Source organism: Balaenoptera borealis (genome assembly GCF_965194805.1).
Source record: "Balaenoptera borealis genome assembly, chromosome: 3".
Taxonomy (NCBI): Eukaryota; Metazoa; Chordata; class Mammalia; order Artiodactyla; family Balaenopteridae; genus Balaenoptera; species Balaenoptera borealis.
In genome coordinates this window covers 124,529,323-124,673,501 of record NC_138866.1, presented here as the reverse complement: position 1 = coordinate 124,673,501, position 144,179 = coordinate 124,529,323, and the positions used below count along the sequence as shown (strand labels likewise).

At 39.5% G+C, this 144,179-nt stretch overlaps 2 protein-coding genes and 1 pseudogene across 6 annotated transcripts in view; 2 read left to right on the top strand and 1 right to left on the bottom strand.

Moving 5' to 3' along the window:
• The first annotated feature begins 42,539 nt into the window (after positions 1-42,539).
• Positions 42,540-110,816, top strand: UBE2Q2 (ubiquitin conjugating enzyme E2 Q2). Of its 3 annotated transcripts, XM_082387038.1 has the most exons (13): positions 42,542-43,031; positions 53,828-53,929; positions 58,267-58,371; positions 65,737-65,793; positions 68,679-68,819; positions 71,708-71,792; positions 73,142-73,202; positions 73,954-74,044; positions 93,849-93,907; positions 102,762-102,810; positions 103,264-103,359; positions 108,399-108,465; positions 110,369-110,816. In XM_082387038.1, the coding sequence occupies exons 1-13, from the start codon at positions 42,843-42,845 to the stop codon at positions 110,398-110,400; spliced, it is 1,134 nt and encodes a 377-aa protein (XP_082243164.1). In that variant the 5' UTR covers positions 42,542-42,842; the 3' UTR covers positions 110,401-110,816. The 3 variants fall into 3 exon arrangements, with proteins under 3 accessions (XP_082243165.1, XP_082243166.1, XP_082243164.1); XM_082387039.1 differs by lacking the exon at positions 58,267-58,371 and having other exon boundaries at positions 42,540-43,031; XM_082387040.1 differs by lacking the exons at positions 71,708-71,792; positions 73,142-73,202; positions 73,954-74,044 and having other exon boundaries at positions 42,540-43,031.
• On the bottom strand, positions 86,988-93,840 carry LOC309626394 (eukaryotic translation initiation factor 1 pseudogene; annotated as a pseudogene). Its single transcript has one exon. The product of its transcript is annotated as a eukaryotic translation initiation factor 1 pseudogene (transcript).
• A 3,239-nt stretch (positions 110,817-114,055) lies between the features above and the next one.
• Positions 114,056-144,179, top strand: part of FBXO22 (F-box protein 22) — a 33,135-nt gene continuing 3,011 nt past the window's right edge. Inside the window, exons 1-7 of one of the 2 annotated variants that reach the window (XM_082387036.1) lie at positions 114,056-114,321; positions 114,834-114,972; positions 124,625-124,712; positions 125,518-125,613; positions 129,406-129,570; positions 138,207-138,372; positions 143,456-144,179. The exon at positions 143,456-144,179 is cut by the window's right edge and continues 3,011 nt beyond it. In XM_082387036.1, coding sequence (XP_082243162.1) covers positions 114,071-114,321; positions 114,834-114,972; positions 124,625-124,712; positions 125,518-125,613; positions 129,406-129,570; positions 138,207-138,372; positions 143,456-143,873 — 1,323 coding nt within the window. In that variant the 5' untranslated portion in view covers positions 114,056-114,070 and the 3' untranslated portion in view covers positions 143,874-144,179. Of the gene's footprint in view, positions 114,478-114,833; positions 114,973-124,624; positions 124,713-125,517; positions 125,614-129,405; positions 129,571-138,206; positions 138,373-143,455 lie in introns of both variants that reach the window. The other variant, XM_082387037.1, reaches the window with a different exon arrangement.

Genomic DNA, 144,179 nt, shown 5'->3' with positions numbered 1-144,179 from the left:
TAGAAAGATACCATCTTATGTTCAGCATCCATACAAATGTTGTGTTCTAAGGTTTATAATTTCGTTTTTATTTGGAATTCCCCCTGCCGGGGAAAACTACCATATCTTCAGTGCTTAGACCAGTAAAGGTCAAGCTCCAGCCTGGAGATCCAGTCACAACCACAGAAGCACAGAAGGGCAGAGCTGGGAGGGCCTGCGGAAGTGACCCATCCACCCGACCCCCGCTCCCACCCCAGAACAGTACAGCTTGGGCCATCCAGGCCGATTCAGACACCGTCTTCTGATTCCGCGAGGGAAGTCTTGGAAAGCGAGCAGAGAGCCTGAGCTAGAGGAGGCTCTGCTCCTCCAGCCCCTGCCGTCCCTCCCCGTGCAGGGAACACACGCCGCCATGGTGCCTGCTCCCCTTCCTCACCCCCGAGAGCCAAGCAGCCACCGGGTCCTCCCACTGTCTCCAGACTCTCATCTCTTCCTTCCTCCTTCATCTTTGCTTTGTCCCCCAGTTCCATTCCACTGGCCACGGTGCAGCCAAATTAGAATCTGAGCCTGGCCTTTCCCTTCTCGGAGGCTCCCTGTGACCATGTGGCCCAAATCTTTGGTGGCATTCAGGGTCTTTCTTGGCCTTCCCAGCCTCCCCTCTCCCCGTGACGCATCCCCTCCCCTCCAGCCACAGAAGTCCATGTAGCCTCAGAACAGGGGGCCTCTCTCCGGCTGGAACGCCCTCTGCCTCCCTCCGTACCCAGGGCACTCTGTGCGGTCCTCTCTGTCCACCCCACGCTGTGTCCAGTTGCTCATTTGCCCGCCTGCCCCTCTCTCCATCCTGGGGTATCCCAAGGCCTGGCATCTTCATAAAGTCCTTCAACAACTGTTTGTTCAAGAGTGAAGGAAACGGAATTCCCTGGAGGTCCAGTGGTTAGAACTTGGCGCCTTCACTGCCGTGGCCCTGGATTCCATCCGGCAAGATGCACGGGTTGGGGGGAGGGGCAACAAAGAGTGAAGGAAAGTCTTGTTCATCTGAGGCCCCAGGGCCCAGCATGGTGCTCGGCTCACTGTAGGCTCAAATAAACGAGAGCTGAGGGAATAGATTCTGCCCTCTTCCCTTCCTTCTTCCCCCCCTCCTTCCTGCCATTCTCCTTCATCACTGAGAATTCCAGTTATGGGTCATGCCCCATGATCTGCTACCCAATGGCACTTCTGCCAACGTCCCAGCTGCTTCCTGCTTGGTCCTCTTATCTCCAGCCCAGCAGAGCAGGAACTGATCACTTGCAGGGGGTGGTTGAGGGAAACTATAAATGGAACAGTGACAAGTATTTATGTAGAGTTGAACCTTCATTTGATCCTCCTCCAAGCCCAGAGAGGATAGTGGCATTCTCCCCACTTTACAGATGAGGAAACTGAGGTTCAGAGAGGTTGAGTGATTTGCCCACAGTCACACAGCAGCTTGGTGTTACAGCCACTACGGGAACACAAACCTCCAATCCCAAATCTTTGCACTATCTCTTTCAGCCAGACACCAGGGCCTTCAAAGGCTGCAAAATGGATCTTGATCTTTGGGTGGTTTCATGCTGCATTCACTTTGCCAGCCTTTTCTTCCTAAACTGCTGCTTCCTGCTGCTGGTTGATCACTGGGAAAGGAACACAATTTTATCACTGTGTAAGGGCAGAGACAAGCTCAGAACTGGGAAAGGAAATCAAACTTTTCTTGGAGAAGACCAGATGGGAGGTGGCTACCTTTGGCCCACCTGGATGCACAAGGTGGGAGCCCCTCCCAATCTGCCACAGGTACTCCCTCACCAGCTGCTAGGGCCTCTCCAGTCCCCGCCCTTCCCCTTCTCCTCAAAGACCTTCCTCGGTCTGATAAAGGTCCAGCTTTCAGCAGGCATCCAAGGCCTTCTCTGATCCCACCATGACTGTGGGTCAGATGTATTCTAGATCTACAGAATGTGGCCCTTGGGGCTGAAACCCGCATAACACCTTGAGTGTCTGCCAGAAGGACTGTGGGGTTTGCTTGTCCCATCTTGTCTCGTCTCCTTGGGAATAGCTGAACCAAAAAAACCCCACAAATTGCTGCTGTTTCCCCTCCCCCCCACCCCCGCCCTGCCCCAGGGAGAAAGAGTCAGCAGGGAGGCATGGATAGAGCTTGCCTCTGGAGCTCTTAGGTCCAGTCCTGCCTCCATCACTGTCTGGCTGTCTTCCCTTCTCTTGGCCTCAGTTTCTCCTTCTGCCAATTATGAGGGTTTGACCAGATCATTTCTAAGAGCTCTTCCTCCTCCAGAATGTACAAGTGAGTACACATCCCGCTTTGAATGGAATGGAATCACTCCTTTCCAACATAAGGCTTCATCTTTTTTTTTTTTTTAATTTTTATTGGAGTATAGTTGATTTACAATGTTGTGTTAGCTTCAGGTGTACAGCAAAGTGAATCAGTTATACATACACATATATCCACTCTTTTTTAGATTCTTTTCCCACATAGCTAAAGCTTCATCTCTGAGGAGCCATCCCCAGAGGTTTCATTGTGAAAACTTGGCATTGACCATGAGTTTTGAATCATTACGTACAAAGGTCATCAAGTCCTTCCTCTTGCCTTTGGGACTGACGATAGCAAATCTTTCTCTCCAGTTTGCAAATATGGCCATTTCCTGCCTCTCTGGGGGAACCTCTGCTCTGGCCAGACACATTTTCATTGTCCCCAGCACACCTTTATGATCTCACCTCTGGGATCTTTCTAATCCTTTCCCCTGCCTGTCCAGATCCTCGCTGTCCTTCGAAGCCTTTTCTGACCATGGCCAACAGGAGTGAATTGTCTCCTCTGATGTCTCATAATGTTTATTTCTGTCTCACTTCATCCACTCATTTATTCATTCATGCATCCACTCAAGTTTTTGAATGCCTACAGTGTGCTGGGTATGGTAGCATATTCAGAGCTGAAAACACAAGGTCATTGACCTGATGGAGCTTTCCAGCCTAATTGGATTCGTGCAGCATGGACACAACTCCAACCCAAAGCTAACTGTAAAATTGCCCAAGGAAAGTATACATACAGGGCCAGTATTGAGAGAGAGAGAGAGAGAGAGAGGGTGTTCTTTTTTGGAGACCTAGTAGTTAAGTCAGGCCCTTGAAGGATGGATATAATTTGGACTTGGGGAGAGGGAGGAAGAACGCATTCAGGGGAAAGTCACCGTGAAAGCAAAGGCCTGGAGGTGGGAAAGCCCAGCCTGTATATTGGAAAAATCGATCCAATTTGGCAGGGGCCGAGGGGAGACACAGTGGAGTGGTAAAAGGTGAGGCCACATCAGGAAGAACCTTGAATGCCAGGCTGAGGTTGGAGACATTTCTCATAGGGTGGAAGGTGCCTTGGGTGGGAGGGAAGTTTGCACGATGGAAGGGGTATTTGGGGGATGGATCTGGTACCAGGGTGGGTAGAGGTAAGGAGCAAGTGAGCACAGCTGGAGGCTGAGAAACAAGCCAGAAAACTAGACATGTGGCCCAGAGTGCAGGCTTCAGGCTGTTCAAAGGGACTGAGTTCCAGTGTGGAGTATAGCATGGGGAGGGGATGAGTTAGAAAATAAAAATACCCCCTCCCAATTACCACGGCATTTCCCCATCAAGCTTATAACCAGAGTTCTAGAAGTGGAACAGTCAGCCTGCCCCCATCTCCTGTCTTTAGCAACAGAAGGAAACTTGAAGACAATTTCACCTGGAACCCTGATAATTTTTGTGAGAAAACTGTCAATCACCTATATTAATTGCCAAAGTTTACACGACCCTGTGCAACAGAATTGAGGGGGAAAATCATCTTTCTTGAACTCACGATGCTACAAGTGGCATTCAACTCTGTCTCAACCAGTTAAGACTCCACAAACCTGTCTCCAGGGACTTCCCTGGTGGTCCAGTGCTTCTCTCCAGTGGGAGACTCCGTGCTCCCAATGCAGGGGGCCTGGGTTTGATCCTTGGTCAGGGAACTAGATCCCACATGCCACAACTAAGAGCCCACATGCTGCAACTAAAAGATCCTGCATGCTGCAACGAAGATCCCAAGTGCCACAAATAAGACTGAGTGCAGCCAAATAATAAATAAATTTAAAAAATATTTTAAAAAAACAAAACACCCATCTCCAGCTTGCCAGATGATAAGACTGATGAGATTTTAAGATAAATCGTGCCTCTCACTGAAGAGAAGGGAAATGAGGCTCGGCACATCACAGCCCCATCTGGCAGAAGTCACAAGATAAGCAAATAATTATTATTTAAAACCAGAGAGTCTTATAATTTATTCATGAATGCCACACATTCTATATTAGATCTTCCATTCAATTTAGTTGTATTCTTTGAAGCAAATTTATAAGATTTGAATTATTCAGAAAGTGCTACCAAGCTAATAGAAGAAAACACTTCAGCTACAGAAAGTATCACGCAGCACAAGATGGTGGTGAGGTGTGAGGGCTCTGAAACTGAACCGTCCAGATTCAAATCCTGGCTCTACCACCTCAGGCAAGTTACTTGGCCTCTCTGTGCCTCAGTTTCCCCATCAGAAAAGTGAGGACGACAATAATAGTATCTACTTCATAGAGTTGTTTTCAGGATAAGTAATATATATAAAGCACTTTGAAAACTAGTAAGTGTTATGTGTTTGCTACAATTATTTCAGCATTTCGGATTGTAAATGTTCTACCCTGTTGTCCAGATGACAAGTTTCCCTAAGCTGATAACACAATGAAGAGCTTTAAGGTTCCTTAATTTTCTATCAATTTTGTGAGGAAAAGTAGCACGAGGAGAAGATTGACTGAAGGAGGGATTAGGAGGAAACTTGGTTTAAGACTGGATGGTTTTGGCTTTTGTCTTCTAAAAATTACTACGCTCCATTGATATGAAGATTTTTAATATCAATCTAGCCAAAGGGAACAACAGACCCCATAAGACATTGTGTTAGCCATAAATAAGAGAGTAATAAATAAAATATGGGAAACCACAGCAATGAAAAGTAAGTAACTACCAGTACACACTAGTGACATGGATAAATCATATACACATTATGCTGAGTGAAAGAAGCCAGCCACAAAAGGGCATGTACTGTATGATTCCATTTATATGAAGTTCAAGAACAGGCAAAACTAGTTTTTGATTGTGAAGGTCAGAACAGTTATCGTTGAGGTGGGTAGAGACTGGGAGCAGGCATGAGGGAACATTTTAGGGTGATGGAAACTTTCTATATCTTGAGCTGGGCATGGTTACACTGCATATGCAAAAAGTCATTAAGTTGTACACTTGAGATATGTGTACCTTACCATATGTAAAATGTACTTCACTAATAAAGAAAAAAAAATAAACATGGACAATCTTGCCTCTAAAAATAACAGATTTAAGATTTTATATATTTCGAACCTAATTTTCCTCTTGCTTACACACATATTTGTGACCATGAGGTTCTTAGCTGAGAAAATTTCCGTAAAAACTTTTTTATTTCTCATATTAACTACGTTATTCAGATAAAGTGAAAAGTCTAACTTAGATTTTAGGTTAAGACTGAAATCTTTATTCATTTGTGGCAAGTGTGAATGACAGAGAGATAGGCTATTAACTAGCAAAATCCAACTCTAAAAATATGTTTAAGGGCACGGTTCTCTACAATGACCACCCCCCCCAGACAAATCCATTACTTGGATATCAATGAATCAACCAAAACTGGAAGTGAGAAAAGTTTGAGCCCTTTTTGCAATGGATGGATGTTTGTGAGGCTATTAAGTGAAGAGGATTCAGAAACAAGGGGATAAATGACATGCTAATTTGGGATTGAATGGAGTAATGGGATGATCTTGGAAATATAAGAATCCTGCTTAATGGGACTTGTCTATTTGCAATTCAATAAACCAATATAGTTAAATTTAAAGAGGTAAAGGATGTGAGCACTCAGAACAAAATTACAGGAATAAATTTATTCCTGAATAAATTTATAAATAAATAAATCTCAACTGAAGTTGAGATAAGGGTCACTGTTCCACATCTGACATCTTTAACTCTTGAGCCGTGGGGTTGGCAAACCAGGGAACACAGAATCTTCTGACTAGAAGCTAAAACCAGCTATTGGAGTGGGTTCAGAGAGACTCTGTTCAGACTTAAGAAGCTAAAGCACGTGCTTCAAGGTCTAAAATATACCATTGTGGGATTTCCCTGGTGGTGCAGTGGTTAAGAATCCATCTGCCAGTGCAGGGGCATGGGTTCGATCCCCGGTCGGGGAAGATCCCACATGCCGCGGAGCAACTAAGCCTGTGCACCACAACTACTGAGTCTGCGCTCTAGAGCCCGTGAGCCACAACTACTGAGTCTGCATGCCACAACTACTGAAGTCCGCACGCCTAGAGCCCGTGCTCCACAAGAGAAGCCACCACAAGGAGAAGCACGCGCACTGCAATGAAGAGTAGCCCCCGCTCTCTGCAACTAGAGAAAGCCCGCGTGCAGCAATGAAGACCCAACGCAACCAAAAATAAATAAATTAAATAAAATAATTTATAATATATATATATGTATTAAAATATCCCATTGCAAGGACAATATCCTCAAAGACAATGGTGGGGACTTCCCTGTTGGTCCATTGGTGAAGACTCTGTGCTTCCACTGCAGGGGGTGCGGTTTGAATCCTGGTTGGGGAACTGAGATACCATATGCTGTGTGGCGGGGCCAAAAAACAAAAAAAAGACAGTGGTGATTGGGAAAAAAGAATAGTGAAAACAATGAAGGAAAAAGTGACCTGAGGGTAAGGTGACAGGAAGTTCTGCTTTGCCAGGGACAGGTGAGTTTAAGCCTGCTGTCCCGGAAGCAATTATTAATAGTGCGCCTTTCACTCTGAAGTATCTGGATTTGACGGATAAATCAGTGTCTGGATTTGAATGGTAAATCACATGATCATCCTACCAAAGAGAGGAAATTAGCCAGAGGGCCCTTGTGCCGATTTCAAATGGTGTGGACAGATGCCCCAGCCTGGCTTGCCGCCCATGTGTCGTTGCCCTGCTGAGCGGTCCTCACCACCTCTGCCTGTCCTATCCCACCTTGCTTGGTGGGCAGGATGGCTAGAGACTGATGTCAGCTCCTGCGCTGCTCTGGTGCCACCTTCAGGCTCTCTGGGGGAAATGCCTCTTCCTTCCCTCCTTCCACCCTTCTTTCCACAGCCTTGAACTTGGCCAAAAGACCTTCAGAGCATGGGAACCGGGGGCTATGGGGTGGGCAGGAACCAGGCAGAGAAGACCAGGTTATGGAATCAGAAGGGCCCTGCTGGAACCAACAACGCCAAGTTCCTCCTCTTCCTACCCACCCCTGTCCTGCCTAAGTTTATAAACGGAAAGCTGAGGCCTAATTCAGAGACTTGATTGGTAGGATTGTGAAGCATACAGCTGGAGCCTCCCTGGTACTGTTCTCCCCATCCCATTCCTCCATACCTCTCTTCCCCCATCTTTAACAAATACATTAGGATAGTGGGGAAGGAAGGGAACTTAAACTTACTAAGCTCCTACTATGTGCTGAGCACAAAGTGGGCACTTTACGTACATTATCTCCATCCTTGTAAATGGCGGGAAGTAGGTGGCTATACAACAGGGACACAGGATTGGAGTGGGCTAGTGACTTGCTCACAGGCCCTCAGCTGGAATTTGAATGCAAAGGTCTTTGCCTCCAAAGCTGGTATTCTTTTTAGGTCTCTGACTTGAGCAATATTTGCAAAATGCAAAGTGCCTCATGGAAATCTAATATTGATCCATAACAAGGCTGCACTGCAAACAAAAACAGGAAGTGTCTTTCCTTTGGGCTGGAATTTTCTCAACAAACATATCCCTCTTTTTAACTTGGGATATTTCCTAGGAAAATTAGTGAAGCATGACTGTGAATGCAGTTTGCTTGATAAACAAAATCTGTCCAAACATGAGGCCTTGTGGATCTTGGGTAGTGGAGACAAGAAGCCATTGTGCTGGACATTTTCTAAGATGTTCTTTATAAAATAACTGGGTTGCCCAGAGCCCCCAAATTCCTTCCTGTCTGACCACCAAATCCCCTTCTTTGGGTAAATAGTGCTTCTCTCCTATTATGGATTGAATGGTTGCTTCCCCCCTCCCCCCATTCATATGTTGAAGCCCTACTCCCAGTGTGGCTGTATCTGGAGATGAGGCTTCTAAGGAAGTAATTAGGGTTAAATGAAATCATAACGGTGGGGCACTGATCTTATAGGATTAATGTCCTTACAAAAATAGACACCAGAGAGCTAGTACTCCCTCTCCTTCTCCCTCCACACCACCCCCCCCTTCTGTTTTTGTCTCTCACACAGACTCTCCTTCTCCCTCACACACAAAGAAGAGGTCATGTGAACACACAGCAAAACGGCAGCTGCCTATCAGCCATTCTGAGAGGCCTCAGAATGAAACCTGCCTTGCTGGCACCTCGATCTCGGGCCTCTCAGCCTCCAGAACCGTGAGAAAGAAATTTGTGTTGTTTAGGCCACCCAGTCTGTGGCATTCTGTTGTGGCAGCCCCAGTAGGCTAATAAACACACCTCCCCACTCTACTCCAACCATATGATACAAGAACGTCCCGCAGCTGTAGTGTCCTGGCTTCCCAGCCATGGGCTGGACAGGCAACCCAGACTAGACCAACCAGAAAACTTCCCCTGGATTTTTCTGAATAGGAACTAAGATGGGGGGGGGAAACCATCCTTTCTGGGGGGTAAAGCCAGGAAGATGGGAGCCTAGTACCACCAATAGCCTGATTCCTACCTCATGGGAAAAGTTGCTCTGAGAGAACAAGCTGATGCGCAGACTGAAGCAGAGACAGAGGAAGGAGACTACAGGTCCTAACTGTGTTGATGACCCTGGGTCCAGGTATTCCCCAGGCCCAGCTGATCCTTTGCCCTTCTGTGGTTTACTTACTGAGCCAGTGAACTTCCCTTCTTGCCTGAGCTAACTCAAGTGAATTTTCTGTCACTCACAGCAAAAGAGTCCTGACCGAAATGGCAGGACGTGGCAGGCTGGTCTGGCTCTGGCAGAGGACTGGGATGGGTGGAATCAGCGGTGACGAGGACACAAGAGGTGCCGAAATAGCTTCCTCCAGCCCCGAATGTGAGCGAGGCTAGGCTTATTGTCTCAGTGGGTCAGAGTGAGGATTTGGTCAGAGGTGCCATCTCTCCTTGGGTGAGATTCTTTGTCCTCAAAGCCTGCCTGTCAAAGGGAGTTTTGGCCACATCTTGGGTTCACTTGATCAGTTGTTCTCCTAGTCCCAGTATCTTCAAACCGTGCTTCCCTGCTGGGGTGCTAGGAGAACGTGGGTATCCTGGTCAGAAGCTAAGACCCCAAGGAGCCTCTCCGTCAGCCTGCCCAGAGTTCCAGAGGGCAGGATCAAGGGATGGTTGTAAGAGCCCAACCTGGGCACCCCTGACATGCACACCACTCTTTTGTTTGTTTGTTTTGTTTTTAAATGGAAATATATTTTTATTTATTTTTAAAATTTATTTTGTTTTTATATACTTTTTTAAAGGTTAATTTCCATTTATAGTTATTATGAAATATTGGCTATATTCCCCTTGTTGTACGATATATCCTTGAGTCTGTCGTACACAGAATAGTTTGTACCTCCCACTCCTCCACATTCTATATTGCCCCCGCCTCCACTGGTAACCACTAGTTTGTTCTCTATATCTGTGAGTCTGCTTCTTTCTTGTTATATTCGTTAATTTGTTGTGTTTTTTAAATTCCACATGTAAGTGATATCATACAGTATTTGTCTTTCTCTATCTGACTTATTTCACTTGGCATAATGCCCTCCAAGTCCATCCATGTTGCTGCAAATGGCAAAATTTCATTCTTTTTTATGACTGAGTAGTATTCTATTGCATATATATATATATACACCACATCTTCTTTATCCTTTCATCTGTTGATGGAACTTAGGTTGTTTCCATATCTTAGCAATTGTAAATAATGCTGCTATGAACATTAGGATGCATGTATCTTTTCGAATTAGTGTTTTTGCTTTTTTTAGGCTATATACCCAGGAGTGGAACTGCTGGGTCATATGGTAGTTCTACTTTTAGTTTTTTGAGAAACCTCCATACTGCCTTCCATAGTGGCTGCACCAATTTACATTCCCACCAACAGTGTATGAGAGTTTCCTTTTCTCCACATCCTCACAGCATTTGTTGTTATTTGTAGACTTTCTGATGATGGCCATTCTGACAGGTGCACACCACTCTTTATCCATCTCCAGGAACTGTTCATCCCTCAGGTGTGGGCACCCAGTGGTGTCCAAGTGGAAAAGGCAGTGCCCATTCCCTGACTAATTCCCCCATCAGAAGTGGTCATTGCACCAAGAATTCTCCTCTGTTAAAACTGGACAGACCAAGGGTCACTTCCCTAATGGACAGGTCTTGTTGGCCTGTCTCATGCTCCTGATGGGGAACCCATTTGACTTGGCCTCCAGACAAAGCTGGTTCCCTTGCCAAGCAGTCTCTAGAGTTACACTTCATGCTGACAGGCCTCATCTGAAGATTTCTTGTTGAAAATCGTCAGTTTCCTGCATCAAGTACAGCCTGACAGTTTAATTCAAATTAAACCCAAAAGGAGACTGCTGCTTCCATCTCTACGGCTCAGAAATCGGACTGTGTGTAGTTTTCATTTGCTAGAAGTTGAGCAGTCAGAAACTATGCAGATTGACCCAGTACACAGAGCAATTACACATGTGGGGCGCCAGCCAAGGCAGAGTGCACACACGCATATGCACACACCCCCCCAGAAAATCTAGAAATAAGCTGGGTTTTTTTTTTTTGGCCACGCCACTTACAGGATCTTAGTTCCCTGACCAGAGATTGAACCCGGGGCCCCAGGGAATTCCCTAGAAATAAGCTATTTTAATTTCAGCTGCCATGAAAGTGTCATTTCCCCCCAAAAAATGAAATTTTATTTTATGATTGAGTCTGGTTTTTATTTTGAATTACTTAAGAGATGGAGGCCAGGTAATGTTTGCTGTGTCTTGGGCCTTTAAAGACCTTAATTAGACCCTAAACTCAGATTAGGCTGGGGTCCTGGGCAATATATCCCCAGGCACAGCTGTGGGAGGCCTTTCTAAGATTCTCCGGCCTGAGGGGCCAAGAGAGGATGGAGTTGAGAGCAGCTGCTATGCCAGTGGGTTTTAACCTGGCTGCACGTTGGAATCACCTGGGGGGAGTGACAGGTTGGAGGCAGCCTGGGCACCAGGACTTTTCAAAGCTCCTCTGATGACTGCAACGCATAGGCAGGGTTGAGAACCACTGCCCTTTGCTGTGTCCACTCTGTGGCTGCCTTGGTTCCCCGATACCACCCCAGGCTCCCAGGCTCCCAGGTGATCACTACAGGAAATGAGAATTAACCCTCCCACCAATCTGCTTTCCTCCCCTCCTGGAGAATCTGTGAGCTCTCCCTTTTAACTATTGGACCTTGTTAAATCATCAGCCCATGAATCAGGGGGCAAGAGGGAGCTCCTGGCAGAGGGGAAAGAGTGTAGTTAAACAGAGTTTAAATCCCAACTCTGCCTTGCACCAACTCTGCCTTCTAGGAAAAGTTCTGAACTGTACTTGCTTCCTGTGCAGAATGGGGGATGAGGCCCCTCCCTGGCAGGATCTCTGTGAGGCTAAAATGAGATAAAGCTGGGAAAGATGAGTGTTCCCTTTGCCCCACCTCTGACTGGGTATTATAGGATTTCCCTGGTCCTCTGAGCTCTCAACTGCAGCCCTCCTGCTCCTGTATCTTCTCTCTTGCTCCCTCCCTTCTCCAGCCCCCTTCGCCCTACCCAACCCCGCTAAGTTTCCTGCTTCTCTCCACACCCCTCTTCCCATAGGTGAAGTCTTCCCCTGCTGTGCCACCATCTCACTGATGCCTCTTTCAATCATGACCAAGCCAAATACAGTCTATTTCTCTCCCTCCCCATTTCTGCTACTAGGTCACTATCAGCCTTCACAGACACATTCCCAGTAGTCTCCACTTCGGCCCCTTCCAACCACCCATTCCTGTATTACAGCCATACTCATCTTTAAAAACCCAATATCATTAAATCACCATCTTGCTTAATCCTTCAATGGCCTTGACTCACCCTCGGCCTGCAGGATCTGGCTCCTTCCTGCCTCTGCAGTCTACTCTTGCTTCACTCTCTCTCTCACTCCCTCTCTCATCTCAGATCCTTGAGGGTACACCCTCCCACCTCAGGACCTTTGCACATACTGTTCTTTCTGTCAGAAAGACCTCTCCTAGAATAGATAGTGAACTCCTATTCAAATATCTTTTGTTTGAGGTATTGACTACCCATTCCATCGAATCAGATTTCCTACTAATGTGCCCTCATATCTCCTTATACTTTTTCAATTAAATAAGTTTGATTGTGTGCTTCATGGCCATCTCCTTCGCTAGACTGAAAGCTCCATGGCAGCAAGGGCCAGGATAGTTTTTGTACACTATTGTAACCCCAATGCTTAGCATTATGTTTGGCACAGATTCGGGACCATTAGGACCAAGTACGTAGGCTGTGTGGGCTTGTGTCACCTGTGTACACAGGAGAGGGTGTAGAGGAAAAAAGGAGAAACAGAATAACTGCTTCACCAGCTTGTTTGAGTATCTGCTGGGCATGTCCAGTCTGCCGTCACGTGCTGGGTGGTATCAGAGAAGAGCCCTATTTTCCCTTCACATGCAAAGGGAAGCTTAAAGTGCATGAATAGTCAGCTGCAGAATCATAGAACGTCTGCCCCACTCCACTAGGGTCCAGGTCCCTGGGGCTTTTCGGAGGACGGGCTGTGAGTTAGGGCCTCCCTGGCCTGCGAAGCTGCCTCTGCAGGTGTGGAAGGCTGCATTCCACACCCTCGCACTCAGACAGCTGGGCACTTCTAACTCGAGCCTGTGTCAGTTGCGACATTTGGTTTGTAAAAGATGAATTCCTTATTGGCCGGCGCAGAGTGCATAGCAAGGGCTGAGGCCAAATGCAAGGTCCAGGGAGAGTGAGCGTTCCAAAGGGGATGTCTGGGTGGGCCCTTGAAATGCAGGGTGGGAGGCACTGGAGAGCTCACCTAGCCTAATTTCTCCCTGGTATGTGTCTTATCATGTTGGTGGTGGGGAACTCAAATCAGAAACCCAACTTCTGCCTCCCAGACCTGTGCTTTTGCTACACAGCTGCCTTAGAGAACCTGGTGTGTCGTGGGTCCTTGATAAATAAATGTCTGTGGAATGAACCAAGTCCCTAATTTCACAATGACAGACTGAGGTCTAGAGAGGTTCCATGGCTTGTCCAAGGTCTCCTAGCCAGTCCTGGCAGAGGCCGAACTGAAGCCAGGTCTCTTGACATCCAGTCCAGGTAGGGTTGTGAGATAAAATATAGGACTCCCACTTAAAATAGAATTTCAGATAGGCGACGGATAATTTTTTAGGACAAGTATGTCCCAAATATTGCATATAAAAATTATTTATGGGGCTTCCCTGGTGGCGCAGTGGTTGAGAATCTGCCTGCTAATGCAGGGGACACGGGTTCAAGCCCTGGTCTGGGAAGATCCCACATGCCGCGGAGCAACTGGGCCTGTGAGCCACAACTACTGAGCCTGCGTGTCTGGAGCCTGTGCTCCGCAACAAGAGAGGCCGCGATAGTGAGAGGCCCGCGCACCGCGATGAAGAGTGGCCCCCGCTCGCCACAACTAGAGAAAGCCCTCGCACAAAATGAAGACCCAACACAGCCAAAAATAAACAAACAAACAAATAAATAAATAAATAAATAAAATTTATTTATTGTTGATCTGATATTCGAATCTAATTGGGCATCCTGTACTTTCATTTGCTGAATCTGGCAACACTCTGCCTAGGACTTGTCCCCCCTTCTCTGTGATGCTGCCGTGTCCTCCTTTCATTGGACCATCCTAGGCACTCTGGGTGCAAAGAGGAATAAGACAGATCCTCTGCCCTCAAGGAACTCACAGTCTAGAGTAAGAGACAAGAATATAAACAGAAACCTCCAAAGCAATGCAAAATCCATTTCTGAGAACTTGGGAGCCCTTGTTGGAATAGGTATAGCTTTAGAATTTAGAAGAGGCCAGCATTCACAGAACAGAATAGGAAGTCCAGAAACAAACCCAAATTTTCATGAGGATATACATTAGGATGTGATAAAATGGCATTTGAAATCCCCAAGGAAAGGAAGGATTATTCAATAAGTTATGTTAGAACAATTAATTACCTACCTGGAAAAAAATCAAGTTTGATCATTACTGCTTTAAACTTCATATCAGAAATTAATTCCAGTTCTTGTAAAGGCTTAGATGTTAATAATGAAAACTATAAACACACTAACAAATGAATAGAAAACAAAAATGGATTTTTCTATAACCTTGGGGACGATTAAGGACTTTCTAAGCATGAAACTAAAAAGAAAAAGTGTTACATCGTTGTAAATTTGTTTTTTCCATTTGTCCTTTGTCTTTTAATTTATGTTTCTGGTGTCTCATAACATACAGAAGTTTTGATTTCAACATAATGAAATATATCAAAGTGTGGAAATAGTATTTCCACTATATAAAAGTACTTGTCACCTAATGAGAAAAAGACAAGTACAGTAATAAGAAAAAATGAGGCAAGGAAATGAAGTGTAATTCAGAAAAGAAGAAATACAAATGTCCAATGAATATATAAAACAATATTCAGTTTCACTAGTAACAGAAAAAAAAGTAAACCCAGTGTTAATGATGATTTGAGAAAATAGACCTTTCATACACTGCTGAGAATGTAAATTGGAGCAACTTTTATGGAGGCCAATTTGGCAACATCTATCAAAAGTCTTAAATCTGACCCATAATTTCCAGTAATTAATTATAAAGAAATAATGTTGTATATCAGCTATGACTTAACTAGAGGATATTTGTTACAATGTAGTTGATCATATTTTAAAAACAAAACAATATACAGTGGTCCCTCATATGTGTGAGTGATTTGCTCCAGGACCCCTGCAGATACCAAAATCAGTGGATATTCAAGTTCCTTATATAAAATGGAGTAGTATTTACATATAACCTACACACATCCTCTCCTACGTATACTTATAATTATTTCTAGATTATGATACCTAATACAATGTAAATGCATGCGGCAAATTCAAGTTTTGCTTTTTGGAACTTTCTGGAATTTTTTTTCAAATATTTTTGATCCACAGGTGTGGAACCCATGGATACAGTGGGCCAGCTGTAAATGTCCAACCATAAGATTTTAGTTGCGTTATTAAACAACATTCCCATCATGAAACAGCACGTGCAGAAGAGCCCCAGCTTGAAGCTATGGGTCTTCCTGCCCTTACAGGGCTTATAGCAGACCCCAATTTCCTGCATTTCCCAAATTTTTAATAAGGTATAAATAGTATGCCTTATATAAATAAGTATTTATTTCATTTTAAACATTAAATGCAAAGTTTTCTTTTCTGGAAGATGTAGGCCAGTGAGCTAGAAGTAATACCTTATAATAGAATAGATCTATAAAAATAGCTACTGCCAAGTGGCTTGAGAACATTTTATTCTCCTAAGAGGATTATATATCCCCCGCACAAAAAATAAAATTCCCTCACACCTACCCATGATCTGGTTTGCTTACCCAGGGTTTCCTTGGAATCATCAAAATGAAATATACCTCTCCCTAACTCTGGGTTCTTAAAAACCCGCAAGGGACTGGCTTGACTCTGTGTGGCCCGAGGTGATCCTGAATGGGTATTGGAAAGGAAGACCCAGGCTCACAGGGCTGACCTGGGTTCAAATGGCACAGCCAACTTCTCCTGATGAGGCCACCTTAGACAAGTTGCTTACTGTCACTGAGCCCCCACGTCCTCATCCATGAAATGGGTCTAAATTGCCCAGATCTGCTGAGAGGATTAAAAGAGAAAAAATCCCCGCAGGCAATAGCACCATGCCAGGCTCCATGCTGGTCCCAGCCCCTGCCTGTGTCAACCTCACCCTCCAATTGAGAGATCCCTCAATTTCATTTACCCACCCATGGAGGCTAGTCTTCAGATGTGAGTTTCTTTGCTCTCTTTGATATGTCCCTTTCCCAGGGCACCAAGCAAGGCCCACTGGTTAGGAAACAGGAGCAGAGGAAGAGCCCTGGGCCAGAGGCAGAAGCTGTGGGCTCTGACTTTGGGCTTTGACTCCCTGGGTATGGCCTGAAGCTGACTCCTCTCTGATCTGCGCTCCACTTTCTCTGGTCTGAAATGAGACACTTGTACCAGTTACCTTCAAAGCATTTCCTGTGGTTTTAAGATGAAGTATTCACTTCTCAGTTGGAAGAGGGTCTGGCAAAACCACTTGAAGTTTAAATCAAATCCAGCAGCTTGGCCAAGGTTGTGAAATGTCCTTACATGATTGAAAGGAAGGTGATGATGCCTTACCTGCCCCGGTGCCACTTTCAATGGAATAAGGCCTTTGTGCTGCCATTTTGTGGCACTTCAGAGGGAAAGGTCCTTAGCTGCTGCCTGCCTTTCTCCAATTTACCTGTTCCTACAATTTCACCTCTATTTCATTTGCCCAAAAATTTGAAGTTTGTAGGTTTCCTTGGAGAAGTAATGCTCTGGTTATTCGTGGGGGTGAGGTGGGGTGGGGTAGGGAGTGACTGAGGGGGAATCATCTCATGCCATGGAGGGAAACTGCTCCATGTTGATAAGACAGCCTTGGAGGGAAGATGTCCCTGCTGAGTGACGTGACGGGTTACATCCGCCCCAGACCTGGCACTGTTGTTTGTAAAGACTTGGCTTGGGGAGATGCCAACAGAACATCATGAAAGATGAGAAGGATGCTTTCTCCTCCGTGGAAAGCCTTGCCAACAGCAGCAGTCACAGCTGAAAGGACAGGGAGCGAGAGAGAGGCCTGCAAGTCCCAGAAGGAAAATCGTCTGCGGTTGGGGCTATATAACGAGGGCTGGCTTCAGCTCACAAGAGCAGCAAAGGCTGGGATTCCTGCGATGACAGTGTCTGATTTCTGTCAGAGGCCCAAAGGAAAGGATGACTCAGGGTGGTGGAAAAGGCACTGGACTTGTTATGTGACCCTGGACAGTCACCTCCTTTGCTTATTTCTCCATCTGTACAAGCAGAGGGTTGGACTAGATCAGAGATGCCAAATAGGTTTCATCTCATGCGGAGAGCTGTGTTAGAAAAGATTCTACGGTAGACCAGGCTTAAGGGGAAAGTGTGCCACGACTGATTAGCAATGTCTGCCATGGGCATGAGTTTGGGAACTAGTGGCATATGTGCCAACTATTCTCCATCTCTGGCAAAGAGACAAGATGATCTCTACAGTTACTTTCAGTTCTAAAATCATGTTGTTATACCCTGTGATATAAACAGACCTGAACAAAGCCCTGTTAAATCAGCATCCTATAACAAATTTGGGTCCGAATTAGTCAGTTATCAAAATTTTTATGGATTAATCTTATAGAAAAATTAGAAGTACTGACTAGCCCACTTGCAACCAAATTCTCACTTGGGTTAATTAATAAATTAGCGTTCTGTTGAATTGTTTAAAAATATAGCTACCTATAAGAGCAAACTTCCTATCTTGTTTACCTCTGCTGGGTGCCAGAATTTTGACTGAAATTGCCAGATGAGGGTCTCTCTGGTTCAGGCTTCTATCTGCAGCAACACCTGGAAGAGTTCTTTAATTCAAGACTTTATAAAATTGACAAGAGGAAGATGTTAGTGGGGGAAGTTTAAACTCTTATTGTAAAATTAAAAACAGTTTATAATTTCCTATAGAGGACCTTGAGGATAAATGTTTTTGCACCTTGATTGTAGAGAACTGGATTGATCTAATCTCTGGTTGATGACACACTCTCGTCACTGGTGCATGCAGGAGCATTTTTGTGTGTTTGTTTATTTTTAAAATGTAGTTAGTGTTGTATGTTTTTTAAGGGAACTCACCACTTAAAATGAAAGTTAGGACCTTGTCAGCAACTTAGAGCTACGTATGTGGTACTTCTCCATGCCTGTCTTCTCATCAAGCCCACTCCCTACCTCACCCACCCACGGGTAGCCACTCTCCTGAATCTCATGTTCCTGGTTCCTTTGACTTCCTTTTTTTCTGTTTGTTTTTTTGTGTTAAAATACACATAATGTAAAAGTTACCATCCTAATCATTTCTAAGTGGACAGCTCGGTAGTGCTATGTATATTCAAACTGTTGTGCAACCAATCTTCAGAATGCCTTTCATCTTGAGAAACAGAAACTCTGTACTCATTAAACAACTCCCCCTTCCTTCCTCCCCACAGCCCCTGGCAACCACCCTTCTACTTTCTGTATGTGTGAATTTGACTGCCCTAAGTACCTCATCTAAGTGGAATCATACGGTGTATGTTTTTGTGATGGGCTTTCTTCACTTAGCATAGGGTCCTCAAGGTTCATCCATGTTATAGCATGTGTCAGAATTTCTTTCCTTTTAAAGGCTAAATTATATTCCATTGTATGAATATATCACATTTTGTTTATCATTCATCCGTGGATGGACACTTGGGTTTCTTCTATCTTTTGGTTGTTGCGAATAATGCTGCTATGAATATGGGTGTACAAATACCTCTTCCCCTTGAGTTGTTTTTGCTATAGCTTTATTTTATTTTACCCTTATATAATCTGAAATATATATACATATTCTCTTTTTAGCTGTTGTCCTAATTACATAAAGTATGCCATATGCATCCTTGTGGGATTTGGTTTTTTTCAGTTAATATTATATTGCTAAGATTCATATAAACAACAACGTTTGTAGCTGGTTCATCCTTTTTGACTGCCATGTGACAACACCAGAGGACGCAGCTACTGAAATCTCTTATGCATTCCTTGCTGGGAGTGTCGATTGGTAGAACCACTTTGGAAAACAGTTTTGCTCTATCTCATAAAGTTGAATATTCACATGCCTCACGACCCAGCATTTCTACTCCATGTCCAAGAGGAATTCTTGCCCGTGTGAGATAGGAGACTTGTACAAGAAAAATTCCTAACAGTTCTGTTCACAATAGCAAAAACCTACTGCCCACCAACAGAAGAGTAGATGAATAAATTGTGGTTAGGTGTTAACATTTTTCATTCTCTTTGAGTTCCTGTAGCCATATGATGCAAGCGGCTGACCTGTGGTTAGCCTGGGGAGAGGGAGGCTTCTTGCAGCAACAGAGGCTGTGGAGGCAGTCCTGCTCAGCCCTAGGGCAACCACTTCAGCCCAGAACAAGAGTGAAGAGGATGAAGGGCCCCACTGAGCAAATGCCGAGGGTCTCTGGGGGGTGTGGATGAGGGAGGTTCACATCTCTAAGAAATAGTCATCATCCAAGTCTGTCTTTTCAAATGCTTCTGCCATTAGGCTCCCCTAAAACATTATTAAGTTTATTGGGGTTACCATTTATCAAGCACCTATTATATGCCTGATAATGTACTAAGCAACTTCACGAAGGCCACATGGCTGGAGAGTGGCTGAGCCAGGATGAAAATCCAGGACTCCCAGTCTAGTGCTCTAGGAAGAGAGAAACATCTCTGAGGGCTCAGGCTAGCTGCCTTCTGACAAATCTTTCTCCAAATGTTCTAAGAGCTCAACCACAGATCCACTTTTCATAAAGCAAACAGAACTAGGAGCCCCTTCATTCTAGAGAAAAAAAAAAGTTAACTAAGCTCTAGGGCATCCCGTTTCAATCCCATCTATTTGTAAGGCAACTGCTGGGACAGCTCCCCAAACCAAAAGAAACCTTCACAGCTGTCTCTGTGGGCACGGTGTGTCTGCACATGGAAAGATTCTCCAAGGTGTGCTGAAGGGTCAGGCAGCATCCTCAGTCACAGGTCAAGGGCAGCAAGGTCTGGCCTGGTAGGCATCCCTGTGGGAATCTGCTTGGCTTTCTAGCAAGTTTATTTATTGTTTGTGGTCAAGGAAGCCCTGAAGAGAAGGGGGTGTGGGTGGGCAGAGTTCTGATGTGAGGTCTCTTGTTCTGGGCATAATCTCTTCTCCCAGTCTCAGGGGACTCAAGCCATGTCCCCCAGCCCTCTCTTCCAACCTGATGGCCACCCCTCTGCTCCTCTTACTTAGCCTAGAGCTGTTGGTGGTCCCTTAGGATCTGTGACCTCAGACCTGACTCAGTGTCCTCTCCAAAGAGCCATCTGTAGGACCAGAGGATGACTGGCTCTGTCCTAACATAATACTGCACCCCATTTCCTTTTCCTGACTTTCAATGATCCCTAGCCAGGCTGTTTATATTTCTTATTCTTCCCCTAATTGGATTGCTCACTCCAGCCAATTGAAGCACGCTGCTCTTCTTGACACAGACAGCTCTAGGCACATGGCTGGTGCTCAAAAAATGGGGCATTATGTCAGTTTCATTGATCAGCAGAAGTGATGGCTCAACTGTAAAGTAAACTTGTTGCTGCTGGGGCCTCTGAGTTCAAGAGCCCCACTAGACTAAGGGCTCTGAGCTAAAACACCAGAATGCACACACGTGTACCCCTCCTAGCTTGGCTGTGGAGCTTGAGTACTTTCCTGCCTTGTTGATGCAAGTGTAGTTGGCATGATAATAAACCATAGCTAGCAATGATTGAGGACTTACCCTGAGCCAGGCAGTTCGCTAAAAGTTTTCACACAGACTCCCTCATTTCATAATTTCTATTCTTCAGGTCAAGAAACTGAAGCTTAAAGCTGTTAAGTATTTTTTAGCTAGCCATTGCTGAGTCAGCATTCGAACCCAGCAGTCTAACTCCAGGATCCTGTGCCCTTAGCCATTACAATATCCAGTGTCAGCAACACGAAGTTAATGTGCACGTATTTTCAATTATATTTTAAGAGGGTGACTTTGTGTTTGGGGACATTCCACTTACAAAATCCATTGAGCTAGATATTAACCAAGGATGCATAAAAACTAATGAAGTCTGAAAAACATAAAACATGAGCAACATGACATCACTGCAGGAGACATAGAGCAAATTGCTTTCTTGTGAACATAGTTTGCTGACAGACCATGAGCTAATAATCAGCCTGAACTCAGCAGTGCCCTGTTCCCTTGGGACGGACAGACACACACACACACACACACACACACACACACACACACACACACACACACGCATGCACATCGAGTTGCTTGTTTGTGCCACTGATAGGAACCCAGGCCCTGCCCTGCATTAGTAGATGATGAAGCACTTCAGAAGCAACACAGATCAACTAAAAAAGCAAGTACCCATAGTCAGAGACCAATAATAACATAATGCAGCTATCAACCAACAAAATGTCCGGAATGGGAGGGAATGTGACAAAGACAGCAAATTTTTATCAGATTGCACAAAAAGACAAAAGGGGAGCTACTGGAAGAAGGAAAATCATTTTACACAGTCACCCCATGAGTTGGTGACTTGAGCAGGGCCATAGGATCAGGCTGGGACTTGAGTCTATGTCTCCCATCTCTTGTGTTCTTGCCAATATATCATAAGCCAAGATGCAAATGGAAATGAGAAAAGCTCATCCAGCACAGATGATAGGCTTGTGCATCTCAGAGGTGTGGGCAAGGACAAATAAGGTACTGAGGAACAGCCAGTTTGGAAGGGGGAGTAGCCACAGTTTTCATGCTCAACAGGCTCTCCATACAGGAAACAGTAGAAGGCAGATGTTAGCTTTAACGCCCCCTGCCCCTGGTCCCCAGTTGCCCTACTCTGGCCTGCTCCCCTGCCCCAGGGTGGTGGTTAAGAGCACAGATGCTGGAGCCAGACAGCCTGGGTTCAAATCCTAGCTCTTTTTACTTACTAAGTGTGAACTCGGGCTATTTCTCAAACTCTCTGTGCCTCAGTTTCTTCATCTACAAAGTAGGAGTAGTAATAGCATCTCTTTGGCAGTGTTGCTGGGAGTATTAAATGAATTAACACATATTAAGAGCTTAGAACAGTATGTGGCACCGAGTAAGCCCTCTCTAAAGCTTAGCTATTATTATTATCATCTCTGCTCCTTCCTGAATCCAGACTTTGAGGCTTCCTGCTTTTCCCTGTGGCTTTTCAAATTCAAGACCTTCTCAGTCATTCTTTCTGCAGCATAAACTTTACACCCGCTTTATGTCAGGATAAAGTCAAATTCCTTGCCCAAGAGTAAGCTGCCCCATGATCTGACTAGGCTCACCCATCCTGCCTTACCCCCTTTGTTCCTTGTTCCTGTCATTCAACATATATATATGCCTTTGTGTGGGCTGTTCCCTCTGGGGCACCCTTACCCTCACTCCCCTTGGCCCTGTCTCCTGGCTAACTACTGTTCTTTCTTCATTCCTCAGCTCACACATCACATGCCTTAGGAAGCCATTCCAGACCTGACTACCTCTGGCCCCAAATGAATGCCCAAATGCCCAGGCTTGTTAGATGTGCCCTGGATCAGATGTGTGCTCCCACAGGATTCCAGTTTTCCTTCCATCCTGGCACTGATTATACTGCCTTGTGATTGTCTATTTGCCTATTACCCCAAAAAGCCAATACACACCTTGGGACACAGACTGTGTCTCTGTCCACCCCCTCTGTCCCCCACCAAGATATACCTTCTCTGTCCTCCATCCTGCCCTCTGCCCTGGAGGCTGACCTCAAAGGTCTGCTTGTATTGGTTTCCTTGCCCTCTGGCTTCCGGTTGGTTTGGGCCAGTTGGGAGAGGCCCCAGCAGGAGACAGCAGGGCGGGAAGTGAGGTCCTGGTGTTTGTTCCTGGCTCCTTCCCTAGGAGATGGCCTCAGGCTGGCTGCGTCCCTCACTGAAGTTCACAGCCGCTCTTCTGGCCCTCTTCTTCCTCCTCAAACTATCTGGGGTGAAGAGTCAGCTTGTTTTATTTCCCACTGAGTACAGAATGATACTTTTAGGAAATACAATTAAAATGAATTATTTAAAAGTGAATTATTAGAAAGATTAAAAAGCAATGACATAAAATACAAGACCAGATTTTTATTACTAGATTGAAAGTCATAAAGCTATATTCAAAAGAAATATAATCAGAAGAAACATAACAGAGGAAAAAAAGAAAAGAATTGCAAACACTATACATGCTGCTCATTGAAAGTCTGCATATAGGTGGTTAGTATAAAGAATTGCTGCCCCACACATAAATTCTTGATGTTCTACAATGGTATCTAAACCCAAAATTAGGAAGGATATAGTAATTGCCCATGTTAAATGCCTACACATAATTTGAAAGAACAATGTATATGTCAATTTTAAGTTTTTAATGTGACAAATATCTTGCTTTTTGCTTGTTAATTTATCTATTCTAGATTGGATCAACAACATTGATACCAACAGGATATGATATATATATAAACAGTTTCAATGTTTTTAAAAAATTACACTTTAGAGTAATTAGTCTCAAAAAGGTATTTTGACAGGAATAGAAGAAGAGATTTTAAGCAATCTCAGCAGGCTCAGACTATTTGTTTTTTACTTCAGTACAAAATGAGGCAAGTGATGCTACGTTTCAGAAGTCATCTCCTTTCCTTTATCAATAGCCAACATGAACAATTTATCCCATAGAGTTATAGTTCTGGATCTATTAATTTCCTACACATGGAACTTCTTTTGATGAAAAATAAAACAGAAAATGTTCTATCAAATTTGTAAGGTGTTTGGTGTTAACTTTTCACAGATATGCAATATCAGCATTTTCACCAACTTTGTGGATAATTGTTAAGTTTTGGAATACGCTATTCCAATTTGTAGAAACACTGTTCTTCCAAGCTTCTATTCCTTCCTTGCATGAAAGTATTAGGATCATTAGAAATACTCAAGATATCAAACAAAAAAGCAGGTCTGGCTGTCCAACCTGGAAAAGTTGGGATCAAACTAGTATCTTATTTTGCAGAAACAGAGTTTCATTCTGTAGTTCAAACATTCTTGACAGAACTTTTCCCTTAGATAACCATCATACTTCAGGGTATAATTACAGTTGTTTATGATCAGCTTCCAGATTATCACAAAATAAAGAAAATGGTCTCAAATTGAACACATTCACTAGCCTTTAAGGAATGAACAATTTTTACTATGTCACCTAGCACAAGAAAATTTAGCTTACTTTGTATTAATTTATTTCTTGCAGGGAGGGGTGGTGGGGAGGAGAGTACGACTTTCTCAATGAAGGAAGTAGCATGTTGATTTACATTCTGACACATGCTTCCTAACCTGAATAAGTGCCCCAGAATGTTTTCCTGTCATTGCAGCTGCATCAGCAGAACATATTCCTCCACAAAACCTAAACTTCAGGCTACAATTCCTGGTACTGATCACATACTTTGATGTTATGGCAATGTCAAAATGCAATTGAATTTTCTAAAAGTCTACTTTCAATTGCCATACATGTCTCTCATAGACTGGTAACAGTGTACGGACCTGCACAGGTCCCCAGATCACACTTGGGGTAACACTGATTCTCTCTTATTCCAACTCCCAAGTAATCACTCCCTCCCCTCAAGCCTAGGAGTGGAAAGAGCTTGGTTGCGTTAGGTTACTGCCCTATTCCTCATGAGTCCTCCACAAATACACCTTTACACATTATTATTTCGTTAATAGACCTCCTCCTTAAATTATCTGAATCTAAGAGTGCCATCTGTTTTCTCTTGGGAAATGTTTTCTGATACAACCTCCTAATGTAGCAGTCTGCCCAACACAGAGAAGATACATGTTTCCTAAATAAATGCAAAATACTGCTTTGAAGAAATAAGATAGTATTTTGCAGGAGGTTCAGAAAAGGAGAGGGGCAAAGCCACACTATGAATGTGTGTCTCTTTCTGAGGTGGTCATTTTCCCCTGTAGATCTGGAGTCCTAGGCCAGAGCCACCACTAGCTCCTACACTGCTCTTGTGCGAAACAGGAAAAGCCACAGGCTCTGGAAGGAAGTGGGTCCCCAAACACAGGGTTTGAAGTGTTGCGTGTGGACTGGCTTTCAGCCCCCCAAACCAGGTCCCCTGTTCTTGAACAAAACATATAATCTTAACACAGCTTGTCACTCCATCTTAGAAATGTGACCAATTAAGTATGATTCTCTGAGGAAGCCTATTACAGCTCAGATTTTGTGGCAATGTGATATTTTTGTTTGCAGGGTGATCTTTTTCACACATTTCCTCCTTAGCTTCCTGAATGTGGGAGGAGAGCCCTGGATGGCAGAGCTCAAATAGGTGTATTATAATGCAATTGGGCCACAGAATCTCTGGGGGCAAATGCTTCTTGCAGTTCTGGATATAATTGCTTTGCTCCTGAGAGGCCTTTAAAACCCCAAACTGCATAGTTGGTGACTGAGAGTAGCGGGGGGGGGGGGGGGGGGGGCGGGGGAGGGAGGTCGGGGTGCTGTTCTGAACCTGCTCTTCCTGGCTAGAGCCTGGTACCACTCACACAGAGAGTGCACTGATCCCTGGTGTGTGCTGGGGGGCACGGAAGGAATAGTTCAAGGAGCAGGGTGGGGATAACCGGACAACGTGTCTGTGTCTTGTGATTCAGACCTTCCTGTTGTAGAGAAGTGATTTTGTTTGACATGAATTCCCAGAATGCCTGACACACCCACATGCAAGCAGGCCCAAACCCATCCTGGAGCCTGTTGTGAATGAACCCGGGGTTTGTGCTGCTTCTGCCCTCAGCACCGTTCCACACTCCCCGCTGAGCAGCCTTTCCCGCGTGGAAGTGTCGCTGAGAGCTATGGGTATGGGAAAGTTCAGGTACTTGTACTAAACTGACTCTCTAAATGCAAATCAAAACTACAATGAGGTATCATCTCACACCGGTCAGAATGGGCATCATCAGAAAATCTACAAACAACAAAGGCTGGAGAGGGTGTGGAGAAAAGGGGACCCTCTTGCATTGTTGGTGGGAATGTAAATTGATATAGCCACTATGGAGAACAGTATGGAGGTTCCTTAAAAAACTAAAAATAGAACTACCATACGACCCAGCAATCCCACTACTGGGCATATACCCAGAGAAAACCGTAATTCAAAAAGACACATGCACCCCAGTGTTCACTGCAGCACTATTTACAGTAGCCAGGTCATGGAAGCAACCTAAATGCCCATCGACAGACGAATGGATAAAGAAGATGTGGTACATATATACAATGGAATATTACTCAGCCATAAAAAGGAACGAAACTGGATCATTTGTAGAGACGTGGATACAGAGTGAAGTAAGTCAGAAAGAGAAAAACAAATATCGTATATTAACGCATATATGTGGAATCTAGAAAAATGGTACAGATGAACCGGTTTGCAAGGCAAGGCAGAAATAGAGACACAGATGCAGAGAACAAACATATGGACACCAAGGGGGGAAAGCGGTGGGAGGGGTATGAATTGGGAGGTTGGGATTGACATATATACACTAATATGTATAAAACAGATAACTAGTAAGAACCTGCTGTATTAAAGATAAAATAAAATAAAATTCAAACAAAAATAAATAAATTGACTCTCTAATTCTCAAGCTCAAGAGGGAAAGTTGTTTTCAGGGGAACCAGTTCCCAGTCTTTGCTAGAAGCTTGACACACCTTAACTTCTCTTATTTCTTAATCTGCCAAACAGATGGGTCAGCTGTTGGTTTGGTGGTGATGACAGGGATATTTACTCTGTAATCAAGCCAAGAGAGGTGAGATGGTGAGGACCTGGGAAAGGTGAATCTAGAAACCTGGGGAAAGATACTGCTCTTCTTTTCCAGAACTGCAGTCAACATAGTGACACCCTTTCATGTGGCCACTGGAGTCATCACTAGAAAGTAATACTGCATTTGGAAACTGAAGAAATCTCAGAGACCATTCATTATCTCTTTGTTTTAAAGAGTAGGACACTGAACTCAATGAAATTTATAATTGCTGAAAATTACCTGGGAAATGATGAAACCAAGGTTAGAACCCAGGTCTTGTGGCTATTAGTTCAGTGTGATTTCTACTACACTATGCCGCTTCTTAAAGTAGCTTTCTTATCACTCACTCATTTATTCATCAAATATTTACTGTGTGGTACTATGTGCCTGACACTGTGATATATATGCTGGGATAGATAAATGATATGTGCTTGGACTATAGCAATGAACAGAACAGACATTGTCCTCATGGACTGTAAGTGTAGTGAGAAGACATATTACATATTATATAATTATTTATAATTATATAAATAAACAATTACAAGGGTGATGAACGCCACAAAGAATTTGAGGGTACTATTAGAGCTCATAAAAGCAGGCCTTACCTAGCCCAGGCGACAGTGATGGAAGTTAGATCTGGGAAGGCTTCCCTGAGGAAGTGACAATTAAGCTGAGACTTGAAGGATTAGTAGAAGATAGTGAGGTAAAGGGTCTAGGAGATGGGAAGAGAACTCTGGACAGAGGGAAAGACATGTACAAAGGTCCTGAGGCAGGACAGAGATGGTACTTTGAAATAACTGAAAACAGATTCATGGCCTAGTATATAAATGGTCAGAAGGAGAGGGCTGTAAAATGGTTTGGGAAGGTAGGCAGACTGCAAGCCATGGTCAGGCTTCTAGACTTCATCCTAAGAGTAACGGGAAACCAGTGAAGGGTTTTAAACCTAGAAGAGTTATGATCAGATTTTTAAAAGATCACTGAGAAGACTGCACTTGGGGGGAGCAAACGTGGATGGAGGGAATTACTTAGGAGGCTATTGCAACAGCACAGGTGAGAGAAGATGGTGGCTTGGACCAGGGCAGGGGTAGTAGATATGGAGAGAAGTGAAGAAGACATTCAAAAATAATGAGGAGGTACGCCCACAGAACATGGTACTAAATGGATGTGAAAAATGAGGGAAGAGGGGAGGTATCAAGAGTAGCTCTCAGGTGTAAGCATGAAATGGGGAAATGGTGGGAATTCCCTTGCAATCCAGTGGTTAAGACTCCACACTCCCAGTGCAGGGGGCACAGGTTCAATCCCTGGTCAGGGAACTAAGACCCTGCATGCCACCCAGTGTGGCCAAAAAAAAAAAAAGAAGAAATGGGGAAATGGTGGTGTATTCATGGAACTAGGGAATGCTGCAGGAGGAGCAGCCTCCAGGGAAAGACCAAGAGTTTGGATGTGTTAAGTTTGAGGGGCCTGGGAGACAAAAGGAGAAGATACTGAGAAGGCAATCAAATATATAGGACTGCAGTGCAGACAAGAGGTCTGCCTTGGAAATAGAAATTTGGGGATAATGTCATAGAGACTGTAATTGAAGCCATGGAGGAGATCATTTAGGAAGAGGGAAGAGGACAAGAAGAAAAGAGACAAATAAAGGAAATAACCAAAGGGTCTATTCCATTGCAAGAAATAATGTACCTCTAAGAACATGTAACACCTTTGTTTTTAAGATCATTGCTGATTATTAAGCTATTGTTTCTCTGTTTCAAACCCAGCCTTCTATACTCTGCTTGGGGTATTGGGGCTACAGACTATATTCCTCTTTTGCCTACTGGGTGGTAGGAGTTGCTTGAAGGCATCTGAAAGGTTGGAGAAAGGAGAAGGGATCTGTGCTTTCCTTGTTTTTGCTTCCTGTTCTTGTCAGCATCCCCCCAGCAGCAGTCTTTCATCCTGGTGGTGGCAGTTGTCTTGAGGAGCAGCAAGCAATTCCATGTGCAGTATTTATATGCTCTCAGACCCAGTCTTACACAACCCCCCAGAGACATCAGCCTTGCTGCCAGCAAATCCCAATATCTTCACTACTGTGCTTACTTGAAGATCATTTTCCCTGAGTCTGGCCTCCTCGTCATGTTACTCATGTGTTACCATCCAAGAATATGTTAGAAACTTCATCAAGCACCTGCAGCCTAGCTGCAAGGGAGTCTGGAGCTGTGAGTTCTGACTCTTACATTGAGGTGGTGGGATTCATAATGTGGGAACTGAGAACTGCAAAAACATGGCTTCTAGCAGCCTAAGGCTGCATGCCTGGGACAACCCAGCCGCCTCCCAAGTGCCTGTCTGGAAAAGCTCAGGGCTGTCAAAGGAATTTACGGTCTGTTCTAGCCAACACCTGAGGAAAGGCATCTGATCTCCCTTTCTTAGAGCATTTATCAGAAAGGACTTGCAATTATGAATCCTTTTTCTGTCCCCTCAAGATGTTTATGTATCTCCTACAAGTCAGGAGTGTCTTTTTCAAGAACCTGAAAACAATTCCTCTAAAATGTTATCATCAAGAGGGACAGGGCCTCTGTCTCCCAGTCTGTGTGGGAGGAGAGAATCCTAACTTCCATAATTGCCAGCTATCAGACACAGCTGGGCTAATCACATGTACACCTGGCAACCCAGTGTAACTTTCTACTTGAGTTCCCTCTTTCTCCCCCTCCCTGCTCCTTTCTTCTCCTTTTACAAATGCCCTGTCACCTCTGTACAAACCAGAGCCCAGCATTTCCTGTGCTGTCAGTAGTTACTGAATAAAATCTGTTTAGATCACTTTTACTCATGTCCAGCTGTATTTATCTTTAACAGAACCTTCCCAAATATAAAATGATGATTTAAAGCATGATTGGCAGCCATGGATATGGCAAATATCACAGGAGTTTAGTTCTTTATTTTTTTAAATTACTTGCCTCTTGCCAGAAAGGAGGTAAGGAATCATACTAAAATACATTATCTAATAAGAGGGATAAGATAAGGCTAAAAAGGAAAAATTAAAAGTCCTGAGAGAAAGGAATTGTTTTGGTTAGGGTACAGGCTAAGCTGGTATAAATAAAGAGACCCCAAAATATAATGTTTAAACTAGAAAGAAGTTTGTCTCTTACATAACAATCAGGAGATACCTTCAAGAGCTGGAAGGGTGGCTCCTCCATCATTAACATGTGGTTTCTGTCACTGAGTCCAGGTTGGCTGTTCTGGTCTTAGCATCCCCTCCAGAGGGAAGTGGGGAGTGGGGGTGGGGGAGTAGTAGAGTGTCTGACCCATCCTTTTAAGGGCAAGACTTGGAAGTAGTGTACATCCTTCCAGCCACACTCCATGGTCCATAACTAGGCTATTTGGCCACAGTTATCTGCAAAGAAAGTTGGAAAAGTCATCTCTGGTTAGGTAGCCCTATGTCCAATTTAAATTCTTATTTTGAAAGAGGAGAATGGGGGGGGTTGGGGGGGCAGGCATGGACAACTATGGTCTGTCACAGAGAGAACACAAATATCCAAAGTTAAGAAATCTGTGACTGAGCTCTGCCCACCAGAGCAACAGTCAGCTCTACCCACTACCAGTCCCTCCCATCAAACCCCTTAGATAGACTCATCCACCAGAGGGCAGAGAGCAGAAGCAAGAAGAACTACAATCCTGCAGCCTGTGGAACAAAAACCATGTTCACAGAAAGATGGACAAGGTGAAAAGGCAGAAGGCTATGTACCAGATGAAGGAACAAGATAAAACCCCAGAAAAACAACTAAATGAAGTGGAGATAGGCAACCTCCCAGAAAAAGAATTCAGAATAATGACAGTGAAGATGATCCAGGACCTCGGAAAAACAATGGAGGCAAAGATCGAGAAGATGCAAGAAATGCTTAACAAAGACTTAGAAGAATTAAAGAACAAACAAACAGAGATGAACAATACAATAACTGAAATGAAAACTACACTGGAAGGAATCAATAGCAGAATAACTGAGGCAGAAGAACAGATCAGTGACCTGGAAGACAGAATGGTGGAATTCACTGCTGCGGAACAGAATAAAGAAAAAAGAATGAAAAGAAATGAAGACAGCCTAAGAGACCTCTGGGACAACATTAAATGCAACAACATTAGCATTATAGGGGTCCCAGAAGGAGAAGAAAGAGAGAAAGGACCCAAGAAAATATTTGAAGAGATTATAGTCGAAAACTTTCCTAACATGGGAAAGGAAATAGCCACCCAACTCCAGGAAGCACAGAGAGTCCCATACAGGATAAACCCAAGGAGAAACATGCCAAGACACATAGTAATCAAATTGGCAAAAATTAAAGACAAAGAAAAATTATTGAAAGCAGCAAGGGAAAAACAACAAATAACATACAAGGGAACTCCCATAAGGTTAACAGCTGATTTCTCAGCAGAAACTCTACAAGCCAGAAGGGAGTGGCATGATCTACTTAAAGTGATGAAAGGGAAGAACCTACAACCAAGATTACTCTACCTGGCAAGGATCTCATTCAGATTCGATGGAGAAATCAAAAGCTTTACAGACAAGCAAAAGCTAAGAGAATTCAGCACCACCAAACCAGCTCTACAACAAATGCTAAAGGAGCTTCTCTAAGTGGGAAACACAAGAGAAGAAAAGGATCTACAAAAACAAACCCAAAACAATCCAGAAATGGTCATAGGAACATACATATTGATAATTACCTTAAACGTGAGTGGACTAAATACCCCAACCAAAAGACACAGGCTTGCTGAATGGATACAAAAACAACACCCATGTATGTGCTGTCTACAAGAGACCCACTTCAGACCTAGGGACACGTACAGACTGAAAGTGAGGGGATGGAAAAAGATATTCCATGCAAATGGAAATCAAAAGAAAGCAGGAGTAGCTATACTCATATCAGAAAAAATAGACTTTAAAATAAAGAATGTTACAAGAGACAAGGAAGGACACTACATAATGATCAAGGGATCAATCCAAGAAGAAGATATAACAATTGTAAATATATATGCACCCAACATAGGAGCACCTCAATACATAAGGCAACTGCTAACAGCTCTAAAAGAGAAAATCGACAGTAACACACTAATAGTGGGGGACTTTAACACCTCACTTACACCAATGGACAGATCATCCAAAATGAAAATAAATAAGGAAACAGAAGCTTTAAATGACACAATAGACCAGATAGATTTAACTGATATTTATAGGACATTCCATCCCAAAACAGCAGATTACACTTTCTTCTCAAGTGTGCACGGAACATTCTCCAGGATAGATCACATCTTGGGTCACAAATCAAGCCTCAGTAAATTTAAGAAAATTGAAATCATATCAAGCATCTTTTCTGACCACAAAGCTATGAGATTAGAAATGAATTACAGGGAAAAAAATGTAAAAAAGACAAACACATGGAGGCTAAACAATACGTTACTACATAACCAAGAGATCACTGAAGAAATCAAAGAGGAAATCAAAAACTACCTAGAGACAAATGACAATGAAAACACGATGATCCAAAACCTATGGGATGCAGCAAAAGCAGTTCTAAGAGGGAAGTTTATAGCTATATGAGCCTACCTCAAGAAACAAGAGAAATCTCAAGTAAACAATCTAACCTTACACCTAAAGGAACTAGAGAAAGAAGAACAAACAGAACTCAAAGTTAGCAGAAGGAAAGAAATCATAAAGATCAGAGCAGAAACAAATGAAATAGAAACAAAGAAAACAATAGCAAAGATCAATAAAACTAAAATCTGGTTTTTTGAGAAGATAAACAAAATTGGTAAACCGTTAGCCAGACTCATCAAGAAAAAGAGGGAGAGGACTCAAATCAATAAAATTAGAAATGAAAAAGGAGAAGTTACAACAGACAATGCAGAAATACAAAGCATCCTAAGAGACTACTACAAGGAACTCTATGCCAATAAAATGGACAACCTGGAAGAAATGGACAAATCCTTAGAAAGGTATAACCTTCCAAGACTGAACCAGGAAGAAACAGAAAATATGAGCAGACCAATCACAAGTAATGACATTGAAACTGTGATTAAAAATTTTCCAACAAACAAAAGTCCAGGACCAGATAGCTTCACAGGTGAATTCTATCAAACATTTAGAGAAGAGCTAACACCCATCCTTCTCAAACTCTTCCAAAAAATTGCAGAAGAAGGAACACTCCCAAACTCATTCTATGAGGCCACCATCACCATGATACCAAAACCAGACAAAGATACTACAAAAAAAGAAAATTACAGGCCAATATCACTGATGAATACAGATGCAAAAATCCTCAACAAAATACTAGCAAACAGAATCCAACAACACATTAAAAGGATCATGTACCATGATCAAGTGGGATTTATCCCAGGGATGCAAGGATTCTTCAATATACGCAATTCAATCAATGTGATACACCACATTAAAAAACTGAAGAATAAAAACCACATGATCATCTCAATAGATGCAGAAAAAGCTTTTGACAAAATTCAACACTGATTTATGATAAAAACTCTCCAGAAAGTGGGCATAGAGGGAACCTACCTCAACATAATAAAGGCCATATACAGCAAAGCCAGAGCAAACATCATTCTCAATGGTTAAAAACTGAAAACATTTCCTCTAAGATCAGGAACAAGACAAGGATATCCACTCTCACCACTATTATTCAACATAGTTTTGGAAGTCCTAGCCACAGCAATCAGAGAAGAAAAAGAAATAAAAGGAATACAAATTGGAAAAGAAGAAGTAAAACTGTCACTGTGTGCAGATGACATGATACTATACATAGAGAATCCTAAAAATGCCACCAGAAAACTACTAGAGCTAATCAATGAATTTGGTAAAGTTGCAGGATACAAAATTAATGCACAGAAATCTCTTGCATTCCTATACACTAATAATGAAAAATCTGAAAGAGGAATTATGGAAACCCTCCCATTTACCACTGCAACAAAAAGAATAAAATACCTAGGAATAAACCTACCTAGGGAAACAAAAGACCTGTATGTAGAAAACTATAAGACACTGATGAAAGAAATTAAAGATGATACCAACAGATGGAGAGATATACCATGTTCTTGGATTGGAAGAATCAATATTGTGAAAATGACTATACTACCCAAAGCAATCTACAGATTCAATGCAATCCCTATCAAATCACCAATGGCATTTTTTATGGAACTAGAACAAATCATCTTAAAATTTGTATGGAGGCAGAAAAGAACCCCGAATAGCCAAAGCAGTCTTGAGGGAAAAAAACGGAGCTGGAGGAATCAGACTCCCTGACTTCAGACTATACTACAAAGCTACAGTAATCAAGACAATATGGTACTGGTGCAAAAACAGAAACATAGATCAATGGAACAAGATAGAAAGCCCAGAAATAAACCCACACACCTATGGTCAACTAATCTATGACAAAGGAGGCAAAGATATACAATGGAGAAAAGACAGTTTCTTCAATAAGTGGTGCTGGGAAAACTGGACAGCTACATGTAAAAGAATGAAATTAGAACACTCCCTAACACCATACACAAAAATAAACTCAAAATGGAATCAAGACCTAAATGTAAGACCGGACACTATAAAACTCTTAGAGGAAAACATAGGAAGAACACTCTTTGACATAAATCACAGCAAGATCTTTTTTGATCCACCTCCTAGAGTAATGGAAATAAAAACAAAAATAAACAAATGGGACCTAATGAAACTTCAAAGCTTTTGCACAGCAAAGGAAACCATAAAGAAGATGAAAAGACAACCCTCAGAATGGGAGAAAATATTTGCAAATGAATCAACGGACAAAGGATTAATCTCCAAAATATATAAACAGCTCATGCAGCTCCATATGAAAGAAATAAACAACCCAATCCAAAAATGGGCAGAAGACCTAAATAGACATTTCTCCAAAGAAGACATACAGATGGCCAAGAAGCACATGAAAAGCTGCTCAACATCACTTATTATTAGAGAAATGCAAATCAAAACTACAATGAGGTATCACCTCACACCAGTTAGAATGGGCACCATCAGAAAATCTACAAACAACAAATGCTGGAGAGGGTGTGGAGAAAAGGGAACCCTCTTTCACTGTTGGTGGGAATGTAAATTGATACAGCCAGTATGGACAACAGTATGGAGGTTCCTTAAAAAACGAAAAATAGAATTACCATATGATCCAGCAATCCCACTCCTGGGCATATACCCAGAGAAAACCATAATTCAAAAAGACACATGCACCCCAATGTTCACTGCAGCACTATTTACAATAGCCAGGTCATGGAAGCAACCTAAATGCCCATCGACAGACAAATGGCTAAAGAAGACATGGTACATATATACAATGGAATATTACTCAGCCATAAAAAGGAACGAAATTGAGTCATTTGTTGAGACGTGGATGGATCTAGAGGCTGTCATACAGAGTGAAGTAAGTCAGAAAGAGAAAAAGAAATATCGTATATTAACGCATGTATGTGGAACCTAGAAAAATGGTACAGATGAACCGGTTTGCAGGGCAGAAGTTGAGACTCAGATGTAGAGAACAAACGTATGGACACCAAGGGGGAAAACCACGTTGGTGTGCTGAATTGGGCGATTGGGATTGACATGTATACACTGATGTGTATAAAATTGATGACTAATAACCTGCAGTATAAACAAACAAACAAACAAACAACTAATACTAAACTTTTTTTGGGTTATTTGTATGGAAATATGTTAATATAAATGTTTCAGACATTACATGAAGTTTCTAAAAATCTTATATGTTCTGGTATAATGTCATAAGTCATAATTCTAGTTATTACTTTAAAATGTATATCTCAGAAATAACTAAAAAAAAAAAAGAAATCTGTGATCATATGCAACCTTCTATCGTGGGGGGCTTGTTCTGTCACGCACAGTGTACACAGCCCTTGACCAATAGCAAACAGGGAGTTGGTGAATGAATACACCAGCGTCGTCCCTCATGGTCGGGATAACTTTGAGGCATATTCTGTAATGTTCTCAGAGTTCCCTGGAGGGGAATGAGCTATAGTTGCCTACGTGCCACTTTTCAAGAGAATTGACCACTGTTAACATTTTGGTATATCCTTCCAGATATATACACACAACTTGATTTTAATGGCTGCACGTTATTCCATTGTGAGGACAGACAAAAACTTACATTGGTACATCCAATTCTAAGCACTGGGTCCTTCCTTATATTTTACTATTATAAAAAGAGCTGGAATAAATATTTTAACCAAATTTTTGTTCTTTATTTCATCAATAAGTAGCTCCAAAATATAACTCTCATTTGAAAACTAAAATAGTAATAACAATACTATTGCCACACCGAAAAAATTAAACAATAATTCCATAATATCAGCAAATATTTAATGTTCAGATTTCTCCAATTGGCTCATAAATGTTTGATGCGTTTAGTAACATCCCCTTTGGTAACTAAATCTTGACGTACATGCTCAAGTAGCTCTTTAGGATAAATGCTTAGATTTGAAAAATTACTGGGTCGAAGGTATGTTATGCCTAGCTCGAGAAAGATGTTCTCACTCATTAGTCTTAAACATTCCAAAAGAGCATTTCATAAGAGTGTGACAAAATTCCCAAGTGGATGGGATAAGGAGGGAATCTTTTTATTTGAATCTTTCATATGCTGATGACAGAGGGGAGATAATGCTCTGAAAGGTTTCTAGGGATTTACTATAATAAACCTCAGGCTGATTTCCCTCCTGTCTCCTTTAGTCAGCATCAGGGGTCGGGAGTTCCTCCCATTGTATTAAGTTGCCTCTCTGGAGGAGCATGTGCCCCTTCTCAATAGACCAGGTGGCCTTCCTGAAGGAGCTGGCAGCTCTCACTCAGCAATCAAGAATCTGTCTGTAGAACCTGTTATCTTCCTAACAGGAAGATCTATATCTCACTCCAGTGAAGTTTCTGTGCTGCCCTGCCCTCTCAATGCTAAGTTATTTGCTATTTTATATTTATCTAAATTTACATTTATATTTATAATTTATATAGAAGCAGGATTGTAGTGGAAATGGCTAGACTGACCTGGGTTCAAATTCTGACTTGGTCAGTTACTTGCTGCATGATCTTGGGCAAATTACTTCCCTTTTCTGAAATTCAGTTGTTTGGGAGTATAATGATAGTTTCCTCAGGTTGCTACCATGATGGAGTAACTTGGCTACTTCAATAGATACTTGTTGAGGGAGTGAATATTTGCTTACTAGAGTCTTAGGGTTTTTTGTTTTTGTTTTTTGAGCTAGAAGAAATCTTAGTGCACACTGTCTTTGTGTTAGAAATAAGAAAACTAAGTTCAGAGAAAATGTGAAATTTGGTCTTCATTTAACATTTATTAAACACTGAATCTGTCAGGCACTGAAGATATGGTAATTAGCAACAGATGGTTGCTGCTTTCAAGGAGTAAGGAAGGACAGACATGTTTTAAAAAGTGCTGGACTGAGCTAATATGCGGTATTATAGAATTACCTAGTGCTGTGCTGTCCAATATGGTAGCCACTAGCCACGTGTGGCTATTTAAATTTAAATTAATTACAATTAAATAAAAGTAACTTTCAGTTCTTCAGTTATGTTAATCACTTTTCAAGTGCCCAATGGCCACATATGGCTAGCGGACAGTGCAAATACAAAACACTTCCATCACTACAGAAAGTTCTACAGGATAGTGCTGCTTTCGACTTTCTCCCCAGAATAATATTCATATGCATATCTACTTCAAATTCATACAATTTCAGCGTGTTTGCACCTTGGTGAAAGCCCCTTACAATACAGGCAAGAGATGGGCATCGGTAACTAAAAGTAAAATCAAAGATAGGAGTTTTATTATAAGCCAGAGCCCAAACTTGTGAAAATTTCAGCTTAGAACAGTTTCTGGCTGAGTTGGTTGCAGTAGAATAATGAGTCACTTGTTCATTTCAACAGGGATGGGCCCCGTTTCCTGTGCCTCTTGGGGAGCCCTGTGGTCTGGGCATATGCGGCCACATGCTGATGTGTGCACTCTTCAGACAGGGAGAGAGGGAGAGAGGTCCTCACAGCTTCCCTGAGATTTCACTGAAACTAGATCACTTCTCTCACAATTTACTTGCAGTCTCTTTAATTGAAGACGTTACATGGCTTTCACTTCCAGTAGGCTATGTTCACTCTGTGATCACTTATTGGGTGCTTTCTATGTCCCAAGGATTGGGCTAAGTGCTACAGATATGAAGACAATTAAGACAAGAAGTTCATAATCTAGTAGAGGAGACAAACCTAAAACCAGCTAGTCATAGCCAAGGCAAAACCAATGAAATAAGTGCCGGAACAGGCAAGGTACTGGGAAATTGGAGAAAAGGAGAGATTAAATTCACTTTAGAGGACTAGGGAAGGCTTGAAAAAGGATAAAGGCATTTGAGAGTAGCCCTACAGGATATGTTGAAACAGAGTAGCATGGAATATGCTGTCACTGGGAATTATTCCACATTCAAGTTCTTAAAGTTTGCAATTCTGTACACGTTGTGGTTTCTCCCACTCGTTCTTTCATACTGAACTTGCGCTGTCTCCCTGGAGACTTCCAGACTCTCAAGCCCACCTTTTTCTCATGGTCCTTCATGTACATCCAGGTGGGACTCCATGGTCAGAGTTTTCAACCCATTTTTGTCAGCGCTCCGTTGTCCTCTGGCTTCTGTATTTATCTGTCTTGCCCGTCCCTGAACGTGCCTTGCTATATTCAAGGTCATTTATTCAGCATGAGGTCTCTCAACAACCCTCCACTCTAACTCAACATTTCTTTGTGTGTTCCGCAGTTCTCTCCCCAACCCCCATCCTCCTTGGAGGGGGAATTCCTCTCTATGAGTAGCTCCTTATCCCGTCCTTTCCCTCCTCTTCCAGAACCTAGTTCTACGCCTTATCTCCCCTCTTGTGTCTTCAGTTTTCATTGCCTGTAAATGGCTCTCTCCTTCGGGGCAGATCCAGGTTTTGTAGGGCCTGAAGTTTATTCAATCTTGAGAGCTCTCTTCAAGAAAAAGAATACAAAATTACAAATACCAACTTAAAACCAAAAGCTAATATTTATACAGAAGGGGGCCTGTGCCTGTGTAAGGGGCCCTAAATCTTAAGTGACACAGTAAATCCACCTCTGTCCATACTATAATAAAAACAATACAAAACCCCAAAGCTTCCCTTTGCTATGCTACTACATGACTGTTCATTTCTCTTTCTCATCACTCTGAAACCTTTCAAGGTAGTAGTCTACATACACTGTCTCCACTTCCACCCCATGCCCATCATTCTATTGTTTTCTCTAAAACACCATTGACCTCCTAATCCCTAAAGCCCATGGCTTTTTCTTGGTCCTGATCTTTCTTGCCCTTTCCACAAATAATTTGACACACGGGTCATCCTCTGACTTTCGACTTCAACTATCATCCCGTTTGGCTGATCCACAATTATATGTCCCTTGCTCTGACTTCCCTTATAAACTCCAGACCTATAATACAATTCTCTGTGTGAGGTCCCATCAGCACCTCAAATTCATCTTTGTCTGGCTGTGTCAGTAGTATCACTCCTTCCCAGCCACCTGCCCTAGAAATTTCAAATTGTTACTTTAAACAAAGCAACACTTCTCTCCCTTCCTCTATCCCTGAATCAGCTCTAAGATCTAGCAGTTCTACTTCAGAAATATCCCTAGAATCAGTGTAGTCTTTCCATGCCCACTGCCATTTCTATTTCGGTGTTTCTCACTATTGACTTGGACCAATCCAAAAGACTCTATTGTTTGGAGCTGGAGAATGTCTGAGTTGGATGTGACTTGCCCCATGGAATTAATGGCATGCCAGATCTAGAATCTGGGTTTCCTGCCTCTTCTTCGTGGGCTACTTGACAGTTTTAAACCCATTGTAATCTATTTTGTGCACTAATGCCAGATTAATCTTCTTAAAAGTGATGACTCTCACCAAATGAAACTGTAGTAGTCCCAGGTATTTCAGGGTTCCAAAATCCAGGCTCAAATAAAATCTGAACTATATCTTCTTTTTGGCACCTTGCTGTACTATATAATCAGCTGGGCTCTTGGATGTTCTCTGAACATGGCCATACTTTTATGCAAATAATTTCTGGAATTAATTTCTTCCTCCTCTGATATGTCTTAGTTCAGTAGTTTGAACCTCTTATCAAATGTGATCTGATGTTGTCTTTATTTATGAGTCTGTAGTAGACATTATGGTTGACTCCCCAGTATCCATTCCACCCCAGATGACTGGAAGTCCAATGAATGATCCCATCCATTTACCTGTGATTGGTTTAGGGGTAGGCTTGTGACACATTTCTGGCCAACGACACAGAAGAGAAGTCAGCTGGGTATATTCTTGGAAAATCCCCACGTCTTGGAAGGAGGCATGGAAGAAACAGTCCTTTCTGATTCTGGATATTGTTATGTCTGGATGTGACCTGCAAGAACAGCTCCAGCCACCTTGCTCTCAGCTTGACAAAGGAAATGGAGAGTCTGCACTCTTGATATTATCAAAGCTTTAATCAACCAATCCTAGTGCCTGCCCTGATTCTGGACTTCCTATTACGTGAAGTAATATATTTCCTTATTGTCCAAGCCACTTTAAGTCACATTTTTCTGTTATTTGCACCAGGAAACAATTTTGTTTCTGATGCTAGATTTTAAGCTTCTTGAATTCAGGGACTGTATCTATTTACATTTCTAGCTCTCTTAGGGCTTGGAACACAGCAGATACTCAAAAAATGGGATTGTGAAATTAATATATATATATATTTCTGAGATATAACTAGTAAAAGTGTTTGCAATTTATAAAGCTCTATTTTCTCATAGCAATTTAGAGATAAAATAAAGTTTAGATAGATTAAATAACTTATTCAGGGAATTTTATTTCTCAAAGTCATACCAAGTTCTGAACAATTTGTTCTCTTTGTCTCAAGTCCTTGTCTGTGACTGCCATGCCTGTTAGGGTCCCAAGAGTACTGGGGACTGAAGGAAAAAAAAGCAGCAAGCCATACTTGTGCTTAACCCAGCAATGCCAATGCCAATACAGTATCCTAGTTATTTCTGGCTCAGAGCTCAGGACTGGAACTCCTTCTTCTCCCAGTCCCAGTTCATAGTGGTACCTCTAGTGCCAGGACCAGGAATCCCCATAAATACAACACTTTACATGCAGAGGTATTTTCCTGGTAAGATGGATCATAGCTTTTATTAGATTCTCAGAGGGGTCTGTGACCCCTTGAAAGGCAATATAACATGATACGATATCTCAGAAGTAAATGAAAATAAAAACTTTTAAAATGTTCCCCATTCAGTGGACTTACTACCTCCCAGTGTTGTTCTGAATTTTGTTATCTAAAGGACCAGTAGACAAGGGACCATTTGTAGATCATGAAGTAGGATACATTTAGGCACCAGAGAAGGCTAGGTACCTCCAGTCAAGACCAGTGCAAAAGGAAAATGCAGAGCCCCTTATTGAAAAATTATTAGCAGAGCATTAAACCAAGCACAAGGCCCTTCTAAGCCAGGACCCCTATGCAACTACAGGTTGCACACCCATGAAACTGGTCCTGCCTCTAGTACATACCACTAAACACACTATTAATTACCTGCCCAATTATGTTATATTCCTTTGGACTGCCACGCAGTCCTCCATTCATTTTGGGAGCATCTAGAATATGCCAGGGATTGTGTTAAGTGCTGTGGATTCCAGATAGGAGCATACATTCATAACATTGGGTGTCTATTACATAAAAGGCCTTGTTCTAGGTTCTGGGACTATGGCTCTGCATAAGACATTCATGTTGGGCAGAAACAATAAATAAACAGGAAAAATATCAGATAGTGACAGGTGATGAGAAAGAAATTAACATAGGATGATGTGATACAGGGTGACTAGGTGGCTATTTTATTTATTTATTTTTTAAACATCTTTATTGGAGTATAATTGCTTTATAATGGTGTGTTAGTTTCTGCCTTATAACAAAGTGAATCAGCTATAGATATAAATATATCCCAATATCTCCTCCCTCTTGCGTCTCCCTCCCATCCTCCCTATACCCACCCCCCTAGGTGGTCACAAAGCACCAAGCTGATCTCCCTGTGCTATGTGGCTTCTTCCCACTAGCTATTTTACATTTGGTAGTGTATATATGTCCATGCCTAGGTGGCTATTTTAGATTAGGTGGTCAGGGAGGCCCTTTCTGAGATGACATTTGAACTAAGACTTTACTGAAAATAGGCCAGCCCTGCCTCCATGGGAGGTGGAGAGAGTTACCTTAAGCTTGGGCAATCACAAAACCTCAAGGCAGGAAAGAGGGAGAGAAAATGAATGCCAGAGTGAACAGAGGTAGTGGGTAAGGGGAAGGATGAAATTGCGAGAGTTGGGAGGCAGCAGCCGGCAGAGACCAAATTATCATTTTTTGGTAAAAGGATTGTTTGAGAGCAAAGGAGTGAGCAGAGTCCGGCGAGAAGGTCCTGGCAGGAACTCAGGCTAAAGTGGTGGCTAGGTGACTAGCATGAGAATAGCGGAGATGAAGCTAGGTGGGCCGATATGGGTCCCGAATGCTCCCCGAAGCCCGCAGTCTCTCACCAGGGAGGGCCCGGGGCTGGGTCAGGTGAGTGGGTGGCCCGCTCGTAGCCTCGCGGAGCACCGCCCCCAGGGGCCGGCGCGCGTCCGCTGCCCCGCCGACGTGGCCGGCGCAGTAGGCCGCGCACGTGTCTGGTTCAGGGCTGGGGAACGGGGGCGCGCGGGGTCTCAGGCTCCTGATGATCAGAGGCCGGGCGGCCAGCTGGCCCGAGCCTGGCGTCCGCGGGCGCGAGCAGAGCCGTTGGGCCGGGCGGAAGGGGGCTGGGTCACGGCGAGGAGGGGGCGGCCTGGGGGGCGCGCGCGCTAGCCGCGTGCACGCACCAGAACGGGGGCGCGCGAGAGCGCAGGGGCGGGGAGGGATGGGGGCGGGGTGGGGGCAGCCGTTTCCCAGGCGGTAGCGGGGGTGGTGTCGCTGTTGCCCTTTTAAGCCGCGGGGCAGCCGCCTCCTGCCGGTGGAGTCAGTTACAAAGGGAGCAGCCGCCCAAGCCGCCACACAGCCCCTCGCCATTTTCCAGCCCCGATCCGACGCGGGCCGCGGCGGCGGGGAGAGGCGGAGCCGCGAGAGCGCGGCCCGGGCCGGCCCCGCGGGGCGGTCGCGGCCGTGACGGCGGCTCCGGGCCCGGCTCCCCTTCCGCACCCCTCCCGCCGGAGATGAGGGGAAGATGTCCGTGTCAGGGCTCAAGGCCGAGCTGAAGTTCCTGGCGTCCATCTTCGACAAGAACCACGAGAGATTCCGCATCGTCAGCTGGAAGCTGGACGAGCTGCATTGCCAGTTCCTGGTGCCGCCACCGGCGCCGCCGGGCAGCCCTCACTCCCCGCCGCCGCCGCTCACACTCCACTGCAACATCACGGTGAGGCGCCCGGCCGCAGCCTCGCAGGGCCGGGCCGGGGAGGAAGGGGGCGCCCAGAGTCCCCGGACAAAGGGGAGTCTGCCCCGGAGAGGCCCCTCGGACCTCCGGGCGGGGCGGGTCCGCCCCTTTCCCCGGAGAAGGGCCCGGCCCAGCCCCGCCGGGACTGCGCGCGGCTCGGGTGGGAGGAGGCGGTCGGCTCGTTTCTCCGGCTCTTCCCGCCGGCTTGGGTTTGGGACTCCTGCCCCCTCTCGGCCCCCGTCGCCGCGCCCTGAGGTGGGAGACCGCTGCCGGCCGAGCCCTCGCTGGGTCGCCATGGCCGCCCACAGCCGGGGGCCTGCCCCCTGGGGCCGCGGTGCGGCGGGTCGGCTGTTGTTTGGGCCCCGGCGGGGCAGGCGAAGGGCCCTCAAGTTTGAGCGCGTCCTTCTCCAGTCAGATTTCTCTGGTTCCGCGTATTCTCCCAATTATATTTTAAGTTTGTGTTTAAGGAAAAACTAACATTGAAAACGGACGCATTTGAGGAAAAAAAGTTTAGAAGGCAGCCTCTGGCACTGTTTGAATTATCCCCTTCCTGCTGGCCTGGCTCCGCGCTAAAGCGTTTCCGAAGGCGCATTGGACCTTGGATGCGGCAGGTGTTCAGGGAGTATGTTTGTGCAGCCCCTCCTGTGGGTAAGCCGTTCAGATTAGGAGCTGGCGAAAGGAGATACGTGCCCAAGTCTGCTGCCTAGTAGGATTGTTTTATGTCACAAAGCCCAGAAGACCCTTTAAAGCTCACTCTTTAACTTCATATGAAAGCTCGTCAGAAACGCGTAAAAAAAAAAAAAAATTGAAACGTTAAATAAGTTTCTTCATAAAAGTGTATGATCAGGCTGTTCGTTGTGAAATTGACTTAGGGTATTGGTCCAAACTGCGGAATATGCCGCTTATAACAGGAGTTAATGTTTCACGTTCCTCTGTAAATATGGCTAAAACCGAGTCTGGCGTCTTTAAACTCCCTTTTGTTAAGTTAGTAGGTACTTAAGTGCCTACCCTGCAGCGTACCTGGTGCTCCGGAGTCTCTAAAAGCCTTGAAGTTATGATAATTAACATTAAAATAGTTTTCAGAATACTGGGGAGCAGGTGTATATTTCAGAAAAAAAAGTACAGTAAAGAGCTGTACTCAGGTGTTCTGTTCTAGGCGCTGGTTTTGCACAACTGGGTAGCGCAGTCCCTGCTTTCAGAACTCAGTCTTCTTGGGGGAAGAGTTTTACACAACGAAGTGTGACCAAGTTCTGTGGTATCATGAAAGCCAAAGAGAGCAATTAACGTTGACTTTGGTGGTGGTGGTGGTGGGGTCGCTTCAGAGAAGGCCTTGAGGAGAGGCTGATTGTGGAGTTGGGCTTTCACAGGTGAGTAGAATTTTGGAAGGGAGCGAAAGGGCATTTCAGGCAGAGGAAACTCCATCCAAAAAAGACAGCAGAGCTTGAGAAAATGTGGATTGATTAAGAGTAGAGAAGTTATAATGAGACTTGAGAAGCCCAGGATATAGGCTGGTGAAGGTGAAGATTTTCCAAGAATGGAAAACAGGAAGTAGTATAGTGAGCATGAAGTAGGTGATAATAAAGAGACTGGCTAGTCTGAATGGTGATTATTCTGGTACAGGTTCAGGTATGGCCAGGAAAAAGTAGGGCTGGTTTCAATGATAGAGTGAACTTGTAGGCTTGTGGGGGAGCTGCTGAGTTAGTCAGGTAAGTGGAAAGATGTCTTTGCCATCCAGGACTAGGAGTGGTTCTCTACAGTGGGTGGCATTAGGAAAAGTGTGTGGTTTTGGTAATCCCAGTGTGGGTGGGATGGTGGTGTTGCTGTGCTGTGCTGGCATTTAGTGGCAGGGGTACAGGGATGCCAGATGTCTTGTAATGTTCAGGCAGTCTGCCACGACAGAGAATTATCCCACTTCAAATGCCAGCAGTGCCCTATTGAGAACCATATTGGAGGCTGATGGAGTCAGCTGCACAGAAAGATACTGAGTGATGAGCTGGATTAGGAAGTGGAACAAGAAGTGAATTAGAGACACCTGGCAAAAGAAGGCTCTGGTGGGGACTAGTATAATGGTACCACTAATACAAACTATTCAAATTGAGATGTTAGTGAATTATGACACATTATCAGAACATATTTATCATGGTAGATGCTCAGTGTATACGAATGTGTGTTAACATTATTATGGAGAAACATCAAACATATAAAAAGTTGAATAGTGTGGAGAACCTCCACGTACCCAGCCTCAACAGTGATAAACTTTTGGCCAATCTTATTTCATCTATACCCCACCTCGGATTATTTTGAAGCAGATTTCAGACATATCACTTCATCTGTAAATATTTTGGTGTGTATCTCTAAAAGATAAAGACTCTTTAAACATGGCTGAGTGTTTAGATAAAATCACCATGGTTTGCTCTTGTTGATGCCATTTTCTTAGAGGGGAAGGAACAAGGAAAAAATGGGACTGGATTTCATATATCAGGACCTGTCTACTGTGTTTGATTTGCTATTCTCTAAAAAGTTTTAGCTCTTAAAAAATAATAATAATTTTGATCTATCTTTTAAAAAACTTTTCCTCTTATTTCCTCTTATTCCCGGATATTTATTGAGCTCTTCTACATGCCAGGCCCTGTCTTCTCCATGCTTATCAAGAAGCATCCTTAGGCAGTTTCTGTAATGTTTGAGTGAATGGTACCTCACTAGTTGTTTCCTTATACACCTGCATGTCAATTTCTGAGTATTCCTCTAAAGATATTGTGCCCCCTTTTTCTTTCAGGCTTCTGCATCAGCAGTTTTTCCCATGTGGAATGTGCCCCTTACCTTACCCCAATCTGTCTCGACATGTCTGACCATCCCCAAGGCTCTTCTAGTCATAAGCTGTTTATGCTGATATCTGTTTCCCTTCCTGTCTTCTATAGTCCTTAACTGTGTACTGCTTTGGCTATGTTTTCTTAATGTTCTAGTATAATAGTTGTGGATTTTTTAAAAGTCTTTTTTATGGTGGCAGGGGGGAATATTCTGTAGTTATATTTTTCATCTTCCACTCACTAAACGCTCAGTAAATATTTGTACTGTTGATGATATGGCCACCATTTTAGCTATATTCTGTTTGAACAAAAATCTTGACTACCATGTAAGTTAATTAACTGCCAAGAGTTGGTCAAAAGGGCAGAGAAAACATCAAGAAAGTGTCATGGGTAGTGCATAAATATTTAAAAGGCCACTTAGGGTTCAATAGGAAATCTGCAATTTGACTTCACATGAAAGCGTTTTAAGAAGTAAACAAAACAAAACAAAAAACAAACCAAAAAAAACAATGCATAGATGTGTTACTCTTTAGGCCAAGGGTGTGAAGCTAAATTTTTTTTCTGTTTTATAAATTTGTCCTAATCTTAAATATGGAAGGGAAAGAGTGCTATTTTCAACTTCAAGGAGTCTTTTTTTACTTGTTTTCTGTGAACTCATGATATGAAAGTTTGTCATGCAAACTTAGAAGTATTGTCTTTCCATTTTCAGCAAATAGATCGAATTGCCAGTCAGTGCTAACATCCAGTTGTTAACAATCACACCTAAAAGCAAAGCAGCTCATTTTAATAACCTGTGCAGCCTTATTGGGAGCTAGTGTAGGACTTTGTTTTAGTCCTTTTGAAATATTTAGCATAACTTGGCAACTCCATTACTCCTTTTATGGACTTCTTGGCATTTGGGAACTCTTGGTAGGGAATCGCTGTTTTAGAGTGAGAAATCCCCCCCAGGAAGTAAATTAGCTGGTAAACAAATAAAACCTCATAGTACTTTATTATTTGTGTAGCATAAGTCATTACTCTTTCTGCCTGAGTGGCTATATGCCAGGCTATTTGTGGTGGAACATTTTTTAAATTAAATTTCTATTCATCATTGCCAAAAAGGTTACCCCCTCCCCACCCTAATAGCAAGATACTAAATTAAAAATGTTAGAGCTGAGAGTTTAGGAGATGGAAAAAAATTTAGTCTTTAGTCATTGGGACCTTAAGCAAATTACTACTTTCACTGTATTTTTCTATAAAATAGATAATACTTTTTGCCCCACATGAGAGCATATATAGGGAAGCTCTTTAACAGTGACAATGATCTCTACAAATATAAAAGTGATGGTGTCATTAGCGGCTGAATAACACTTTTGAAAATGCTTTTTAATAGCTTTTCATGGGAAATAAATCAGTGCCGTTAATTTCTTAATTTTTCTCGTTTCTAGTCTTTACATTGATAAAAAATACCCCAGAGAAGGTTATACAAAGGAAATAACAAAACTTGACTAAAGAGCCCGAGACCTTTTCTTTGGTCTACTCTTCTGGGACAGATTACTTTTCCAAATGGAACTCCTGGAGAATCTTTTGGAAGTATCACAGCTGTCATGTTAAGCACCTCAGTGGTACTTTCAGTCCAGAGGAATCATTGCTTCCATTCATTTGGCCAATTTATAATATAGAGTCAAATTCCTAGTTGGTATCTCTCTTCCCTCATCCCCATTTTTATGCCCTTCCTTGAAAGGAACAGATACATGAAGAGAGGAGACTTAGATTTCCATTTTGTGAATGGTGTATCCTTTAGTAACTTGTTTTTTGTTGTTGTTGTTGTTAAGCTTCCTTAGGCCTGGAAAAGGATAGTATTAGATAAATGTCAGCTAGTTGAGGGGTGGGGAATTGAATTTTAATAGTCCCTGCCAAATAAAGCATTACTGGAGAGCCAGAGTGGTGAAGCAGAGGTCCCTTTTTCCAAGGCCATTGTAATAGTGTTCTGTGTTCTCTTCTGAAAGATCATTCTGAAAGACAAAGCAGACTCAGAACCAAGGAAACCAGTGGTTTCTGCAGATTAGGTGGTTTGAATTCTCTTCAGCACTTTTGTTTTCTCTGCCTCAGTGCCTTTAGAATGAGGTTTTGATTAGCTGTAATTTGCTATTCAAACAAACACTTCGGAATTTTTTTCAGATCACAGGGGTATATATGCATTTTTCTTTTACCAAATGTTAGTGTTTTTACTCTGCTTCTCTGGGCTCTGGTCATGTTAGATACTTAGTTGTATGTTGTTTACTTGTAAAATGATTATCAGGGAGCAACCTCTTTTTCTTCTTTTTTTTGGGTAGCTTTTTTATGTTGTCAGATCATTTAGAATTTTATTAAGCTACCATATGGTAATTCTGTCAGTTTATTTCATTCTCCATCCCACATTTATTGAACAGCAAAGTGTGAAAATAGAGTGTCCCATAGCTGTTCTCCAGAAGAATTAAAACTGTTATACCTTTGAACCTTCAACAAGAAGAAGTATGTGTATCAATTTTCAAAAAGAGTTAGGATACAGCCATCTCCAAGGATTTCATGTCATTTGGAAAAATGCCAGAAACTGAGCATTCTGGCAGGCAGTTTTGCTGGCTGGTGCTTGATATAGAGCCACACATTGGTCTCTTAGTGGATTTATGTGGAAAAATAGGTAAAGAAAGCTATTTCTGAACAAGACAAACTCCTTAGGCAATGACAAGCAAAGAAGTTGATTAACCTTGAGTTATGTTGCCTTAGATTAGGACAACACAACATTTTATGGTGGCAGTGGCCGTAGTGGTGAACTTCTTTGAAATTTGTCCATTTATGGTAACCTTTATGGTGGTGGTCACAGACAACTTCATCCTTCAAGCCTTAAAATCACTATAAAACTAATAGTAGAATTGAGGAAAAACAGGATCCCTGAGTAATTAGATGCTTAGATAATTGTCTAAAATTTTCATAACTGGCGAGAAAGAGAGGTGTTAGAAGCACTTAAACATTTAATGTAAGGAAAGCTGCTTGAACTTACACTGGGATTTTAGAGCACCATCTGTTGTTTAAAAATTGTATATCATCGGTCATTTTAAAGAGAAATAGTAAGGAAACTATCTTTTCAAGATAGATACAAAGCTTAGTTGTTAACCTTGTAAAAATTTAAAAGCTTGAGGTATATGAGAGGTTGAAAGCATTAATGCTTAGTTTTAAATATTGGTGATAATTTTAGATGCCTTTCAAAGTATGTAGATTGTCTTCTAAATATTACACTGAACAAGCCTTGACCATGATGTAAAATTTGTGCTGAAGATTCAGTTTCCAGAGGTGATGGTAGTGGATATTTTATAATGTGGAAAATAAGACATTTAAGAAGTCTAAAAACCAGATAAGCAAAACTAGAAAAAAAAAATCACCTGTAGTTCTGCCACTCAGAAGACACCACTGTCAAAATAATGGTACATATCTTGTCATCTGGTCATCTTTTTTCTCTTATGTTTATGTAGATTCCCTCTCCCTTTAAAAAAAAAATCAGGTTATTTTGTTATCTGATTTTTCACTCAGTAATATTGTAGACCTTTGTCATAAACTTATTCCTCCAATGTCTTCAATTATCATGTGCTGTTCTGTTATATGACTATAGCATTGAGTCAGTCGTGTCTCCTACTATCGGTGGTTTCTGTTTTCTTTTATTTTAAGTAATGCTTTGAACATTAACAGCTAAAGCTAAATCCTTGTGCATATAGGTAATATCCTTTGAAATTTTCCTAGAAGTGATAGCTTTCTATTTTTGTTGATGAATTGGTTTTTGGAGATGTTGTAACAAATTATATTGTATAGGAACTTTTTTTTTTTCTTCCAGGTAGCAGCTTTTATTTATCAGATTGGTAAAAATGTTAGCAGGTGTGAAGTGAAATGGGCATTCTCACAGTCATGGCACAAAGTATAGTATAAATATCTATGACCCTCTAGAAAACAGTTTGGTTTCTTTTAACCCTCTCTATTTTGGCAAGATAAATGCTGTCTACCCCGGTTGGCCAACATTGTCCTTGTTATGATAGATCTCCAAGAAAGACGGCTCTGGTCCCAGAGAAGACCCAGATTTGCCTGGTTTAGCTCATCTGACAGCTAACCACTGGGAGTAGGATAGGCTGGTAGAGACTTGTGATCAGGTTTTGGGTCAAGGGAGGGAGGTAGGAAGATGGGAAGGAGATAGGAAAACTAACCTCAGTAGAACCACAATATAGAATGATAAAAGGATGTTTCTTCCAAGGAAGAAATTCTGAGAGTGAGGGGGAAAAAGGTTGGGGGATGGGGGGCAGGCAGCAGTTACCAAGGTTTTTGGAGTCAAGACTCTTTTACACTATTAAAAATATATTGAGGTCCCAAGGAGCTTTTGTTTATGTAGGTTATCTATCAATATTTATCATTAGAAATTAAAACAAATATTTAAAATATTCATTAAGATAAACTCATTACATGTTAATATAAATGTTTTTGTGGAAAATGACCTTATGTTCTAAACCAAAAAGTTTTAACGAGAATAGTGGCACAATTTTACATTTTTTGAGGTGAATCTCTTTGATGTCTGGTCTGTCATTTGCTTCTGCATTCAATCTGTGGTGATATGTTATTCTGGTTGAAGTAATAGGAAGAAAATCCAGCCTCACACAGATACTTGGTTGGAAAAAGGAATATTGTAACAGCTATTTTAGATAGTTGTAGATATTCTTTTTGGATACTCTACCCAAACTTGTTTTTTTCTTGAACTTTGAATGGATCTTTTACCCATGATATTATGACATAATGCATTGGTCATTTGGAAAATACTGTTTCACTGAAATCTTCTAAATGTTGATACATTTCATTAGGTGACATGAAAACATTATATTCATTAATATCACCATCAACCTCATCAGAATACTGTTAGGAAGCTGTCAGGCTCACAGTGGTGGATACAGGTTTTGCAGAATTCTAATTTTTGCTTGAAAGCTTGAATTTTATCACTGGCAATAAATACTGTCCTGTGTTTTCCTTGAAATGACAGGCTCTCTTCATTCTTTTTGGAGAAAACATCTATCAAAAATACAAGTTGGAATGACCATTGTTTGTCAGTCATCCTTTCAAGTGAAAATTGTGTCCTGTGAAAGTGGTTAGTTCAGCTCACAACTCAGTCATACAAGTGCTTTTTCTCATGTGTTCTGTAGGAGTGCTCATGTGTGCTTCACATTTCATCACTTGCAATATTAAAAAGACATAAGGATTGAGATATAGTAAAATAACTGCCTCATCACAGACATTCATAAGTGAAATGCCTTTTTTTTCTTTTAAACACCTTGAATGAATGGTGGTGAATACCATGTCTTCAAGTATAGTTTGGTGTCACTGCCTTTATCTGTGCCAAGGTACCAGCAGTTAGTTTTACCCACCATTATGTCTGCACCATTGGTACAGATGTCAATGTGAAAAAAGCAATTAACATCTTAGTATTCTTGTAGAAATAGTTTGGACCTAGGAGTCCAAGGGCCCCACTTGAGAACTGTTAACATAGTTGCTTAGACCTAGTATATATCCTGTCTTCTTTTGTACAGGATTAGAAAAATATGGCATAGGTAGTAACTGATCTCAGTATTTCTTTTCTTTTTTTCTTTTTTTTGCAATTCTCATAATATGGTTTTGAGGGATTTTAGTCCAGAGCAACAATTCATATATTTTCTTTTGCTTATGCAGAAGTTTAATCTACACAATGAAGCTGGGAATTTAGTGCTTTTTTTTTTTTTAAGGCTAAAGAAAATACAAATCTAAAACAAAAAAAATGGTTTAGATGCTGTGTTCTCAAACTAGGCTGAAGAATTTAAAGAAAATGTAATAAGTAATTCTCTTTAAGAATAGGATTAATTTTGAAGACAGTCTATCTACCTTTTAGCCTGAAAGAGGTTTGGGACACAGTAAGAGTTCGAGGAATGAGAATACAAAAATAAACCATTACTGAATGGATATAATGATGTCCTACTTCAATACAGTTTTTCTTTCTTTAAAGAACATTTTGTAAAATGCTTTAAAAATCATCAGTTTCTGTGGCTCCAACTATATTATAATTGAGATTCTAGTTCTCAAAGCAATGCTTCTTTAAACTGTTTCTGCAGAATTGTTGTTTCTCTATGACTAGAACCTAACTGTAGCTAATACTAATAATAATGGCTTTTCCCTAATATATAATAGAAAACAGTACAAATGAACAGAGTAAATGTCTGTTAATAGGTGGAAACATGTCATGCTTAGTTCATTAACTTTTAAAAATCAACACATGTAATTGTGCTTTTAAAAATATATATGTAGTAATAGCATTTCTTGGTAATAGTTTGTGTGATGGAATAAAATATTGGAATTTTATGGTTGAATTAGTTATGTATTGCTCTGCAACAAGTTTAGCAGCTTAAAACAAAATTACCTCACAGTTTCTACGGGTCAAGCATCTGTGCATGACTGACTTGGGTTCCCTGGCTCAGGGTCTCTGACAGGGCAGTCAGGGTGTTGGCTGATGCTGCAGTCAGCTCAAGGCTGGACAGGGAGAGGCTCTGCCTCCAACTCATTCATGCAGTTGTTGGTAGGATTCATCTCCTCAGGCTGTTGGTCTGAGGACCTCAGATTCTAGCTGGCTCTTTGTCAGAGGCCTCTCTCAATCCCTTGCCAAGTGGATTTGGGCCTCTCCGTAGGGAGCTGCTTCCATCAGGGAGAGCAAGTGAAAGAGCAGGGGAGGGTGAGCAAGACAGAACTTCTCTTCTTTTTGTAACCTAATTTCAGAGGTGACATCCATTACTTTTATTGTATTCTGTTTGTTAGAAGTGAGTCTTAAGGTCTAGGGGAGGGAATTACATTGTACAAGGGTGTGACTACCAGGAGGTTAAGATTATTGGGGCCATTTTAGAGGCAGCCTATTACAGTGTTCAAGAACATCATTGACCTCGATGAGCTGGAGCACACAGACAGTAGCTGTACAAGGAGAATGCCTGTCTCAGAGCCCAACTCCCGTGGCTAGTGAGCACTGGAATGCAGCCCTAAGACAGCTATGTTGCTGTTTGTTCTGCCTTTCTAACACCTTGCTATATTTAAGAAGTAATCTTAACCTCATTAAAGAAATTTGTCCTTTAGAAGCTACAGTCTTCCTTGCAATCTAAGAAGGGATGGAAAATTATTAGGAAAAAGGCAAAATTAAATGGGATTGATTTTTAGGGGCCAATTTTCTATTGGAGAGAAATCTCAAAGTAACTTCTGTAATTATACTACTCAGAAGGCAAGTAGTATAGTGAGTAGAAGATTTAAAAAATCATTTTTAACATTTGTAAGGATTTAAAAACATGGGCCTAGATATGTATTCCTTTGCTTTATTTAAAAAATTCAGAGTTAGAGCTCATCTAGATAAATCTTAGAAATGTAGTTTTATTATATTAAAAGGCAAAAAGTAGTATGGTTTAACTCTGTAGACTGCTTCAAGGTTGGGGTTTTTTAGTTTTTGGTTTTAATTTGGTTTTGCTTTTTGAGGGATTTATTGTGATTCCAGATTTTAAAGCCCTTAAATGTTAAAGCTGGTGAATCCAGGCCATGATAGACCTTTCTTTGTAAAGAAAGGAAGCCTGTCTTCCTTGGTGCTTGCATACTTTTGATGAAGCATAACTTTTGCAGTGTATTCTCTTCTGTTTGTTTTAAATCATATTGCTTACTGGGTAAAGTCCTTTTTTTTTTTTTTTAAAGACTAATAAATTATGTAACATGGAACAAGAAAGATTAAACTGTAAAACTTAATTTTTGTTTAAAAAAAATCCATTAAAAATTTTGTTTCTCCACACATGGATTTTAATGTGTTACTTTTCTTTCCATGATATGTTTTACTTAAATTTGTGGTCATCTTGCCATTTAGTGGTGAGGTTTAATTGCATATCCAGGTTAGCCTGTCTGTAAATGTGTTTAACGTAGGTGTCTCTGTAACAGGAATCTTATCCATCTTCTTCACCAATATGGTTTGTGGACTCAGATGACCCAAATCTGACATCAGTTCTGGAACGTCTAGAAGACACTAAGAACAACAATTCGGTGAGAAAATAAGCCACACTACTTTTTTTTTTCTCATGAACATATAGAATTTAAGTGTTAAGAAGTAATGTGATATAGAAGCCTGATTAATGATTATTTGATAACCTGGGTTTTAGCTTCTCTAAGATTTTTTTTTTTGTCCTTCATATTCTACTGTTTAATACCTGGTTTTTCATTTTTATTCCACATAGGTATAGTCTTAATTTAGATCAGGAATTAGGTGGTCTCTTTTCCATGAATCCTAATCATTAAACTAAGCAGGCCTTTTTGGTTGGGACCACTAGCCAAGGTAGGAAGTAGAAAAAGGGAAAAGGACCAAGGTAGATGTGAGTGGGAAATAATGACAGAATGACACCAATTGCTGCTTATGTCAAGAGTCTATAACTCTGAGGTAAAAGTCAAAGGTATATAAATAAAAAGTTATTTTCTAATATATAAAACAATCTAACTTTCCATTTTAGAAACCTGGTTTCTTTGATTATAAAACTATAAGTGACCATTGTGAGAGAAATAATAAAGTTAAAAACAACAAAAAAATGAAAATAGAAATCTTATTTTCTCTACCTGATACAACCATTAGTTGACATGATGGCTATTTTTTATCAGTATTTTTTTCCCTTGCTAGTAAAATACACATACTCTTATACATATGTTTAAATAGTTGAGGCTGTATTTTGTATAATTTAAATGCTTCTTTAAAGTTAACATTATCATTACATTTTTCCACGATGTCACAAAGTCCTTATAGAAAAATACCAATTATTATTTGCAGGTGACATGATTGTTTACCTTAAAAAAAAAAATCCAAAGGAGTCAGCTGAAAAAGCAATTTTTAAGATGACTGGTTAAAAGTTCTATTATATAAAAATCAAGTTTTCCCAAATATCGCTATAATCAGAAAATATGGTGGACAAGTATTTTATTGACAACTCTAATTAAATTAAAAAAATTAAATACCTAGGAATAAGGTTAGGTGTGCAGGTTTTGTATCAAGAAAACTACAAAAATTTGCTGAGTAAAATGAAAGACTTGACTGCTGTGTTCCTAGTTGGGCAGACTCCATATTATAAATATGTCAGTTATCTGTATAGCTTCATGTTAGTTTATAAATTGAATGCAATGCCAGTAAAAATCCCAACAGATTTATTTTTGGGACTTGACAAGTGACTCTAAAGTTTTTGAAGAGTAAGTAATCAAAAACAATAATGGAGTTGAAAAAAAATAAGGAGAGACTTGTCTGACCAGATATTGAATAAAATAAAATATTGAGTACTGGCACTGCGCTGGACAAGTAAAGGCAGTTAGAAGTTTAGAAACAGAGTCATGCAATTGAGAATTTAGAATGAGTTAAATTGAACCAAAATACTCAATAAGGAAAGGATAGATTATTCTATTAATAGTAAATGGGAGAACTAACCATTTGGGGAATTTAGAGACTTACCTCAGATTTTTGTCACCATAAGTTAGAGGTGGTTTAAGCACATCTATTCTTAAAATTAAGAACAGAAGAACATTGGTTTATAGAGTATTATAAGAGTAATAAGAGAGCCATGAAAGTTAGAGGAAAAAATTAAAAGCTAGACAGACACATGTTCACATCTCCAGCAGGGGAGGGGCAACAGGACAGGTAAAGAGGGATAGACTTAGCTCCCTTACTGCTTAGGAGGTTGCCTCTAAAGATCTAAAGGTGTAAGTTTTGTAATAGTAGAAATGAGTGGGGTTATTTTTTGATGTCTAAAGTATCCATCAAAAAAATGCTCATAAAGTAAATTGACATAGGATATAAAATTGGATCCAATTTTATAAATAAATATTTACATAAAAGAAAAAAACCAAAACTCACACTTCACTCTTTCTTATACTCTCTGCCAGTTATTTTATAACCTAGTTTCTTGAATAAGAATAAGCTATATTTCCTCACCTTTAATTCATTTAATTCATTATAATCTGGATTCTGCCATCTTTGTTGTACTAAAATTTTTACTTCTAGTTGCCAAATCCAGGACTTCTTTTTTAGTCCTAAAGTTTCTGCAGCATTTTGATACTGTTGATTCTTTCCTTACTGAAACATTCCTCCATTCAACAAACACATATTCCTTATTGTCCACCAATAAAGAGCTGGTTAAATAAAAATTACTGTATAGTTTTATGATAGAATATCATGTTGAAGTTAAGAAGAATGCAGTCAGTCTTTCCACAAGAGCACATACAATGTTCCAAGATATACTAAAGTGAAAAAGCAGGGCATAGCATATTGTCTATAATCTGGCTCCTTTAGTATATGGTGTAAAAAAATAAATATATATACCTATGCTGGATTATACATACCTTTTTTTTTCACCTGGGGGGATACAGGAAACTATTAGTAGTAGAACGCAGAAAAGTATTTTTTTAAAAATTGGCCTCTATGCCAGGCTTTGTGGTAAGTGGTGGGTATAAAAGACAAGTCATATCCCTGTCCTCTGGGAACTGATAATCTGATGAGGATTTCCATCAGATCACTGTCTCCTGTTTTTATCTCTTATTATTGCCTTGCCTTGGTCTCCTCTGAGCTCTTATTCCTTGGTCTGCCTCTTTCTTCTCATTCTGTGCTTTCTCTGAGTAATCTCTTCTACCCCCAGTACTTAAATCATGGCCTATATTCCAGTGATTCCTAAATCTGTATCTCTAGATAAAATTTCTCTCCTGAGTTTGAAACCCATTATCTATCACAAGATCCAGGAAATCTTACTCAGATGTGCCGTGGCTGTTCAAAATGATTACATCTAAATTTAAACTCATCTACCTCTTAGTACTCCACCTCCCGCATCATGTTTCCCCTCAAAAATTCTCTCTGTGATTGTGAATGGGGCAAAATGAAATAATGAAACTTGTTACCCATGTCTGAAGCTGGGAACTATCTTAGAGTTCTTTTTTATACCAGTGTTTCCTGACTCCCACCCCCTCAACCCCAAACTATCTAGTAAATTTCTAAGACCTGACCATCTCCCTTCTATAAATATTGCTTAAATACTTCCTTAAATACTACCTTCGATCCCTCAAACACTTTTTTGGGGGGAGCGTGAAGTTGAAATTCCTGGAAGGTGTGCTGCTCTGTTTCTTACTGCTTGGTGCATCTCCACCACGCTGCCGTCTTTCCCACAGTGCTACCGTAGCTCTTCCTGTACCAGGGGTTGGAGTGTTGGGTCTGTGTCCAGCGCACCCTGCCTCGTCTTTGTTATGTACTGAGCACAAAACAGAGCTTATCTGACAGATAACAAATCCACGGTGGGGCTTTGCTGCTTTTTAAGCTTGAGGATATTTTTTGATACTAATTTACTGCTCAACTTTCCTCATTTTTACTTGCTCCATTGTCCACTTTGGAAAGGCTTATTCTTTGCTTTGTTTAACCCATTCTAATTCTGTGTCTGTTTTCCTTAGTCCTTCACAAACCTGCTCCTTTCTCTTAATCTCTTTTCTTGGTTAGAGACATCCAGGAAACTGTTCCTGACCAAGTGAAGTTAGTTGCTTTACTTGCTGCCAATCATGGCTACTGATAGTGACCATTCTTCTTAAATCGTAATTCTAAACTTATACATTGAAGACAATTTTTTAAACAATGAAAAACATGTTTGTGCACGTAATTTACCTTGCTTACTTGAAGTAAATACGCTTTAAAAAAATTTGGATTTAAAAATGGAAACGAGTTATTCTTTGCAGTTTTCCTAGTAAGGTCTTTTTTTGTTTGTTTGTTTGTTTAGACAAACACTTAAGAGCCTACTAAATGTCAAGTGTTTTCACAGAAGAGTTCATTTAATCTTTACCCTTATGAGAAGGTTTTAATTTCCTTGTTTTATAGATGGGGAGACTCAAAACTCAGGGCATTAGATATTGTATCCAAGGTCACCTGGATTCCAAGGCTCTGTCTGCTAGACCACATTTGCCTCTACTTTCAAATGAATGACTGTGAAATATATAATTTTATAACCCATGTGCAGCATCACTGCCTCTGTTTTTTGTAGCCTCATTAATGTATTAATGTACTCTTGTAAGTTACTAAGAAAAGAAGTTAACAACTGAAAATTAGACAATGTCTGGTGCCCCCCTTCCTCTGCCATTTTGTTGATGTCATTCTGCTAGGTATCAGTTGTCGGGATTGCACTAAAGCCATAGTAACTTTCTTACACTAGCAGCCCCTAAAATATTTTTTAAAGACTGTTATTTTATCTGTAGGCTGTTATTGAGCAGTAATAAACTTTTCTCATTTCCTACTGGATTAGTTACAGTAGTTATAGTGTTATTCATGTCTTCTAAGGGCTCTTTAACATATTGCTTATTTACTGAAATGTGTTTTGTAGCTTCGTCAGCAGTTGAAGTGGTTGATATGTGAACTCTGCAGATTATATAACCTTCCTAAGCACCTGGATGTTGAGATGCTAGATCAACCACTACCCACGGGTCAGGTAAAGTAAAAATTCTCTAGTGTTCAAGAGCTAAAATAAATTGTCTCAAGCACAAGTAAAACTAGGATGATTTCTCATTATTATACAACTTATTTAGAACTTAGTTTTTGTTTCCCTGTTGAATTGTTTTGTTTGTTTTAGATACTAAAAATAACCTTTTCATTCTTGGGAGCTGCTCCTATTTACTATGACAGGCAAACAGTTGCCCCCTCCCTGCCACCACCTTTTTGTTGTTAATGTTCCTGGTTTCCATAACTGTTTCTTGCTTCTGCAGTTGTTTGCTTTTGTTTATTCACTTACCTTCACCTGGAATGCCATCTCTCTATACCCATTTGTGCTTCTTAAGTCCTAACTCAAATGTTATCTCCTCCAAGCAGCAGAAGTAGCCACTAGCTCACCACCACTTCTAACCTCTCTGGATTTCTGGATTTACCTATTTAGGCATAATTTATTGATTTGTACTATAATAAAGATTTAGCTCTTATACCACCCACTTACCCACCCACCTCCCCTTCCTAAAACATCATTATATTTAGTCATATGAATAATCACCACTTATCATTAGAACTTTGTCATGTAGAGTTTTCTATTATACTTCCTCTGTACAGTTTTTTGTTTTTTTTAATTTTTTTTTATTTTTTATTTTATTTATTTATTTATGGCTGTGTTGGGTCTTCGTTTCTGTGCGAGGGCTTTCTCCAATTGCGGCAAGTGGGGGCCACTCTTCATCGCGCTGCGCGGGCCTCTCACTATCGCGGCCTCTCCCGCCGCGGAGCACAGGCTCCAGACGCACAGGCTCAGCAGCTGTGGCTCACGGGCCCAGTTGCTCCGCGGCATGTGGGATCCTCCCAGACCAGGGCTCGAACCCGTGCCCCCTGCATTGGCAGGCAGACTCCCAACCACTGCGCCACCAGGGAAGCCCCCCAGTTTTTTGTTTTGCAATGTCTTCCTTATAATAATAATTCTTAGTTTAAAAAAGTTATGTTCTGCCTCTTTTCTATGAGATCTCCCTCTCTTCTGGAGCCTTTGGTTCTTCTGCACCAGACTTGGCACGTTGTTTTCTGGGCTGGCTGTTAAGCTGTCATCTTGAAATTTTTCTTGTCTCCTCTGCTGGAGTAGTAGATCCACTGTTTCCAGATTTCATGTCTTCTTTCTTGGCTTACCTTTTCTCATTTTGCCTGAGTGAAATGATTTTACGCAAATAAAATCTTAAAAAAATGTCAAGGGGTAATACATTTTCTGAGTTCTAACTTCTTAAAAAAAAAAGAAATATATATATATATGTGTGTGTGTGTGTGTGTGTATATATATATATATATATATATATATATATATATATATATATATATATATATAGCCAGACCACCATGGGTTTGAATCTTGGTTTAATTACCTAATTAGCTTGGGCTAATTACCTAGCAATATGTACATCAGTTTCTCATTTGCAAAATGGGGAAATGGTAGTAATACCTATATTTGGGGGGAGCTACAAAGATTAAATGAGTTGGTACATGTAAATCATTTAGAGCAGTTCCTGATGCGTAGTAAATGCCCAATAAATGGTAACTGCTGTTGTATTCTGCCTTCACTTGACTGATAGTTTGGTTGAATATATAATTCTAGGTTGAGAATAATTTTCCCTGAGAATAAATGGTAACTGCTGTTGTCTTCTAGTCAATGGTGTTGTTGAAGCCTGATGCCATTCTGAGTCTTAGTCATCTCTGTGTGACTTTGGGAAGCTTTTAGGACTTTGTCCTTTCCCTGCTGTTCTGAAATATCACAGTGGTGTACTGAGTTGTGGTTTGTTTGTTTGTTTTTCCATTTTTGTTGGGCACTCAGTATGGATGGACCTTCTCAAATTTGGATTCTTGAATCTTTCTTCTTGGGTAAATGTTCTTGTATTTTTTTCTGTGGTAACTTTCTCCCTTCCATTCTTTATTTGTTCATTTTGGAATGCCTACTAATAGGATTTTAGACCTCCTCACTTGAGTCTTTCTATCTCTTATTATCACTATATTCTGTCTCTTTGTCTTAATTTCAAATTCTGGAACATTTTTCTTATCTTTCAACTTCTGGAAATTTTATTTGAACAGTCATAACTTTAAGTTTTATTTTGGTTATTTATTGCTGCTTAACCAGTTACCCTAGAACTTAATGGCTTAAAACAACAATTCTGTCTCGCACGACTGTGTGAGTTGGTTAGGCTTAGCTGGACAGTTTTTCTGCTGACTTCACTGTGCAGTCAGATAGTGGCTGGGACTGGTAGTTATTTGGACATGTGACCGCACTGAAATGTCCAGTATGGCTTCTTCATTCACATGTCTCGTGCCTTGCTGTTTCCTCACATGGCCCTTCTGTCCACATGACATCGCTTCATTCCAGGGTCTCTTCACATGGCTTCTCTTTCTTTAGGAAGGTAGTCAGAATTTTTATTTTTGGCTTCTAAGAGCACAAAAGTGGAAGCTGCCAGGCTTTCTTAAGGTTTAGATCTGGAACTGGCCCAGTGTCATTTCCACCATGTTTATTGGTTAAAGCAAGTCACAGGGCCAGCCCATATGGTGGGAGGGGTCCATATAAGGGATGAATGCTGGGAGGTGTCGTTCACTATGGGTCCTCTCCAAAGATGAACCATAAGTTCTTGTTCTCTGATTATTCCTTATTCATAGCATTCTATTTTTATTTTTATCAATGTAATATATTCACGAGTGTCTTTAAGGAGTTACTTTGATACTCTCCCTCAAGCATCTCTATTTTTCTTTAATAAGTCTTTAATAATTTTATTTTAGTTTATCTTGGTCTTTTTTTTCTTTTTGAAGACTTTCCTCATATATCTATTTATTCTCTATTGCTTATTCATGTTTTTTCCTTCTTTTTCTTCATTCATATTTGAGAGAGGTATACTGAAAGGCTGATTGGGAGTTCTTTGTTGCCAAGACTTGTCAACTGATCGCTTTTAGGAGGAATTTAAGCTGACTTCAACCCCCTATCCCCCACCCCCTATTTCCTGTTATAATCATAAATGATGGCTGGAACTATTTGGTTTCTCTGGACATGAAACCTTATAATCTCTTGCTTGAGGTAGATATGTATGCCTGAGTTTTGCTTAAGGAGAACAGTGTGTTTTGGTGGCTGGACAGTTTGTTCTGTATACAGGCTTTCAGTTAATCTACGTTTTCAATCCTATCCATCACTCCTGCTGTCGAATGTACCTGGTGTCTGAGTCTAGAGCCTCTCCAGGGTGCTGTGGGACAAATTAGCCTCCTGATTATCTCCTATCCTATGGCTTTACTTGTTTGCTCCATTAATTACCATTCTCCCATTCTCTGTCATCTTCTAGCATGAGTGAATTCTTTTTTCTGCTGGTAGCCCCCTTTTATTTTTTGTTACCATTGTGTGTTTGTACAGTGTTTATTCTTCGTCGTATGTCTTCGTTGTAATTCTAGTGGAGCCTCAGGAAAGAGATGGGAGAAGAATATATTTTATGTTTAATCTGCTTCTTTAGAATGTCTGCAACTTAGGTTTTTAACTTAATATATCGTGGACACAGTACATATAGATCTACCTTGTTTTTCACGACTGCATATAATTCCATTCACAAGATATAACTTGTGAATTACATGAAGAAATTTCCTAATTTTGAGTCATCCTTGCATTCCCATAATAAACGTTCAGCACCTACATAGGTTGGTAGTTGGGGGTGGAACACAATAGATATGATACTTTATTTTTGGATTTTTATACTTTAAGTGAGATTGTAGTATAGTCTGTTTCCTTTTAAGCTCTTCTTGTTTCATTTTGGTATCAGGGTATAAGCAGTCTCATGACTTGGGAGGCTTTGTGTTTTTTTCCTAAGATCTAGAACAGTTTTAATTTTCAACTGGGGGCAGTTTTGCCTCCCATGGGACATTTGGAAAGATCTGGCTATATTTTGGATTGTCACAGCTGGCCGGGTTGGAGAAGTGTGCTATTGGCTTTTTGTGGGTAGACAGGATGTTACTAAACATCCTGCAACGTCAGGACAGTTCCCCATAACAAAGAATTATTTGGCCCAAAATATCAATAGTTCCAAGGTTGAGAAAGCCTGATTTAAACAAAGATCTGAACCTGATCCATTTTTCTCTTCTGTGTATTAGTCTATTTAGATTTTCCATTTCTTCTGTCAGTTTTAGTAATTTTAGGTTCTAAAAAATTGGTAACTTTATCTATACATTTGAAGCTGTTGGAAAGATGTGCAGAGTATTCACTTTTTGCATCATCTTCATCTGTGGTTATAATCCTGAAGTTTTCTTCATTACTTGTCGGAGGCTTGTCTGTTTTATTATAATGGTCTATTGAAAGAACTGGCCCTTAGTTTTATTTGTTAAATCGAATGTTTTTCTTTTTCACTCCAGTCTTAATAATTTCTCCTTTTTCTTTTTTAGTTTACTGGATCAATATGATTTAAACTGCTTTTTTATCAAACATGTAAGGGTGTTCGTTTTCTTCCGAGTGCTGTTTGACTTTATTGCACAGGTTTTAAAATTTAGTATACTTATTTTCTAAATAGTTTGTATTTCCTAAGTAGTTTGATTCCATCTCTTGTTTGTATTACTCTTATATTTTGCAAGAAAAAGTTCAAAATAATAGTATTGAAAGCATATAGACATAGGTTTAGTATAAAAGTTATGGTGAATACCTGACAACTATACCACCTAGCCACCACCCAGGTAAAGAAATAGAAATTGCTAGCACTACAGAATCTTCTGCAGGCTCCTTCCAGATTATCATTCACTTGTATGCTAATCCTCTCCTTACTTTTCTCTAGTTTTATCACTCATATATGCAACCCTGAACAATATGGTTTAGTGTTGCCTGTTTTTTGAGCTTCATATTAAGAGTTATACTATGTATTCTTTCATGTTTGTCTTTTCTCACCATTGTGAGTATATTCATTTATATTGTGTGTAGCTGTAGTTCTTTTTCATTGCTGTATTTATTCCATTGTTTGAGTGTACCATAACATACTTATCCATTTGACTGTTTACTGACATTTGGGTTGATTCCAGTTTGCCATTAGGAACAGTGCTACCATGATCATTCTTGTCTGTAGTACATGGTACACCCGTGCAAGTATGTCTCTGGGCATGTATTTAAGAGTGGATTACTGGGGCATGAGGGTCCATTTCTTCTTAAATTCAAGAATTATTTAGAAAAAATTTTTTTTTAAAGATTCTCAGACGGCTTTGGGGTTTTTCGTTTTTCACTGTGGTCAGAGAATATGGCCTGTAACCTTTCAGCTGCATTAGCAGCAATTGCTTAGACTTAACCGTTGATGTTGCTGTTGTCTTTGCTTATTGCTGTTTCTTGCATTCCATGGTTGCCCCTTTCTGAAATACATCCCTGAATAATGTCTTTTTTTCTAGAAAGGATTTGTGGGGATGTGTATGAAGAGTGTTCCTTGAATACTGTGTCTGTTTTTATTATTCATTTAACAAGTATTTATTTGACTCTGTGTAAAGTACTCTGTGTAAGTACTGAGGATCCAGTGCTGAACAAACACAGGTATGGCTTCCATCCTGATGGAGCTAGATATCGAATTCTAAGTTCATGATTGAGTCTCTTCCAAGTTCTTTACACTTTTTTCTTCTGGTATTTGTTGTTACAGATGAAAAGTCTGATGCCTGTCTGATTCTTAGTTCTTTATATTTTTTCTTTCTGGAAGTCGGCATGGTTTTTTTCTTTAACTGTGAAGTATGGGGTTTTACTTTTCAACATTCCTTCGGGGCATTCAGAGCCACTTGCTATTATGAAGTCCTTCTTTAGGTTGGCAACATTTGTCTCTTTCTTTCCCTCATCTTCTGAATGAATGCTGGATGAATATTTGACCTCTGTATTCCTATCTCCATTTCCCTAACTCTTCTCTTATTTTAATCACCTTCTCCCCATCCCGCACCTCCTTTTTCTTCACATTTTAGGGGAATGTCACAGTTTGGTTGTCTTCTTTAGTCATAAATATTTTGTTCAGTTAGGTCCATTGTTCTCTCTGACCCCTCTGAGTTTTTTTTTTCTTTGAGGGGAGATCTTTTTGATTTCCCAGAACTTTCTTGTTCTTTACATAGTAATCTTGTTAGGTTTTGTGGATGCAGTATCTTCTCAATTACTGCTAAAGATTCCAATTATTAGATTTTTAAATTCTCTTTTATTGCCTTCATTAATAATGCTTCAGGTCACTTTTTCTGCTTGTTCAACTTGGTGCCTTTCTTTCAGATTGCTGGTTTTCTTCAAATATCTGGTGATGCTTGGTTATCTACTCATTTATAGATGAGGTATACCATCGATCAGTGTCAGTTGTTATGAGTGTCCTCAGCAATTGTCAGTCTTCTCTGCTATGGCCTCCCCTCTCTGGTTTTGCACACCTGTGCTCTGCCTGTGGTGCGTGAATGGGGAGGTGCTGGCAGGTAGACTTTTCCAACTCCTGAGTAAAAGGGAGAGATAAATCTGTTAAGAAATTTCTGCTGCATTGAGTTACATTAAAAAATTGTCTTTTCTCTCTGGTTCTGACACACTAAGAGGCCAGCAAGGTTGGCGTCCTATATGAGTATGATCCTTACCAGCTGTAGTTGGAACAAATACAGCAAGAATTTCTAGGGGAAAAAATCCTACTAAGTTTTTATATATTGTGTCCTGGAGAACTGTGCTCTGGTCCAGGAAGCTTGTCTTTATGAACTCTGACAAAACTAAGTATGAAGGCCCTTCTTAAAACCTCATCAGATTCGTTGTGAATGAGTGTTAAATTGTGTCTCATATAGAAGTATTGTGGTAAATGACATGTAAAAAAAAAAGAAAAAAGAAAAATAGCTCCTTAGTGAAACGGTTATCCCTTTATAACTTTTAGTTTTGTGCAGTGTCTATGGCTGTGCAACACATTTGACCTTTTAAAATGTAAGCCAGTAGCATTTATGGAAAGATTCAGGCTTTTCAAAACTAAAAAGGTAGATATTTTAAGAAACCCATCGTCTGGGGTATTTTAAGCAAAAGAAGCCATTAGCCTTATACACATAGCTATATGTGTAAAATGTTTTCTGACTTTAAATTAGAATATGTTTAAAATTTTTTTCTGTTTTGCTTTATATTTGACTAATTGCCTTTCTTAATTTCTAAGGCATCTATTAAGTTGAATTTTTCAAAATTGTTTCTTCTTAAAAAGCTGATAAATATTATTTGTCAAATCAAAGCTGAATTTAAAAGTAAATGTTTCAACTTTAATAAGCTCTTAGTGGAACTGCAGTGACAGATGATTGATAGTTTGTCCCTAAAATCTTCTGATGTACTCAGTGTGTGCTTACTTGTTCTGTGTAGTCCTGGCAAACTCTTTTTTCTTTGCAGAATGGGATAGCAGAAGAAGTGACTTCAGAAGAGGAGGAAGAGGAAGAGATGGCTGAAGTAGGTATTCTATATAAGAATAACATTTCATAACTATCTTCACTTTTGAACATTTTATTTTCTAATCTCCTATATAAACCATTGTTAATGTGGAATAATGAGAAGCACATTGAATTTGGAATTTAAAACAATTTCTAAAATCTGACTTTACCTCTAATTCATGGTATGCTTTTTAGCAAATTGCTTATTTGATGTCCTTGGATTTGATTTCATGGAAAATAAGAGCTCTTAACATTTAGCACTAAAATTACATTTACATTTAATAGTAATCAGTACTTAACCTGATTTGGTTTAACAGTAGGAACTACGAAGTTTCAGAAGTTTTGTGTTTGAATAAAAGGAGAATTTGACATTTCAGCGACTATTCACTAGAAGTAATGAAAACTATCTCATGTTGAAAAATCATCTAAGAATATCAAAGAGGAAATTCCAAAGACACTGAGCTTAAATCAGTTTAGTTGCCAGCCATTGATAAAATTTAGAGGTTTTCAGGCTCTGAATCTTTGTGTTTAAATTCAAACTTCATAATGAAAATCTGTGTCTCTACATTGACCTGATAAAAAGGATTTGAGTTCCACAGTCTTGGTTTTAAAACATTTTTCTGTTTGGATCTTAGAATTAATTTAGGTTATTACCTTAAATCTAAAATACACTTCTTAGAATGCCTTAGAACTAAAGTAGTTGTTGGTTTGTTTTGTGAGTCTGGAAGTAAAATAGTTCTTAACATTGTCCAGTTAGAATGATTTTTTGGGGGATAGATTTTTTTTTTTTAATGTTTTCATGCAGTTTAACTTAGGAATAAACTGCAAGAAAACATTAAACTGGGACTTCCCTGGTGGCGCAGTGGTTAGGAATCTGCCCTCCAATGCAGGGGGACATGGGTTTGAGCCCTGGTCTGGGAAGATCCCACATGCTGCAGAGCAACTAAGCCCGTGTGCCACACATACTGAACCTGCGCTCTAGAGCCCGTGAGCCACAACTATTGAGCCCACGTGCCACAACTACTGAAGTCCACACACCTAGAGCCCATGCTCCGCAACAAGAGAAACCACCACAATGAGAAGCCTGTGCACCTCAACGTAGAGTAGCCCCACTCGCCGCAACTAGAGAAAGCCCGTGCGCAGCAACAAAGACCCAACGCAGCCAAAAATAAATAAAAAATAAAATAAGATAAAAAAAAAAAAAAAGAAAAAAAAAAAACCTTTACCGTGGGTCCGATGTACAATAAAGTAGACATTGTACTCAATGAGTTTATGTACCTTTCTTTTTTCCCCTCACAAGATAATATAAAGAAAGGACAGCAACATTTAGAGAAATCTAGAAAGGTAGGATGGACTTGGGAGATATCAAATTAGGATAGGTGAAAAGATATTCTAGGCAACTAAAATAATGTGGTAAAAAGGCCCAGAACAACCCTGGGCATGGTGTGTTTGGGTGCATTGGAGGCTGTCCTTTTGGGAGAAGGAGATTGCTGTATTGGAGTCTTGGAAAGCAAGTTTGGCTAGAAAAGGCAGATGGCTAAGTCTTGAATTAGAGACAAACATGTTTATATTTGGTGTGATTGTTGATAAGGCCTTAAGCAGAGAATAGTGTACAGTGAATATTGTTTTGTAAAGACGATAATGATGAATTCTGTTCTGTGTTGATTAATACTCAAGTGGAGAAATTTTGTGCAGTAGAACATGACTGAGGTTGAAGTTGGAGGAGGAGGAGGAGGAGGAGGAGGAGGAGATACAGGCCAAGGGTATTTGTGAGAACTCTGAAGAAAACAAGTGTAGGACAGAAAATTGTAGCTGAAAGGTGCAAACCAGGGGAAGGGAGCTCCATGAAGCATGAAGTCATAGACAAGGTATGAATAGGAAAGGAATGTAATAGGAGTTGAAGAGATGGCAGTCCAAGAAAAAGACCATTGAGTCTGGACAAAAGTGGTCTAAATTAACCTGGTCTAGAAATCACAGTGAATTAGTCTGCTTGATAAAGTGGAGATAAAGTATAAACTACTTCTTTAGAGATTTTGATGATTGAGGTAAAGTTAGAAGTAAGATAATAGAAAAAGGTTAGGATTTATTATACAAATCTATGCAGAATTTTTAAATATGTAAGAGCTGATGTTAAGGGAAAGGAGGGAGAAGAATGATGTAGTGATTAAAGATGTTGGCTTAGCGATATTCAAATTCTTTTTCTAACTTTTTTCCTAGTTATAAAAATCAATAGGTGCTCACTACAGAAAACTTGGAAAAAGAAAAGCACTAAATGTCTCTATTGATAATTATTAGTATTTCAGTATGTGTCCTTCTATTCTCTTTTTTTCTGTGCTTATTTTGGCATAATTAAGATTCTATATATTCATTTTTATATTCTGTTTTTTTCACTTCATTATTGATACAGAAGAAACCATTATGCTCTGTTGGCATTTTAATGGTCTTCTGGTATTCCATTGAATTAAGTTAACTGTTCTGGTATTTTGCACATGAAGATTTTGTTTTTGTGGTTATAAAGTTGAAATAGGCATCTTTATGCCTAAATCTGTGTTCACATTTTAGACTAGGTTCTAAACTGAATCTAATAGATTTCTAGAAGTCGAGTTACGGTTCTTGGTACCTCATGCTAAACTGTTTCAAAAGTTCCCCTTAATAGGAGATTTAAAGCGATTTAAGATGGCTCTTTGGTAATAGTTATGGCTTTGTAAAACTATTAAATATGCTTTACTCAGATTCTAGCTTTAAAATATAGTATATAAAAGGAGAGAACCTTTTGAATGGAATGTGAAGGCTTTTTCCCCTACTCATAGGATACATGTATTCTCTCCTCTTTGTTCTCTGAGTCAGGAATAATTTAGCTTTTGGCATAAGCTTGAATAAGCTATTTTTTTTTATTTTTTGTAGGATATAGAAGACTTAGATCATTATGAGATGAAGGAAGAAGAGCCTATTAGTGGGAAAAAGTCAGAGGATGAAGGAATTGAAAAAGAAAATTTGGCAATATTAGAGAAAATTAGGAAGACTCAAAGGCAAGACCATCTAAATGTAAGTATGTGTAAATATATAGAACCTGGACTTTTGTGGTTAAGTAATTACAGTTGACCCTTGAACAGTGCTGGGGTTAGGGGTGCTGACCTTGCACCGAAATCCACGTATAGCTTTACAGCCAGCCTTCCATATCCACGGTTCCACATCCGAGGATTCAACTAACTACAGATTGTGTAGTACGTATTGAAAAAATCTACATATAAGTGGATCCATGCAGTTCAAACCTGTGTTGTTCAAGAGTCAACTATATAGGAATAATATAAATACAGGGCAATTCAATAAGATACCAATCAAAGCCACCCCCCTCCATCCCTGCCTTGGTTGTAGATTCAGCCATATGTTTTGTTGCCCTAGTTCCCCCCACCCCCAACATTTCTCATCTATTGATAGCCACTTTCTACCCTGTTCATCTGAAATCATTCACTTTCCAACTTGTTTATCCTGTTTTCTCTCCTTACCCTTCTCCTGTGGGATGTGTAAATTTAAATTCAGTCTCTCGTACAAAGTATAATTCAAATTCTTTCTTCTTCATGAAGTTGCCATCTGGTTTGTCCTGCCCTGACTGAACCAAAAGTAATTTTTTCTTTCGACTTAACATCTTTTATGTGAAGCAGCATGGTGACAAACACAGCTGTGTGGCTTCAGTTTCCTCAATTCTATAATGTGGACATAATGTACCATTTAGATGATTCCTGTAAATAATAAATGAGAACAATGTATATAAAATGCCCAGAGTAGGGAAATATCAAATGAAAGTCTAGCTATCCATCTCAACACTTACTATTTACTTACTGCCTTTGTGTTAGAGCTATTTATCAAACCCATGAAATCTGAGAACCAGTTCTTTTGTCCTGAGCATAGGTTCTCTAACACAGGGAATGAATTGTTATGCAAGGAGATGACAAGTGTTGTAAACAGGTAGATTACTGTCACTTCTTCAGTCCTATTTACTGTATTGATGTAATTGGCAGATCTTTCTTTAGAAAGCAAAGAAATTTAGCCAAGTCCTTATCTTGACTATTTTAAAAAAAAAAAAGCTTGTAGTGTCTAAGTTAAAGATATTTACTATACTTTCTGTATCTTGTGATTGCTTCCAGTTTGTGTGTTATAGTCAAAACAACTACAAATTATTGAACACTATCACATGACAAACTAAGCGAAGTCCTTTAACCTTTATATGCCTTCCCATTTGATTTTCATAACCACTGTATGAAATATTCTTCCTATTCTATAGATGTGAAACTGGGGTTTTAACCTATCAAGTAATGTAGCCAAAGTCACACAGCTAGGAAGTAATATCTTTTGTAAACCTGATTTTCTACCCCACCTCAAAGTGTAGTGCAACTTTTGAAGGTGCAACATTTAAAATTTTACAAGGTCAGGTTTTTTTTAATTCAGAAGACATTCTAAATGTTTTTGTCTTATGGTAAATAGTTCCATTCATATTCAGTCTTAGGATAAGATACTGGTGCATTTTCATCTTCAGAGAAGTTGGAACACTGAAAAGAACTGAAACCAGTTGCATGTATGTGGACATGCTGTTTCTCAATTTCTTAATATGTAAACTAGATGGTTAGAATAAGATTCTTATAGTCTGATTAAGGGAACTGCTTTAGTCAATGTATCACATTGAGGGTCTTCTAGTATTTTCAAAAATGCATGGAGCCACTGCACATCTATTAGAATGCCCAAAATCTGGAACACTGAAAACACCAAATGCTGGTGAGGATGTGGAGCAACAGGAAACTTTTCTAACTGCTGATGGGAACGCAAAATGGCACAGCCACTTTAGAAGACTGTCTGACAGATTCTTACAAAACTAAACATATTCTTACCATACAATCCAGCAATTGAGCTCCTTGGTATTTGCCCAAATGAATTGAAAAGTTATGTCCACACAAAAACCTGCATGTAGATGTTTATAGCAGCTTTGTTCATAATTGCCAAAACTTGAAAGCAGTAGGAAAATGGATAAATAAACTATAGTACATCCAGGCAATGGAATATTATTCCCTGCTTAAAAAAAAAAAAAAAAAAAGTAATGAGCTGTCAAGGACAGGACATAGACATGGAGGAACCTTAAATCCATATTACTAGGTGAAAGAAGCCAATCTGAAAAGGCTGCAGACTGTGTTTTCAACTATATGACATTCTGAAAAAGGCAAAACTATGGAGACAGTAAAAAGATCCGTGGTTGCCGGGGTTTCGGGGGTGGGGGGTGGGATGAATCGACGGAGCATGGAGGACTTTTAGGGCAATGAAAATACTTTGTATGTTACTATAATGGGCAGATACTTGTCATTATCCAGATCCATAGAATGTACAGCACCAAAAGGTAAAGGTACCTTAAGGTAAATTATGGACTTCAGGTGTAATGATGTGTCCAAATAGGTTCATCAGTTGTAAGAAATGTACCTCCGAAGGATGCTGATAATGAGGGAGACTATGCACTGTGAGGGGCAGCTATATGGGGAATCTCTGTACCTTCCTCTCAATTTTGCTGTGAACCTAAAACTGCCCACCCCAAATAAAATCGTAAAAAAGAAAAAAACAAATTTTTTTTTTTAATTGATGGAATTTGAAATAGACCCTTACTAGTTGTAGGCTATTGGAGTGGCCATAGTGATCTGAACATAGGTTAGCTGTTTTTTTTTTTTTTTCAGATGACAAATAGTAAATGAATCAGACCTGCCCCAAATTTATATTCCTACTGAAACTTCATGATCATTGATTTAATTGAACTTAACTTTTTTGACTTCTTAAAATGTTGAGTGGTGATCCATTTTTATGATATCATTGTAAACGTTTATTTCAGGTTCAGATACCTTAAATCTTTAGTTATTTAAATCAGTAGATCCTGGTAAACAGCAAATTTTATGTTTCAGGGTGCAGTGTCTGGGTCTGTACAAGCTTCAGATAGACTTATGAAAGAGCTCAGGGACATATACAGATCACAGAGTTATAAAACAGGTAAGGACCTCTGGATCTCTGCTGTTGTCCTTATGCCCTTTTAAATTTTCAGATAGTAACTTCATTTCTTATATTATAACTGGACAGAAACAGAAATGTTTATTAACTTTATTTTAGGAATGTGAAACACAAATTTAATCAAGTTACCAAAAGATGTGGGGGGTAAAATAGGATGAGTTCACTTGTTTGGATTTTTAAAATGTTTTTTATGGACACATAATTTGTTGTCTTCTTGCTGATGGGGATTAACTCATAATTTTTATCTTCTGGGAAAGGTACAAGAAATATATGCTTTGGAAAGTAAATAAGATGAGTATGTTTTATTGTGTGAACAGAGAACTGTTGCCAAGTTGATTTTTATGTTTTTTTTTCCTTTTTTTGAAAACAACATAATCAACTTTTATTGTATTTAAAGGTATTACTTCTAAAAATTTATAGTTTGACTTAAGAGTTCTTTCTTACCCAATAAGGCTTAAATATTGTGGAACCTCTCTAATTGAAATAAAATTCCCTCATATTATTGCAGAGAGTCTAACAGTATTGAATAAGAGAAAGAGCCAAACTTTAGTTTGTTTGAAAAGGTAGCATTATGATCCATTCAGAATTTTTCAGAGTGATCAAGTCTAAATCACTAGAGCTTACTTAAAAACAAACAAGCAAAAAAACCCCCCTACTTCATAGAGAGCAAGATAAGTCAGATTTGTTTCTGAGGTTATTAGAAGTTTTGGTGTCCTAACAGTTCCTCTTATAAGAAATCTAAAAGTTTGTGTGTAGAAACATAATAAAGTTAAATATTTGAATACTGGTTTACCTTAATATGTTCAGTCGTCACTTGTTAACTGCATTATTTGTAGTAGCAAAAAATTAAATTAATAACCAGCTATATGGTGGAATTAAGTTATGGCTTATCCATAAAATAAATTACTACAGTTATTAAAAAGATTGACAATAAATTTTTATATACTAATGGAAAGATGTCCCAAAAAGTTGAAGAAAGATTATAAAACTATATGTAGAGGGATTCCATTTTAATAGAACTGTTTGCATATATGCATAGGAGAAAAGTCTTAAGTACATATAATTTTGCATAAGTTTTTTTTTCCTCTTACAATTAATGGTAAAGTTTTTCAACCCCAAAAATCCTCTTCATTGATGGCTTTAGTTGTCCATCTGTTAAGGGCATAAGATACTCAGCTCCAGCACCAAAATATTTATAATACAGCTTAGTTGTTCCATGGTTTAATGGCAAAATTTGTAGCTTTTGTTGGCTATTTAGTGTATACATTTACACCAGAGCAATAGTTATAAGATCAAATGAAGAGTAACTAACATGCCCTATACCTTTACAGGGATTTATTCAGTGGAACTCATAAATGACAGTTTATATGACTGGCATGTTAAACTGCAGAAGTAAGTGCTTTTTTATGCTAACCCACTCTTTTTAATGGTAGACTATCACAGTGGAGATTTTTTCCCCCTTAATTTGATACCTATTTACTGTGGCTTTTACTTACTGTTTCTGTAGAAATAGTTCTTAGGTTGTTAAAATGAGCTGTTTCTTGGGCTTAGTAAGTAAAGTGAGAAAGAAGGAGGAGAAAAAGAAGGGCCAGCTGTGGGAAAAAGTGTTTCATGGAGTCAGTGAGACAATTAGGAACTATACAAACAAAAGTGTATAAATAACTTGATGAGATTGACTGTGACAACCAGTTTATATTTGAAATAAGAAATTTGAGTAGGGCCTGAATATATAGAACAGTTGTAGACAAATTTAGATTTTGTTAGTGATTTCACTTTTTCTGGTCTTGTCCATGGTAAATTTCTCTCCTGAACCCCTTGTCTAATAATACAGTTTGAGAGAAGCAGACTATCTTGAGAAGATTATGTACATATGACCCTTTCCTTTAGAATAACTGCTAACTTTGCATGCCCTTAGGAGAGTAGATGTAGAATACTGTGATCTCCTTTTGGACATTTAATCCCAAGGAGTTGGAGGCTATAGTTAATTTGTTTTTCCGGGAACCATAGAGCAGCTTTAGACCTTCTCTGTTTGGAATTTACCCTAGGGGCTTTGTTTTAGCTCTTGGAATGGTTCATTTTTGAGTTTAGTGAGAAAAAAAATCTGACTTTTTGTTTGAACTGTTTTTCGTTTTGTAATTCTTAGGGTTGATCCTGATAGTCCTTTGCACAGTGATCTTCAGATCTTAAAAGAAAAAGAAGGCATAGAATATATTTTGCTTAACTTCTCTTTTAAGGTAAGAAAATTGTAAGGGGACTCCACATGCTTCTAATGGCAACGTATATTTGTACAATTGCTTTGGAAAACCATTTGGTATAACTTGGTAAAGTAGAAGATACTCATATCCTGTGGTCCAGGAATTCTCCTCCTAGATATATAACCTGCAAGAAATGAGTACTTAGATGCACCAGGAGACAAACACAAGAATGTTCAAAGCAGCATTGTTTGTAATAGCCTCAAATAAAAATAACCCAAGTGTCTGTTCCAATAGAATGGAGCACTGTGGTATTCATAAAACAGAATAGAGCTATGTGCAATAAGATAGACGAATCTTAAACACAGTGTTGAGCAAAAGAAACCAGATTCCCAAAACATGTTTTGTACAATTTCATTTGTACAGCTCAAAAATAGGTAAAACTGAATTATATTATTTAAGCATGCATTCTCACGGAGGCAGTATTCCCCCAAATGGTGTGAAAATTGGTCCTTGGAGTGAAAAAGTCTTAGATATTACAATAGTCTGTAGCCCTTCAAAGGGCCACAATACATAAATAGATACACAGTATGTCTGTGGTGTGAAAAATTTTGTCGGGGAGCAGGACGGGGAGGAGTTAGGAAAAAATTATTCTAAGAAGGCTTCTTAGTGGAACAAAAATGAGAAATACTTATGGATTCATACTTGGGCAATAAAACTATCAAGAGAAACAAAGATGTGATTACCATACAGTTTAGCATAGCAAGTACATCTAGGTAAGCAGGGAGGGAGTTGTGAGCTGAAAGGGACACCTGGGGGCTTCTTGTTTATTGACTATAGTCTGTTTCTTGACCAGGGTGGTAGTTGCATGGATACTATTTCATGCTAGTGTGTAATGGTGTACCTTTATATTTTATGCACTTTTCTAAATTTATGTGTTATATTTAAGTGTTTTTAAAAGATGCTAAAAAATAAAGGTTAAAGCAATGGAATCTAGATTAAATGTAGTGGTTTTAAATCTTTGTTTAAAAAAACTAGGAAGTGTTTCTAAGGGGTTATATTTTAATTATTTGGAGCTTCTTTTTGACCTGTTCTTTGAAATTGAGAAAAAATTGTGTAACAGTTGTCTTGCAGATAAACTTTTTTTTTTTTTTTCCCATTTCAGTTAGGTGGACTTCAATGCATTAGGTGCTATAGAAGGCTTGAGGATGTGGGGCATCTAAACAATCCCTGTTCTTCAAGAGCCTGTAGTCTTTCTGGGGAGAAATCTGTGATGAAAACTATAGGGCTTTGGAGATCATGATGAAGAGTCTGGGGGCTTACCTTAATGCGGTAAAAAGCCAGCAGACGTTTTTAGGCAGGGGCATGATTGATCTGTTAGGCTTTTAATTTTATTTTTAAAAAAGAATTAGTATGCCTTCAGCATCAGAGTAGAGTTTAGATAGGATAGAGTAGATTTCTGGGAGACTAGTTGGGGACTTTGATTTTAATCTGGGCAAAGAGCAATGAAGGTTGGTAGTGGTAGGAATAGGTGAGAGTAGATGGATATGAGATGTTTTGAAGGAAGAAAACAAAAGGCATGAAAGGATACTTTTATACTTGCAAAAAGGAGTAATTTTCTGAAAGCTGCTTACTTAGCTTTTGTGTGTGTATATTCTTGTTTGGGCTTATATCCTCATTTATGATTGAACTTTCTTCAAATAGCCCAAATGTCAAATGTCATTGTTTTCCCACAGCTTTGTTATTGTAGAAATTATTGTGGCTATCAACTGGGTTGTCTTCCTAGAGAGTGAATCTGGTTTATATTTACTGAAATTGCTAGTGACTGTATTTTTACTGATTCATATGGTGAAACAAACCCCTGGGAACGTATCTTTTTTTTTTTTTTAATTTTTAATTAATTAATTAATTAATTTATTTATTTATGGCTGTGTTGGGTCTTCGTTTCTGTGCGAGGGCTTCCTCTAGTTGCGGCAAGTGGGGGCCACTCTTCATCGCGGTGCGCGGGCCTCTATCGCGGCCTTTCTTGTTGCAGAGTGCAGGCTCAGTAATTGTGGCTCACGGGCCTAGCCGCTCTGCGGCATGTGGGATCTTCCCAGACCAGGGCTCGAACCCGTGTCCCCTGCATTGGCAGGCAGATTCTCAACCACTGCGCCACTAGGGAAGCCCGGAACGTATCTTTTTAAAAAATACATGAAAAATATTTTTAACCTGAAATCTAAGCAGTCATATTAAATCGTATTCCCATAGGCCCAACACCAAGCTTAAGAAGTAGAACCTTATCAGTATCTTTGAAGACTGATGTGGGCCCCTCCCCTCTCACTTCCTCTTTCAGAGATATCTTTTTAGGGAATCTGAAATCTTGACCAGGAAACTGAAGGACTTGTGACTGCAGATAGTGTTTTCATTATATTTTCCTGCTCTAGATAGAACTTCAGGGAGGGGACGATCTGGGAGGTAAATGGCTGAAATTCTGTTGGATTTGTGTTTCTGAACCATGGTTCCTGATACCAGAAAGAAGGGCCTTTGCTAGGGTTGAAGTATTTCTTAAGAGGCCTGGGAAGAATGTGATTGCCTTGAGCTAACTGACCTTACTAAGAGGACCTTAAACTCAATTACCAAGTTATTAGTATCAGGATTCATAGACTTCGGAGGATTAGCAGGTATGACTCAGAAAGAAGGATTCACAGAAGGAGCATGAACAGTATTTAGGGCCTTGGATGGCCATGGTGACAACTTGAGGGTCATGAAGAATAAGAAAATGAAACTTGAGATGTAACATGACACAAGGATGGGGAAGGGGAAAGGGGTAGGAGGGAATGGGACCTATTAGATTTGTCAGCAACTTGGTAAGGAAGTGGTGGTCTGGCTTCTCAGGCCACATCTGAACTACTGAGTTGAATTTTGAGGTAGTACTTTAAGAAGGGTTTATTTAGACAAATCTGGGTTTATTTAGAGAATAGTAGCAAGGATTAGAAAGATTCTGTACCATGTCCTAAGATAGCAGGTGAAATTATAGATTTGGAGAGGAGAACATGGGGGTTCCTGATAGCTTGTCTTCAACTATTTGAAGGGCTATGTATGTATACATATTAGTTTGATTAGTTTTTGATGAACACAAGGCATGACAATAGAATTAGTAAGTCAAACTGTAAAGAGACAATTTTCAACTCAATATAAGGAGGTGATTTATAACTATTTAGAGCCATCCGATGATGGCTCTAGTCTTTTAAAAATAGAATGTTCCTCATGGCTGAGAATAGCTTGGAAGCCCAAGGTGTTGATTTGGAAATTGGATAGCTTTATGACATCCTTGTAAACCCTGAGGTTCTTAGTTTCTGAGTTAGTATACCACAATAGCTTGCGTATCTTTTTTTTTTTTCTTTTTTTGGCCACACCCACACGGCTTGTGGGATCTTAGTTCCTTGCAGGATCTTAGTTCCCTAACCAGGGACTGAACCCGGACCCTTGGCAGTGAAAGCGTGGAGTCCTAACCACTGGACCACCAGGGAATTCCCGCTTGCATATCTATTTAAACAGAAACCTTCCTCCACCCCGCCCACCAATGCCTGTAAACAACCCCCCTTCCCCGCCCCCCCGCCCCCACCAACCCCACACCTTTTTATTTCTGTAAAATCTTGATTACTGAGTTCCAAGGTACAGAGTTTATGGAATAGAATCCCTGTGTTTTGATGTAGAATAGTTAATCTGAAGGATTACTTAAAATGAAGGGAGTTCTCACTGTCACATAATCAATTAAAAGAGGTTTTGGGGCTTCCCTGGTGGCGCAGTGGTTAAGAATCTGCCTGCCAATGCAGGGGACACGGGTTCGAGCCCTGGTCTGGGAAGATCCCACATGCCGTGGAGCAACGAAGCCTGTGCGCCATAACTACTGAGCCTGTGCTCTAGAGCCCGCGAGCCACAACTACTGAAGCCCGTGTGCCTAGAGCCCATGCTCTGCAACAAGAGAAGCCAACGCAATGAGAAGCCCGCGCACCGCAACCAAGAGTAGCCCCCGCTCACCACAACTAGGGAAAGCCTGCATGCAGCAACGAAGACCCAATGTAGCCAAAAATAAATAAAATAAATAAATTTATATATATAAAAACAAGGTTTTGTAGTCACTCATTTGGGATCACATATTTAAAGATCTGAAATACAGGAAATTAAATGAAGTGGTACTTTACCAAGCTTTGCATCTATGCCTTTCTTTATCTGTTAAATTGTAGATAAAAGGTAAGCTACTTATTTGGAAATGGATTGTAATAACTGTCATTAAGCTGGTTTCTTGTGTGGGTAGATTTCTTCTTTTTCTGCCTTGCAGTAGATAGCTGAGATTATCTGTTTTAGCCGTCAGAAGTGTGCTTTTTATCCCCCTCTCCTATTAGGATTGAATTTACATAGTTTACATGTTCCTCAGAATCTTACTTGAGGATGGGTAGTAAGGTACTGGAATTATGGTGGTTATTTTTCCAGTTAAAACTGTAGTTTTGTGTTCCTTAGAAATAACTGGATGAAACAAATGTTTGTTTAGCTCTTTTACCTGCAGATTGATTTTTTAAGAGGCGTTAGTTTCCTAATTCTCATTTTTTTGAACCCAGAAATCAGAAGTAGTTTCTCTTAGACTTCCTGACATGTCTTCATGGAGGCAGTATGCTGTTGCTCTACTCCTCTGTGGTAGGAAAGTGAGGGGTAGCCTTCTTGGCCTCCTGGCCCCTAGAGACTGACCTCTAACACTCTTGGCCACTTCAGCTACCATCTTTACTTCAGTTCATTGAGAGAAAAAGTTTTATTCTTTTGGAAACCTCAGTTTCCAGGACTGAAAATTTGAAACAGAGAATTGCGCAGCCAGAGAGTTAGCTGAGGTTCTATTCTCTCATCTTGCCTTTATATATTTTTATCAGATCTGATGATCGTTGTCAGATTAATTGGAGCAGTTATCTATTTGCATTTAATGTTGGTATTGCTATTCGGGTTTAAATCTGTCTCATTTACTTGTCCTTGCTCCATGTTTTTTTTTCCCACTTTCTTTTGGATTTTTTTTTTTTTATTACTCCAGTTTCCCACTTCTGTTAGCTTGGTGCTTATCATCCTTTACTCTAATTTACTACCTTACAATTATAATACATATCCTTAGCTTGTCAAAGTATAATATAAATTTGTTAATTTGTGTTTTTCCTTTTCCTTGTCAAGGCAAAGACCATAGAACATGTACACCCTGCCAAATACGTGCTGTTGTTGTCATGCATTTTAGTTCTATATTTATCTAAAACCTTATACATTATTGTTACATAATTCATCAGTATTCATTTGGATCTTTGTACATATTAGCTCTTTTCATGGTCTTTATTCTCCAGGTTTCCGTCTAGGATCTTCTTTCTCTTGCCTGAAGAATATCCTTTTTTGTTTCCTTCAGTGTGGGTCTGCTTATAGGAAAATATCTTTATTTGGACCTCACTTTTGGAAAGTATTTTTATTGTGTATAGATTTTTAAGATGGAGATTCCTTTCTTTCAGCACCTCAAAGATATCATTCCCTTATTATAACTTCCATTGTTTCTCTTGAAGTATTTATAGTGTGTAAATCTCATGAAGCCTTTAATCAGTTCTGGAAAATTTTCAGACATTATCAGGCATTATCTCTTCAGATATGGCGTTTGTCCCATTCTAGGACTCTACGTATATGATTAGCCTTTTCAATACATTTCCCTATGTCTTGTTTATTATCTGCATTTTCCACATTTTTCTCTCTCTTAGCTTCATTTGGGATGTTTTCTGACCTATTTTTCTAGCATACTGAATTTCTCTTCCAAGTCTCCGTGGTGGTAAACTCATCCATTAAGTTATTAACTTCAGTATCTGTATTTCTAAGCTTCAGAATTCCTATATAGTTCATTTTTATAATTTTAATTTTCTGCCAGGGTTTTCAATCTTGCCTTTTCTTGCGCATACTCAGCATAGTTATTTTAAAATCTGTGTCTGATAACTCTCTTATTTTGACCCCTTGTAGTTTTGTCTGTACTTTGCTTCTTGTTTTCTGATCAGGTCATCTTTAAGTCTTTTTTTTTTAAAACATCTTTATTGAAGTATAGTTGCTTTACAATGTTGTGTTAGTTTCTGCTGTATAACAAAGTGAATCAATTATATGTATACATATATACCCATATCCCCTCCCTCTTGTGTCTCCCTCCCACCCTCCATATCCCACCCGTCTAGGTGGTCACAAAGCACCAAGCTGATCTCCCTGTGCTATGCAGCTGCTTCCCACTAGCTAGCTGTTTTACATTTGGTAGTGTATATATGTCAGTGCTACTCTCTCACTTCGTCCCAGCTTACCCTTCCCCCTCCCCGTGTCCTCAAGTCCATTCTCTACGTCTGCGTCTTTATTCCTATCCTGCCCCTAGGCTCTTCAGAACCTTTTTGTTTGTTTGTTTTAAGATTCCGTATGTATGTGTTAGCATATGGTATTTGTTTTTCTCTTTCTGACTGACTTCACTCTGTATGACAGACTCTAGGTCCATCCACCTCACTACAAATAACTCAATTTCGTTTCTCTTTATGGCTGAGTAATATTCCATTGTATATATGTGCTGCATCTTCTTTATCCATTCATCTATCGATGGACACTTAGGTTGCTTCCAAGTCCTGGCTATTGTAAATAGTGCTGCAGTGAACATTATGGTACACGACTCTTTTTTGTTTTGTTTTAGTTTTTTGTTTTTTTAATAAATAAATAAATAAATTTATTTATTTATGGCTGTGTTGGGTCTTTATTGCCGTGTGCGGGCTTTCTCTGATTGCTGCAAGCGGGGGCTACTCTTCATTGCGGTATGCGGGCTTCTCATTGTGGTGGCTTCTCTTGTTGCGGAGCATGGACTCTAGGCACGTGGGCTTCATTAGTTGTGGCGCGCAGGCTCAGTAGTTTTGGCTCATGGGCTCTAGAGCACAGGCTCAGTAGTTGGGGCACACAGGCTTAGTTGCTCCGTGGCATGTGGGATCTTCCCAGACCAGGGCTCGAACCCGTGTCCACTGCATTGGCAGGTGAATTCTTAACAATTGTGCTACCAGGGAAGCCCAACATGACTCTTTCTGAATTATGGTTTTCTCAAGGTGTATGCCCAGTAGTGGGATTGCTGGGTCGTATGGTAGTTCTAGTTTTAGTTTTTTAAGGAACCTCCATACTGTTCTCCATAGTGGCTGTTTCAATTTACATACCCACCAACAGTGGAAGAGGGTTCCCGTTTCTCCACACCCTCTCCAGCATTTACTGTTGTAGATTTTTTGATGATAGCCATTCTGACCGGTGTGAGATGATACCTCATTGTAGTTTTGATTTGCATTTCGCTAATGATTAGTGATGTTGAGCATCCTTTCATGTGTTTATTGGCAATCTGTATATGTTCTTTGGAGAAATGTCTATTTAGGTCTTCTGCCCATTTTTGGATTGGGTTGTTTGTTTTTTTGATACTGAGCTGCATGAGCTGCTTGTATATTTTGGAGATTAATCCTTTGTCCACTGCTTCGTTTACAAATATCTTCTCCCATTCTGAGGGTTGTCTTTTTGATGGTTTCCTTTGCTGTGTGAAAGCTTTTAAGTTTCATTAGGTCCCATTTGTTTATTTTTGCTTTTACTTCCATTTCTCTAGGAGGTGGGTCAAAAAGGATCTTGCTGTGATGTATATCATAGAGTGTTTTGCCTATGTTTTCCTCTAAGAGTTTTATAGTGTCTGGCCTTACATTTAGGTCTTTAATCCATTTTGAGTTTATTTTTGTGTATGGTGTTAGGGAGTGTTCTAATTTCATTCTTTTACATGTAGCTGTCCAGTTTTCCCAGCACCACTTATTGAAGAGGCTGTCTTTTCTCCACTGTATATTCTTGCCTCCTTTATCAAAAATAAGGTGACCATATGTGTGTGGGTTTATCTCTGGGCTTTCTATCCTGTTCCATTGATGTATATTTCTGTTTTTGTGCCAGTACCGTACTGTCTTGATTACTGTAGCTTTGTAGTATAGTCTGAAGTCAGGGAGCCTGATTCCTCCAGCTCCGTTTTTCTTTCTCAAGATTGCTTTGGCTATTCAGGGTCTTTTGTGTTTCCATACAAATTGTGAAATTTTTTGTTCTAGTTCTGTGAAAAATGCCAGTGGTAGTTTGATAGGGATTGCATTGAATCTGTAGATTGCTTTGGGTAGTATAGTCATTTTCACAATATTGATTCTTCCAATCCAAAAACATGGTATATCTCTCCATCTGTTTGTATCGTCTTTAATTTCTTTCATCAGTGTCTTTTAGTTCTCTGCATACAGGTCTTTTGTCTCCTTAGGTAGTTTTATCTCTAGGTATTTTATTCTTTTTGTTGCAATGGTAAATGGGAGTGTTTCCTTAATTTCTCTTTTAGATTTTTCATCGTCATTGTATAGGAATGCAAGAGATTTCTGTGCATTACTTTTGTATCCTGCTACTTTACCAAATTCATTGATTAGCTCTAGTAGTTTTCTGGTAGCATCTTTAGGATTCTCTATGTATAGTATCATGTCATCTGCAAACAGTGACAGTTTTACTTCTTCTTTTCCTATGTGGATTCCTTTTATTTCTTTTTCTTCTCTGACTGCTGTGGCTAAAACTTCCAAAACTATGTTGAATAACAGTGGTGAGAGTGGGTAACCTTGTCTTGTTCCTGATCTTAGAGGAAATGGTTTCAGTTTTTCGCCATTGAGAACGATGTTGGCTGTGGGTTTGTCATATATGGCCTATATTATGTTGAGGCAGGTTCCCTCTATGCCCGCTTTCTGGAGAGTTTTTATCATACATGGGTGTTGAATTTTTTCGAAAGCTTTTTCTACATCTATTGAGATGATCATATGGTTTTTATTCTTCAGTTTGTTAATATGGTGTATCACGTTGATTGATTTGGGTATACTGAAGAATCCTTGCATTCCTGGGATAAACCACACTTTATCCTGGCGTGTGATCCTTCTAATGTGCTGTTGGAGTCTGTTTGCTAGTATTTTGTTGAAGGTTTTTGCATCTGTGTTCATCAGGATATTGGCCTGTAGCTTTCTTTTTTGTGACATCTTTGTCTGGTTTTGGTGTCAGGGTGATGGTGGCCTAATAGAATGAGTTTGGAAGTGTTCATCCCTCTGCTGTATTTTTGAAGAGCTTGAGAAGGCTAGGTGTTAGCTCTTCTCTAAGTGTTTGATAGAATTCACCTGTGAAGCCATCGGGTCCTGGGCTGTTGTTTGTTGGAAGATTTTTAATCACAGTTTCAATTTCACTGCTCATGATTGGTCTGTTTATATTTTCTATTTCTTCCTGGTTCAGTCTCAGAAAGATTTGCTTTTCTAAGAATTTTTCCATTTCTTCCAGGTTGTCCATTTTATTGGCACACAGTTGCTTGTAGTAATCTCTCATGATCTTTTGTATTTCTGAAGTGTCAGTTGTTACTTCTCCTTTTTCATTTCTAATTCTGCTGATTTGAGTCTTCTCCCTTTTTTTCTTGATGAGTCTGGCTAATGGTTTATCAGTTTCGTTTATCTTCTCAAAGAACCAGCTTTTAGTTTTATTGATCTTTGCTATTGTTTCCTTTATTTATTTTTCATTTATTTCTGATCTGTATGATTTCTTTTTGCTAACTTTGTGTTTTTTTTGGTTCTTCTTTCTCTAATTGCTTTTTTTTTTAGTAAAAGGCGAAAGATTTATTCTATCTGAAGAGAAACCAGAGTATTCTAATTGCTTTAGTGTAAGGTTAGCTTGTTTATTTGAGTTGTTTCTTGAGGTAGGATTGTATTGCTATAAACTTCCCTCTTAGTTGCTTTTGCTGCATCCCATAGATTTTGGGTCATCGTGTTTTCATTGTCATTTGTCTCTAGGTATTTTTTGATTTCCTCTTTGATTTCTTCAGTGATCTCTTGGTTATTTAGTAACGTATTGTTTAGCCTCCATGTGTTTGTGTTTTTTACAGTTGTTTTTCCTCTAATTAATATCTCATTTCATAGTGTTGTGGTTGCAAAAGATACTTGATACGATTTCAGTTTTCTGAAATTTACCAAGGCTTGATTTGTGACCCAAGATATTACCTCTGGTGGAGAATGTTCCATGAGCGCTTGAGAAGAAAGTGTAGTCTGTTGTTTTTGGATGGAATGTCCTATAAATATCAATTAAGTCCAGCTTGTTTAATGTGTCATTTTAAGCTTGTGTTTCCTTATTTATTTTCATTTTGGATGATCTGTTCACTGGTGAAAGTGGGGTTTAAAGTTCCCTACTATTACTGTGTTACTCTCAATTTCCCCTTTTATGGCTCTTAGCATTTGCCTTATGTGTTGAGGTGTTCCTCTGTTGGGTGCATAAATATTTACAATTGTTATATCTTCTTCTTGGATTGATCCCTTGATCATTATGTAGTATCCTTCTTTGTCTCTTGTAATAGTCTTTATTTTAAAGTCTATTTTGTCTGATATGAGAATTGCTAGTTCAGCTTTCTTTTGATTTCTATTTGCATGGAATATATTTGTTCTTCCCCTCACTTTCAGTCTGTTTGTGTCCCTAGGTCTGAAGTGGGTCTCTTGTAGATAGCATATATATGGGTCTTATTTTTGTATCCATTCAGCCAGTCCATGTCTTTTGGTTGGAGCATTTAATCCACTGACATTTAAGGTAATTATTGATATGTATGTTCCTATTACCATTTTCTTAATTGTTTTGGGTTTGTTTATGTAGGTCTTTTCCTTCTCTTGTGTTTCCTGCCTAGAGAAGTTCCTTTAGCATTTGTTGTAAAGCTGGTTTGGTGGTGCTGAATTCTCTTAGCTTTTGCTTGTCTGTAAAGGTTTTAGTTTCTCCGTCGAATCTGAATGAGATCCTTGCTGGGTAGAGTAATCTTGTTTGTAGGTTTTTCCTTCATCGCTTTAAATATGTGCTGCCACTCCTTTCTGGCTTGCAGAGTTTCTGCTGAAAGATCAGCTGTTAACCTTATGGGGATTCCCTTGTATGTTATTTGTTGCTTTTCCCTTGCTGCTTTTAATATTTTTTCTTTGTATTTAATTTTTGATAGTTTGATTAATATGTGTCTTTGTGTATTTCTCCTTGGATTTATCCTGTATGGGACTCTGCGCTTCCTGGATTTGATTGACTATTTCCTTGTTGGGGAAGTTTTCAACTATAATCTCTTCACATATTTTCTCAGACCCTTTCTTCTTCTCTTCTTCTTCTGGGACCCCTATAATTCGAATGTTGTTGCGTTTAATGTTGTCCCAGAGGTCTCTGAAACTGTCCTCAATTCTTTTCATTCTTTTTTCTTTATTTTTCTCTGCAGTAGTTATTTCCACTGTTTTATCTTCCATGTCACGTATCCGTTCTTCTGCCTCAGTTATTCTGCTATTGATTCCTTCTAGAGAGTTTTTAATTTTATTTATTGTGTTGTCCATCATTGTTTGTTTGCTGTGTAGTTTTCTAGGTCCTTGTTAAACGTTTCTTGTATTTTCTCCATTCTATTTCCAAGATTTTGGATCATGTTTACTCTCATTACTCTGAATTCTTTTTCAGGTAGACTGCCAATTTCCTCTTCATTTGTTTGGTCTGGTGGTTTTTACCTTGCTCCTCCATCTGCTGTATATTTCTCTGTCCTCTCACTTTGTTTAACTTACTGTGTTTGGGGTCTCCTTTTCACAGGCTGCAGCTTCTTAGTTCCTGTTGTTTTTGGTGTCTGCCCCCAGTTGGTGAGGTTGGTTCAGTGGGTTGTGTTAGGCTTCCTGATGGAGGGACTAGTGCCTGTGTTCTGGTAGGTGGGGCTGGATCTTGTCTCTCTGGTGGGCAGGGCCGTGTGTGGTGGTGTGTTTTGGGGTGTATGTGAACTTAGTATGATTTTAGGCAGCCTCTCTGCTAATGGGTGAGGTTGTGTTCCTGTCTTACTCATTGTTTGGCATGGGGTGTCCAGCACTGGAGCTTTGCTGGCCATTGGGTGGAGCTGGGTCTTAACGTTGAGGAGGAGATCTCTGGGAGAGCTCTCGCCAATTGATATTATGGGGGGTCAGGAGGTCTCTGGTGGTCCAGTGTCCTGAACTTGGCTCTCCCACCTCAGAGGCTCAGGGCTGACCCCCTGGCCGGAGACCAAGACCCTGTCAGCCACATGGCTCTGAAGAAAAGGGAGAAAAAAAGAAAGAAAATAAAAATAAAAATTAAAAAAATAAAAAATAAAAAATTATTAACATAAAAAATAATAATAAAAAAGAAGAGAGCAACCAAACCAATAAACAAATCCACCTATGATAACAAGAGCTAAAAACTAAACTAAGATAAACATAAATATGAGAAACAAATCAGTCGCAGACAGAAAACCCTGAGTCTACAGTTGCTTCTAAAGTCCACTGCCTCAATTTTGGGATGATTTGTTGTCTATTCAGGTATTCCACAGATGCAGGGTACATCAACTTGATTGTGGGGATTTAATCCGCTGCTCCTGAGGCTGCATGGAGAAATTTCCCTTTCTCTTTGTTCCCACAACTCCTGCTGTTCAGCTTTGGTTTTGGCCCCCCTTGTGCGTGTAGGTCACCTTCAGGCATCTTTTGGGAAGTCTGAGGTCTTCTGCTAGTGTTCAGTACGTGTTCTGTAGAAGTTGTTCCACTTGTAGAAGTATTTTTGATGTATTTGTGGAGAGAAAGGTGATCTCCATGTCTTAGTCTCTGCCATGTTGAAGGTCCCCTATTCTGAACTGTGCCCTGAAGAGCAAGCATATCTTCTACACCTGGTTATCAGAGGCCTTGCCATTCCATTGTAGGCATTGAAAAAATGGCTTTCCCTGGAGACTTGACATAAGCTAGACAGACCCCTGGTTCGGGTGTACCACAGACACATGGGCACCCAGGTTACTGAGGCCACAAGCACTGCCCAGGGCACTGACAAGCTGCAGGGCCACATTTAGCACAGGGAAAGAACCTGGAGAAGCTGCCCTTTGTTTTTGTTTGTTTGTTTTGTTTTTTTTACACACACACACACACACACACACACACTGTATTTTATTTTTACAAGAGATAAATAGACTGACACCAAGTATTGTACATGGATGACCACAACAAAAGCAACAATGATTGCAATTACCAAACATGAAACACACTCATACTATGTCATAATATACATACAAAGCAATTTTCACTGCAAAGTAAAGGAGCTGTTACAGTGGAGGATTCCTGGACTGAATGTCAATATTATGAGAAGCTGCCCTTTGCATGCAAGCAACTCACGTGGAGCCTCAAGTGCAAGAAGACCAGGCCTCACATGGCCGTCTTTAAGTCTTTCATGACTGGTTATTTTTGGTGATAGATATTATATATGAAAAATTAGAGAGGTAATTTGAAGCCTTGGATGCTGTTCCTCTACAGAGAAGATGTACCTTTGCCCCTGTCAGGTGCTTGGGCAGTAGCAATCCAGGATCACTGAATTCAGAAAGGAATTGAGATGATGTAAAGGTTGGCTTCATTCCTTCAGGGCAGTTTGTGGTTTGTCCTTCAGGGTCCCAACCTAAAGTGTTGGAGACTAGTAAAGACTTCCCTTGGTGGACCCTGAAATCCAATTTTTATCTTTTTAGCCCTAGATTCTTTAACCTCTTATCTTCATCTCCTGTAATTGAAAGAAAACGCAAAGGGAAAAAAAAGGCCCCACTCTCTGGGGTTCCCTTTCTCTTCCTGATCTTAGCTCTGTAATTGTACATTTTTGTCTACCTTTTCTAATTCTTAGCCAGAGGATTGATCCAAATTACCTAGTCTATTGGGATGGTTCCTTTATATAGTTCTATTGGACATGGAACACCTTTGTGTATTTCTTTTTTATTTATTTGAATTTTATTTATTTTTTATACAGCAGGTTCTTATTAGTCATCCATTTTATACACATCAGTGTATACATGTCAATCCCAATCTCCCAATTCATCCCACCCCCCCCACCCCCCCCGCCACATTCCCCCCTTGATGTCCATATGTTTGTTCTCTACATCTGTGTCTCAATTTCTGCCCTGCAAACTGGTTCATCTGTACCATTTTTCTAGGTTCCACAGATATGCGTTAATATGCGATATTTGTTTTTCTCTTTCTGACTTACTTCACTCTGTATGACAGTCTCTAGATTCATCCACGTCCCTACAAATGACCCAGTTTTGTTCCTTTTTATGGCTGAGTAATATTCCATTGTATATGTGTACCACATCTTCTTTATCCATTCATCTGTCGATGGGCATTTAGGTTGCTTCCATGACCTGGCTATTGTGATTAGTGCTGCAGTGAACACTGGGGTGCATGTGTCTTTTTGAATTATGGTTTTCTCAGGGCATATGCCCAGTAGTGGGATTGCTGGGTCATATGGTAAGTCTATTTTTAGGTTTTTAAGGAACCTCCATACTGTTCTCCATAGTGGCTGTATCAATTTACATTCCCACCAACAGTGCAAGAAGATTCCCCTTTCTCCACACCCTCTCCAGCATTTGTTGGTTGTAGATTTTCTGATGATGTCCATTCGAACTGGTGTGAGATGATACCTCATTGTAGTTTTGATTTGCATTTCTCTAATAATTAGTGATGTTGAGCAGGTTTTCATGTGCCTCTTGGCCATCTGTATGTCTTCTTTTGAGAAACGTCTATTTATGTCTACTGCCCATTTTTGCATTGGGTTGTTTGTTTTTCTAATATTGAGCTGCATAAGCTGTTTATATATTTCGGAGATTAATCCTTGGTCTGTTGATTCGTTTGCAAATATTTTCTCCCATTCTGAGGGTTGTCTTTCCGTCTTGTTTCTGTTTCCCTTTGCTGTGCAAAAGCTTTTAAGTTTAATTAGGTCCCATTTGTTTATTTTTGTTTTTATTTCCATTACGCTAACAGGTGGATCAAAAAAGATCTTACTGTGATTTATGTCAAAGGGTGTTCTTCCTATGTTTTCCTCTTAAGAGTTTTATAGTGTCCAGTCTTACATTTAGGCCTTGAATCCATTTTGAGTTTATTTTTGTGTATGTTGTTAGGGAGTGTTCTAGTTTCATTCTTTGACATGTAGCTGTCCAGTTTTCCCAGCACCACTTATTGAAGAGACTGTGTTTTCTCCCTTGTATATCTTTGCCTCCTTTGTCATAGATTAGTTGACCATAGGTGCGTGAGTTTATCTCTGGGCTTTCTATCCTGTTCCATTGATCTATATTTCTGTTTTTGTGCCAGTACCATATTGTCTTGATTACTGTAGCTTTATAGTATAGTCTGAAGTCAGGGAGTCTGATTCCTCCAGCTCCGTTTTTTCCCCTCAAGACTGCTTTGGCTATTCGTGGTGTTTTGTGTCTCCCTACAGATTTTAAGATTTTTTGTTATAGTTCTGTAAAAAATGCCATTGGTAGTTTGGTAGGGATTGCATTGAATCTGTAGCTTGCTTTGGGTAGTATAGTCATATTCACAATATTGATTCTTCCAATCCAAGAACATGGTATATCTCTCCATCTGTTGGTATCATCTTTAATTTCTTTCATCAGTGTCTTATAGTTTTCTACATACAGGTCTTTTGTTTCCCTAGGTAGGTTTATTCCTAGGTATTTTATTCTTTTTGTTGCAGTGGTAAATGGAAATGTTTCCTTAATTTCTCTTTCAGATTTTTCATCATTAGTGTATAGGAATGCAAGACATTTCTGTGCATTATTTTGTATCCTGCAACTTTACCAAATTCATTCATTAGCTCTAGTAGTTTTCTGGTGGCATCTCTAGGATTCTCTATGTATAGTATCATGTCATCTGCACACAGTGACAGTTTTACTTCTTCTTATCCAATTTGTATTCCTTTTATTTCTTTTTCTTCTCTGATTGCTGTGGCTAGGACTTCCAAAACTATGTTGAATGATAGTGGTGAGAGTGGACATCCTTATCTTGTTCCTAATCTTAGAGGAAATGCTTTCAGTTTTCCAGCATTGAGAATCATGTTTGCTTTGGGTTTGTCATATATGGCCTTTATTATGTTGAGGTAGGTTCCCTCTATGCCCACTTTCTGGAGAGTTTTTATCATAAATGGGTGTTGAATTTTGTCAAAAGCTTTTTCTGCATGTATTGAGATGATCATATCGTTTTTCTTCTTCAATTTGTTAATATGGTGTATCACATTGATTGATTTGTGTATATTGAAGAATCCTTGCATTCCTGGGATAAATCCCACTTGATCATGGTATATGATCCTTTTAATGTGTTGTTGAATTCTGTTTGCTAGTATTTTGTTGAGGACTTTTGCATCTATATTCATCATCAGTGATATTGGTCTGTAATTATCTTTTTCTGTAGTATCTTTGTCTGGTTTTGGTGTCAGGGTGATGGTAGCCTCATAGAATGAGTTTGGGAGTGTTCCTTCCTCTGCAATTTTTTGGAAGAGTTTGAGAAGGATGGGTGTTAGCTCTTCTCTAAATGTTTGATAGAATTCACCTGTGAAGCCATCTGGTCCTGGACTTTTGTTTGTTGGAAGATTTTTAATCACAGTTTCAATTTCATTAGTTGTGATTGGTCTGTTCATATTTTCTGTTTCTTTCTGGTTCAGTCTTGGAAGGTTTTACCTTTCTAAGAATTTGTTCATTTCTTCCAGGTTGTCCATTTTATTGGCATAGAGTTCCTTGTAGTAGTCTCTTAGGATGCTTTGTATTTCTGCATTGTCTGTTGTAACTTCTCCTTTTTCATTTCTAATTTTATTGATTTGAGTCCTCTCCCTCTTTTTCTTGATGAGTCTGGCTAATGGTTTATCAATTTTTTTATCTTCTCAGAGAACCAGCTTTTAGTTTTATTGATCTTTGTTATTGTTTTCTTTGTTTCTATTTCATTTATTTCTGCTCTGATATTTATGATTTCTTTCCTTCTGCTAACTTTGGGTTTTGTTTGTTCTTCTTTCTCTAGTTCCTTTAGTTGTAAGGTTAGATTGTTTATTTGACATTTTCCCTGTTTCCTGAGGTAGGCTCATATAGCTATAAACTTCCCTCTTAGAACTGCTTTTGCTGCATCCCATAGATTTTGGATCATCGTGTTTTCATTGTCATTTGTCTCTAGGTAGTTTTTGATTTCCTCTTTGATTTCTTCAGTGATCTCTTGGTTATTTAGTAACGTATTGTTTAGCCTCCATATGTTTGTGTTTTTTATATGTTTTTCCCTGTAATTGATTTCTAATCTCATAGCATTGTGGTCAGAAAAGATACTTGATATGATTTCAATTTTCTGAAATTACTGAGGCTTGATTTGTGACCCAAGGTGTGATCTATCCTGGAGAATGTTCCATGCACACTTGAGAAGAAAGTGTAATCTGCTGTTTTTGGATAGAATGTCCTATAAATATCAATTAAATCTATCTGTTCTGTTGTGTCATTTAAAGCTCATGTTTCCTTATTTTCATTTTGGATGATCTGTCCATTGGTGTAAGTGTGGTGTTAAAGTCCCCCACTAATATTGCGTTACTGTCGATTTCCTCTTTCATAGCTGTTAGCAGTTGCCTTATGTATTGGAGGTGCGCCTATGTTGCGTGCATATATATTTATAATTGTTATATCTACTTCTTGGATTGATCCCTTGATCATTATGTAGTGTCCTTCCTTGTCTCTTGTAACGATTTTTATTTTAAAGTCTATTTTATCTGATATGAGTATTGCTACTCCAGCTTTCTTGTTATTTCCTTTTGCATGGAATATCTTTTTCCATCCCCTCACTTTCAGTCTGAATGTGTCCCTAGGTCTGAAGTGGATCTCTTGTAGACAGCATATATATGGGTCTTGTTTTTGTATCCATTCAGCAAGCCTGTGTCTTTCGGTTGGAGCATTTAATCCATTCACGTTTAAGGTAATTATTGATATGTATGTTCCTATTACCATTTTCTTAATTGTTTTGGGTGTGTTTTTGTAGGTCCTTTTCTTCTCTTGTGTTTCCCACTTAGAGAAGTTCCTTTAGCATTTGTTGTAGAGCTGGTTTGGTGGTGCTGAATTCTCTTAGCTTTTGCTTGTCTGTAAAGCTTTTGATTTCTCCATCAAATCTGAATGAGATCCTTGCCGGGTAGAGTAATCTTGGTTTTAGGTTCTTCCCTTTCATCACTTTAAGTATATCATGCCACTCCCTTCTGGCTTGTAGAGTTCCTGCTGAGAAATCAGCTGTTGATCTTATGGGAATTCCCTTGTATGTTATTTGTCATTTTTCCTTTGCTGATTTCAGTAATTTTTCTTTGTGTTTAATTTTTTCCAATTTGATTACTATGTGTCTCTGCGTGTTTCTGCTTGGGTTTATCCTGTACCGGACTCTGCACTTCCTGGACTTGGGTGGCTATTTCCTTTCCCATGTTAGGGAAGTTTTCAACTATAATCTCTTCACATATTTTCTCAGACCCTTTCTTCTTCTCTTCTCCTTCTGGCACCCCTATAATGCGAATGTTGTTGCATTTAATGTTGTCTCAGAGGTCTCTTAGCCTGTCTTCATTACTTTTCGTCCTTTTTTTTCTTTATTGTGTTGTGCAGCAGTGAATTCCACCATTCTGTCCTCCAGGTCACTTATCCGTTCTTCTGCCTCAGTTATTGTGCTATTGATTCCTTCTAGTGTATGTTTCATTTCAGTTATTGTGTTATTCATCTGTGTTTGTGTATTCTTTAGTTCTTCTAGATCTTTGTTAAACATTTCTTGCATCTTCTCGATCTTTGACTCCATTGTTTTTCCGAGGTCCTGGATCATCTTCACTGTCATTATTCTGAATTCTTTTTCTGGGAGGTTGCCTATCTCCGCTTCATTTAGTTGTTTTTCTGGGGTTTTATCTTGTTCCTTCATGTGGTACATAGCCCTCTGCCTTTTCATCTTGTCTATCTTTCTGTGAATGTGGTTTTTGTTCCACAGGCTGTAGGATTGTAGTTCTTCTTGCTTCTGCTCTCTGCCCTCTGGTTGATGAGGCTATCTCTGTGTATTTCTTAAGTTTACAATATACTGTCCTGTTTGGGCCTGATCTTAACTTCATTTTTACTAGCTTTCATTTTCATTTCATTTCATTTTGGAGGACTATTTTTATGTTTATGATCCTCATTCATCATTAGGTAATAAATGTATACGTTCTTTATAAACGATTTTTATTCTTTTTAATGTTTATGGTTTTTTTGGCTCTTTTCAGTTTACTGCATGAAGGAATACAGTAGTCCCAAGTTAAAAGCAGACCCCAAATGGTTACATTATACAAGCTGTGAGGTTTTTAAACTTGTGACAAGGGGCAGAAGGAAAATTCTACTCACTGCAAGGAAATCCTCTCTTAAGCTTCGGTGAGCCAGAAGCACTTAAAACCCATGAACCTTCAGCTGATCGTCCTTACCCAGTGTAGTCTCTACGAGGAACTGGCATATGTTCTTGATGTTCTTGCGCTGGTCACCCTGTAGCTGAATTACTTCTCCATATTCTGAATGCTCAATTACAGTACCATTGCAGGCAAATTTCTTCTTAAACGCCTTCGCTAGTTTCTTTTTATCGTAACTATGAGTGATCCCTTGTACAGTAGTAAGAGTCTTCCTGCCGTTTTTCTGCTGAATTCTTATATGGATATAATCCTCAGTGCCAGCAGGAAGCAGATCATCACCCTTACTTGCATCAGCAAAGGGGTAGAAAGAGTGGAGTTGCTGGATAGTGGACATACGATACGATCCCTTTTCCTTGGTGGAAACGGCCTGCGGAAGGCGGTGGCTGGAGAAGGCGGGTTGGGGGGACGGAGTGTCGGGAAGCCAGGGGGCTCAAGGGGGAGGCTGCTGAGTCCTCAGTGGCGGCTCAGTGACTGGGCTATAGAGTATTTTTAAATCTTCTAAATAATACAGTATTAAGGATATTCTTAAAATTAAACTTGCTTATTTGTCTTTTAGGATAATTTTCCATTTGATCCTCCATTTGTTCGAGTGGTGTTACCTGTTCTCTCAGGAGGGTAAGTTTAAGTGATTGTTTTCTTCGATAGTCTATATCAGAATCATTTGGAGGGCTAATTAAATGCTAGGAGGCCTAGAATGCTAGGCTTTACCTCAAGGTTTCTGATTCAGTAGGACTGGGGTAGGGCCTAAGAATTTGCATGTCTTAGATGGTCTCAGGTGAAGCTGATGTTCTAGGCTGGGAACCATAATTTGAGAATAACTGGCATAAACCATTATGTTTACAGGTAGAGTTTTTAATGACCCCTATTTGTGCATACTTCACCTTAAAAAATCGAAAGTTTTTCAAATGTAAGATGTGATTGAGGGTTTAGAGAAAGTTAAGATTAGAGTGAATCCCACATGCCTATGATCCTAGGAATAATCACAGGAAATCTCATGGGCCTATGGAGCTGGTCATTGATCTTCTAAAGCTGGTCATTTATCTTCTAACTGGTTGTCTCAGTTTGGTAGAATCAAATGGTAATTGTCATGCATTTTTTAATTGAAGCTTCTATTGCCTTTTGGTGATTAGAAGTCATATGAAGGATGGGGAAAAGATCAGAATTTGTACCTAGGTTAGTTGTGAAATGTTCTGTAGATCCTCAAAGTAAGAGCAGTTAAACTAATTTGAGAATTCTGATATGCTCAGCTAATCAATTCCACTTTGTGAGACATATTATGGTGATTAAAACCTAAAAATATCCAGTCCTCTGATCATCTCTATGGTTGATATAGTAATAGTTTCATTTAGATTAAAGCAATCTGGGTGGCTATAAATGATTGAGGAAAATATTTGGAAACTTTTTGTCAATTCAGGATAAATATATAAAAATATTTTTATCAGATCATTTTGAAATCTGATATAAACTTGACATAGATTTTTCACATTCTGTTGTGAAAAATCCCAAGAATTTTAAGAATTTATGATCTTAGTAGTTTACCACCTTGTTATAGAGACAAACACATGAAATTATGAATAATGCCATTTTCAGTTTAAAAATCTGTTATATATTGAATAGTTTCTCTTCATTGATGCCTTTTACCAAATGGGGTTAATTTCCCATTATTCAAGTGAATAACTGGAATAATAAGCTGGTGACTTATCCAGATAAATCTTCTAACGTCTAATAAAGTATTTTTCCATTATACTAAAAGGCAGCAATGTTAAAGATTAAAAGTATTGAGTACTCAATTGATTGTCAGATGTTAAATATGGACTTAAGTTCTCTGAGGTTGAAGGAGAAAGGGATTGCTTCTGGCAATAGTGATCTGGGAAGACTTGGACAAGTAGGTGGGATCTCAGCTAGGCCATGAAGTATTGGGTGGGGTTTGGTCAACTGACGGAGGTTGAAGGAAAATTTTCTATGTAGGCGAAAAGTGAACACAATCACACATTTGGGAAAGAGCATGCTGTATTCAGAGTGTGCCAGATCAGTTTGAGCTATAACACAAGAGGGATAGAATTCATATAGAAGAATTATAAGAAATTGTGTTGACAATATCTTATAATTATATAGGAGCATGGATTGGTGAGCAAACTATTTCCCATGGATATTGAATTTATCTTTCTGTAACTGGTTCAGGAACGGGAAATAACAGTAAAGAGAATGTTTTAGAAAGATAAATATGGTGACAGTAGAAGAGACTACAGGACAAATTTATATTCACAAAACCTGGAAGAATGCGAGCCTTGTTAGCTAGAGCTGAGGCCACTGTCTTAGGATGAAGTGATGACAACCTAAATCGGTACAGTAGTAATGGGAATGGAAAGATGAATGAAAGGTGAGTGCTAATTTGAGGCAGAATCAAAATGATGTTGAGGCAAAATCAAAATAACAGTCTACTATTAAGTAAAGAGGAAGAATTACTGGCTGACACGGGAAGAACTAAAGAAGAACTAAGATGTGTGAAGCCTGATAGAACAGAGCTTGCAATCTTAGAATAAGCCTAAAGCTTGAACAGTGTGACTCTGGATAGATTATTAAGTAATTTTTGTTCCAGATATTTTATATCCCACATCTCCTAGCTACTCCCTTATTTGTTTCTTGTCATAGTCAAAAAAATTTTTTAAACATAACAGCTTTATTGTGATACAATTTACATATGATAAAACTTACCTTTTAAAGTATATAATTTAGTGGTTTAGTATACTCAGAGTTGTGCAACGTTTACCACTTAATTTCCATCACCTTCCAAATGAAACTCTGTACCCATTAGCAGTCACTTCTCATTCCTCCCTCCTACACCCCACCCACCAGCAACCACAAATCTCCTTTCTGTCTCTCTGGATTTGCCTGTTCTGGACATTTCATTTAAATGGAACCAAACAAATTACAGCCTTTCGTGACTGGCTTCTTTCACTTAACAAAATTTGTGGGCTTCCCTGGTGGCGCAGTGGTTGAGAGTCTGCCTGCCAATGCAGGGGACATGAGTTCAAGCCCTGGTCCAGGAAGATCCCACATGCTGTGGAGCAACTAAGCCCGTGTGCCGTAACTACTGAGACTGCGTGCCACAACTACTGAAGCCCACGTGCCTAGAGCCCATGCTCCGCAACAAGAGAAGCCACCGCAGTGAGAAGCCCCGCGCACCGCACGAAGCGTAGCCCCTGCTCGCTGCGACTAGAGAAAACCTGCGTGCAGCAACGAAGACCCAGTGCAGCCAAAAATAAATAAATAAAATAAATTTATATTAAAAAAAATTTGTCAAGGTCCATCCACATTGCAGCATATATCAGTACTTCATTCCATTTTATTTATGCATGGACATTTGTTTTTTCCACCTTTGGGCTATCATGAATAATGCTGTGAATATTCATGTACACGTTCTGTGTGCACATGTTCATTTCTCTTTCGCATATACCTATGTGAGGAGGCACTAGGTCCTTTGGTAACTAACATTTTGATGAAGTACCAGACTGTTTTCCAAAGTGGCTGCACCGTTTACATTCCCACAAGCAATGTGTATATAACCACACTCTTCACTTCCTGTTCACTTTTCAGCCCCATGTAGTCTGGCATTGGCTGTTAGTGTTCCTCCCAAACTGGTATAGGCGATAGGGACTTTGGTATTGGTAAATACAGAAGTCCCTTTTCAGGCTCTGTCATATCTGATTATCAGATTTCTCAGCAACATTGAAACATTTTCCCCTTGGCTTCTGATTGCCTCTTCTCAGTCTCTTTTGCTGGAAACTCCTTGTTTACTTAACTTCTACCTATTGGAGTTCTTCAGAATTTAGTACTGGGTCCTTTTTTCTTTTCCCTTCATTCCTTTGCCTTTTCTTAAAAATTAAAATTTTAATTGAGTTAATTGTGTATTTGCACACAGTTGTAAGAAATAATAGAGATACCTTGTACCCTTTGCCTAGTTTCCCCAGTGGTAACATTTTTGCAAAGCTGTAGTATAATATTACGAGGAGGCAGTGATACAGTATGAGACATTGATACAGAGATAGTGATACGATAAGTAGAGATTATTCAGTTTTTCCCAGTTTTACTTATAACTCATGTGTGTGTATGTGTGTATTAAGTTCTATATTGAGTAGGTTTGTGTATCCACCACCACAGTCAAGGTACTGAACAGTTCCAACACCATGAGGAGCCTTCCTGAGGCCCCTTTAAACCACCATTTTCCTCTAATGCTCCCTCTTCCCTTAATTCCTGGCAACCACTAATCTGTCCTGCATTCTTAGTATTTTGTCATTTCAAAAAAAATTTACATAAATGGAAGCATACATTTTTGGATTGCAACCTTTAGGGATTAGCTTTTTTTTTTAACTCATAATTCCTTGGAGAGTCATCTAAGTGCCTGACTACTTTGTTCCTTTTTATTGCTGAGTAGTAGTCCATGGTGCACCATGTACCACAGTCTGGTTAACCAGTAACCTGCTTTAGGACTTCTAGACTGATTTCAGTGTTTGGGTATTACAAATAAAGCTGCTATGAATAGTTGTGTACAGGTGTTTTTTTGTGAATGTATTGTCCTTTCTCTGGGATACAAGTCCAGGAGTGCAATTGCTGGATCATATGGTCATTGCGTATAGAGTTTTTAAAGAAACTACGAAACTGTTTTCCAGAGTGGCTTTACCATTTTACATTCCTACCAAGAATGTGTGAGTGACACACTTTCTCCACATCCTTGCCAGCATTTGGTGATGTCACTTGTTTTTATTATAGGCATTCTGTTAGGTGTGTAGTGATGTCTCATTGTGGTTTTAAGTTGCTTTCCCTAATATTCCCCAGTGTTGAATATCTTCATGTACTTATCTGACAGCTTTATATACTCTTCCAAGAGATATTTGTTCATGTCTTTTGCCAATTTTCTAATTGGATTGTATTTCGTTGAATTTTGAAAGTTTTAAAAATATATTCTACATAATAGTCCTTTGCTGGATATGTGGTTTTTTAATTTCTTCTAGTATATAGCTTCATTTCATCTTCTTAACAGAATCTTTTGTAGAACAAAATATTTTAGCTTTGATGAAGTCAAATTTATAGATGTTTCTCCTTTTATAGATTATGCTTTTGGTGTCAAATCTAAGAACTCTTTGCCTAGTCCTAGATCCCAAAGATTTTCTCCTACCTTTTTTCCCTCAAGGTTTTACAGTTTATAGATAAGTCTGTGAATCATTCTGAATTAATTTTTGCATAAGGTATGAGGTGTAGGTCATAGATTTTTGCCTAATGTCCAGTTGCTCTAGCATGATTTGTCGAAAAATCTCCCATGGCTTTTGAAATATTTCTATGTGCCAGTGACTCCCAGGTACGTATCTCACATCCCTATGTCTTTTCTGCTTCCAATGTTCTTCTGCCTTCTTGACACCTCTACTTGAATGTCTCTTATACAGGCACCTCAGACTATTCAGGACAAAAACTTGAACCCATCTTCTTTTCAGTTTCCCTTCCCCAGTCTTGCTTATCTTAATTAATGAACCTAGGAGTCATTCTTTACATCACCTTTTCCTCATTTTCCTTTGATTCTCCCTTTTAAAGAGTTCTCAGATCCAATTACTTGTCTCCATTTTTGTTGCTACCACCATCAGTTCCCACTTGCATCACTTCAGAGGATTCCTGATCGACTCCTGCTTCTGTTCCCTCATTCATAAAGCTTCTCTAGAGTGAGCTTTTACAAATTTGTTCTGATTATGTTGCTCCCCTGCTTAAGCTCTTCCCATGTCTTCCCACTGCTCCTACAGGTTGATGTCCTTACCATATTCTACACGCCCTCTGTGATCTTGCCCTTGCTTCCCTCTTCAGTCATCTTGTTACCACACTTTCCCTCTCTGAACTAATGCCCCACTAGTTGTCTTTCAGCCCCTAGTACCGAGCAGACTCTTTCCTCATGACTTCCATATACATTTCCTCTGCCTGGAATGTTATTCCCACCCACACTTCAATTCCTGCAGGTCTCAGCCTGTGTGTCACTCTTAGATATGCTGTTCCTGACCACCAAATTTAAAATAAGCCTCCTGGTTTTTCCTTCTCACAGAACTCTGGGTCTCCATCCCCCACTTTATTGTTTATTTGTTTAACATCTGTAATCTTTACTGGATTGTAAACATCATGAAGGCAGGGTCATGTCAGTTTTCTTCATTGTATGCTCTGTGTCTGGTTCAGTGCTTTAGCATACATACTATATATGCAGTAGATATTTTTGAATGAATGAATGAGATAGGAAAATATAGTAAGTTAGCAAGATGTAGGCAGTTTAGGGTAATATACAATTCCCAGTCCACTGATATTTTTATGAGCTATTTTATTGAGCCATCGAAACTTGACCATCTTTCTTGCTTAGTCCAGGGTGTAGTGTAGTGAGAATCCGAAGGATTATTTGATGATAATACAATACATTGTGAGAGAGCTGTTTGTAGGCAACTGAAGATGCTTTATTGGTTGATATAATAAGAAGTATTCTTTGTGTCCCAGTCATCCACAAAGAAAATACTTCTACTTCTAGATGACCATGGGTTGTTTCTGTCTGTATTGAGAGAACATTATCTTAAGAATCTGGTTTTAAATGTCAGCATTTTCTTTATCCCTCTCTTAGGGCTCTATTCTTAGAATCCATGGCCCCTTTCCTTACCTCGAAAGGGGAGGATTATGATTGTTTTATGTGGGCTGATAAGCCTGCCTTTTTTTTTTTAATGTCATTATCAAGAATTTGACTATAATATAAAAATTTTATTTCTCATCTCAGTTTTTTGGATCATGTTGTATGATTTAAGAATCATGTTGTATGATTAATGTTACTTGTTGTCCCTTTAAGTACTGATTAATGGTATCTGTTGTCCCCTCAAAGCAATTAAGTGATCATCATAGACTGTGGGTGGGGAGGTTAGCTGGCAAACATTCTTGCAGGAACCTCCTAGTAAAACAAAAATTCTATAAATTGAATGCCTGAAGAGGCTGAGCTTAGGATAGTGTTTGCTATACAACTTTGGCAACTGAAAATTTTTTTAAGTTGAAAATATTAACTATGCCCATGTGTATGGCTTTTATCTTTAGATGACTCTTAGATTATTTTTTTTTTCTAATGTTCTTGCATTGTCTCAATATTCAGCAGGAACTCTTTGTTTGGAGGCAAAGCGCAATAAGCGTTTGGAACACATATTGATAAAATGATACAGTACAGAAGTAGAGTTGATGAAATGATACAGTACAAAAGTAGAATTGGCTACTTCTTTTAGGTGTAAATGCTGCTGACAGTATATATTAAGGAAAAGTTTAGTAAGTGTATATTAAGGAAAAGTTTAATATGCATTAATATATACTTAGCTCACTTTTTGTATAGGTACTAGAACTACTTCTGTCTTGTGTTAGACATCCAACAAACATTTTTGTAGCTATTATGTGCTTGTAGAAAATGTACTTTCTTTTGATCTACAAGTATGAAAACTTCCCTTCTTCCCTCCTGACAAGACTCTCCACCCCAAAATGAAGAGTGGGGTGCTAAAAGGGAAGGTGGTGGTTAGATAATTGGTAACTCAGTGTTGTCTACACATCTCCTTTTGCTAAAATGTTTCTCTTTAGCATTTCTGAAGTGTAAGGACCAATGAGTGTAATGAGTGTTAACTCATTAACAGATTACTAGACTTTGAGCAGTTTTGGAGGGGCCAAAATCCCAATGAGAACTTGGATCTTGTAATTCTGTTAAATCAGCAAGTGCTTATTTAAAGCTGACTATGTACAAGATGCACTTTGAGCCCAGTGGGAGATTCAAAGAATTGGAGACAGATTTCTGAGTTTCAGGAACATAAGAGAATATACAAAGTTTAAAATCCCATGATTCTCCTCCCTAATTTAATTTTTTGGAGTGTTTTTCTTTCCTTCGTATTAGACTTTTACTTTGAAAGTTCCCAGAAGTTGGGACAAGCAAGTAAGAGAGACAGTTGCCTAAATTCTTCAGGATGGGGGTAGTTACTGACTACTTTATGTTAGTGAATAACTTCACTGTAACTGTTTTTACTAATGGTCTACAGTAGACGTTTTTAGATTGCTTACTTCTCTGTAATTTGGTTTAGTCAACACAAGGATGCATTTGGTTAGCCAGAATGCAAAATTTGCTGGCTAGAATAGTCTTGGAAAGTTTTATGGGGCAGGGGGGAATATGGCATTTGGAAGAGTAGGCAGCAGTGGGAATCTCAGGCAAGGAAGGGAAAGGCATGGGCAAAGTCCCAGAGGACAAAAAAAATTTGTGGTAGACTCACTTTTCACCTAGACCTGATCAGTGGTCTTACCTTATGTATTTTCAATATTACCACAGTTTTTCTTCTGTAATTACCATACCTTTGATTTTAAGCATGATATTTAATGTTTTTTTTTAAAGATTCGAGCTCTTTTTTTAAAAATAAATTTAGTTTTTAATTTTTATTTATTTATTTTTGGCTGCATTGGGTCTTCTTTGCTGCGCGCGGGCTTTCTCTAGTTGTGGCGAGCGGGGGCTACTCTTTGTTGCGGTGCGCAGGCTTCTCATTGCAGTAGCTTCTCTTGTTGCGGAGCACGGGGTTTAAGCACACGGGCTTCAGTAGTTGTGGCACATGGGCTCAGTAGTTGTGGCTCGCAGGCTCCAGAGCACAGACTCAGTAGTTGTGGCGCATGGGCTTAGTTACTCCGTGGCATGTGGGATCTTCCCAGACCTAGGGCTCGAACCCGTGTCCCCTGCATTGGCAGGCGGATTCTTAACCACAGCGCCACCAGGGAAATCCTAATGTGTTTTAAAGTTTAACATTAAAGGACGAATTACTTTGTTTGAGAAAGTATTACAAGGCTGAAGAATCTTGATCTAAATAATGATTTCCTAAGGGAGATCTGGGAAATCCCCAGTAATTGTTGGTTCAGAGAACAGTCCTCAGGACTGGGAAGAGAAATAAGGGAGTCCCAGAGAGGGGCTCCATGGTCAGAACCATTTGATCTTCAAAACAGAATGAAAAAAAATTTTAACTATAAATATAAATGCAGATGTTCATTATTATAGATAGGGTAAAGTCACTCCTGTCAGAGGAAGAACTCTTGGCTGTGTAACATGATGGTGGAGAAATCTTTGGATGAGTAGAACAGTTGAAGGCCATATAAGGAAATTTTTCTCCTGCCCCCATTCTCTGGAATATTTAGGGCCAAGTTCTTAGTTTCTGATACCTTAAAAGTCTTCTGTTATTAAGAACCATTATTTAAAAAAAAAAAGAAGACATTTAGATGATGACATCAGAATTTTAGAATTACCCGTAGTCCTGTAACTCTAACAACTATTTTCATTTTTGCATGTTATCTTCTAATCTTTACTTGTATGCATACTTTCTTAGTAATGGTACTTTAAAAATTGATGAAGAAGGAATACCAAGATCTAGAGAATTTTGTATGATTCCTTTTTCTTTTTAAGGTACGTGTTGGGTGGTGGAGCATTATGCATGGAACTACTCACAAAACAGGTGACTCTTTTCTTATGGTGCTCGTGTTTTTCAACCATAGAGTGTTTTAACTATGTAAATTAGATTCTAAGTGGACAAAGCTCCTTGTAATAGTACCTACTTTAACATAATTTTTGTTTTTTGCTAATAGCACCTACTTTTAATAATGAAAGCTTTTTAAACTAGTAAAATGACGTTGTACTTGCTGCTTAATCTATGCTAGGATGGGCAATAAGAGGGATGTATATTTAAAGTTGTAATTTGCTCATTTTTAGCACTTCGAATGTTGGTTTGCTTTGCTTCTTTTTTTGTAAGATTTTGGAAATGGTCCAACTTTACTTTTACTCCTTGACCACAAACTTCTTAACATTAATTTGCTATTATTGAGTCATTATATGCCATTTTCTTAAGCTTTCCTAACTGGGAATCAGGAATATCATTGTGTTTTAAAAAAGTGTTTTCTTCTTTCTGTAGGGCTGGAGCAGTGCCTATTCAATAGAATCGGTCATCATGCAAATCAATGCCACCTTAGTCAAAGGCAAAGCCAGAGTGCAATTTGGCGCAAATAAGGTACTTTTATTAAGAATGTCACATAAACTATAAGATATATTTCCTGTTATCTTCTGAGGCTTCTTTCTGTTCTCTTAGTCTTTGTTATTTCTACTATAGTTAAATATGTCTATAATTTAAAATTTATTATTGGTTTATATATACTAATAAGTAAAAAATTATATGTAGTTGTAAGTTTCCAAAAATTGAGATTATGTTGTAATAGTTAATTCCCAGTGAGCATATGCGTGCTAGGCTGTAATCTAAACTTTTTATTTGTATTAACTTTCAGTCCTCTTAATAACCTAAAAGTAGGTACTGTTATTGTCCTCATTTTATAGATGAGGAAACTGAAGTACACAGAAGTTAGGTACCTCGTCTAAGGTCACAGGTGACAGAGTGAGGATTGGAACCAGACTTTCTGGCCGTTAGTCTCTGCTCTTAACCACTGAGTTCTTTTCTTTATTCACTTACTGTATCAGAAATATCTTTTCATGTCTAATTGTAGTTATCTATAAACACTTAAGTGGACACTTAAGGATGTACTCTGAAGTTAGTATGTTTTGGAAAAATATGTGATGGAAATCATCCTGACCTGACATTTAAAAAAATCTGGATGTTCCTAAATTTCCTTGTAAATTTTGTATTAAATGCTTATCCAAATAGTACTAAATCTAAATAGGTATTTATAACTGTATTGCACATCAAATCATGAGCCCACTAGAATCTTAACTCACAGGGGAAGCAAAAAATTGAAAAGGCTGTTTTACAGAATTATATACTTGGGATAATATTATAAAATAACTTACTTTTAGCTTTTTAAACAGCTATTTCTTTGCATTAGAACAAAGTGCCATTTTGTATAAAATCTAGAAGTTAATTGAAAAGTAGTGAATTGCTTATAACTACGTTTAACTAGTGTTTCTTAACAGTGTATATATTTTAGGTATTTTAAATGTGGCAATAGAATGATGTATTAGAACATCAAAACTTTGTTTTTCTAAATGACAATTTATGCTCACTATACAATTTCTAAAGTAGAAACAAATACAAACTAAAAAAGTCATCTGTAATTTGAGTGTCTAGAAATACTATTAGCATTTTGGTGTACTTCCAGTCTTTTAAATTTTCTTCCTGGCATTTATTTGTATGTAGAACTTGATGTTAAATTTCATCATTTTTTTTTTTTTAATTAGCGTGTTTTTCTCATTAAGAGAAAATATAAAAGGCTTAGAATAGTGATTTTTTTGAGTAATTGAAAGAACATTTTTACCAATAACTCATGCTGTAAACTTACCTCTCTGGGCGTCTGTATCTTTACCTGAAATACAATTGATCTGGATATTTTAAGTTTCTTCCAGTTTTAACATTCTGTAATAACAATATGCTATCTTTGTTCAGTGCTGTAATTCCCTTGGAATCAATCAATTTCAATATAATTGGCTTCAACCTTTACATTTTCATAATTGTAGTTTTGTTAGCAAGTAAATATAACCATTTTATATAGAGTGCCAAGTTAGGCAGCTAAATATGTTTGCATATTAGAGTATGTCTTAGAAGGTGAATTTTTTTAATTGTTAAGGTGAAACCTCACCCTTCTATTTTTTTTTTCTTATTAAGAAATATATGTCAGTTAAGAATGTAGAAACTTGGCATGATGTAATATGGGTTTTACCTTCCAGCCTTCTATACTCAGCAGGGAATACTCTGAGTGTTAACTTTAAAAAGACAACTATCAAAAAAGTAAGGTGCTAAATGGAGTTAAAAATACGCTACCATTTGTGTAAGAGGGATAGACAAGGACATATTATAGATGTGCTTTTATAAGCAGAGAATATCTCTGGAAGGATATTCAAGAAAATGCTGATAATGATTATTTCTGACAAGGGAGTGTTGAAATATTGAGGGGGCAGGTTAGAATTGGGAGGAAGACTTTACTGTAGATCATTTGTGCTATTTGAATTTCTTTTTGCCATACAACTATTCAGAAATATTTAAAATATAAAAAAATACTATCAGCTATTGGTTCAAAATAAATGAGTTTGTACCCTAAAAAAATCTTACTAAAATGAGATAAATATACGTAAGTACTGAAAAACAGAAAAAGTTGCCCATCCACACACATGAAATTTGGAGATAGGGTCAGATTGATAGAGCTGAGGATCTGCAGCTATGCCTGGGACAGAAGGATCTTGGCAAAGCTGGTTTTCTTATTCATTTAACATGGAATAGAATATAGGCTGTAACATTAACTCTAGGCTATAGTAGTGAGAAAGCCTTCTAAAGTAGAGGTCTGATCATATGACTTTTAGCAGGAATTGGGGGTTTAGATAGGCAAGACAGTGCCTTCTAAGAAGCTTCTGTTCACTGTTTGGAGGGTAATGGTAGTTGAGCTAAATAGTGAAGTCCTAGAGCACACAGCCCTAACTAGCTATTTCTATAATCAGGAGAGGCATCTGTCTTCTCTACAACCCATAGACCTCCAGTTATTTACCTATAGGATCCCCTAGTCAGTGATCACATTCAGATGAGAGAACTGATTTTTTTTTTTTTTTCCTGGGGGAAGTTGTTACCTATACTAAGCACTCCAGTCTTCTATTATAAATGAGCGAGATGGGGGAGCCGAATCTGGGAACCTTGAATAATCCCGAGATTCTCCAAGGAGACTAAAGTGGTCTCATGTTAGTTGTATCCACAGTTCTCATCAGCAGCAGGCACAATCTTTAGAGGAAAGCATTTCTAATTTAAGCCTGTAAGATTCTCAAAGATTAAGATCAAGCAAATATGAATTCAGTGAAAGATGACAAGCACATAAGTAGACAACCTAACATACATGAGAACTGGCAGAAACAATGAATAAGAGTTACATATTCCCAAAGACTTGAGGTTTTGGAATTAGCAGATACTAGAATTGTGAGAAAATGAATAATTATATGTAAAATCTAGTGTAAAGAAAAAAGAATCATAAAATTGAGCAAACGATAAGACCAGGAATGATGAGACAGATCTGAAAAAGAATGAAATAGAATTTATAGAAATTGAAAATGTTGAAATGAGAAACAATAGATTAGACATCAGAAGAGAGAATTAATTGATTAGAAGAAATAACTCAGAATGTTGCACAGAGAGACCGGGGGATAGACATTACAGCAGAAGTTAAGAGGTAGAGATCAGAATGAGGTCTAAAACATGTCTTATTCGAATCCCAGGAGGAGATAATAAAATTACATTAAAGAGAGAAATAGAAACCAGAAAGTGAAGTTGTAGAAGCAGGTCCAAATAAATAAGTCATAACAAATATAAATGGACTAAAGTTACCAGTTAGACAGTTCAAATTAAGAAGTCGTCTTTATTTATTTATTTTTATTAAAAAAATTTTTTTTGAAGTATAGTTGATTTACAATGTTGTGTTAATTTCTTTTGTGTTAATTTTTTTCTGTACAGCAAAATGATTCATTTATGCATATGTAAATATATTCTTTTTCATATTCTTTTCCATTATGGTTTGTCACAAGAAGTATATTTAAAATGTGAGGATACAAAGAGATTGAAAAAAAAATTTTTTTTAAAGAAGAATGATAAAGATAGGCCAGTATAGGCATACCTTGGAGCTATTATGGGTTCAGTGCCAGACTACTACTTCAATAAAGCCAGTATCACAATAAAGCAAGTCACATGAACTTTTTGGTTTCCCAGTGCATACAAAATTTACACTATACTGCACTCTATTAAGTGTGCAATAGCCTTATGTCTAAAAAACAATGTGCATGCCATAATTAAAAAAAACTTTACTGCTAAAAAATGCTAACCATCATCTGAGTCTTCAGTGAGTTGTAGTAGTAACACCAAAGATCACTGATCCCAGATCACTGTAACAGATACAGCAATGAAAAAGTTTGTGTCACATTTTGGTAATTCACAATATTTCAGACACACAAAATGAGCCAGTGCTGCTGGGAAAAATGGAGCCTATAGACCTGCTCAACGCAGGGTTGCCAGAAACTTCAAATTGTAAAAAAGGCAATATCTGCTAGGTGCAGTAAAGTGAAGTGCAATAAAATGAGGTTTGCCTGTATACACTAACAAAAAGGTGATGTAGCTGCAGTATCAAACAATGTGATTTTGGAACAGAAAGCATTAGCGACTGCTTAATGATGAAAGTCTCATTTAACCAGGAGGATATAATTTTTTACTTTGTCATGCTACCTATCGTTTGTTGAGAGGAAAAAGCAGGGGACAGTGACTGACAGCAATAGGCTGTACATTAATTTTCTTGTATAACCTTAAGGATATACAAGGATACTAGCAGTAGTTAATTTGGGTAGAAGAAGGAAGGTGGATAAGGGGAGGAACTGGGTGGTTTCAGGACAGGTAGGAAGGAGAGTTGTTACTTAGAATATGTTTATACATTTATTCTTATGCTGTGTGAATTTATTAAAAAATTCTATGACATAATATAATAGGTGTGTACCACTATGGAGAATGCTTATGATGTATTAATTGGAAGTTAAGATGTAGGCCAGTTGTACTCATGGGGATAAAATTAATGCTAAACTTGGCCCCTTAAAAGAGGTTCTAATCTAGAGGTTAACAAAAGAAGACTCCTTTAGTAATGACTTGATGTCACTTGGACATTCTTTAGATTTTTAACTCAAAATGTCATTCATATGTGTAGTCCTTAAAGCCTAATGTTTCCTTACCTGAAGGTAATATTTTATAGTTCTTTTTTTTTTTTGATGGAAGTTATGAGGAAGAGTTTTTCTACTTACATCCAAATAGCATCCTTTAACTTTATTCATAAAACCTTGTACTTGTGCAATGGTAGGAGGACTTATAAAAATGAAGTGTGAATTTTGTAGATCTTTCCTAGAGAACAGTTTCGGTTTTGTTGTCCCTCTAAAATGGTAGAGAATAATGAAATGGAGAAATTTATTTTTGAAATGGAAATATAACTTAGTTTCCTGTGTTCTTTTAAGTACAGTGGTGATGCATCCATAAATTATTTGTAATGATTTTCATCTACTTATAGTTTTGATATAACATGTATAATTCTCTTTCAGAATCAATATAATCTAGCAAGAGCCCAACAATCCTATAATTCCATTGTACAGATACATGAGAAAAATGGTATGTTTAGTTAAATAAGTATTTATTGCCATTTATGAAATTTTACATAATGTACTGTTGATATTTATCATGTTTTATTCTTCTGTTTTTGCTTTAATTTCTTACAAAGTACAGTTACTACAGTGAAAAACTTTAACCTGAGGATACACACACTGTGTTTCATTCAAAATCTTTGTATCCTAAATACTTGGCCTGGGAACCTCTGAGTCACAGTCAAGATTTTTGAGTAGATTAAGGGATGGATCACTTTACTCACTTGAAATGTATGGTATTGGGATAGGAATTGAGTTAAAGGCAACTCTAAAGGTGGAGTTCTTGCTGTTAATACTGAGTAAATGCAGTCAGCATCATGAACCAGTTTCTGAAACATCTTCAGACTACTTAATGCTTTTTGACAATTGTACACATTTATTTATTCAAGTAAGAAAGTACTAATTTCAGTTTATACTTAAGAGTATTTGAGTTGTAAATTTAAAAAAAATATTAAAATATCTTTCAAAACTTTATTGGCCTTTTAAAATTTTGCTTATTTTCACAATGCATGTTTGGAGTTTTTGTCTCTTAATAGTGAGGCAATAAACAAGTAGACTTGGAATCAGAAGACCTATTATCAAGTGGCATTTGTGTCACTCATTAGCTCTGTGGCCCTGAGCAAGTCCCATTACCGCTCAGCCTCCGTTTCCTCATCTCTAAAATTGGCATGATGTCTGTCTTGCCGAACATGAGGAAAAAGCAAGTAGTGTGTACGCACAGCATTTTATAACCAAGTGCTGATATTCATGGTAGCTGGGGTAGTGAAACTGATGCTTTTTTGTGCAGAGTAAGTAAATTGATAGGAAGTAGTTTTCTTCAAGAGTATTTACAGTAAAGTGTTCTTTACTTTGCTAGAATGTGGTAGTTTATGACTTAAGATTTGTGTTTTGTGTGTGCTCACTTTTAATGACAGAGCAAACTTGCCACTTTTGCAGTGACTGCTTACTTCTCAAAGAGTAGTATTCAAAACAATTTTCAAGGTTCTGAAGAGGGAAATGATAAAAAACTTGAGGACAAAGCTGAGTTTTCATAATAATAATCATATCTAGCACCATAAATTAACAGACCCGGAGACTCCTGTATGCTACTTCATTAACCATGTGGATGCTTCACTAATCTTGGTATATTCATACTGTTCCAATGGCAATTTCATACCAAGCAATACTTAATCTCATTTGCCTTTTTAGAGAGAGCTTATATTTTTGTTGAGCTTAGAAACATATTTTTTTCTTATGTCTTACTTTTTGTTAAATTAGATGTTGTAGTCAGCATTCAAAAATGTTTATGGAAACTGTATTTGAGAAAGTGTGGGTGTGTGTATAATTAGCTATGGTGAAAGAGCAATAGATTCAGATTCAGGAGATGGCTTCTAGTACCTTCTGCTGCTAAATCTGATCTTGGGCTTAACTCACTTAATCAGTGCACCTGCTGGGATGGCACCCTCACTGGTAAAATGACATCACTGCCTGATGACAGTCCAAGTTCCTCTTATTCTAAAATACCAGAATTTTGTTTGGGGGATAGCTGTTTTCAGTGTGGTTTCCTTTCAAATACTGAACTGAAATGAAATATGAAACCTAGCTTGTTGCCTAATATTTCCACACTGTTCTCTTTTGGTAGAAATGCCATTAATATAGAGATCTCATGTTGAAAACTCAAGTACAGTTTATTCATAGAAAATAACTTTATATTGTGAACATAAATATCAAAATGCTATGTTACCAACCCAAGTGTAAGTTTAATTTTTACAGTAGGTTTACAGAGAAAAATTATGGGTAGAGAAAGTATCTAACCTTAGTAAAATGCCATTTCTCCTAGTTGGTTTAAGAATTAAAATATTTTAACTGTTTTTTTCCCCATTCTTTTTCAGGCTGGTACACCCCTCCAAAGGAAGATGGCTAAATGTGTTGACTTTTATATGTTTGGACCAATGTTGCTTTAAAGAAAATCTTTCCAACATGCAGACACAAGCTTTGAGTGCCCCTATAACAGCAGTACCGAAGATGTTAGCTAATAGATATTTTAGTGGATAATCTGTCAACTGATCCAATATAAGTTACAGCCTTTCCATTTTTCTCATTTTAGGTATCTTGGACTGAGCAGTGGGGCCTTTACTATATTTTTCCTGATAAATACACATACTGGCCACTCCTTATCATCTCTTTCTTTGAAAGGTGAAATGTGTTAAGCAGACAAGTCAGCATCAGGTTACTGAAGTTGCAACTTGAGGGCAACTTTCCCATTTTGAGCTCATGTGTTATGAGGATTTGCAATATATTGTTACATTTAAAGCCAATAAAAGTTTAATTGATGTTTAATGTTGGTTTAGAAAATTTTAAGGTGTTCTAAATCACAGTAGCTTTTTCAGGTTAAAACCATTTTATGATATTGCCAAAATAATGACAGGAAACATACTTATTAAACTGTTGAAGTTTTTTTTTTATGGCTATGAAGATCTGAGTTGTTTTCCCAAGATTTGCTCTTTAGTAAGTTGTACTTTTCAGGCAAAGCAAAGCAGGGCTGTGCCAATTCAGGCTCGTAAGTAGTCATTTCCACTGGGGCATCAGAGTCTTGCTGGGCTGAATCTGCTTCTTGTTGGTTCAATATTTACTATGAAGAAGAGCTTGAAGTATAGAGCTTGAAGTTATTTTAAATACTAAGTCATTTTACGTTTCCATTTTATTAACGGGATGTTGCAATCAGTTGTAAACTAATAAACTTATAAAGTGATTGGCACAAAGACTCTTTGAACAAAAACTGCACAGTTAAGTACAAAAAGTAATTTGGAGACCTAAAGTTTTTGCTATAGTCATAACAATGGCTTTTACATTGAAAGACTAATAGGAACTCTACATATATTAATTCTTTTATAAAACCTGACTTAGATCAGTGTACTCTCCATTTTATTGCCTTACCAGAATCAGTCCTGTTGGGTTGGTAGTAGATTTTTTTATATACCCAGATTTGATTTAAAAGTAAACTCTAGTTATTAAGCACTTTTAAAAAGAAATCCAGAAGCACATTTTTTCTGCACAAACCAATTACAAAGTTCAAAAGTGTTTCTTATGCTTTGAGACTCAGTTTTTAACTTTGTAAACCACATCTGAGAGACTTGGCACTTCTGCATTATTGTGTTTAATTTCCTTTTTTTTTTTTTTCTATTTTGGTTAAGAAGACAGTAGAAAAAGATTTTCTGGCATTCTTGTTCACTTGGTTACATTTGTATAAAGTTCTGATTGCCAGTTGCTCAGATAAGTGACAAGGCAGAATTCTTTAAAGCATTAAAGTTCCTTAAACCTAAGGCTAAATCTTGAATACATTATTGAATTCTTTAATATCCTGATGGCTAGCAGATTGACAGCTGCACATTCGGCATGCTTTGTTTTTTTTTTTTTTTTTGGTTTTTGGTTTTTTTGGGACTTTATTTTTCATTGCAGATTTATTTGGCAATGTACAGTAAATTTTGTAAACTTGCATCAAGTTTATGAATAAAGAACCATTTAAAAAATAACTTTGTCACTTTCCCTCATAAAAGATAGTCTTTGCTTCAAGTTTCTACAGGCTATTGGGTTTCTGGAATAGGATTATATATGGTGGGATGGGGTGAGGAGAGGCTTGAGGGGAAGAGAGGCAGATTGATTTCACAAGAGAAAGCTAGAGAATCCAGAATTGGTGTGTATAGACTTGGCATACTCAGGGTTTCCTCAACCTATTCCCTCTCCCACACTCATTTTTTAATATAAATTCAAGTGCTACTTTCTTCATGGCTGTCCCTAGTTCCCCAAGTTACAGTAATCTGCTCCCTCTTTAGTATACCCATAGCCTCTTACACAATTGTCAGTTTATCTCACATACAAGAAGTCCAGAGGTAGGAAAATTCTAGGCATGGTACCTCTGCTTCTTTGAGATTTTTCCATGTTGGTTTCATCTTTGGATAGACTGTTGTCTTGGATGTGCAGCCACCTTAATCCATCCAGAGGTAGATAATGGTCCTGTTGTCTAGTGTCTCCTTAGGAAGTGAGGAGCTCTTTAGAAGTCCTCCCCACCCCCAAAGCATTATTGCCTCTCACTTTTCCTTGGCTAGAACTGGGGCCTGTGTCTACTCCTAAACTAATGGCTGGTGAAAAGAATGAGACCTTCATGATTAATATGGACCAGTGATTCTCAAGTTATGATTTGGAGAATGCTGGAGACTCCTGAGGCCCTTCTAGGAGGTTTTTAAGATCAAAACAGTTCTCCTAACACTAAAGTATTATTTGCTATTTTCACTCTCATTCTCTCACAAGTGTACAGTGGAGTTTTCCAGAGGCTACGTGATGTGATAGACGTGATATTGCAACAGATTGAATTCAGAAGCAGATCAAGCTGTCTTCTATTAAGCCAGAAATTAGAGGTTTGCAAGATGTAAAGATGCTACACTTATTCAATATTGGAGGGGGAGAGTGGTGGAGATTTGGTAAAGTTATTTTTTCATAAGTTATTTTGTTTATGTGTCATGAATTATTTTAAGTGAATATTACAATGTTTTAATTTTTAAAAAAATAAAATTTATTTATTTTTGGCTGCGTTGGGTCCTCGTTGCTGCACGCGGGCTTTCTTTTAGTTGCGGCGAGCGGGGGCTACTCTTCGTTGCAGTCCGCGGACTTCTTGTTGCGGTGGCTTCTCTTGTTGAGGAGCACCGGCTCTAGGTGCGCGGGCTTCAGTAGTTGTGGCTGGCAGGCTCTAGAACACAGGCTCAGTAGTTGTGGCACACGGGCTTAGTTGCTCCGAGGCGTGTGGGATCTTCCTGGACCAGGGCTCGAACCCGTGCCCCCTGCATTGGCAGGCGGGTTCTTAACCACTGCGCCACCAGGGAAGCCCCCAATGTTTTAATTTTTAATATGGTAAATATAAATAGTCATAACCCATGTAAAGAAGCTCTTTGGTGTTGCCAATATTTAAGATTGTGAAGCAGTCCTGAGGCCAAAATGTTTGAGATCAGCTTGTTTAGACCAACCAAATTTACCAGTCAAGAGCTGGGCAGCAGATCAGGGCCTTGTTAGCAAGGAAGCGGCAAGAGGAATAGATGTTAGCTGGGGATACAGCAGTATCTGCTGTGCTTACATTCCTTCTATCTGTGGTTCTCAAGCTGGGCTTGCATCACGGGAAAGCTTAAATCACAGTAAAGCTAAAGCTACGACTGCTGGGCCCCACCCCCAAGTGTTTAAGTAGGCTTGGGGTGAGGACCGAGAATGCGCCAAACTGAGAATTTCTCAGGTGAATCTTGATGCTACTAGCAGGGAACCAGTGTTTGGGGTGTGCTTTCACAGCAATGGTAGGGGCTCTTTAAGCCGTTGAACACATTCAGAACTTGAGGGCTGCACGGTGTTGAATAAAGGTGGTGATTTTCAGTTTAAAGCAGATACTGCCAGTTCAGAAATTGGACTCATGCTGATAACAGGCAGTGGGGCTGTGAAGACCCATACAACATTATTTAGTCTGTGCCTTCCAGAACTCATGAATTAGAGAAACACCTGCACCGACAAAGAAAATACCGCTGCGAGTGCAGTGAGAGGCACAGAAGGAGGTGGATATGGTTCGACTGCGGGAAGCCTCCTGGAAAGTTCCGGGAGGATTACAGGACGCGTGGCCACCACCTCCAAGCACCTGCTGGCGCTCCCAGGCCAGCGCCGGAAATGTTTTGGCTTGGAGTCACGTGGGCGCCTCCTCAGCGGCCCCACCTCCCCTGACCGGCCGGAAGTGGCGCGCGCGCCTGCTCAGTGCGCGCATGGCTCGGCCTACGCCGCTCCCTCGGAGCCGCCGTACTGCTTCCCCGTCGTGTTGGTGAGGCATGGAGCCGGTGGGCGGTGGCGGTGGCGGTGATCGCCGCGGCTCCTCCCCCGCAGACCCGAGAAGCACCTTCGTGTTGAGTAACCTAGCGGAGGTGGTGGAGCGTGTCCTCACCTTCCTGCCCGCCAAGGCGTTGCTGCGGGTGGCCGGGTGAGGGGAGAGGAGGCGGGAAGCTTACTTCGGGACTTGGCGGGGTGGGCGAATACCGTCGGGACCCAGGGCTGACCCGGGCTCCCTATCCCTACCCCTGCCCCAGGTGGTGGCCCCATACGCTAGGTACCCCGGCCGTAGTGCTCCCGGGGACCTTTCCCAGAGGAGCCAGGTTTTCTCCGCCCCCGGGTCTCCCTCCGAACCGGCGCCCGACGCCTCCCCCTCCCGGGGACTTTGGATCCCGCAGGAATCTCCTGCAGTTGCGCTAATGGGTGGTGGGGGCCGGAGGTTTGTGAGCCGCGGGAGAGAGGGAAGTGAACGTCCGTTCACAGCCCTTTGTGCGTTTGCGTCCCCAGCGTGTGTCGCTTATGGAGGGAGTGCGTGCGCAGAGTGTTGCGGACCCATCGGAGTGTGACCTGGATCTCCGCGGGCCCGGCGGATGCCGGCCACCTGGAGGAGCATTGCTTGGTCCGCGTGGTAGCTGAAAAGCTTGAGGCAAGTAAGAAGGGGTGTTGTGTACAGTCCTTTGCAGGGTTGGTGGGTCAGTCGTTGAGAACTAAATGCAACAATTTTGTATATGGCGTTACTTTTTGTAATTTAGGCAAGTTTTTCTCGTGACATGAAAAGATTTTGTAAACATCAGTTTTAATGACTGTGTATTGTTAATGATGTGCCATGGCTGCTTTGACCGTTCTTCACATATTGGGCATTTTATGTATCCAGATTGCCACTATTATGAAAATGCTGTTTAGAACCATCCTTTTACCTGCTTTCCTTGTCACTGTTTTGCAAGGATGGTAACTGAAGGATCTCTATTGCATAGTGTCACATAAAAATGCCAAGAACCAATACTTAAACCCCAAAATTTCAATCCCTGGTCCTGTTTAAAATTATATGTTTAGTATAATCTAAATTATTAAAAGCGAAAAAGGAAGAACAGAAAAGAAATAAGCCAAAATCCTAGTAACAGTTTCTTTTGGGGGTAGAAGTGTGTGTGTGTGTGTGTGTGTACACTGTGTTTTTAAAAACTTTTGTTTCTTTTCCTTCAAATTTTTACCACTGCAAGTATTATTTTTATTTAGCTTTAAAAGTTTATATATTGCAATGGCTGTTAAAGTCAGGCAGACTTAGGTGTGAACCCAGCTGTGGCACATACTAGCTGTGTGACTTTGAAAATGTTACCTAAACTCTCTGAGCCTGTAAAATGAAAAGAAAATAATACTGTTTACACTCTTACAGAGTTGTAAGGATTAAATAATGAAAGGGTAACCCATGTAACATTACCTACAGTGCTAGGAATATAATGTTTTCAATAATTGAAAGTATTATTCTCTGTTAATAGCGTTACTAAAATTCATATACTAATACCCTTAAAGAGATTTATACATTGTAGAAAACTCTAGTGTGGAGACAAAAACATGAAAACCTTGTCCAAATCATTCATGCTCTTTTCTTTGTGTTTGCCAAATTATCTAGTAGACATGATACTTTATAGCCATAAAGAAAGTTGATTTAGCATTTTTACTAGAAATATTTTAAAATCCACTAAAAATTTTATAAGACATCTGGTCATTTGGAACGTCTTTAAATGAGGTTCTAGTTGTCTTCTATTTTGCTTTGAGAACATTTCATGTTGAGGATTGCCTCTGTCACTTCTAGTGAGACTTGGGAAGGAAAATTCAGCAGTTGCTTCTCAGTGCGTACCAGAAAAGAGAATCATAAAACCTCAGGGTTAGACTTCCAAACTTTAAGAATAGGAAACCCAGGGCCTAAGCACTTCCAGGGGTTATTCTGCTGGTTTATGGCAGAGTCAGCACTAACACCTAAATCTCTTAAATTCTCTCTCCTTTACTCACTACACCAGGCATCACAAACTCAAATGACTCCAGAGTTAGGTAACTCACAGTGGGTGGATGACTCGGTGTGACATCATAAAAAGTGATAGGGCTATGGCAGACCAGATAGTGCTTGCTTCTCCTTGGCCCCGGTCAAGGGGAATGCAGTCTAATAAGTGTTGCCAGAATGTGTACTTTTTCAAAATAAATCCACATTTTATATAAATATTTTGTGGGAATTTTAAATGTTGGCAACCAAAATACGTGTGTGTCTGTCTGCTTTGTTTTCTTCAGGAAAATTAATTATTTTAAAATTTAAGTATACTTGAATTACATCACTAAGTTAGTTCCAGATGCACAATATAGTGATTTAATATTTCTATACATTACAAAATGATCACCATAAGTCTAGTTCTCCTCTGTCACCATACAAAGTTATTATAATATTGATTATATTCCCCATGCTGTACGTTTCATCCCTGGGACTCATTTATTTTGTAACAGGGAGGTTGTACCTCTTAATCTCCCTTACCTGTTTTACTCATCCCCCAACTTCCCTCCCCCATGACAACCACCTGTTTATTCTCTATCTATGATTGTTTCTGATTTGTTATGTTTGTTCATTTGTTTTGTTTTTTAGATTCCACATATAAGTGAAATCATATGATATTTGCCTTTCTCTGACTTATTTTAGTTAACCTAATACCCTCTAGGTCCATCCGTGTTGTCACAGATGGCAAGATTTCATTCTTTTTTTATGGCTGAGTAATATCACATTGTATAGGTATACCACATCTTTATCCATTTATCTATTTGTGGGCACTTAGGTTGCTTCCATATCTTGGCTATTGTAAATAATTCTGCAGTGCATATATCTATTCAAATTAGTGTTTTTTTGTGTTTTTTTTTTTCCTCCCAGAAAAATACCCAGAGGTGGTATTGCTGGTTATATGGTAGTTCTGTTTTTAGTTTTTTGAAGAACTTTCCTACTGTTTTCTACAGTGGCAATATCATTTCACATTCCCATCAGTGATGCATGAAGTTACCTTTTGTCTGCATCCTTGCCAACACTTACTGTTTCTTGTCTTTGATAGAACCTATTCTGACTAGTGTGAGGTGGTATCTTGTTATGGTTTTGATTTGCACGTCTCTGATGATTAGTGATGTTGAACATCTTTTCATGTGTCTGTTGCTTGTCTGTAAGTCTTCTTTGGAGTCTATGCAGGTTCTCTGCCTTTTTTTATATATAAATAATTTTTATTGGAGTATGGTTGCTTTACTCTGCCTATTCTTTAATTGGGTTGTTTGGTTTTTTGGATAAGTTATATGAGATCTTTGTAGATTTCGGATATTAACCCCCATAAGAGATATATATTGTTTGCAAATATCTTCTCCCATTCAGTAGGCTGCCTTTTGGTTTTGTTGATAGTTTCTTTCACTGTGCAAAAGCTTTTTAGTTTGATGTAGTCCCATTTGTTTATTTTTGCTTTTGTTTCCCTTGCCTGAGAAGACATATCCAAAAAATACTGTGAAGACTCATGTCAAAGAGTGTACTGCCTGTGTTTTCTTCTAGGAATTTTATGGTTTTAGGTCTTACATTTAAGTCTTTAATGCCTTTTGAGTTTATTTTTGTGTACAGTGTGAGAAAGTAGTCTAGTTTGATTCTTCTGCATGTAGCTCTTCAGTTTTCCCAGTACCATTTATTGAAGAGGCTGTCTTTTCCCCATTGTATATTCTTGCCTCCTTCATCATAGGTGAATTGACTGTGTAAGTGTGGGTTTATTTCTGGACTCTATTCTGTTAAATTAATCTATGTGTCTGTTTTTGTGCCAGTACCACGGTGTTTTGATTACTGTAGTATAGTTTGAAATCATGGAACGTGATACCTCCAGCCTTGCTCTTTTTTCTCAAGGTTGTTTTGGCTATTCCGGGTCTTTTCTGGTTCCATACAAATTTTAGAATTATTTGTTGGAGTTTTATGAAAATGCCTTTTGGTATTTTCATAGGGATTGCATTGAACCTGTAGTACATTGGGGCGTATGGTCATTTTCACAATATTAATTCTTCCAGTTGATGACCACAGCATATCTTTCCATTTGTGTCATTTTCAGTTTCTTTCATCAATGTCTTATGATTTTCTGAGTACAGGTCTTTTACCTCCTTGGTTATTTTATTCCTAGGGTTTATTTTTTTTTAAATTTATTTATTTTCTTTATTTTTTTGGCTGCGTTGGGTCTTAGTTGCAGCACATGGGATCTTCGTTGAGGCAAGCAGGATCTTTCATTGTGGCACGCGGTCTCTTCGTTACAGCGCTTGGGCTTCTCTCTAGTTGTAGTGCGTGGGCTCTGTAGTTTGCAGCACGTGGGCTCACTCATTGAGGTGCGTGAGCGCAACAGTTGTGGTGTGCGGGCTTAGTTGCCCTGCGGCATGTGGGATCTTAGTTCCCCAAACAGGGATCGAACCCACGTCCCCTGTGTTGGAAGGCGGATTCTTTACCACTGGACCACCAGGGAAGTCCCTTTTATTATTTTTTTAATATCTGTTATTTAAGCTGCGGCATGTGGGATCTTTGTTGCTGTGTGTGGGATCATTTTAATTGCGGCATGTGGGATCTTTAGTTGCAGCATGCAGGATCCTTAGTTGTGGCATGTGGGCTCTTTTAGTTGGGGCATGCGGGATCTAGCTCCCTGACCACGGATTGAACCCGGGCCCCCTGCATTGGGAGCATGGAGTCTTAACCACTGGACCACCAGGGAAGTCCCAGTTCTTTCTGATGTAAATGGGATTGTTTTCTTAATTTCTCTTTCTGATAGTTCTTTGTTAGTGTATAGCAACACAACAGATTTCTGTATGTTAATTTTGTATCCTGAAACTTTACTGAATTCAGTTAATAGCTTTAATAGTTTTTTGGTAGTGTCTTTAGGGTATTCTATATATAGTATTATGTTATCTGCAAACAGTGAGAGTTTTACTTCTTCCTTTCCAATTTGGATTCCATTTATTTCTTTTTCTTGTCTGATTGCCATGGCTAGAACTTGCAATACTATGTTGAATGAAAGTGGCGAGAGTGGGCATCCTTGTCTTGTTCCTAATCTTAGAAGAAGTGTTTTCTTTCAGCTTTTCACTATTTAGTATGGTGTCTATTTAGTATGATGTTAGCTGTGAGTTTGTCATATATGGCCTTTATTATGTAGAGGTATGTTCCCTCTATATCCACTTTCTGGAGTTATTATCATAAATGGATATTGAATTTTGTCAACAACTTTTTCTGCATTTATTGAGATGATCATATTTTTATTCTTAAGTTTGTTCATGTGGTGTATTACATGGATTGACTTGCAGATATTGAACCATCCTTGCATCCCTGGGATAAATTCCACTTGATCATGGTGTATGATTCTTTTAATGTATTACTGAATTTGGTATGCTTATACTTTGTTGAGGAGTTTTGCATCTATGTTCATCAGGGGTATTGGCTTGTAATTTTCCTTTTTTGTGGTGTCTTTATCTGGTTTTGGTACAGGGTGATGCCTCATAAGAATGAGTTTGGAAGCATTTCTTCCTCTTCTTTTTTTTGGAATAATTTGAGAAGGATAGGTGTTAACTCTAAATGTTCAGTAGAATTCACCCGTGAAGTTCCATGGTCCTGAACTTTTGTTCGGGAGTTTTTAAACTACTGATTCAGTTTCAGTGTTGCTAATTGGTCTGTTCATATTTTCTGTTTCTTTCTGATTCAGTCTTAGGAGACTATATGTTGCTAGAAATTTATCCTGTTCTTCTAGGTTGTCCATTTCATTGGCATGTAATTGTTGATAGTAATCTCTTCAGATCTTTTGTATTTTTGTGGTGTCAGTTGCAACATCTCCTTGATCATTTTATTTTATTGACTTCAGCTCTCTTTTTCTTGATGAGTCTGGCTAAAGGTTTCTCTAAATTTTGTTTATCTTTTCACAGAACCAGCTCTTAGTTTCTTTGCTCTTTCCTGTTGTTTTACTGTCTCTGTTTCATTTATTTCTGCTCTGAGCTTTATGATTTCTTCTAACTGGGTTTGTGTGTTCTTCTTTTTCTAGTTCCTTTAGGTATAAGGTTAGGTTTTGTAACTGAGATTTTTCTTGTATTCTGAGGTAGGCTTGCATTGCTATAAGCTTACCTCTTAGAACTGCTTTTGCTGTGTCCCACAGATTTTGGATCGTGTTTCCATATTCATTTGTCACTAGGTATTTTTTTCTTGTCACCAGGTATTTGATTTCTTCAGTTACCCATTGGTTACTTAGTCACATATTGTTTGGCCTACCAATGTTTTTTTGCCATTTTTTTTTTTCTTGTGGTTAATTTCTAGTCTCATAGTATTGTGGTCAGAAAAGATGCTGGATGTGATTTCAGTCTTCTTAAATTTATCGAGACTTGTTCTGTGGCCTAGCATATTATCTACCCTAGAGAGTGTTTGATGTGCACTTGAAAATAATATGTATTCTGCTGCTTTTGGATGGAATGTTCTATATGTTATATCTATTAAGTCCGTCTATCTTAATGTATTGTTTAAGGCCAGTGTTTCCTTGTTGATCTTCTCTCTGAATGATCTGTCCATTGATGTAAGTGGGGTGTTAAAGTCCCCTACTATTACTGTGTTACTGGGACTTTCTCCCTTTGTTTCTATTTGGTTTATGTATTTAGGTGCTCCCTTTTTGGGTGCATATATATTTATAATTGTTATATCTTGTTGGATTAATCCATTTATCAAAGTAATGCTACGCAGCTTGCTTTTCCTTTCCATTTCCATGGAATACCTTTTTCCATCCCCTTACTTTCAGTGTGTGTGTCTTTAGATCTGAAGTGAGTTTCTTCTAGGCACTATGTATATGGGTCTTATTTTTCCACCCATTCAGCCAGTCTGTGTCTTTTGATTGGAGCATTTAGTCCGTTTACATTTAAAGTAATAATTGATAAGTATGTACTTATTGCTGTTTTGTTCATTGTTTCCAGGTTGCTTTTGTAGTTCTTTTTTCCTTCTTTTGCTCGCCTCCCTTGTGATTTGATGACTATCCTTAGTGTTAGGTTTGGATTCCTTTATCTTGTGTGTGTGTGTGTGTGTGTGTGTGTGTGTGTGTGTGTGTGTGTGTATTACAGATTTTTGGTTTGTAATTACCTTGAGGTTCGTATATAACAGCCCATGTATATATTTGTGATTATTTTAAGTTGATGATTCTTAAGTTCAAACACATTCTAACAAACCTGCATCCACCCACACCTTTTATTGTTTTTTACATTATATTTTCCTTTTTTGTTTGTTTGTGTCCTTTAACTACTTTTTGTGGATATAGATGATTTTATTACTTTTGTCTTCTAACCTTCCTACTAGATTTTTATATTTCCTAGTGTGGTGTTTTTCTTTTCTGTTTAGAGAAGTCCCTTAAACATTTCTTATAAAGGCTGTTTACAGGTGCTGAACTCTTAGGTTTTGCTTGTCTGTAAAACTCTATATCGCTCCTTCAAATCTGAATAATAGCTTTGCCGGATAGACTGTTCTTGGTTGTGGGTTTTTTCCTTTCATCACATTGAATATATCATGCTGTTCCCTTCTGGCCTGCAAAGTGTCTACTGAAAAATTTGCTGACAGTGTTATTGGAATTCCCTTGTACCTAACCAGTTGCTTTTCCCTTGCTCCTTTTAAGATTCTCTCTTAATCTTTAATTTTTGCCCTTTTAATTACAATGTGTCTTGGTGTGGACATCTTTGAGTTCATCTTGTTTGGGACTGTGCTTCCTGGACCTGGATGTCTGTTTCCTTTCCCAGATTAGGGAAGTTTTTAGCTACTATTCTTCAAATAAGTTCTCTGCCTCTTTCTCTCTCCTCAACTTCTGGGACCCCTATATTGTGAATGTTAGTACTCTTGATGTTGTCCCAGAGGTTTCTTAAACTGTTGTCATTTAAAAAATTTTTTTTGTTCTGTTCAGCTTGAGTAGTTTGTACTATATCTTTTAGTACACTCATCCATTCCTTTGTATCATCTAAGCTACTGTTGATTCCTTCTAGTGTGGTTTTTATTTCAGCTATTGTGTTTTTCAGATCTGTTTGATTCTTCTTTATCACTTACTGTTAAACTTCTCACTGTGTTTGTCCATTCTTTTCCTGATTTCATTGAGCATCTTTGTGATCATCATCTTGAACTCTTTATCAGGTAGATTGCTTATTTCTCTTCACTTACTTTTTCCTCTGGGATTTTGTCTTGTTCCTTTGTTTGGGACATATTCCTCTGTCACCTCATTTTGCCTGATTTTTCTGTTTTTATTTCTTTGTATTAGGCAGGTCATTTATGCTTCCTGATGTTGGAGAAGTAGGAGATGTCCTATGGGGCTCAGGAGCACAGTTCCCTCTGGTCACCAGAGCTATATCCTCTAGGGATGCCCCTTATGTGGGCTGCAAGGGCCCCTCTGTTGTGGCAGGGCTGATTACTGTGGGTGTGCTGGTAGGCAAGGCTGGCCCCCCAGCCTTATTGGCTGCCAGGTGCTCCTCATGTGGAGGCTGCCAGCTGCTGGTGGGTGGGGCTGGGTCCTGGTGAAGTTGGCTGTGTGGCCTGGAGAAGGGGCTGGAGCTGGTGGGTAGGTAAGCCCTTGGCACTACTTGACTAGAGGGAGGACTCCAAAATGGTGCTAGGCAGCGTCAGTGTCTTCCTGCTAGAACAAGTTCCTGTAAATGGCTGCTGCTAGTGTCTCTGTCCCTAGGGAGAGTCCCAGTTGCCTCCTGCCTCTCCAGGAATCTCTCCAAGATCAGGAAGGATGTCTGACCCAGGCTCCTTTCAAATTACTGCCTCTTAGCTGGGACTCAGGGCATATGAGATTTTGCATGCACCCTCTATGAATAGAGTTTCTGTTTCCTCCAGCCCTCTGGCTCTTCTGTACACAAGCCCCGCTGGCCTTCATAGCCAGATGTTCTGGGGCCTCATCTTCCTGGTGCAGGACCCCTGGGCTGGGGAGTCCAATGTGGGGCTCGGATCCCTCACTCCTTGTGGAGAACCTCTGCAATTGTGATTATCCTCCCATTTGTAGGTCACCTATTCAGGGGTGTGGGTCTTGACTATACTGTATCTCCAGTTTCCCCCTTCTGCCCTTCTCATGGTGGTTCCTCCTTTATGTCTTTAGTTGTGGAAATTTTTTTTTGCTAGTCTTGAAGTTGTTCTCATCAACAGTTCCTCTGTAAATAGTTGTAACTTTAGAGTGCCTGTGGTAGGATGTGAGTCAAGGTCTTACCACTCAGTTATCTTAGCCACTCCTCCCCAAATTATATTCTTTGAAAATGCCTTGTGGACAAAGGAAACTATATCCATAGGTCTTATCCAGCCCTTAAGCGACCTCAGGGTCATCATTCTTATCTCAGTATGTTTTATGAGTTTGTCTATATGGAATCTATTCTGAAACATCTTAACTTTCCAAAATCAACATTTCTTTTTCATTTAGTCAGTGTTGAGGCTTTGCTATATGCTCACTTCTTCATTCCATTTTGATAGTAAAAATCTTTGAAAATAACCAGCTTAGGAGGAAAAATATGTTCACCTTTTCAGTTAGTTGAGCCACTTTGCCACTTGTCTGTTATGGATTTTGGTGGAAAACAAATAAGCCCAGGTTGTAAGGGCTTACAGCCCTCCCTTGTAAGTGGAGACAAGACACAAACAAGAATGACTGGGATGTCAGGGATGTCGCATATGAGGTCAGAGGTCCTAAGGAAGTCTAGGAAAAGGTTTTATAGAGGGTCTGGCACTTAACGCTGTTTCTTAAGGGAAACAGTCTTAAATCAAGTACAAAAGGGAGAGAGCTGCAGAATATATACAGAAGTGGGCTTGTCTGGACAATAGTGAACAATAGAGTCCTGTAGGAAACTAGTTGGCAAGCTGGAAGTGAAGGCCTGGATTATTTAATTCGGTAGGCAATGAAAAGAGGAATGATACGGTCTGTATACCTTCCCTCTGTTGCTGAGATGTTTCTGTTGCTGTGATACCTGTTCACATAAAGCAAGTGGAATCTTCTGCTGGTACTTATTGTTTAAGAGCTTAAATTATTGTGAAAATGAACTTCTTGAGTCAGGCTGGAATGAGTTTGACTTGAAGAAATAATAGATGCTCAACAAATGAATGAACTGAAAATGAAAGCTCATGAGTGAAAAATGAGTGAGAAATGGATAGACTCAGAATGCCAATACTGACCTGAAGGGAGGGTAGGGCAATAGTAGTTTGGACCAGGGCAAAACTTTAAGCGACCACAAAAGCATTCATAGATTTGTGTGATCAAATTCTGATTTTTTTTTTTTTTCCTTTGCAGAATGTCCATGTCTTACCACGGACAGTTCTTTACATGGCTGATTCAGAAACTTTCATTAGTCTGGAGGAGTGTCGTGGCCATAAGAGAGGTGAATATCAAAGGAAAAAGTTTTTTGGATTTTTTTTTTGTTCCCTATGTACCTCTTTTTGGAGATAAATACTGTTCTCATTCTGAGAGTTACTGACTTTCTGAGGCTATGGGCCTACTCCCTGCAGAATGCATGAATATGCTGTCTTTGAACTTTGAGAAGCCCTTTTGCTTTGAAGATTGATTTCTAAACCTTGTGGTACAATTGAAACAAATTCTTTAGTAAGGTGTTTTTCTCTTTTTGAAATACTTAATCCTCCAGGCACTTCTTTTTACTATTAAAACAGGATGTCTTTGGCTATTCAAGCCTTTTATTGTATTGGATGACCATTTACCAAGGTTATCTGTAGATACTGTGCATTCTTCTTGGCTTGCTCAACGAAGAAGCAGACTGTATCCCATGTTAGGCACACTGAGGCCCAGAGTTAGACTTGGATGGTGGATTATCATTGTCTGATTTGAATCCAGGTGACTGTGTGGTAGAAAAGTCATTATGCTTTAATATCAGCTGAACAGAAAGGTATAATAGTAAATCTGAAAATCAGCTGCTACTGCTGATGTCATTGAGGCAAAAGCATATGTGAACAAGTAGAAAAAGGCAAACTGGCAATGTTTAAGGTCAGATTTAGAATTTAACATATAAAACAAGGGCTCAAAACAGAAAATTTTGTTTTTAATCAAAGCTTTTAGATTTCCTTGTAAAGTGTTCTGGTGTAAAATAATTTAATATTTGCTTTTTTACCCCTTTCCTCATCAAATTTGACCTTAAATGGATGACACTGAATAATTTTCCTGTGTTATTACAGCTAGGAAAAGAACTACTATGGAAGCAGCATTTGCCCTTGAGACGCTATTCCCAAAACAATGCCAAGTCCTTGGGATTGTGACCCCAGGGATTGTAGGTGAGAGAATACCAACTTGATTTCCTTGCTTTGCGTTAATGTGGGGTCCTATAGATTGGTGGGTTATTTGTAGCTTAACAGCATGTTTATATTTTTGGCCATCCAAAGTACAATAAAGTTGGTCATATATACCATCGTATTATATTTCCCTTAGGTTATTGTGGTTAATATTTCAAGTCTCAGGGCTGTCCATGTAAACCAAATCTAATTCATATCTTTCCAGGAGCCATTCATAAGAGGACAAAGACCTCATTCTTCCTTTCTACAAACTGGAAAGTATTAGCAAGCATTCTTACTTTTGTCAGTTCAGCCAGAACTGTTTCTGGTGGATAGGGGTGAGGTAGGGCTGGGATCAGGAGCTGCAGTACGCCTTACTAGGAAACTTCTCTTTCTCTGCTTGGCTGCCACTGTTTGAAGTTTATAGCAGGAACTTTCCTTTTCCAAGTTTGCTACTGGTGAATTTTTGCTGGTTTTAATTATTTTGACTTCTGTTCTGTAGCTAATGGGGGGAGTGAGACCCTGTTAAAGCTGTCATGGTGCAGTGGTTCAGATCCCTAGATTGGGATCCCAGCTGTACCACTTTAGTATCGGTATGACTTTGGGCGAGTTAGCTGACCTCATGGGGCTTCAGTTTCCCCATCTATCACATGGGGGTGATTGATAGTACTACCTTCTTGAGAGGGTTTGAGGATTAAATGAGTTAGCACATGTACAGCATTTAGAATAGAGATATGCAATAAGCGGTGACTAAATGTTAGCTATTATTATTTCTTGTTGTACTCCATAAATGGCATTTTTAATCTTCACTGAGAGACTTTTGATTGGAATTTAGGAGTCTTGTACAATGAACTACAAAGGATTTCAAGTGTTTACAGATGAATAAGGGTAAATGTATGGTTGATGGGGGACTGTTTCATCCCTCCTGCTATCGGCTCCCACCCCTATACTATTATATCAGCCCCATCACCACAAATTTCGTTTCTCATTGGATTAAAAAAAATGATGGCAGTGACTGATTTTCTTTTAACTTTCGAATTTTCCTTAAATGAGTGATCTAGTTTTTACCATTAATAGTTACTAACAAATGCTTCTATAGAAACATAGCTTTCATTTCTTACATCATTTGGTTAGGCCTCCCCACCCTACACGCTGTGGCGTCCTCAAAGCATGACTAAGGTTCTCCTCTTTAAAATTTCAGCTGGGGGTTAGGGACAGGAGAGGGTGGGCCAACCTGGGCAACACTCTTGCCTCCATGACCCCATAGTGAGGGGTGGCCAGTCTACCTGAAGCCTTCCTCTCATGTTTGCCAAGTTTCAGAGCAGTTGGGCATCTTTCTTCCTAAGTTCTCTTACGATCTTCATGTCGGGAGTGAGTATCTATCATTCCAACTCCCTTTCGTCGGGACCTGTCCTCTTGTGTTTTCTTGGACCTACTCTTTACCCTTCTTATTGATTCTTGTTCCCACAGCTGAGCACTTTCTTTGTTCCACATATGTCACAGAAAAACTTCCACCAAGACAGTTGATTGGATTCCTTTTTCTTAGGCCACAGTTAGTGATTATTTCTAAAATAGCCATTGGCTACTAACCCATCTTCCTTCTTTAGGTTGGGAAAATTTCAAGTTTCAGAATTTGTTCATTTTTATATATACAGAGATCATTTTCTTTCTTAATTGAGGTAAACTTTACTTACAGTGAAATGCACAATCCTAAGTGTACAGTTTAATGAGTTTTGACAAATTCATATCCTGGTGAAACTGACATGGTAGTCAATATTTAGTATGTTTCCATCACCCCAGGAAGTTCCCTCATGCCCTCTTCCTGCCATTCCCTACTTGCCATAGGAAACCCCAGTTCCAATTTCAGTGACCATAGATTAGTTTGGCCTGTTGTTGAATGTAATATAAATGGAATCATGTTATATACTCTCTTTATCTTGGCTCTTTCACTCAACATAAATATTTTTAACAACATGATATTTTTGAGACTCATGTTATTTTGCATATGAGTAATTCATTAAAAAAAATTCTAGAGTAGTATTCTGTGACCTAACTTGAATTAATTTTTGTGTATGGTATAAGGTAGGTTCAGGGTTAATTTTTTTTCATATGTTTATCTAGGTATTCCAGCACCATTTGTTGAAGACTTCTCTTCCTCATTAAATTGTCTCAGCACCTTTGTCAAAAATAATTGGCTGTATGTTTGTGGGTCTGTTTCTGGATTTAATTCTGTTCCATTGATTTATTTGTGTATCCTTAAGCCAGAGTCATATTACTGTAGGTCTTGATTTCTTTTTAAAGATTGATTTCCATAGATCTTGATGTCCTTCTTTTTAAAAATTGCTCTGGCTATCTAGGTCCTTTGCATTTCCACATATATTTTAGAAGCATCCTGGCAATTTCTATAAAAAAGCCTATTGGCTTTTAATTCAGATTGTCTTGAGGCCTGCTATAGACAAAAAAGTTGCTTTTATGTTTTGATATTTTTTGTAGAAGAGGGCCTCATAATAAACTCTTAAATTTTATTTTCATGTTTTTAAATTCAGAATATGTTATGTGGGGTTTGATTAGATTCTGAAATTTTCTCTTTGAAAATTTTTTTTTCCATTTTGCTCTATCTTTGGTTTCTAAAAGGCTTATTAACACTTTTTTTAAAGAGTTTCTTTTTTATACTAGTAATAGCCATTTACTGTTTTAAAAAAAAAGTAAAGAAAAATTAGAAAAGAAAAAAAGAAAAAAATTAAGCTGCTTTAAGCTTTAAGTAGAGTTAACCACTCTGTTAATGTTATGATGCATAACCTTCCAGACTTTCGGTATGTAGTACAGAGTATAGATACAGATAGATTTGTAGTGTAGATATATGTATAATATGTGTGTATATGTATGTGTGTGCATAAAATATATATATATATATATTTATATAAAATACAGTTTTCAGTGAACTTGTAATCTGCAGTATTTGTATCGGTCTGCCAGGGCTGCCATAAGAAAATACTATAGACTGGATGGCTTAAAGAACAGAAATTGATTTTCTCACATTTCTGGAGTCTGGAAGTCCAAGGTGTTGGCATTTTTCCTTTCTCCTGAGGCTTCATTCTTTGGCTTACATACAGCCACCTGCCTTCTCACTGGGTCCTCACATAGCTTTTTCTCTTTTCTCTGTATGCCTTCATCTCTGATGTTTCTTCCTCTTCTTGAAAGGACACCAATCTTACTGGATTAGGGCCTGACCCTTGTGACCTCGTTTAACCTTAATTGCCTCTTTATTTAAAGGCCTTATCTCCAAATACAGTTTTATATATATATGTGCGTGTATATTTCAATTCTACACACACACAATATATATAGTGTATATAATTGTCAAATGTTCTATGATAAATTTTACAAGTAGAATAGCTGTGAAGATGTAGTTACTACCCTCCCCCCAACTTTTTATTTAGAAAAGCTTCAAACCTATAGAAAAGTTGAAAGAATAATAGAATAGTACAATAAACACCCATATATCCTTCATCTAGATTCACTTTTGTAAAAAATTTTGCAACATTTGCTTTTTCTGTCTTTCTTTATGAAAACATTTCTTTCTGAACAATTTGAAAGTAAATTGGAGGCATCATGACCTTATACCTCTAAAAATTTCAAAGCTGAGAAACTCTTACTCAGGTAGTGGCCTGTTACCTTATTGATTATGTTAGTGACCTAAACTGAAGTTACCTACGTGTGGCTGGGTAATTTACACCAGATGAAACTTCTGTTTTTATTGAATCTGTTCACAAAACTGTTTAACTTTTTTCCTAGTGACGCCAATGGGATCAAGTAGCAATCGACCTCAGGAAATAGAAATTGGAGAATCTGGTTTTGCTCTATTATTTCCTCAAATTGAAGGAATAAAAATAAAACCCTTTCATTTTATTAAGGATCCAAAGAAATTAACACTAGAAAGGCATCAACTCACTGAAGTAGGTAAGTTGTTATTATTTACCATTAATTGCCCATATTGTTGATTGATTTTGTTTGTTACTTTGACAGAGTCTGAGTTAAGTACACGTTACTGCACATGTGGATAATTCAAATTAGTGATTAACAGAGGCTAGTGCAATATTTTTTTTGGTAGAATGGATTTACTTTTTAAATTATTTTACGTACATTAAAGCCTGAGAGAACCAGAGATGAATTTTCCATAAATACTCTGTTGATAATAAACTTACTTGTATTTAATTCTGAATTTTGAAGGATTTCTTCCTCTTTGAACATTTTCTTTTTTTTTTTTAAATAATTTTTGCCCGCGTTGGGTCTTTGTTGTTGCGCGTGGGCTTTCTCTAGTTGCGGCAAGCAGGGCTTCTCATTGCGGTGGCCTCTCTCGTTGCGGAGCACCGGCTCCAGGTGTGCAGGTTTCAGTAGTTGTGGCTCGCGGACTCCAGAGCACAGGCTCAACAGTTGTGGCTCACGGGCCTAGTTGCTTTGCAGCATGTGGGATCTTCCCAGACCAGGGCTCGAACCCGTGTCCCCTGCATTGGCAGGCGGATTCCCAACCACCGTGCCACCAGGGAAGCCCTTGAACATTTTCTTATCATTTTGCCCTATTTTGTTTTTTGAAGCTGAAAAGTTTAAGGTTTTATTTCTCTTTTATGCTAGCAATAAGCATTTGTTTTTTCAAAAATTAGAAGATACAGGTTAGTTCAATATTGACTAATTAGAAAGATGGGAATAAGTGTAATGAACTTGATAAGTTTTAGAAATAGTGTAAGTTAAGGCAGAGTCTATCAAACAGCGGTTTAGTAGGATATGTCAGGCAGGAAGCTTGGCTGGAGTAGATAGGTCATGCATGAGGTGATTTTGAAGAGGTAAAGGGTTAGCTCAGTTTCTAAGCTCTGATAAGAAAGCTTAATTTAATATAGTAAGCGACAAACTAATTATTCAAGCAAAGCAGTGTTAAGGCCTTGCATCTACCTCTGCAGATGAACTGATTGGGGTTAACTTGTTAGAGAAGCTTGTTTGGCCTTTGACTCAGTGCCTTTGCTGAAGGTCATATCGCCAAGCCTCCTCTGTACTGTCTTTTTGGGTCCAGGAGTAAGCGTGGTGCCTCCTGGGCATGCTCCCCTCTGCCCTATAGCAACCCGGGGAATCCATGATTGAGGTCCTCATGGTAGCACTGCTTGAAGCTAGAAGCCTACTTTTGTCCATTTACAAGAAAGACCCAAAATCTTGAGTGGAAGGAACCATCTATTTTATGATAAAATAGTTATTAGATTTGTTTTAGACCTTGTTTGCATTACAGTGCTAAATAAGTATAGGAATCAGAAAACTGAAATGAAAAAGAGCCCCACGTTTTTCTGCTGTGTGAAGTGTTTTTATTGGTGTCCTTTCCCTAAGCTGTTTGCTGTCAACAATTTTGGCTTATTCCAAGGCATCATTTTCATCCTGTTCATGGCCTTCTAGAAATTGAGGCGTTGCCTAGATTGAAATGATAATCTCTATTCTTTCCCATCTATTTTCTTCACTTCTAAAATTGGACCATTGTCTTTTATGTGGACAAGAAGATGGAGGCCTCTGAGGTGGGAAGGAGTGAGTGGTTGGAGGCTGTGGGACGTGCCTTCTCCACAGCGTCCCAGCCTGCACTCCTGAACCAGACACCCGGAGCAGCTCTTACCTATGTTCTGTGACAGTGGAAGGCACCCCGTTCCTGGTAGTGTCCCTCAGGCTCAGCACACTTTCTCTGTAAAGGCCAGATAGTGAATATTACAGGTTTTGCCAATGATACAGCCTCAGTTGCATCTATTCAACTCTGCCGTTGTAGTGCAGAAGCAGCTACAGACAGTACGTAAAAAATCAGCTTTGTTCCAATAAAACTTTATACAAAAGCAGGGTCGCCGGATTTGGCCCCTGGGCTGTGGTCTGTCTTCCCCTGCGTTGTAGACTTGGCTGCTCTGACTAGAAGGTGGTGTGTGAGCAAACAAAGCAGCTCGGCCTCCTGTGAAATAGGCAGTGCCTCTGTGCACAGGGACCTCATGTGTGATATTGTAGTTTTTCCAGACCCTGTGTATAGGGGGTGTTGTAATCGGACCCACCGTCACGGTACATATAAATTTATATATATACATACAAATGCACACTTTCTGTTATATTCTTTTTGAAGAACTTACCAAAATGGTGCATTTTTTTAAACAAGGCATAGGTTGTTTTAAAGTCTGTATGGTATCCTGTGTTAAAAATAGTCTCTGGAATGAAAAATATATATACATGTGTGTGTGTGTGTGTGTGTGTGTGTGTGTGTGTGTGTGTTTATGTGGGCTAGCACTTAATTCTTAAGGAGTGAAGGCAAAAATACCTCTGTTCCTTAAGTTCCATAAAAACCAATGTCCATTCATTCAAAAATTGTTCACGTGCATGTCATATGCCAGTCCCTGTACGTGCGGGGCTCTGGAGATGCTCGTTGGAGACACACTGTCCTGCCTCTTGGAGCTTCCAGTCTAGCAGGCCAGGCCGACTTTGAATACAGTACCACAGATGTGTAAGTGTTACCAAGTAGAAGAGGTGCTAGGAAGCATAATCATGGACTTAATCCACTCTGGGGTGTTGGGAAAGTGACATTTGGGCAGAGCGCTGAGTAGAAGTGAACTAGAGTGGGGAGAGGTCCCTCAGATGTGGAGTCAGGAAGAGTATCGTCGGAGTATTGTACCTTCTTTCCAGCTTACTGACAAAAATAGATGAAAGGACAGGAAATAGAAAGGGCCTGGCAAGTCACCTTCAGGATTTAGGTGCTGTGGATTCACCGGCTCATATGAAATGTAAGGAGTTCCAGCGTATCTGGAGAGTGGTGGGTGTGAGGAGGGGTGTGGTGTGAGGTGGAGCTGGGATGCAGGGTGGGGCCGGCTCGGCACTGAGGATCTTGACGTGCCCAAGGGCATTGGAAGCAGGGATTCTGAACTAAGGAGTGGCACAACCAGATGGGTGTTTGGAAAATGCCCCTCTGGCTGTGGTGTGATGGCTTTGGAGGAACACAAGAGAGGAGGCAGGGAGAACGGGGGCTGTTGTGGCTATGGCAGTGGTGTTGTAGAGACGTGGGCGGATTCAAGATGAAGTTCCCATGTGAGTCCACAGGGTGAGGCGATGGGTTAAAACATTGCGGGGTGAGAATGAGGACCATGGCAGTGTTGTCACCGAGGTTTCTGCCAGGGCAGGTGCGCAGTACCTTCTCCTGAGGTAAGGAATAGACGGGGGCGCAGGCTGGAGGAGTCAGATGATCAGTTCTGGGTTGGACACGTTGAATCTGAGATGGGGACATTGATTAGACAGTTGAGTGTGTGGGTCTGGAGCTCAGGAGAATGGTCTCGACCACAGATACAGATTTAGGAATATCAGGTAATTGTGATTGAAGAAAAAGGAACTAGCGCAGTAATTGGAGGAGGCTCGGCGGCTGATGTTGCTTGTCCGGGGTTGACACTGACGTGATGCCATCACCTCCCTCCCTTAGGCTTACGCTGGAGACTTAATAGAGACTCCTCAGTAAGGAGGTTCTTCAATAGTTTCCTAACTTTTCTTTTAAACAGCTCATTTCTAAGTAAAATCTCACATGGAAACCAGCATAAAAATAAAGCAGATAGAGCAGAGCTGCCTCCCATGGGCACTGGTGGAACCCTGTGCCCAGCAGAGCATAACAGTCTGTAATGGAGGGGAGGCGCCTCCCGCCCTGAGGTGGTCTACACTTGTTCCTTAAAGGCTTCGAGTTACCCAGTTAAGTGGCTCCAGCATCAAAGCAGTGTGTGCTGACCCATGTTCTGTCTACAGACAGAACAGCTGGAGACGGCAGCCTCAGGACTGCTGATTGCTTGTAAGATGAGCTTGAGCTTAAGAGCCAGGGCTTTTTTCCTCCTTGGAGAATGCTGGAGGGTGGGTACCTAGCACATCAGTATATCAGGTGTCCCACACCTGTGATTCTCTGCCTTTCTCTTTTACAAATATAATACATCCTCTGACACTCTCCTAAGTAAAGCTCAAATCTGTAACAGTGCCCCTTGGGGCACAGTGTTTTTCTAGGCTTCAGTTTTATTTGTAGAGATTGACATTAGAAAAGATCTTCCACTGAATTTTACATTTTCGGTCACCAGAGGAAGTCGTGAAGAATGCTCAAGACTTGCTCTTGGAAGGAGAGGAATGGACGTTGTCTGTTTCCCAGAGCCCAGTGGGTACCAGTTCCTTTTGGGCAGCCACTTCTAGAGTGTGTATTTATTACTACTTCTTTGGTCTGAATTAGGTCCTGTAATAGGGGATACAGTTTGCATGTTTTAATGTGAATTTTGAAGACGTTGAATCCTCATAGACTTTTATAGGAGCTAAACAGTACGTAACAGGTTGTTATGGGCATTAAGTAAGTTAATTTCTATAAAGCGCTAGGAATGCCTGGCACAAGTGCTGTGTTTCTTGTTACATTGTTGATCTCAGGATCTTGTGGGATGTTCAGGTCCTTTCTGCTTACTTCTTTTTGGTCTTCTGATGACTACTCTGCCAGCAACTGAGAGGGGTAAAAACTAAATTTTAATTATTTTTTAAGTCAGAGTGCAAAAAAAATTTGAGGGATTAAGTTTTTAAATTACCTGGAGATTTCGTAGAGAATCTTGAGGGGGCCATAGTCAGTGATCAGGTGCAAAGCAGAGAAAAATGGTGCTAAAAGTTGTGACGGAACTTCTTCTGCTTTAGAAGCTGCCTAGCCCTTGAAAAAGCTGGGCAGCTTCTAAAGCAGGAAGGTGACTTAGAAGGAGGGTGGTGCCAGTGTTTTGTTAGGCTTTCCTGCCCTTTGTGGTGGATTTCGCTCAGCTCCAGGAACAAAGAGCTAGGAGAGAGCAGAGAGCTAGCAGAGATCTGTAAGGGGCCTGGTGGAGGCCAGCTCCCAGGTTACGGTGCTGGCAGGATACAGCCCCTGAGCTTCTCTTTTTTTTAATCCCCTACCATGTACGTAAAGTGACACGGCTTCTCGTTGAACGACATCAGAGAGATTTTTGGATAAGGTGCGTCTCAAAAAAGCATGACAACTACGTGAAAGCCAGAGCAGCACAGGTGACCCCTAGCTGGTTTGGAGGATAGGATGCATGACTTCTTTATTCTCCCTCTAAATATGATGTTTACTTCAGATTCATTTGATTCAAGGTGAAATAGCGTCTTGAGTGTCATTTCATTATTTGATAACTTGTGTAACTCGTGGTCGGGGCCCTCAGTTTAGCCAGAACATGTTTTGATAGCTCTCCTCTATTGAACCTTTACTGGGGGCCAGGCACTGGGCAGGGTTGGATGCTTCCTTATGACATGATCGTATTTAATCATCACAACCACTCTTGAGACTTGCTCCTGCCCCAGTTTTAGAGGAGGCAGCTGCACTTGGAGAAGTCGAGTAAATTGCTCAGTCAGATGGCTGCAAGGGGTTGAGCCTGAGTTCTGACCCAGGTCTGACTCCAAAAGTCATGTCCTAGTGTGCTGACTTCATATTTATACATGTTAAGTGTAAAAAAGATGGGTATAAAGATACAGGGAAGGAAGTGATGCTAAAACTAAGGTTGTGAGGAAGAGAGAACACAGCTTCTGTCTATGAATTGTTCATGGTATTAGCCTCTCATTTCAAGTAGACATTTTCTTTCACGTAGGTTTTCTACATGCATTTAGATTACATCACTTTCAAACAGGCCATAAAACAGCTGTCTTCAGAGAGGCTTCCCTGAAAAGAGTAGAAATCTGAACACGCAGACCTAAAGCCTTTTCAAGCAGTCCTGGCCAATCTTTGGAATAGTTCTTCATAGTTGGCTTTCCTGAATCTGATGCTGGTCTTGGTGTCTAGATTTGATTTTTTTCCTTTTAACCTTCCAGCTTGAGCATAGCTATAATGAATTTATATTCTGCCTTATTTGAAAATGCATTTAAGGCAGCATACAAAGATACATAGACTATCAGTGGAGGAATTCTGAGTTGAGGGACATGTGTAGGAGGAATATAGTGCAACCAGGATGGAGGGTAGTACATGAGATACAGACCATCATCATTTGCTAGATGTGGGCCACAGGTTTGGCTGAGCTAGGGCAGAAGAAGCATTAACTCTTCCCAGTTTTCTGAGAACTGAGATAAATTCTAGTGGATCCATAAGCCCTTATAATAAATAGCTTGTTTTTCAAGCTGTTTCTTACCCCATGTCACTCTATGAACACCAATGGCATCACCCCAACTATGACTCCTTAAAATAAAAGCAGTTGTAGGATCCAAACCAATGAGGTCTGGTTACTGAACTCTCTGCGAAATCTAAGAATGTTTAGAGCTGCCAAAGGAATGGATGGCCCACGTGCTCTTCAGCCACTCAGTCTGCTGTGACTTAGATCTCATGCTGGATTTCAGGGAACAATGAACTGGAGCTTGCACCTTTTATAGTTGGGCTGGTTGACTACGTCATCTGCCCAACAAACATCGGAGCTGAGAATACGGCTAGCGTGCTTTCTTGAAGTTGAAAGTCCTCAGATACTTGTACTGAGCAGAGGGCCCTCCTGTTTCCCCACAGAGGCAGGACTGAAGGCAGTGCCAGGATTTACCTCAGAATGAGCTGGGTAGTCGTCTTTTCAGGCTCGTGTATCTTAGGCCTCAATTTTTAGCGGCAAGGAGTTTGAATCGTACCTTCCTTCTGGTACATGATACAGACCTGTCTGCTGTGTCAGGCAGCCAGCCTGGGCTAAGGCAGGTTTGTTCTCTACGTTGGGTGGGGGGAAGTGAGTCTAGTTTCTAGATTTGTGTGTGTGTGGTCCTGCTGTAGAACAAGACCACTGGAGGAGGATGTTGAAAGCACTCGGTGTGCGTTGGATGAATAAGGGCGGTGCCTATAGAACATTCAGATGAAAATTTTAGTAGGCAATTGTGAAAAAGGGCCTAGAGCTTAGAAATCAGGAAACAGAGAGATTTAGAAGTTTTTAGGTTTCTAAAACTTAAAACAGAGTCAGGAGATGTGGGGCTAGAGTCTGCTAAGATGCTGTCCTGGGCCAGTCACTTTTCTAGGATTAGCAGCCCTTCTTTGTAAAATAAGCGTAAACTGTTGATCCCACAGGCCTCTTCCGACTCTGAAAATTCATTCTAAAAAAAAAAAAAACATTCTCTGAAAATTTGCTGGGCTGGTCTGTGTGGAGAAAAAGACCTTTTAGTAATGGTTTGGGGTATATGGTATCTTGAAAGTACTGGTTTGTACTAATAATCCTTCTTACTCTCCAAATCAGTGATGTCCTGTATAGAGAATTAGAAATGGACCAGAGGCAGTCTCCCTAGATAAATCATTATTTGGTGTTAGGAACTGGTCATTCACCTCCACCCCACCCCGTTTGCTTAAGTGAGCCTTATTTCTGGCAACCTTTACCCTTACGTCTGTGAAGATGGAAGTCATGTGGCTGAGTCAGTGGAAACTCAAATGTGGGTCAGGTGTTTGATTTTTTTTTCTTTTTTGTGTCCCAGAGCCACCTCTTTGGCAAATTTCAAGTTGATAGTGTATAAACAAGTTGCAAGAGGCACATGTGAAACCCTGGGAGCTTGTAGGGGAGAGCATGAGTACTGCCTGCCTCCTGATAGACTATGCTGCCCTCTAGTGGTAGCTGCTTTTCATCCATATGCTGCAGAATTGAATATTTTCCTGCTTTGAAATGAGTTTCCAATGGTTAAACCACCTTCACTCCCACTCCCTTTCCTGGAATATATGGATAAGGCCTGTATTTTAATGGTGTATTAGTTTCCCGAGGCTGCTGTAACAAATTAGCACAAACTTTAGTGGCTTAAAACAACATTAATTCTATCACAGTACAGAAGGCCAGAAGTTTGGAATCAGGATGTTGACGGGGCTGCATTCCCTCTGGATGCTCTAGGGGTGAATCTCTTGTCTCTTCCACCTTCTGATGCCATCGACATTCCTTATGGCTGCATCATTCCAGTTTCTGCTTCTGTGGTCACATTGCCTCTTCTGTCTGTCTCTATTTCTCTTATAAGGATACTTGTATAGTATTTAGGGCCTATGGATAATCCAGATGATCTCATCTCAAGATTTAATTACATCTGCAAAGACCCTTTTTATTTTCCAAGTTAGGTCACGTTCTTCTTTCCAGGGATTTGGTGTGGATATGTCTTTTGGGAGACCACATTCAACCCACTACAGGTGGTTAGTGCCGTTTCTGTCCATTTTCTCTGGATGTTTAAATTCCCACTGCATCTAACTCTGTCCTTCGTAAATCAGTGTTCCCTTCCATTCCAGGTGGTGGCCGTGTGGAATGGCTTGCACCAAGGTCCACCAAGGGTGCTGCTTAGTTACATAGCTGCTTCCTTATTTGTGTTGAGTGTTGATTATATTATTTTCAAATAGCCATTTAGTTCTTTTAATGATGAAAAATTAATTATAGCAAAGATTTTGAGTAATGTTAAAGTTTGCCCAAAAAAAAAAAAAATGGAGGACTTGACAGCTTAAACAGTAAATTGCACTTAACTAGGCATACAGGACATTAGCAGTAACATTTCATTTTGCAAAATAATTAAAGAATTCCTTTTTAAGGATTTCTTTTTAAGGCTATCTTTAATTGTTTCTCTTCATTTCTCTGCAGGTCTTTTAGATAACCCCGAGCTTCGTGTGGTCCTTGTATTTGGCTATAATTGCTGTAAAGTGGGAGCCAGTAATTATCTGCAGCGTGTAGTCAGCACTTTCAGTGATATGAATGTCATCTTGGCTGGAGGCCAGGTGGACAACCTGGCATCGCTGACCTCTGAAAAGTATGTCTGATGTGCTTCTGATTTCTTCTGTGCATCATGGGAAATGTTCTCAGCTTTATATTACTTTGGGTTTTTAAAAAACATGCTTAAAGAATTGCTAATAGTTCATTCCGTTTTGTAATAGACATAGGTTGAGGAGCTCACACAACGTAATTCTGCTTAACTTTGAAGAATGAAATTTATATGTTATCCTTTAAGAACTTAGTTGGACTTATACTCTCCTCAAAATTGACTTTCAACATTGTCTACTGAGCTCCCTTAACAGCTCTGTAATCTGTAACTGCAATACAGTAAGTCCCCTACGTAACGAACCTTCAAGTTGCAAAACTTTTGTGCGTTTGCATGTCCAGTCATGTAAGTTAGTTCACGTGACTGGCATACATTGTCACACGCGTGCATCCTCTACAGGTGGTTATGCTTTTGAGTACTTTACAGTACTGTATAGAGTACAGTAGTACAGTATCTTTATTTAAAGCCCAGGATGTCCGGAAGCAAGCATAAAAGCAGCGGTGATGTAGCTGATACTGCTAAGAAACGCCAAGCGAAAAGAACTGAGAGAGTGGAGCGAGGTGAAAAGATGGTAGATGTCGCTCATTATTATAACATGAATCGTTCAACCATTGGCACGATTCTAAAGAACAAGGACAAGAACATGTGAAGTCTGCTGTGCCGGTGATGTTGACAATGTTACTGAAGAAGCGTGGAAAAGTGATGGAAGAGATGGAGAAGCTTCTTAGTGTGCGAATGCAGGATCAGCCTCAGTGTTGAGTCCCGCTCAGCTCAATGCTGATTCCAGAGAAAGCTAAAAGCCTTTATGAAGACTTGAGGAAGAAACATGGTGAAGAATCAGAGGGCACATCTTTTAATGCCAGCCATGGCTGGCTTCATTGGTTTAAGACTAGAGTCAACCTTCATGATGTAAAAGTAAGTGGTGAGGTAGCGAGTGCAGATATGGTAGCTGCCCAGGAATTTCCTGAAATGCTTCGAGAAATTACTGATGAAGGCACGTATTTACCTGAGCAGGTTTTTAATGTGGATGAGACAGGACTGTACTGGAAGAGGATGCCAGACCGAAGTTACATCAGTAAGGAGGAAAAGTTGATGCCAGGCTCTAAAGCAGCAAAGCATAGGCTAACTCTGTTGTTTGGTGGCAGTGCTTCCAGCGATACGAAGCTGAAGCCTCTCTTAGTTTATCATTCAGAGAACCCAAGAGCCCTTAAAAACATAGCCAGGGGCTCTCTTCCTGTTGTGTGGAAGAGTAACCCCAAAGCCTGGGTTACGTAGGCCATTTTCCAGGACTGGTTTGTCCACCACTTTATCCTGAAGGTAGAGAAATACTGCTTGGAGAAGGACGTCCCATTCAGCATTCCTTTGCTGCTTGACAGTGCTTTGGGCCACCCCCCCATTCACGGATGGCTTTCATCCCACGTCAGAGTAGTGCATCTGCCACTGAATACAATGTCTCTCATCCAACCTATGGACCAGGGAGTTATAATGACTTTCAAGAAATATTATTTATATCACACTTTTCGTCAGGCAGTAAAGGCAAGTGACAAATCAGGAACAACCTTGTGACAATTTTGGAAGGACTATAACATCTACAAGGCCATAAAAAACATTGACTTTGCTTGGCTTGAGGTTACGGCTGTCACCATGAATGGGGTTTGGAAGAACCTTTGCCTGCAGTTTGTTCATGACTTTTGTGGATTTGAGAAGGTGGACGAGGAGTCCAAAGAGGTCTTCAGCAACTTAGTGACCCTCAGCGAGAAGCTGGAGCTAGATCTGCAAGAGGACGACTTCATTGAACTCCTCCTTGCTGTGCAACATGAGGAGCTTACTAATGAAGACCTGATGGAATTGGAGGCCCAGAGAAAGGACACAGAAAAACAAGAGGAAGAAGAAGTAACTGAGGAACCGAAGAGATTCACAACACAGGAAATGGCAAGGGGATTTTCTTTATTTGAGGAGGCGCTGTTAACTTTTTGAGGCACAGGACCCGAACGTAAAACGGTACACAAAGGTTGCAGCAGCCGTTCAGAATGCAATCCAGTGCTACCGTGTCACCTGTGACGAGAAAGAAAGAGCTACTACCCAGATATCACTGGATCATTTCTTCAAGAGGGTAGATAGAATTGAATCCAGCAAGGAACCAGAACCTGTGGCATCAACGTCAGGCGTGAGTGAAATTGCAGCTTGCCCTCCGTCTCCTATTGCTGACGATCCTTCAGCTCTACCATCTCCCACCTCCTCTCCCTCCTCCAGTCAGTAACTCTTCTTGCCTGTTCACTCGATGCCAGCCCCTGTATGCCAGCTGCTGTACTGTACTACTGTACTTTTCAAGGTACTGTACTGTAAGATTAAAAATGTTTTATTTTTTTTTCTTTTTTATGTATTATTTGTGTGAGAAGTATTATAAACCTATTACAGTATAGTACTATATAGCCGATTGTGTTAGGTGGGTACCTCGGCTAACTTTGTTGGACTTAACGAACAAATTGGACTTAAGAACACGCTCTCGGAACAGAACTTGTTCATATGTAGGGGACTTCATATGGTTCATATGTATGTCACTTCCTCTCTGGTTCTGTTTTCCTCTAAAGGAAATGTGTGGTTCAACAGTACATTTTTATGGTAAAACTTCTCAGAGCCTCTAATACTGTGCTCAGTACTTTGGATCTTTTAGAGGGAGAGGGAATATTATTACCTGTGGCCCTTCTTAAATCTATTTGGCCACAAAACCTTTTGTCCATGGAGCATCTTGCAGGCCGACTGGTATTACTTGGCACACATTTTTGGAAATGCTGTACTAGATCTTTTTTTTTAACATCTTTATTGGAGTATAATTGATTTAGAATGTTGTGTTAGTTTCTGCTGTAGAGCAAAGTGAATCAGTTATACATATACATATATCTACTCTTCTTTAGATTCTTTTCCCATATAGGTCATTATAGAGTACTGAGTAGAGTTCCCTGTGCTATACAGTAGGTCCTTATTATCTATATTATATATAGTAGTGTGTATATGTCAGTTCCAATCTCCCAATTTATCCCTCTCCCCCCCTCCCCACCCCCTGCCACTTCCCCCTTGGTAACCGTAAGTTTGTTTTCTACATCTCTGGCTCTATTTCTGTTTTGTACATAAGTTCATTTGTACCATTTTTTTAGATTCCACATATAGCAATATTACTTGGCACACATTTTTGGAAATACTGTACTAGATCTTTTGAAAGGCTTTTTCAAGCTCAAAAATGATGCATCTTTCATTTTATTATTAAGGCTTTTGTTTTCAAAGATAAAAAATATTTGCTCTTCTATCTTGAACCATTACTACTTTTCCATTTCCAACGAAAGTATGTAGTATTTTGAGTTTGAGCTAATTAAGTGGACATAAATATCAGCTGTTTCCAAAAGCAAGAAAATGAGACCCCCCCCCCCGCCCCCATCCTCCAGATGTTTCCTGCAAGCACTAGTGTTTGTTTCTCTCTATATTTGTGTTTAATATTTGGATCCTAGAGTGGTGACATGGAGACACACTGGTAGAGATCAGTATCATTAAGAGCAGCTTAAATCATCCCAGTCATAATCTCCCTCCTGGTAGTCAGCACTGATGGGTCAGGGAAAGCAGATAGCTAAGTTGAGTTCCCTGGAACCTGAGAAAGAAGGGAGGAAAGCCAACTGCACTGAACTCTAAGCACTGGATTTCATGCATAAGTATACCTGATTCTTGTTAGCTATCTGTGGGTTATTTCTCCTTTTGCCTAATTTTCCTTATTGTCTTTGAAATTATATACAGATAGGGCAATGGCGATTTAACATAACAGTTGATCTTTGAAATGCAACTCACTCAGACATACAACATCTGAGGTGCTAGCCTGTTAGCATGGCTGTCTGTATATAATCTACTCTTTATACCTAATATGGGAAATATACCCTCAACAATCATTACCTCTTACATGACACATTAATTTTAACGTGGTCTTTACACTGTGTCATGGAGTAAGGGAAGCCATTGAGTAAATCAATGCTCCATGTTAATGGTGTCCAGATAGGAGCCCCCCTCCCTCCAAAAAAAGGTGAATAATTCTTTAAGGCAGGAGACTCTTGTTGCAGTTGTATACCAAAGAGGAAATGTAATAAGGTTAAAGGAACAGCAGCGGACTTTAGAAGATGGATTCTGCCCCTCAGAAACTGGATTTGCCACTAGTTAGCCTTAAGTCGCTTAGTGCTTAAGCTTTTTAAGTCTTAGTTTCTTGTTAACCCACTGAATCCTGCCCATTTCGTAGACTCAGATGTTGGTAAACCTGATAGAAATGTTAGAAATGTAAGGTACTTACTTGGTTTTCCCCCAATGGGTGTTCACTATATTATGCTTTACAACTTTATTGGCATTTTATTTTTATTTTCTTTAGTAACCATAAAATATTTTATTAAAAAAAAGTACCAGGCAAATAGAAACAAAATGTATGATTTTACCTTCAGATTAAGCTAAATTATCAGGTCAAAGCAATAAAAATAAGATGCAGCAATATAATCTATTCCTTTATGGACCAAACAGCATAGAGCTTAAAACTTCTGGAATTATGGGTTCTTAATAAAATTATCCTCCATGATTGAATATTTAATACACCTCTTTTAGAATTTGACAGCTGAGGTAGGGGAGAAGAGATACCAAAGAGGTAAATAATACCAAAAGCTTTAATACATATTATAGTATATATGAATAAAATTGTAAGATTCCTTTTTCAGGGAAGTGAGAAAGGTAAGAATACTCTGTACCCTTCTAAAACTCAGGTTGGATTTTAGAAATCTTTGTGGAGATGCATTTGCCCCTTTGTATCTGTGACTGAGGAGATGGTTGCTTTCTTCTCCGTAGATCTGCCTTCTGCATTCTTTTAATATGTTAATTTCAGTAGTTTAATTTTTAACCCTTATTACAGTCCTCTGATCAGGGAGAGAGAGCCTCAGACTAACTGTAGACTAAGGCAGCACTTCCCAACCAGTGAATCAGGAGGATTTTTCTTTTATACTGTAAATTTGAATGGTGTTTCATGATATATCGCCACTTTTCTAATTTAACTTTCTAGGAACCCTCTGGATATTGATGCCACCGGTGTGGTTGGACTGTCATTTAGCGGACACCGTATCCAGAGTGCCACAGTGCTTCTCAATGAGGATGTCAACGACGAGAAGACTGCTGAGGCTGCGGTGCAGCGCCTCAAAGCAGCCAACATTCCAGAGCAGAATACCATTGGCTTCATGTTTGCGTGTGTTGGCAGGGGCTTTCAGTATTATAGAGCCAAGGGGAATGTGGAGGCTGATGCATTTAGAAAGTTTTTTCCTAGTGTTCCTTTATTTGGCTTCTTTGGAAATGGAGAAATTGGATGTGATCGCATAGTCACTGGAAACTTTATATTGAAGAAATGTAATGAGGTAAAGGATGATGATCTGTTTCACAGCTATACAACAATAATGGCACTAATTCATCTTGGGTCATCTAAATAAAGCCACCTGTAAAGTGGCTTTCATAATGTATAACTTTCGGGCTCTGTCTTTTCCAGAAAATGGAAACTTGGGATATGTATATTACAAACAAAAAACTTTATATGTATCTGTTTTGTAGCTTTGACACTCTAAAGATTATTTAGTAGTTTTTAATATATTAGATGAAGGACAAGTTTGTACATAATGTAATGCAAGACCAGGAGTTGAGAGCTTTTGCATCAGGCACAAGTGAACCAATTATGGCTATATTGCACCAGATTATGTAGCTGCTGTGTGATAGGACTTTAGTCTTCTGCATAGGAAGAC

Excerpts from the sequence above, each read along its gene's own strand:
- UBE2Q2 (XM_082387038.1), top strand. The coding sequence starts at position 42,843 with ATGTCCGTGTCAGGGCTCAAGGCCGAGCTGAAGTTCCTGGCGTCCATC. Across the intron at positions 71,793-73,141 it reads ATCACAGAGTTATAAAACAG|GGATTTATTCAGTGGAACTC; the intron begins GTAAGGACCTCT and ends ATACCTTTACAG. Across the intron at positions 93,908-102,761 it reads TTACCTGTTCTCTCAGGAGG|GTACGTGTTGGGTGGTGGAG; the intron begins GTAAGTTTAAGT and ends TTTCTTTTTAAG.